The 143,340-nt window shown below is 44.3% G+C and overlaps 3 protein-coding genes and 1 long non-coding RNA gene across 9 annotated transcripts; all 4 read left to right on the top strand.

The window, feature by feature from the left end:
• The first annotated feature begins 1,227 nt into the window (after window positions 1–1,227).
• LOC123479225 (uncharacterized) lies at window positions 1,228–8,460 on the top strand. 2 transcript variants are annotated; one of them, XR_006654769.2, is made up of 3 exons: window positions 1,228–1,365; window positions 2,557–2,685; window positions 7,044–8,460. It is a non-coding gene; the product is annotated as an uncharacterized lncRNA (long non-coding RNA). The 2 variants fall into 2 exon arrangements; XR_008426001.1 differs by having other exon boundaries at window positions 7,002–8,460.
• A 35,131-nt stretch (window positions 8,461–43,591) lies between these two features.
• On the top strand, window positions 43,592–87,043 carry MTMR8 (myotubularin related protein 8). Its single transcript, XM_024555214.2, has 13 exons — window positions 43,592–43,711; window positions 48,748–48,910; window positions 52,363–52,520; window positions 55,093–55,221; window positions 56,379–56,513; window positions 59,484–59,616; window positions 61,239–61,348; window positions 67,003–67,128; window positions 68,006–68,055; window positions 71,479–71,679; window positions 73,454–73,582; window positions 83,592–83,715; window positions 86,686–87,043. Exons 3-13 carry the CDS (start codon window positions 52,416–52,418, stop codon window positions 87,037–87,039), a joined length of 1,596 nt encoding a protein of 531 aa, XP_024410982.2. The 5' UTR covers window positions 43,592–43,711; window positions 48,748–48,910; window positions 52,363–52,415; the 3' UTR covers window positions 87,040–87,043.
• Window positions 87,044–91,258: 4,215 nt separating this feature from the next.
• On the top strand, window positions 91,259–97,289 carry ASB12 (ankyrin repeat and SOCS box containing 12). Of its 2 annotated transcripts, XM_053917380.1 has the most exons (4): window positions 91,259–91,402; window positions 92,973–93,230; window positions 95,748–96,594; window positions 97,031–97,289. In XM_053917380.1, the coding sequence occupies exons 3-4, from the start codon at window positions 95,799–95,801 to the stop codon at window positions 97,162–97,164; spliced, it is 930 nt and encodes a 309-aa protein (XP_053773355.1). In that variant the 5' UTR covers window positions 91,259–91,402; window positions 92,973–93,230; window positions 95,748–95,798; the 3' UTR covers window positions 97,165–97,289. The 2 variants fall into 2 exon arrangements, with proteins under 2 accessions (XP_053773355.1, XP_024410957.2); XM_024555189.3 differs by lacking the exon at window positions 92,973–93,230.
• A 9,601-nt stretch (window positions 97,290–106,890) lies between these two features.
• Window positions 106,891–128,353, top strand: AMER1 (APC membrane recruitment protein 1). Of its 4 annotated transcripts, XR_006654763.2 has the most exons (3): window positions 107,733–108,071; window positions 120,039–125,900; window positions 128,155–128,353. XR_006654763.2 is itself a non-coding variant. In XM_045191262.3 (2 exons), the coding sequence occupies exon 2, from the start codon at window positions 120,137–120,139 to the stop codon at window positions 123,665–123,667; it is 3,531 nt and encodes a 1,176-aa protein (XP_045047197.2). In that variant the 5' UTR covers window positions 106,891–107,207; window positions 120,039–120,136; the 3' UTR covers window positions 123,668–128,353. The 4 variants fall into 4 exon arrangements, 3 of the variants coding, with proteins under 3 accessions (XP_045047197.2, XP_024411010.2, XP_024411011.2); XM_045191262.3 differs by lacking the exon at window positions 107,733–108,071 and adding an exon at window positions 106,891–107,207 and having other exon boundaries at window positions 120,039–128,353; XM_024555242.3 differs by having other exon boundaries at window positions 107,733–107,913; window positions 120,039–128,353.
• Window positions 128,354–143,340: the final 14,987 nt, after the last annotated feature.

Genomic DNA, 143,340 nt, shown 5'->3' with positions numbered 1-143,340 from the left:
AAGGATTATAGATAAAGGGGTGGAATCGAATGAGCTTTGGAATGCTATGGATATCTGCATTCCCATCAGCTGGATGTTACTAGTAATAGAAAACCAAATAGAATTGCACTTAGAATTTCTAACCCTCCCAAATCTGCATTATCTCAATTTCACAAAGAGGAAGAGCTGAGTTTCTCCTCATTCCCACTCCATCAAAGAATATGAGGCTCTCCTACTCTTTGACAGAAGACTTTTCCCCCTTTGCATTGGGGAGTCTCATCTACTAAAGCTATCTCTTCCCTTAAACTAGGGGCTTGTTGCATTTTGGTAGGTTTAAGATCTAGAAACAATGAAATGAGGAGGCTCCTTACAACCTGCGCATTACTGAACCCTGCTGGGTGGGGTAGGAAATGAGGTTTGGCTGTGGGTTGTCCCTCTGTAAGCTGAAGATGTTTATCTTTTTGTGTTTAATTTATTGGTGTTGCGTTACAGTTGTCCCACATCTTGAACCCTAGGTTGCTCTGATTCTGATGGTCTCTTAGTCCTTAGCCTGGTGGACAAAGAGGAGGACATAGAGTGCTTCAGGACCATGGAGAGATTACCTGGTGCCTCATTCCACCCATCACGCTCATCTCAGCGTCCCAGCACAGACTCTCTTGGGAATTGGACATTGCTGAGAAAAATAGGAAGGGGAAGGGTACCTCCCGGGTGAGGTTTGGGCTTAGTTCAGGGGAAAGAGGTACAGGTTAGTAAAGGTGCAAGTGGTAGATTCAAAGAACCAGAAGGGACATTGTCCAGAGCTCCCAGCCAGAGGGCACCTATGCTGTATATTGTCTCCAATGCAACCGGCTGTGGTTACCCAGCGCCTCCTCTATGCCAGGCACTGTTTTAAACACAGAGAAAAAAGCAATGAATTACACCAGGGCTCCCATTAAGGTCCACCCAGGTGGGGTGCGCCTCTCCAGAACCTGGAGGTGGTCAACCAGTTACTGCCCTAATCTCAACTTGTCTCTCCACTTCGTAATCAGCAAAAATCTAGAATAAACCAGTCTCCCCTGACCCGCTAGAAGCCGTAGCACGGCTTCCAGGCGAGCAGTGGTGCGAAGGGAGGGGCAGGGCGGAGGCAGCTGGGACGCCGTGACCTGATTTCATTTGCCACGTTTCTCCTTTCTTGGTCGCGCCCACGTGACCACCTTCCCCTAAATAAAGTTGAACAGTTCTAGGCTGTGCTCAGTTGCTGAGGGAGACAGCACTAACAGTGAGCTTCCCTGGCTGCAGCAGTCCTCTGCTGGCACCCGACCCCCTCAACACACACACAGCCCCGCACCCTTGGATCTGAGGCATCATCCAGAGCGCAGCTCAGTTCCTAGTACACGAACCGCACAGGTAGGAAGCCCCACTCACCCTTTAGATGAAAAGCTGGGTGGGTGGGTGGTGGGGCTTTGGCACTGACAAACAGAGCTGGGCTGGGGGCAATGGGGAGTCAAGAGATAAAGAGCGAGCTCTAGGCGTGAAGAGACACTTGTAAGGACGGATGAGGTTTGTGCGTGTGGGTGCTGCTGAGCGCGCGAGGCTTTGGGGAGGCGGCATTGGACTCCAGATGAGAAAAGTGCAGTGTACTGGGACTCCAAAAGCCTGGGAATTTTCCCCAACCCAGCCTCAACCTTGCAATATAACCTTGAGCGAGGAGGCTTTCTTAACCTTTCTTAACCTCATTTTACCCATTTGCAAGAACCAGGCTCAGGCTCCCGCAGATTCCAGCTAGTAATGCAGCTGAAGGCGCGGAAGAGACAATGGCGGAAAGCGTGGCGCACCTGTGCGGAGGGCTGCTGACTTGAGCATCCGTGACAGAGCCCTCCTTGAGAATGGGGATGGGACAGGCATATGGGGGCGGAGCCGGGTGTCCACCTCTGGGGCACTCACCCCTTTGTCACCCGCGTTCGGATCCAGCTGCAGCTATGGACAGAGCTGGGGTCCTAGGGCCCTACCCTGGGCTGCTGGCTCCCTGCAGTTGGGCCAGCATCCAATCAGATTCCTGGGCCCTACGAGTGGCAGTGGGACACTAACTTGCTAGATAAGGGTCCCCAGAATGCCTAGGCTCCTCCCTAGCCACCCCTCCCCAAGGATACGTCTGTTCTGGGATTACTGGGAGAAAGGGAGGGGGAGGGGATGAGAGTGGGAACCGAAAGGGAGGGAAGGAGTGTCTGTGTGTGTGGTGGTGGGCGGTGATACTGTCCCTCCGGAATTCTCAGTCATCCAGCTGGTGCCAAGGACGCCAGCACGAAACCTCCAATCTCTTCACGGGGGCCCTCTACCCCAACACTGTTCTGGAGGTAACAGCTGAAACACCACGCCCCGCCTGGAAAAGGGGTGGACAAGCAGGAAGGTGACCCTCCAGGGGCCCAGGGGCAGTGATCCCCCAGCCCAAACCTGAGAGCGCTTTTGAGACACACAGGTTTCATCCCACATTGAGGGAGGAGTGGTGGAGGGAGGGAAAGGGCAGGGTTGCGAGTGGTGGGGTGGGGTGGAGCAGGCACACTACTGGCCTATGCAGAGGATGGACCCTATTCATTTCAGATCCGTATCTGGCATCTTCGTCTGACGACAGTAGCAGCTGCACCAACCATCTGAATGGCCCAGAAGATGGAAGCCTGAAGGAGAGAATAGCGCCCTGAGACTGTGTGTGCCTTCTGCATTGGACCTCAGGTATCCTGGGGAAGGGTGGAGCCAGGGAAAAGTATAATCCTCCAGTTCTTCCCTCCTGTTTGAATCCTACACTGCCCTACCCCCATTACCTTCAGGGAACTGTGACACAGTAGTTCTCCTATCTTCCTATCTTTTTTTTCTATTTTCTTATCTTGAAAGCAAATATTTTATTCTACCCCTACTAGCAATGTGTTTTCAACTGCCCTGACTTGGGAGAGGTAATAATTTTCCTCTCAGAGTGCCTACCACCTCCATTTCCCATCATACCTGAGGTGGAATTCGAAGAAGAAATAATAGTTCGGTGATGCATTCTGGGGGGCGGGGCAGATAGGTAACCATTATGGTGATTACCCCACATCAGATTAAAATGGAAACCAACGTATGCCAACCAACAACCCTGATTTTGGGTGGGGGGAGGGAATTAATCTGCTAAAGCAATACACCTACACTCTAGATTCGGGCAAGAGAATAGATTTACAGATAGTTGTGGAGGAATAAAGAGGTGACAATAATTTTCAGTGTGTGGTTTTCAAAGATGGTCCCTAAGCATGTGCAGACCTGCAGTGCAACCCTGGCTGTCCCATCTCCCTTCCTTTGTAGTGGCTTTAAGTGGAGACTAGCTCAGCGTCAGGCTACCGAAGTAAGAAATATGCTGGTGCCTGCCCCTCCCTAGAAGCACTGCCTCAGACAGCTGCAGTCCTAGAAAACTTGACTGGGGACTTAGCGCTTTAGTGCTCTGCTGCTTTACGGATAGCTGTGTTTTATGCTTTTATTTTAATACTATCTGCATTTGAAAACCTTTTAGATCCAGATTAATGAAAGACATTTTTATTACCACCCTATGCTAAAGTAACATTAAAATAGATACAACAATCACCGATGACTCTTACAAACATATATAAAAGAGAAAGTTTTAGGCCATGGGGTCTCGATTTCTCCTTTTTTTCCCTCTTGCACGTGTACTGAAGTAAAATCCATAAACTGTATGGGAGATAATTTTCCTTGGGGAGGGCTTATAGGGTAGAGAGGGAGGGCATGGGAAGAGGGAGTAAAGACCAGAACATATCCTTAGAGGCCGTGGTAAGTGATCCATTTGAGCTAGTTTTAGCAAGTTCTTTGAACTACAGATGCTGAATTTCAGGAATGAGAAAAAGAACAATCTAATAGACTTCAACACGTGACATGTACACTGATAGGACTCATTTTCACAAAGTTACCTGAGGCAGGGTACTAAGACCAGGAGGCCAGAGGCCTTCCCTGTATCTGTAGCTGAATCCCTCCCCTCTGTATCTTCTGCATGCATCATGCACACACACACACACAGACACACACTTTAGTTTGATGAATATTTGTTGGATTCACTTGAAATGAAGGAATAAGTGCCTGGAATTGGCATAGGACTGATTTTATCTGCAGCCTTCAATCACCCCACCCCCGCCTTCATTCCTTGTTTCTTGGAATTTCTCCTTAGAGCTTTAAACTTTGCTAAACAGAGGAAATGGGACAGGACATTGCATAGACATAATGAAATAACTGATTGTCTCATTTAAAGCTTCATTATGTGCCCTCTGTTACTCAAAACCAAATCTGTACTTATATTGAATGACTGGTATGGCCAATTGTGAAAGCCTCTTCTGATGTAAATCATCATTCACTCATATGATTTGACAGTGGCATGGAAGAGAGCAGGAACTCGGGATTTGTTTTCCTTCTGTGGGCCACTCCACTACATTAATGAGATTCCAGTTTTGGAGGGCTAAGGTGGGGGACTGGGCACAGAGCTGAATGGGGACAGTTTTGTTTTTGTCTGAGAAAAGCATGTTTTATTTGTAATGAGCTTATTATTATTTTACATGAAGATATTATAGATGGAGAAGAGATTGCCCTGTTGTAGAAACCACCATCCAAGAAGTTCGGCCCCTGCACATGACAATTGGTGACAGAAATTCTTTTGTGGGTTGTAGTCTCCTAGTGGAGCCAAAGTCAGTTGCCATGAGATGATCTCCATGGTCTATTGAACAGCAAAGGTGAGACTGGCTCTTGGCCACAAACTCGACTGCACAGTCAATAAGATCTGCTTCCATCAAACTGAGGCTGCTGTAAGGAATGGGGACAGTTTTTAAAGGTTATTTGCAAAGCAGTTTGCCAAAGCACACTACTTCCCTTGCTTGCCAAAGCAAGCTCAGCAGCAGTTCTCCGATCCAGACAAGTACTTCACGCTGAATCTTTAATCCATGACTTAACTGGCGTTGGAAACTTGGTATTTCATTCTCTGCTGCAGGCAGTATATCACTTTAAAAGTTCCAAACTGGTCTCCCATCTTCCTAGTTGGACTCTCAGCCTGTTAAACTGAAAAATAAGGGGAGAAGGTTTAACTGCTTTAAAGCCTCTGCCAGCTATGACAGTCTAGGATTCTATGATTTGATGAAACTCCAAATATGTATCTCCAACTACACAGGTCTCTTTAGTGAAGCCAGAAAACAGATCTGAAAGGTGGGGAGGATGGAGGAAGATGCTCTTTAAAGAATAATTTGGACCCTGGGTGAACCAAAGGGTCGTCCATTCCATTCCCAGTTCGGGCACATGCCTGGGTTGCAGGGCCAGGTCCCCAGCAGGAGGCGAGTGAGAGGCAACCACACATGGATGTTTCTCTCCCTCTCTTTCTCCCTTCCTTCCCCTCTGTTTAAAAATAAATAAAATCTTTTTTTAAAAAAAAGAATAATTTGGCCTCTGGGGGGGAAGAACATGCACAGGGCCTCAACACTGCCTTCGAGTATCTGAAAGCCAAGGGAAGAGAAATGTAAGCCTTCCCTTTTGCCTGCCTTGCTCTACCATGATACGTGGGTCACTTTTAAAAGCAGGAGCTACAAGGTAGGGGCTGTTGAAATGTAATAAAATGGAACTCCAGCTCCCCTCTCAAAAGCTGGATTTGCCTTGTCATTTTTGTGTTCAATTTTCTGTTTTATCCAAAGAGATTGACATAATGGTGTAGTCATTCAAATCTTTGGATGTGAGTAAAATATAACCCCCACGTACTCATCAAGGGACTATCAGAAGCTGCCTTTTTCAAATGGCACCCACCAAAAAGACTAAATTGCTCAAAATGGGGATGATTCTGAGCTCAATCTTGGAGTCACTGGTGGGAGGACCTCTCTGCAGCACTTCTGCGCTGTGTTGTGCATTTTGAGCAGTAGAACATAACGTGTGCTGCCTGTAACATGAACTTTGACCTTTGACTAGTTTCCATTTCCATAATTTTATACCACTATTTTCTTTTTCATGTGTGTACCCTTAAATCTGCTCTCCTGTCTTTTTATCAAGGTGCATCATATTTCTTGCCCCAAGCTTCTCTAAAATCCAGCATTTAAACTGTTCTGGAAATTAACATATTGCGGGAGCATATGTGCTTTGATTAGGGAAAAGTGCTAATTTAATTTACTTCATTTTAATAATAAAAGTATGCCAATTTATAGTAAACAGGAGTGTGTCAGAATTGGAAAGTGCTCAACAACACCGTTAATCAGCAATCAGGCAGTGAGTTCCCCATTACCGGGAGGGCTACGCTACAGACTTCCATTAAGAAACTCATTATGTGGGGAGGGTTGGGGTGGAGGGGGAAGGCAGACAACTGTACTTGGACAACAATAAAATAAAAATTAAAAAAAAATTCATTATGATTGTCGTATATATAATTATTCCCCAAACAAAAGCTATCACTCTGAATTCCCCAAACTGAGGTAGGGTCACAGAGCAGTATTGGGGTTAAGGATAGATGGTAATTCTGAAAATAACAGCATATAAGCATGTGGTTTGAAAAATATATTTTCTAAGCATATGTTATCTTCAGATTTGTTGTTGTTCTACATTAACTACATTGTCAGAGTTCTTGCATTGAAACCAGGCAGTCAAGGGAACTACTCTAGGATGGAGATTGAAAATAGTATTGTGCTGTCTATGCCACAGGTTACATGGGTTGGTGTGTATCCAAAATGACTATTTTCTCCTGGTTTCAAATAATGTAGTCCTTTAACTAGAGTTAAAACGCTTGCCAAATACCTGCCATTTTGGCCTGGGTTATTTTTCTAGATTCCCAATTTTCTACAATTTTAGAAAATGGTTAATTTCTCCTTAAAGATGTTAAGGAACATGCTTGTTGCTAAAGGACCTGAATACTAACATCAAAGAGAAAGGAGATAGGGTTCTGCTGTCTCTCTGAAAATATGAATGTACCCTACCCTACTCAATGAACTGCCTGAGTCTTGTGTATGCTACACTTACACTTGGGGTTGTAAAACTTGTTTAAAATTTAACTTCAGGAGCCCAGTATTAATGGAAAGTTGACTCCACTCTCTTCAAAGCCAGCTTCTGAGGCCACCTAGTGGAGATTGCTGCCATTTTCCTGAACAGAGAATCCAAGTCCACTCTCCAGCCGTCTTCAAGCCAGGAAGCTGGGAGAGGAGCGCTTTCATTGTTGCTTTTTCTTCCAATGAGATCACCCTTCAACTTAGCATTCATGCCTGCCTTCTGGACGTCTGAGGACTATGAGAATGTTGATAAGCTGAATGCAACCAGAAAGGCTGAAGCCACCCATCTGGAGGCTCCTCTGTCCTCCACAGTGGCCTTGATAATAGTGCTGATAATTATTTTCTCATTGGTAATGACCTCCTTTGTGACATACTGTTTCCACAAGTGGAGGCTGAAGGGTCGCAAGCTGCAGAGAGCCCAGGAAGAGTATCAAAGAGATCAGGAGAAAAATATATTTCATAGCTTTCCTGATCTTATTTCCTAAAAATGCAGTAAACTGACATGTGAAGTGTACCATCTGTGACAAAGCAACATAACATAATATGACAAGAAATAAAACAACATGAAATTACAAGAAAGAAAGAAATTGGACATGAAACAATACAAAGTGACATAACATGAAATAAAACCCTGGGCAACAAAATGACATGCTGCAGAACAACATGAAGAGAAAGGACCGAAGAATTGTGCAGTGAATTCCAAAAGCAAGAGCTCATGTTGTAGCTGATCTGTTAATCAAGCTGTTCATTGTTTGAAAGCTGTCTACAATCTTATTACAGGTTATAAGCAACTTGGTAGTAGGTTTCTTTTTGTTTGTTGTCGTTTTGTTGTAAAGTGAAAGCAAAGCTATCACACATTTTACATCTACATTTTATTTACTCTTAGTCTTTGATTTGGGGTGGGTGTGAGTAAATAGAAGTTCTGTGCTGCTTATTTACTTACCAAGGGTGGGTAGCTAAACACACAGACAGGAATGTTGTTTAGTATCAGGCTCATAATGTAGTAATACCTGTCACGAAGACGAGAAAAAGAAAGCCTATAATCTTGGCACACGTAGCTGATATTTTAAGCACTGACTATAGCAAAATAAGTAAATGTGCTGAATTGTAAGCAATGTGTTTTTTTTTTTTATTTAAAAGGAGAGGAAGAAAAGAAAACCAACTCCCAAACAACCGATTACCCCATCCCCCTGAAGTTTTTCTTAAGTAATGGCTTGCCTGAAGTTAATATTAATTACTGTTGTCCATGTTTGAAGCAGAATTAGTATGTGATAATAGTGCTGTATGTATACTTGTTTTGATAAGACAAAGTTGTCATTATAATGTGAATGAGGTCATTTTAAGGCATATGTGTTCAAGTAGTGTTGACAATTGAAATATGAAAATTTTCTGGATGTTGTAAATGAAATCTAAATAATATATAGATTTATTATAGAATGTATTGTGGAGCATACCAGTTATTGGATATGGAAGCAAATAAGCAAGCACTCATACTTTAAATATATGCATTATAAATAAAATGCTAGTATTTGGATGCTAACAAAGTAATTGTCTTTGGATAAAATTGGCGTCGTTCAGTAAGTACTTAAGGTAGAGAAGGGCTGGGGGTCCAGGTGGGTGGAAAGCAATTTCTGCACACCAGGGGATGTCTGAGGAAGGAAGATGGAGTGAAATTGAAGCTAAAAGATTTCAATAGGACAAACACATGGTTTTTAAAGTCTCAGAGGCAAAAACAGACATAAAAATACATTGTCTCTGTTTTCAAGGAACATAAATTGATACTGAAAATGGACACTTAGGACAAGAGCTAGGAACATTTACAAAGCACCTATAAGGGAATTCAAATGCATATAGTTAACCAAATTGCCTGTGGGCCTCACTAGCCAATGGATACATACACAGTCCATTAACAAGAAGAGCATGTAGTTCTCATTCCCACTCCCACTTGCTAACAGGGGGCCTCCAATATTTCTTCCAACTTTGCAGGGAGTCTCCAAAGTGTGGGGGTGAGGTGCAGGGAAGGGGGCAATGGTGTTTGCAATCAATGTTTCCGCTGTAGTCACAACACAGTGATCGCAGTGTTTTCTTTCTCACACCCTGGCTCCCATTTGGCAACATCTGCCTCCTGCAAAGCTGCTCTGAGGAGCCTCCCTGTTAACCCTTGAAGATGATGCCCACGATGTGGAAGCCAAGTGTGCACCACTGATGCTATTGCTCACTTACAAATCGCCATTCCCTGGAGTGCCAGAGTAGTGTGAGGCTCCATATGGAACTGAACAGAAGGACTTTTATCCAATTTCATGCCAGCCGTTGTCACCTGGATTCCAAAAGAGCATTGCTAGTTCCCACGTAAACAAAATGATCCTGCCCCACCCTGCAAAACATCCAAGGCTTGCACCTGTCCAAGGTTCACTCTTTCCCTTGAATCTGACTCCTCATCTCTCCTGAGACCCATGTCCCCCCTCCTTTTCTCCGTTACAAAACAAATTCCTCTCTCTCCTTCCAATATCAGTAAGTACAAAGTGGATAATGGAAGAAAGTAGGAGAGGTTGTAGCCATACTGTTTAAGCCCCTTCCCCTACCCCGCCAAACAAGCTGTTACGTAGTTAGTGATGCAAAAGGGCATGCGTAGTAAGAGAGTAATCAAAGACTTCTAAAGTTATAAGTCTTAACCTTAAGAGTTATAATATAAAGTTACAGGGATTTTATTCCCATAGAAGGATTTTGAATCATATTTTGAAGAAAAGGAAGAAAGTGATGAGAGGAGGAATGGAAAAAGGATTAGGATCCCTACCTGGATAATGATGATTTAAATATTTGAACCTCACCCTCCCTTTATCTGAGGCTTCTAAGGGACCTGAGGAGTTTGCTGTGGATGTGGCTTATCCACGGTGGCAAGTGAAGCTGAAAGATGGGCAAGCTGAGCTGAGGGTCAAGGGGGAGCCTCGGCCTTTAAGCCAAAGAAGGCATCGAAATGAATTGCCCGGGAGAGGGGGGAAAGACTTCATACAAAACAGCTTGGGAATTAGTGAGATCTGGGAAAAATGAGTCTGTGAAAAGTCAGTCCCAGGCCAGTCTTCAGGCCATGCGATGTCACCCTCAGCAGCTTTTTACATGCTTGCCAGATGTGCAAACAGCTGCAACAAATAGAACTAAAGTTTACTCACAAGAATGTCACCAGCAAAAGGACTCTTGTCATCCCCCCTCCAGAGACAGACATCAGATTCAAAAGAAGGTGTTTACTGAAAACTAAGTAGAGGGCAGGAAGAAAGGGGGTTTGATGATCCAGGGAGCACACACTAATGAAGACTATGGCTCCCCAAACTGCTGCCAGGGTCTGGTTTATTTAGGGCTGGTTCTTCACGCAGACATGGAGTAGATGTCTTTGCTTTCCAGGTTCCTGAGGCGAGCGGGTATCGACTCGCACAGCTGCAGAGCAGAGCTCCTTGCTTTTCAGGAATGCTTTGCTTTTGTGGGCAGGTATCACCCAGTGCATGCACGCACAGCGGAGCTCTTTGGGGAGTGCTTGAAATTTTAAACTTATCTGAGAGAGCCTTAAAAATAATTGAAGAGCCTATCCAACCGCTTAAAAGAAGCTCAGCCTAAGAATAACAGTGTTTTCTCTTTCATGTAACAATCCAATGCAGAAGTTCCAAGCCCGCTGGTGGCGGTAGGATGAGGGCTTGCTCATTGATGCATTCAGGGACTCGGGCTAATGGTGGAACTAATGCTGTCTTCAGCACATCATCTACAGATACGAGCTCAGACTGGCCAACATCTTCATTTCAGCCTTGTGAGAGCCAAGACTTCTTGTCTTGTACGACTTGTAAGCAGTGAACCCAGCTATACTCACCCAGACTTCTAACAATGAATTCTGAGCTAATAAATGAGTTTTGATTTAAACTCCCAAATTTGAGGAATTTGTTACACAGCTCTAGAAAATAGTACATTGGTTGAGCAGAAACCTTTGGCACCCATATCCCATCCCCATAGACCACCTCTGATTTTTAGCTGCAGCTGTAATGGACAGTTCCGACTCACTCCTAGCTGCTGGTGTCCTACCTCAAGAGCACACAACATCTTTCTGAAATCTACCCTGGTGCTTTTTCTGTTGCTGTGGAGCTTTCTCAAAAGAACCTGAAAGTGCAGGGAAAATTAGTGCTCCCCATGGGCAACCCTCAATCAGTGGAGAAAGGGAAATGGGATTAGCTATATCAAAGAGCCTCTGAAAATTATTTTGGTAGACAGTTCTGGGAGGCATTCCGTATGCTTCTCAGAAATCCTAGTGCGACCAGACTTCTGTGGTCTAGAGCAATGACCTCAACAATGCATCTTTATACTAAATTTCCTCTTTCAATGTCTCTCTCTGCTCCCTCACTCATGATTCCTGGGATCATCTCCTAAATAAATTGCTGTTTCTAAGTACTTGTCTCAGGCTCTATTTCCAAGAGAACATATAGAAGCCAGTGATGTTGTAAATTAAGATGTGAAATGCTACAACAAACAGTAGGTATGATGGTGCAAGTAAAGGTAATAATTTCAGCTTGGATATAGTGAATTGAAGGATCCTGTAAGATAGTAATTCACTGATTCATTCAGAAGTATTTAGTGATCATCTATGATGTGATATAGAAAAGCGAAACAGTGAACACAGCAAACTAATTTTAATTCTTCTGATGCTAACAGCTTGACAGGGAAGGCAGACCATGAAAGAGCTCTTTGAATGTTGGAAGAGCAAGTGCAGAGTGCTTAGAAGCTTATACTAGGCGGACTTAACCTAGCTATGTGTACTCTTGGAGGGCTTACTAGAGAAAGCAACTTTTCAAGTAAGATTTTGTTACAGAATGGACCTGTGGGGCGAGGGGGGGGCAAAATACTGTTACTGAATGGACCCCCCTCTTCTCCCGGGGTTCCCCTGTACTAGGTTTGCCTTGCCCACCACCAGGGAATAACATCTCTCAATGACAGAGATTGGTGAAAAGGAAAGGAATTATTTATTCAAAAAGTTATACAGACTTAGAGTAATGACTTAATGTCTCCATTAAGATCCCAAAGTCCCTTAAAACACCCACAAACACACACAGTCCTTCCTTTCCCCCTTTGCTCAGTCTGGGGTACCATATCTCAGGAAAAGAAATAGAAGTCCATGGCTCTGGTAGCCCCTGGTTCTTCCCAGCAATCCATGCTCAGCTGGCAGGCCTCCCTCGGTTCCCAGCACCATCAGCTGTGTTGCCGCAGCACCTCCAGTTCTTAATCCAAACCCACATGGCACCTTCTCATGGCCCTCCAGCAAGACTTCTCTCACCCCTTTCCTTCCTGCAGCGTCTCTCCTGCATTCTCCGAAACTGCTAAGAGAGAGCTCTGCATCCCTGCTACATCTTACTGTCCAGCTTCCTAAGCTGCATGGCAAAGGGAGCCCCAAAGCTGCATGGTCCCTTTCTTACTCCAAGCTCTCACATAGGTGCTGTAACTAGAGGGAGCTGCCTCCCAGTTGCATCCTGTGTGGAAGTCACTCCCATCTCCCTGGCTCAAAGCAGGGCCACAGCCATTGAACATATCCATGAAACCCATTAAAAGTTATAGATATGTTAAATGACCATGCCTGAGGCTATCTGCAAAACTGTTGCTATGGAGAACAACTCTCAGTGTCCCTGCTCCCTGTGTCCCATCCCCCAGCTCAGACTTGTGGGGGCAGGAGGACATTTTTTATATATATATATCTCCTGGACACCCTGAGTTCTGGACCCCATTACAAATCCCTATTTGGAAGCCCCCCTGGCTGCACCCTGTTAGAATCTGAGGGATGAGAACGTATTATTAGGAGACACTCAGGGAGAGAAGTGAGGGAGGCAGACAGACAAGGAGAGGTCCAGGCAGAGAGAAGTGTATGCAAAGGTCCTTAGGTAAGAAATAACTTAAAACATTTGCTTATAGCTGTAGTTTAGACCAAAAGAGTATAGTACAAAGTGAAGTTCAAGAGGTAGCTAAGGACCTGACCTTGCCAGGCTTTGTAAGCTATGGAGGGGGTTTCCATTTTTATTCTAATAATAGGATACACACAACTGGAAGCCACAGGGGTATTTTAAGCAGGAGAGTGCCATCAAATTTGCATTTTAAAAGCATCACTGTAGCTGCTTTGTGGAGATGAATTGGCGAGGTGGGTAGCCTGAAGGCAGGAAAACTAGCTAAGAGGCTAAATTCTAGGTAAAGGATGTAGCTTAAATTAGTGTGTTTCAGTGGCATCGGAGAGAAAGTAAACAGGCTTGAGAGATATTCAGGATGTATAATTAATATGACTTGGTGACTGACTACATGTGAGAGTGGGTTTACAGGGGAAGCATTAAGGATGACTGCCAAGCATATGCCTAATCATCTGGAGAAATGGTGGTGCCATTTCTATACAGAATGAATAATGAAATCGCATCAGTGTAGATGTATGTAATCCTTCAATATTCCCCTCCCTTCCCATTGCTCCAAATTTGCTGTTCCTGGATCTGATTCCCTTAGAAACCTGTGCTCCACAGAGTAACTGACTAGAGCTAATGTGATAAGCTAAGTCATATATTAATTAAGGCTAATAAGTTAATATGCCATCTCTCTACGACTGAGCTTGGCATTTTGCCAGGGTCTTTGGAAGACGGTGTCTCTATTCAAAGAGGCACTGTGGAAAATCAAAGACGCTGGAGAGGTTTGTAGACAGGAAGGTTTTCTTGTGAGGGAGACACTCCACCATTTCTCTGGTAAGTAGGGCCAACACCCAAAAGACTCAAGGCTCACATATTGCCCCAAACCTCCTATTCAATATGTCTCTAATTTTGCCCGTGTCAGGAAGATTGGGGCTAACTGCAAGGTCCACATCACTGGGATCCAAATTTTATCCCAGCCAAGCTGACCTGTATCAGCTAGTGAGAGCTAATTGTTAAATTTTCAGGAGTTTTGTGACTAGTTGATAGATTGCATTTGGCCATAATGGGAGAATTCACTTCATGGAAATTGTAAAATGCTACAAATTAGGGCTTTCCCCCCCAACCTTGAAGAATTTTGCACCTTGTTGCGAAATGTTTACCATCCTACTGCAGACCAACCATGTGGTTTCATTTGTTTTTGTGGCTATAAATATCAAGTACATTCTGAAAACTCCCAAAGTGGTATCTCCACACCAGACCTTTGTTCTCAGTGCCAGATTCATTTAACCAAATGCCTATTTAACATTTGACATTTCCACTTGGATCCCGAATAGGCATCCTAAACTTAACACGACCAAAAATAAGTTCCTCATCTATGAACCCCACAACCTCCTCACCACAAACCTTCTTCTGCTGCCTTGTTCATTTCTTCAAACCGCAAATTCTTCCTGTTGCTCATGCCCAAAACAAGCTTCTTATCATTGAACAGTCTCTATCACATCCCACATCCAATCCGTCATCAAATTCTGTTTTCTTTATTTTCAAAACACGTTCAGATTCTGACCACTTATTTCCATCCCTTCTGCTACCTCCCTACTCTGTGCCCCCACCATCTCTTACCTGCATTGTTGCAGGAGCCCCCTGACTCTGCCTTCCCTGCTCCCTTCTTTGCCTTCCTTGCCTCCTTTAGGTCTTTTCTTTAACATTGCCTATGGGTAAGGTAACTAACTAACTGCTGTGGTCTGAATGTTGAAATTCATAATGTTAAAATTCATATGTTGAAATCCTAACACTGAAAGCTAGTAGGTGGGGCTTAGGAGAGGTGGTTAGGCATGAGGGTGGAACCCTAATGAATGGGGTTAGTGCTGTTGTAAAAGAGATCCCACGGAGTTACCTAGGCCCTTCCACCATGTGAGGACACAGTGAGAAAGTACTGGCTATGGACCAGGAAAAGGGTCTTCACCAAAATACAATCATGTTACAGAACAGACCAGGGGTGGGGCGGAAAAATGCTATTACCTAATGGACCTCTCTTCTCCCGGGGTCCTTCCTGTACTAGGTTTGCCTTGCCCACCACCAGGGAATAACATCTCTCAATGACTGAGATTGGTGAAAAGGAAAGGAATGATTCAAAAAGTTATACAGACTTAGAGTAATGGCGTAATGTCTTCATTAAGATCCCAAAGTCCCTTGAAACACCCATAAATACACACAGTCCTTCCTTCCCTCCTTTGCCCAGTCTGGGGTACCATATCTCAGGAAAAGAAATAGAAGTCCGTGGCTCTGGTAGCCCCTGGTTCTTCCCAGCAATCCATGCTCAGCTGGCAGGCCTCCCTCGGTTCCCAGCACCATCAGCTGTGTTGCCCCAGCATCTCCAGTTCTTTTTTTTTTTTTTTTTAAGGATTTTATTTATTTATTTTAGACAGAGGGGAAGGGAGGGAGAAAGAGAGGGAGAGACACATCAGTGTGTGATTGCCTCTTGCACGCCCCCCACTGGGGACCTGACCTGGCCCGCAACCCAGGCACATGCCCTCACCGGGAATTGAACCCATGACCCTTTGGTTTGCAGGCCAGTGCTCAACCCACTGAGCCACACCAGCCAGGGCGCATCTCCAGTTCTTAATCCAAACCCACATGGCACCTTCTCATGGCCCTCCAGCAAGACTTCTCTCACCCCTTTCCTTCCTGCAGCGTCTCTCCTGCATTCTCCGAAACTGCTAAGAGAGAGCTCTGCATCCCTGCTACATCTTACTGTCCAGCTTCCTAAGCTGCGTGGCAAAGGGAGCCCCAAAGCTGCATGGTCCCTTCTTACTCCAAGCTCTCACATAGGTGCTGTAACCAGGGGGAGTTTGCCTCCCAGTTGCATCCTGTGTGGAAGTCACTCCCATCTCCCTGGCTGAAAGCAGGGCCACAGCCACTTAACATATCCATGAAACCAGTTCAAAGTTATAGATATGTTAAATGACCATGCTTGAGGCTATCTGCAAAACTGTTGCTATGGAGAACAACTCTCAGTGTCCCTGCTCCCTGTGTCCCATCCCCCACCTCAGACTTGTGGGGGTGATGACATCCCATATATATCTCCTGGACACCCTGAGTTCTGGACCCCATTACAAATCCCTCTTTGGGGGCCCCTGGCTACACCCTGTTACAATCATCCTTTTCTTTCTGTTTTGCCACTTATCACCATCTGATGCACTTTGTATATTACTTAATTTTGAGTATTATTTGTCTCCTAGACTCGAATATAAGCTCCATGAGAGCAGGGAATTTTCCCTGTGTTGTTCACTGTTGAATTATCAGGGCCTAGAACACTGTTTGAAACAGAGTGGGTACTCAGTAAGTATATGAATGAATGAATGAATGAATGAATGAATGAGTGCATTCTCTAATACCACTTACTATACTGTGTTACCATTTATCTGTTCACAATAAGTACACAGTAGGCACTCAATAAATGTTTGTTGAATGAATGAATGGCAAACGCCTTTCATAAACCATAAAGCACTCAGTGCTTTATCATTAGGAAATGGCCACCGTATTCCCCTCTGGGTCACAAGAATGAGGCCGCTTGCTGCTCTTCCAAAGAACTGCTTCCACCCTTTATACAAGAGGTAACACTTTATTCTTATCCCCTCACCTCCACCTCTGGTCACCCCAAAATCCGTTAAAGCCTCTGATACAACTGGCACTTAGAACCCAGTTTCCAGACTCTGTTGTCAACCACATGGAAGCTCAGCCTGCATCCCCACCCACTTCCAAGTGGCTGCCTGAAGCTAGGTGCCTCTACTTTCACCTGCACGCCCATCCCCGTGGTTGACCCGATACCTAAAGCACTTTACACTTCCCAAAGCAGTTTGTGCACATTTTTCACTTGATCTCCACACCAACCCTGCCGGTATCAACATCTCCATTTTGTAGGTAAAGAACCAGAGGCCCATAGAGGTAAGTGATTAGTGCACGATTATGTACCTAATAAGTGAGAGCTCGCGGCTGGGATTCAGATTCTCAGAACCCAAGCCTTTTTATCCTATTGTAAAGGCACTGATACACAATCCATCTAGAAAATAAATAAACATGAATAAATAATTACACTGCATGTAGAACCGTAAATTAGCAAAGAGAATGCATATTCTTTGCAATAATGAGCAAGGGCAGCACCCAAAGGGAGTTTTTCACTCAGTTCCTATACCATTAATTGTATGTACCATTCACTTGGCATAGAGCTCATACTATGCAAGGAACATAATAATCACACGAAGCCTTAAAACCATTACTAAGTATTTTCCAGAGTGAGACACCCCACTGCCTGGAGGCTAGGGAATTAGTGACTTGTACTGGGGACTGGGGGAGACAAGGGATGGAGAGCAATCACCAGTAACATCCCTTCATTCTCATTTAAGCTGCTGGAAACCAAGGAGAGGGTTTGGCTGGAAAGCTATTTCTTTATCCATTAATTTATTAAGTCTGCCATTCATTGAATAATCCTGCAAGTTGTGTATTCATTGAGAACTTTGTAGCACCAAAGTCTGCTGATGGCGGTTGCAGCCAAATAATCATCTCTAGGGGAACTTACAGGCTAATAAGGGAGAGAAGATTATATGTACATGCATAGTAATGAGTGAAAGTTGAAAGAGTTAAGTGTTATGGGAAAGGTGCAAAGAAGGAGGTAGGGGATTCCAAAGCATAAGAGAACACCTCCAAAATTGGGGAATAAATAGTATCCTTAGAGAAATGGGGCCAGTGGCTGGGCCTCGAAAAATGAGTAATATATGGGCTTGAGATTGTTAGAGAATGGGAGGGGGAAGGTAGGTGGTGCTGAATTCTGAGAACACCATGGGGGAAATGGTGAAGCATGTCCTGAAAACAATGAGTTTTGCAGTGTGGCTGAACTGCAAGGTGCAACAGAGGAAATGTGGGCCCCAGGGCTGCAGAGGCGAGTGAAGGCTAGCTGCTGAATCCCACTGTGGGCACCCAAAACACCACAGGCACACAGGATGGATGGAGAAGAAATAGGACTTCCTAGTAAGGCTCAACCAAGCTTCATTGAGCCTCCTCATGATAGCCTCCCCATGGTGCCTTCCGGGAATAAAACAGCCCAAATGAGTCTCTGTCCACATTCACTTCCAGCTTATTTTTATGCAAGACACATTCAGTGTTTAGGGAAAGACTTCACCATAGCAACAGGCTAGGGCCACGGCCAGGTCCAGTGCTTCTCTTTGGCTAGATCAAAGGCAAGGCTCTCTGCCGGATGGCTACGACATGAGCTTGCGTCTCATTCCCATTTTAGCACCCAGGGCCTCATCAGCCAGAGGCCCAGTTGACTTTTTTGTTCAATGTGGCATCTGGGAACTTTAGATTATCTTCAAATGAAGAATTTGCCTGGGCCCCTCTAACTGGCAAGGCCATTTTACCTCAATAGCCTTATATTCTGAACATGTCTCTTTGTTTGGAAGGTCTAAGCTGGAAAGAATTATGTAGAAGGCTCAATTATCTCAAGGACTCACCTTCATCATCCTTCATCTCACCTCCCTCTTTCCCTTTAGGGATAATGTAGCATGCCACAGTGGGGCTCTAATGAAGCCACTTCCACATGTCCACAAATTTTTCATAGCATCTACTTCATTGTACTGCAATTTATCTCCATTAGAATTTAGTCTACGAAGCCTCTGTTTCCTCTTTCTTTGACATTTTCATTAATTCGTTAGCCAATGCTGGCATAGAGTGTTGGTTGGATGGGTGGATGGATGGATGGATGGATGCAGTAGCACAACATTGCAGAGGGGTGTCAAACATTAGATGAGGTTGGCCTAGAACCCCGCCACACAACATGGTAGCCACTAATGCATGTGACTATTGAGCACTTGAAAGGAGGTTTGTCTGAATTGAGATGTGTAGCAAATGTAAAATACACACCAGATGTTTTTCTTTAAATATTTATTTATTTATTTTTAGACAGATGGGAAGGGAGGGAGAAATAGAGGGAGAGAAACATCAATGTGTGGTTGCCTCCTGCGCTCCCCCAACCAGGGACCTGGCCGGCAACCCGGACATGTGCCCTTACTGGGAATTGAACCGGCGACCCTTTGGTTCACAGGCCAGCACTCAATCCACTGAGCCACACCAGCCAGGGCCAGATTTTGAATGTTTGGCATAAAAACATGTAAAATATTTCATCAGTAATAATATTTGTATTGATCATGAGTTTAAATAATAATATTTTGGGTGTACTGGGTTAGATAAAAATATTCCTAAAATTAAGTCCACCTGTTTAATTTTTTTTTAATGTCACTACCAGAAAATTTGAAACTACATATGCGACTAGCATTATTTTTGTACTGAATGGCACTGCTATAGAGATTTTTGACAAACTCCATGTTGAAACCGGGAACTTTGCAAACTCATGAGGTTGTGTGTTTGCGCGGTGGGTACAGGTAGTTCCTTGTGATTAACACAGAAGAGGGTTCTTTATACTCACTGCTCCTGGGGACGGGTGACAGCAGCGTGAAATAAGCACTATGGATTTTACGCAACCTCATCTTTCTCATTTCTTCTTTCTCTCACCCCCATTTCCCCAGAGCTGCTAGCAATAAGCCAGATCAAATTGTTGGAATGTTTTACCTCCTTTCTTAACTCCTGCCCATACTTTCCCTGACGCTGACAACAATGAACAGATAAATGGTCCAAAGGTGAGCCACAGGTTGGAAGAAGAAAGTCCAGCCACAAGCACCCTGGATCACCCACACCCAGCAGAAACCCCACTTTGGAAAAATTTCTCCTTTTCTGATAAGTGATTTTACGCATGTAGCCAGCTCTCCTGGCAGATTCCCATGCTGGGCTATCCCAGGAAGGAAATGGAAAAGTAGAAGACATACCACCAGCCCTTTAAGAGATTATAATCAAGTTAGGAAACAAAAATAACCAAATCATGTGTGTGAAAGTTAAACAAGAACATAGAACATTCATCCAAGAAATGTTGGGCAGAGTGTAATTAAGGGCCAAACAAATGACCCAGAAAAAAAACTAGTACTCTCAGTGTCCAAATCAAAGTTAGCCCCAGATATTGAGACAGGCAGAGAAAGATTCCTTGAGGCGGTAGTGCTTGAGCTGGACCTTGAAGAATACGGTGAGGTTATAAAATTTTAGATTTCCAGAGCTTGAACGGCCCTTAGAGACAGTGTACTCCTCATTGAACAAAAAACAAAACTGAGGCTCAGAGAAAGAATGATCTCATAGTAACTCAGGAAAAAGTTGGTATTAGAACCGAGATTTTCTAGCCCCCTGTCCACTACTCTCAGTATTCTCTTCTCCAGGTGCTGAGAAGGGAAGGATGGTGTTCTAGGCATAAAAAAGGCCACGAACCCCAAATTCCTTACCCATCCTCCAACATGCACAAAAATACATATCCAAGCACACACAGATATACTTACACCCACACATACCTGCAAACCTGACGAGACCTCCTTTTCTTTTTCTTTCACTACCATGTTAATTCAGTGAGAGAAACAGATAAAACTGAACTCAAATTCCAGGTCAAACAACATCATCTTTTTTATTCAGTTACAAATGGGCAGTGCGTTCATGAATGGCCTCTCCGACGTAACCTGCCATCTCAAAAGCATTCGGATTGAGAAGCTCTCCTTCTGCTCCTTTTTGTCCCATCGACACAAGGTATACAGACTCCATCTGAATTGCTGTCACTGCCTGGCTGCTACCCCAACTCTGGCCTTTGGTGCGGAGGTCCATGATATTGTTGCCCTCGGTGTCCAGGCTGTCCGGGATCAGCAAGCATTTAGTCCCCCCAAGGGTGATTCCCCGAAGAAACGACTTCTTTCTCCACTCTCCCTCACCAGCAAGATCTGAATTTCTTCCTGGGCCAACCAGAACAAGCTGCCTGCAGGATAAGACGCTAACAATCAGGGTGGAGAATTGGTGATAACTGCCACAGCACAGCACATCCTACTCTTCAGGAAGATGGTGATACAGGCTTGGCAGACCTCTCAGATAATGTCCTTTAAGCACTGCATGACTCAAGTAAGCTGTCTCTTAACGATGCATAAAGTGCCTCTGGCAAGTTGGTCTTCAAAAGATGTTTGTTGGCAGTTACCTCAAGATGACTGATAAGCAGGGACTGAAACCAGCAAAGAATACAGTCTGTTACTGCAGACCTCTGGTGGAGAGAGGTCTTAATGACTTGTATGAAGTTATGCTCCAGCTGCCCCCTGCTGTGATTTATCTAGCTACCTCTGGAGCAGGAGTGAGGTCACAAAGACTTTTTAAATGGTCATCCTCCACCAGATCATGGGTGACCTTTGGCAGTAGCTTCCTGAGGCTGTGTCTCTAGCTAATGAGATGGCGGGGTTGGGGGGGATATACCTACTTACTTTTCTAGGATACCATGGGATGAACTCCAACCCCTAATAGTGGAAAAGCCCTCGAAGTAGAACATAAGTGGGCAATAAATGAATAAATGAGTTGGAAGTGTGGATATACAGAAGGACAAGTGAGATTTGCTGCAGCAACTAGTATCTCAAATGTTCGCTAATCCTGCTGAGACCAGAGCTCTAGGTGCAAAGTCAAAAAACCCACAGGCTCACCGTTTACAACTTCTTTTGGGATGACCAAAATAGCCTCTAAATTGTTTCCCTGCCTCTCATGGGGTGTCAAACTCATTTTCACCCGGGGCCACATCAGCCTGGCGGTTGCCCTCAAAGCGCTGAATGTAACTTGAGGACTGTGTACATGTAACTGCTCCTGAACAGTTAAGTGATAGCTAGCTCGGCGCTGCCGCCGGGTACAAACAAGGTGCAGGGCCGGATTCGGCCTGTGGGCCTTGTGTTTGCCCCCTGTGCTAGATTCTTTCCCTCTAGTTTATCTTCTGCCCCACACCAGCTGTGAACCTCGAGTCATTCATCGTCATCTAGTCCATCAGCAAGTATTTATCAAGCATTCACTATGTGCCAAAGACTATTCTAAGCACTGGGTTACAGTACTGAAAAGAAAAACTCTTGGAGCTGACATCATAATGGAAGGAGACAAATAAATAATAAATAGAAAATAGTATCCCTTTCACTGAAAGTATTTTATGAGTCTAATATTTTCTTCTTCCAGATTTTCCCAGGCCCTCCAATCTGTAGGTCCAATCTGACTTCTGACTCTTCTGCAGCCTCCAGCAAATCATTGCCCGTGCCTTAATTTCCTCTAAAATGACACCAACTTGCCTTAAAGAGGGAATGTTAGAAGGAATGGCTGAAGTTAATGGTGGAGAAAATCTAGGATAGCTTTGAAAATCTACTTATTCAACAAATATTTATTGAGTACTTACTGTGTGCCAGATGTATTGTGGACTTTGGAGATCAAGCAATCAACCAAAGTCCCTGCCCTCATGAAGCTGACAACCTAGAGGCGGAGACAAATAACAAATGGCAAAAACATTTATAGTACATCAAGTGGTGTCAATAAGTATGAAGAAAAAGGGTTAGGAGGGTAGAGAATGCTGGCGAAGGAGTGGTGGTGGTTTTATATTATATGAGGTACTCAAGTAAGGATTCTTTGATATGGTGACATTTGATCAGAGACCTGACAGAGATGAGGGAGTGAACATGTGGATATCTAGAGGAAGGGCATTCTAGGCAGAGAGAACAGCAAGTGTAAAGGTCCCGAGGCAAGAGAATGTCTGGAATATTTGAGAACAGCAAGGAGATCAATACCACGTAAGCAGAGAGAGAATTGGGTGATAGAAGATGTAGTCACAGAGGTACTGGGCTTAGGTCATGTGTAAGGCTTCATAGGCTGTGATTAAGAGTTTGGCTTTTGTCCTGAGATGGGGTGCGACTGGAATGTTTTAAGCAAAGAAGTGACATCACTATGGAGTCTAGAGTCTGGAAGATGCTATGTAGAGAATAAATTCTAGGGAGGACAGGGACAAAACATGGAAAGCGAACCTCAACAACGATCCAGGCAAGATAAATAAAGGCTTGGGTGAGGGCACGGGGGTGAGAGGGGGTTGGATTTGGAGACAGTGTTGAACAATGAGCGGATAGGATTTGATTATGAGCCAAGCTTGGAATGTGGGAAAAAGAGGATGCCTCCGAGGCTTTTGGCTGGAGCCACTGGGAGGATGGAGTTGTCCTTTCCTGAGATAAATACTATGGAAGAGCAGATTTGAGGATGTAGGTAGAAATCAAAAGTTTGGTTTGGGATATGGTAAGTTTGAGATGCCTACAAGACATTCAAATAGACACGTAGAGTAGGCTGTTAGATACTATGTAAACTAAAGCGCTCAGAGGACAGATCAGGACTAGAGACAACATTTTGAAAGTTGTGTAGAAATAAATAGTATTTAAGGGCATGAGACTGGATGACAGCACTCAGGAAATAAAAGTAAATGGAGAAGAGAACAAAGATCTGAGTCCTGGCAGCATTGCAATATATAGAGATGGGTAAGATGAGGGAGAAACAGCAAAGGAGATTGGGAAAGAGAAGTCAAGAGAAGGATGGTAGTGTCCCTGAAGTCAAGTGCAAAGAAAAAAAATTGTATCAAGCGGAAGACAGTGATCTGAGACTGCTGAGAGGACAAGAAGAGGAGAGAATTGGCTAATAGATTTTGCAATGTGGAAATTACTTCTAACCTTGACAAGGGCAGTTTGGTCGGGTGGTGGGGGCAATGTGTGACTACAGTTGTTTCAAGGGAATGGAGGAGAGGAAAAGAAATGGGGGGTAGGAGTGAATTTAGAAACAATCTTTGGAGGGGTTTTGCTATAAAATGCAACAGAGAAATGGGGGGAGGTGGAAAGTAGAGAGTAATGTGGGTCAAGAAAAGGTTTTTCTTTCTTTTTTAAAAAATATTTTATTTTTAGACAGAGGGAAAGGGAGGGAGAAAGAGAGGGAGAGGAACACTGATTAACCAGTTGCCTGTCACTCGTGCCCAACCGGATTAAACCCACGACCCAGGCAGGCACCCAGATTGGGAATTGAACCAATGACCTTAAGCCAACTGAGCCATATCAGTAAGGGCAGGAATGGTCATTTTTAATAATTGAGTTGAGGAAGGAATGCTAACCATCAGTATTCACTGTGCCCTTATGATGTTCCTGTCACATCGTATTGTATATGTTACGTCTTTGAATCCTCAGAAGCACCTTATTAGAATGGGTTTACAGATGAGAAAACTTAGACGCAGAGAGGCTGTGTAACTTGCCCAGGGTCACATGTAACTTTCCCGGGATCACGTACCATTAGTAAATAGCAGAGCCGAACTTTGAATCTGGAGTCTACGCCTCTTTTTAGTATCCCAAACAGCATGGAAATAAGGTTCGTTTTTGTTTTGTTTTGTTTTTTGTTTTTCTGAGAAACTGGGTGTATGGTGATGGCATTAATAGGGACAAGGAAAACCTGAGAAATAGCAGGTGGCAGAGGTGGGAGAATTCAGGGATCAGGAGGAGGGTGTGAAAGACATTGGGTTTTGGCCATTGTGCCCTTAATATGCTAGCAAGAACACCCAAGTGGAACTGGGGGAGAATAGTTAGAAGTTTGAAATTTGAACTCAGAAGAAAGGTCACAGGACTTCAGATGTAAATTTGGGAGTTCTCTACCAGAGGGTAAGAATTGAACTTGAAGAAGAGATCAAGATTACCAAGGGAAAGAAAATAGAAGAGGAATGAGGACAGAAGCCAGGAAAATAGCTAAACAAAGACAAAGAGGAGCTTGGAGGGAGGCAGAAAAGAAAAAGCTAAGGATGAAGGCAGTGAATCTACTTTATAACAAAGTCTAAGTGTTAAAAGAGAATTGACGGTGTTAAATGCCACAAAACAATTGGAGAGTGAGCACAGAGAAGAGTTGTCCTGGGAATACAACTCAGGTTTTCCAATGCCCAGACTGTTCTTTTTTCCATTAGAAGTCTGATTTAGAAAACACCACTGAGTAACTGCACCCATCTGCACCTCATCTGAGATGTGGTCCAGGGGGCAGCGGGTCCTTTTGTTAGGCAGGATAGATAGTAAACCAAGGCTGGAAGTAGGAGAGACATGTCTCACCCATTAAGTCAGCAGTCCTGAACAAAGTCCAGTAAGATTTTTGGGTATTCCAAACATCACAAGCAATGGTAGCACAGGAGGAGGGAAGTCCTTGAAGTTCTGTGCTGGGGAAGGAAGTCTCTAGCCATTTCACTATGACAAAAAGCCTTTACTAGCTGAGAAAGAAAGCCTTTGTAACTATATTGATCCCAAGGTCTAGAAGGGGTAGAAAGAGGTACCTAGAAGCTAGCTAAAATGTAGAACTCCTGAACCCGAAATAGTGGGGGCACTCAGATTATCTGACTGCCCACTTGTAGTCTTTTTTGTCAAGTGTACAAATAAACTTGCTATTTCATTTCCACTATATGTATATAAATAAAGTTACTATTTCATTTCCATTATACGTGTTGTCTCTGGATTGAATTCTTCTCTTGCACTTGCACTGGAGGCAAGAACTGAGGAGGTGGAGAAGCCCCCACTGCCCCCACCCCACCCACAGTCTCCCCAGTAACACTTTTACCACATCTGTGATGAAAAAAGTTATGACACTACTGCAATTGCCCAGCCCGTAACTAGGTTAATGGTAGTAGACTTATAAAGGAAAGGACTAAGAGGAGGATATGCTTATAAACCATTTCAAAAATATATACTATGATGACTTTCCCACGATATGACAGCTAAGAAACTCTTCGGAAAACCAGTTGCCACGAAAGTACAGTCTGGTATTTCTGCAGGGTGTCATCACTGTTAACATTAGAGACTAGTAAAATGATATTGGTGCTCAGAATCCTTACAGCATCAAACGGTGTGAGAAGGGTGACTGTACTCGGGTTTGAGACTTAAGAACTCCTGGACCAAACCTGGACTTTGAACTAGAACTCAGCTCCCCCAAAGAAAAGGGCATTTGCCAGACACCAAGATGGCGGAAGCGACCACCGGGGAACTGTCGCGATAGATAGGAAAGTCCGCGAGGATCCAGTGACGAGAGCTCGAGCCTGAGAGCGTTAGCCGAGATCGGAGGGCGGGGGCAGGAGCTCTGGTTGGGCGAGCCGGGGAGGCGGCAAAGGCAAACCGCTAGCGGAGGCAGCTGGAGGAGCGCTGAGCTAGCGCTTCCAGCTGGGACCGCGGTCATGGACTACATCACGGTGCCGAAGGTAAGGAGAGAAGTTAGGCGAGGCCGGGAGCCCGGGATTCCCTGTCGGTGCTCAGCCCGCAGCCCGTAGTTAACCTGTCGGCACTTAGCCGGGAGCACGGGCACACCCCCCTCCAGTCTCCTCGGGATGCTCTTTGACGCTCCCGATCCGGTCCCAGACCTGCCTTCTCTCTTCTTACTCCACACCCCTTTTTAAAGAAACTGAGTTCTTCCCTGAGGTTTCCCCCCTCAGAACCCATTTGCGGGCAGCGACAGCGCGGAGCTGAGGTGGTCTGCGCCAACCGTCCCCTCACGCGCCGTGACCCTCGCTTAGCGACGCTCCCCAGCCAGTACTTCGCACACCCCCTTTTACACACGCTCGCTGTACTGGTAACCGCCCTTCTCGAGTCTCCTACAGGGCACAGCCTCCGGAGAGTTACTTCTTTCATCCCGCGTTTTCCGACCCTTCTGTGACTCCCTCAGCCCCTGAACCTACCTGGAGGCTTGTTCCGACCACCGCCACGGCCCCCGCCCCAGCTCCCCCACCACGTGTGTGGGTGGGTTTTGGGGGGGGGGCGACAGCATCTCTTCAGCCCCACGCGACCTGTGGGGAGATGAGTTCTACCAAGACCTGGCCCTGCTCAGCCAGGAGCGAAAACCCAGAAGGTGCCATTCGTTGTCAGGCTAGTGGGCGCCCGTTTCCCGGCGACTCCCAGTTAGAGCCACTGGTACGTCTTTTCTCTTCTTTCCGAACCCCTACTCTTGCCCTCGCCAACATCAGCCACTTTCCAAGTCCACCTCCCTCCTATCGGTTTTCTTTCTCCCATTCGAGGCTGAGGATCAGAGAAGAGGTCACCACTAGTCTCTGCTTAATTGTTTTTTTTTTTTCTGTCGATCTTAAGAAACGTTGCCGAGGCTGACTGAAGTCCGAGTAAAGGTCCGGTATGTTGTCATTGAAAGGGCATGGATTTTGAAGCCACGAATGCTGGTCCCCCCAACTACTAGCTGATCACTTTGGAAAAATTACCCATATTTTGCTGTGTATAATGCCCACCCGCGTTTTTGGCCCAAACTTTCAGGAAAAATTCTTTCGTTTTAATAATTAATTAATTAGTTAATATTTAGAAACGAAACAGATTATCATATTCCAGGGCATTGTTTTGCTTACAGATATGGTTATTGCTTTCTGGAACTACACTGTTAACACATAAATATAAATAAAAGAATTAAAAACATTTATACAGATACAGAATTAGTACTACCCATGTACAATACACATCCTTATTTTTTCCTCAAAAATTTGGGCAAAAAAGTGCGCATTATACATGGCAAACTATGGTATTTAACCTATTTGAATCTTTTCTCCTCTACCAAATGTGAAATTTGCTTTGCTCACTTCAGAGAGTGGTTGTGAGGACTAGATAAAATGATGTGTATGTAAGCTTTCTTTTTAACTAGAAAAGTGTTCTGTCCACTTGTAGACTCAAGATCAAGATGCTGTCCAATGGGCAAAGCAGAAACTCCAGTCTTCAGACGTCTTCTTTCCTGACTTCTCCTTCTTTAAGCCCATTTTTTGATGAAGATAACCACATCCCTTGTAGCTTCCATCCTTAACTTTTTCTTGGTCCCTTCCTTTCCACATCATGTCATTTGTACCCATTTCTCTGGCATGATATAGGAAGGTGGCACCATCAAAGAAAAGGGGCTTATGCTATCCATCCTCTCCTCCCCACCCACCTAACCCTGGCCACACTACCCAGTTCAAAATTAGCTCGTTTGAAATGCTCCCTTTGTTTTTCTTCCAACCTGGAGAAGAGGAGGAGGCAAAACTGTCCTTGTGCTTGCATGTTATAATATTAAAATGTTTAAAATACTAAAATCACCCTGTTGGGGGATTAAAGCTATAAACTGGGCTAGCTGTACTGTAAAGGAGAAGATACCATTATTATCCCCATATCAAAATAATAATAGCAGCTAACATTGAGTATTCAACTATGTGGTAGGCACTCTGTTAATTGCTTTACATGAAATAGGTATCGATCCTTAAAGCAACCTGTAAGGGAGGTACTATTATTATTCCCATGTTACACATGAGGAAACTGAGACCCGTGGAAGTGAAATGACTTGCCTAATAAAGATAAAAGTGCTCAGTTTCAGACTGGTGTGGAGACAGAGTTAGTGTTCAAGAAAAGTTTAATATGCATCATGGCCAGACTTCATTTTTACTGCATGGATGGTATTATAAATCTTGGAATGCAAATTAAAACTCCAAATGAAAACTTAGTTTTTTAAATACAGTTGATATATTTTTGGTGCCTGAAAGGGTTTTGAGTACCCACAGGTGGTATGCTGCCACAGCTCTATTTTTTCTTTTATTATTATTATAAGTGCTGGGAAGGATTAGGCTTGCAGTAATAGCTAGGGATGAAAACGGCCTCTTTCTTGTTAAATTACTATTTCCACAAAAGGGAGAGACTTCAGTTTTCTCCATCTCAGGTCAAAGAGATAACCATGAGCTTGTCAGTTATTCTGTCTGTCAAATACAAAAGTGATTTTTATTTTTTATTTTTGCTTGAATTTGCTTCTATTCTTGGGAAGACTTTCAATAAAACTGTATCGAGGTGTAACATGTATAGAAAAATTTATAGATTATAAGTTTATACTGTGTGAATGTTCACAAACTGCACATAGCCATGTAACCAGCACCCAGATCAAGAAATAGAACCTTACCAGGAGTCTTCTCATTCCTCTTCTAGTCAATACCCCTCTCAAGGGTAACCACTATCCTGACTTCTAACAGAATAGATTAGTTTGCCCTTTTTTGTACTTAATGTAAATGGATTCATATATACTTTTTTGTGTCTGGCTTATTTTGCCCGACACTATGTTTAAAAGCTTCATCCATATTCCTGACAGTTATAGATAATTCTCATTGCTATATAGCATTCCATTTTGTTAACATCCTACCTGTGGTTTATACTGATTTATCCAGTCTTCTGTTGATGGGGAATTTCTAGTTCTGGCTGTTACAAATAGAATATTTTCTTGATGGGTATACATACACATTTTTTGTTGGAATATACACAGGAATAGAATTTCTAGATCATAAGATATGCATACATTCATATAGAGTAGATACTACCAGTTTTTCACTCTTACCACCTATATGTGAGAGGGGAGTTGTCTTTTTAAGTTATAACCTTGGGATTTAGCAATGATTTTTGTATCACATTGGAGCTACCCAAAAGTTCAGTGACTGTCCTGTGTGAACCAGAATTTGTTCTTTGTACTTCCCCCCACCCTGTCACTTCTGTGTGTCACTTAGCACCTACAATTCTTCTAGGTGTCAGCACTGAGAATTCTTAATTACCTTTCTGTTCCAGAATGGAACCTTATTAATTAAGATTTTCAGTTAAGATTGAGTTTCAGCTGGCTTGGAAATGTACTGTAGTGATTAAGAGTGTATGCTTGGAGCCAGACTGTCTGCATTCAAATCTCAACTCTTCTACTTTACTAAATTTGTGATCTTGGCAAATTGTACCTTCTCTATGCCTGAGTTTCTTCATCTGTAAAATGGTGGTGATAATAATAGTACTCATTGCACAGGGTTGTTAATAAGGATTAAATGAGTTAATGTTTGTAAAAGTGCTTAGACCATTGCCTGGCACATCATAGATGCTTAATTTAGCTATCAATTACTATCATCATTATTAGTTATTATTTACAAAACCCCACAATGGGAGCTGTTAGGGTACATAGCTGTCTTATAGCAACTGCCCTCTAGGATCTCTCAATCAAGTAAAGTGATGAAAGCAAGCATAAGATCCTAGAATGAAAATGAGAACTTTCATGAGAGGGACAAATGAAATACTGTTGGAGTTTAAAGGCAAAAAAGGTCCAGTTCTAGATGAGGTGTGAAGAGTATGAAATGAAGAAAGCCACTCCGTGGAAGGAGTGGCATTTAAGCTGAGTCTGAATAATAAATAGGATTTTACTCTTCAGAGATTGGGGAGGTGAGAGGGACTCCCTGCCAAGAGAAGTGCAAGATGGTAAGCTTAGGGGCAGGTAACTCATTCAAGCAAGGGAGTGAGAGGAATGTTTCAAGGAATAAAGTTGGAGAGATAAATTTTGTAGATTGTAGAGGACCTTGTTTGAATTTGGTTCTATAGGTAGCAGACCTGCTAAAGCTTTGTAAATTTACAACTGTAGAATATAAAACTTGGAACATTTTAAGAGATTATCTAAATGAGGATTGGGAATGAAGTTTCTTTTGGCATGATGGAAATGTTCTAAAATTATATTGTGGTGATGGCTGTACAACTCTGTAAATTTACCTTAAAAAATCATCGGACTGGGCGCTCAAAACAAGTGGATTTTATGGTCTTGTGAGTTCAGTAAATCTGCCAATGAATGAATGAATGAATGAATAAGTGAATAAGATCATTTGGTCATAGCCCAAACCTCTCATTTCACAGATGTGAAAGCTGAGGCCCAGCTGGCTCAAGTTTCTTGTTAAGTCAAACATTTACCAAGTGGCAGAGCCAGCATTGTCTTTTTGTTGTTTAGTATGCATGATTGGTTCAGACTGATAAATTGTGTGGAATTAGCATTGAAACAAGAGCCAAGATAGTTGGAAGTGCCAGGCTGGTATAGAATGCTATTCTGGATAATAGTAGTAATAAGTAATAATACTTTATAGTACTTTACAAAGTGCTTTTCAATCTACCCTCCCTGCTCTCAAAATTACTATTTATGTGAAGCTTTCCTAAAAGCAGGCAATTTTTGGCTTGACTTCTAGGAAACTAAGAAACAAATTTAGTGTTCAATCATATTAACTACATTAGCCCTTGTACTTAGCATAATTGCTTCCTCTACCTTTTCATGGCTTTGATTTTCTGTTCTTATAACCTAATTATAAATCTGTCTTTTATTATAAACCACCTCGAATTAATTTAGGGAAGAGGCAGGCTCAGAATAAATCAACATAAAACTGGGTAAAGTGTTTTTTATTGTCAAGAAAATGTGATTTCCAGAGGTGAGGATAGTACTCCCCTTCCAGTTCTCAAAGTACAAATTCGCTTGTCTCTCCTTTGACTCTTTCAGTTGAAAAAATAGTGTAACATAGTGGGGGTAAAAAACATGAACAGACAGAGCTGGGTTTCAATTCCAGATGTATTATTTCTTAGCTCTGAGTTCTTGGCCAGATCATAAAAATGCTCTGAATATCATTTTCCTCATTTGTGAAATGGGGATAATATTTACCTCTTGGGACTATGATGAAGATTAAGATAAGGTATGATAAGGGCCTGGCACATACTAAGTGCTCCATAATTGTGTGTTGCTTTCTGTTTTCATCTGATCCAAACAGTGGTAGAGGCTTTAGTATACGCTACTCCTGGCAGGTCTCAAAAGATCTGCCTGTCTCGAAGAAGGAGATTTTCCTGAGCATCCAGAGTGGCTCTTGGTACTACAGTGCAAAGACAGAGGTTACCCAGGAAGCCCTGATGGCAGTGGTCTGGCATTTTGGCCACTATTTTATAAGCTTTGGAATTGTATTTCTCATCACCAAAACCTAGAAACCACTGGGATTTGTTTTAGGGTTGTGTGTTTTTAGATATTGTTTTGTGGTTTCGTGGTACAATACTTAAATGCTTTAGAAAGATTTTTAAGAGTTAATAGGTTAATTTTAATAATTATAATTATAGACATAGACTTCTTAAAGGTTTTGTAACACTTCCACAGATTTTTTTCATCACTGCTAGGTGTCGTCTAGATCTCTTGACTCTAAGAGAGAAGAAAAGGTAAACAAATGTAGGGACATATGTAACCAAACCAATAGATTTAAATACCTTTGCTCTGGCTAGAATTGTTCAGAAAATTTCTATTTTGGAAGTTCAATTTTTTTTAGCATTTGGTAAGTTTTATTAGAAATAAAAAGTTTTCTTAACGGTTTACTATATTTTACCCTATAGCTTTTATGTGTTAAATATTTAGTTTGAAACCTAGTTTGTTTGTTTTTTTTACTGTTGTTCAGCTACAGAAAGATCCTTTTGATGAGTTCCAAAGACAGTTTCTTTATTTGAGAAATTCATTCTGGACAGGGAGTCAGGAGACCTGGGTTCTAGTCCCAGCTCTGATACTGACATGCTGTGTGGCCTTAGGTTTCATTTTCCTCATGAGTAAAACAATATCTACCCTTTATTGAGCAATTACAGCGTGCCAGGCACTATTCTAAATGCTTTATGTAAGCATTACATATTTATATACTCACTTAATACAACAATGCCATTATTATCTTCATTTTAAATATATAGAAATCAAGACTCAGAAAGCTTGAGCAGGTTGCTGAGAGCCAAAATATGAAGCAGACAGCCTGTGACTCAGAAGCCTGCACTGTGCTGCTTCAATAAAGTGAGCAGATTGGATTATACTAGCATTTCCTAAACTTTGCTCCCGATGATTACTAGTTCTGCAAGATAAGTTGTTTGAAAAAAATAAAAAGGATTTCAAGGTAAAGTATGTTGATACCATAAACACTGTGGAGATCTGTAGTGAATTTTCACCATTAAAATCTCTGAGAAACCCTGTAATAAAGAATCCTGCTTATATTTGTTTAACCCAGTGTTTCCCTAATCTGACCACACTGTGTGTGTGTGTGTGTGTGTGTGTACAGCAGTTAACATCCTGTGGAACTGGGGTTTATAGAACCTAGTTTCAAATTTGCTTTCATTGGAGGAGTGCTGAAAAATAGAGTGTGAGGAGGCATAAATTCAAGGCAAGTCTAGGTTGCATTTTTAACGCTTGCTTCAAATGACTTTGTACATACCCAAAAGACTTCATTTGCCCTCTACCTTTTCCTTTCCTCCCTCCTACCCCCTTACATGTTTTCTTGGTTATTACTTTAAAGAAGAGACCTTAATCAGAGATGCTTGTTGTGAAAGTAGGTGAAAGCCTTTTTAATATGGGCAGGGCAGCCGTTGTTTTCACGATGGACTCTCTCAGCTGTCTAAGGTGATGCCACATGGGGTAGAGCTTATGTTGGACATGTGTATTGCTGACGGATCTCATTACACTGTTGTTTTTCCTGGAGCCAGATGTCTCCTTTGTATTTGTTTTTGTAGTGTATCCAAGTTATTACCAATAACTGTGGAAAATCAGGCTAGTAAATGGATTCTGAGAGCTCTGAAATGTACCTGATCTCTTCCTTTCCTCCCTTTTTCTCCTCCTGGAAGGTAAATGAAAAACAACAGCCCAGCTTCCCCTAGAGCAGTGATTTTCAACCAGTTGTGCCCTGGCGCAGTCGGTGCACTGCAAGAGGTTTTTTGTTTTTGTTTTTTAATTATTTTATTATTGTTCAATTACAGTTGTCTGTGTTTACCCCCCACCAAGAGTTTTTAAAACATGCAATACCTGACTATTTAGTCAGGGACACTGACCTCTTTTCCCTTAAATTGTCAAATACAAAATGACAACAGCCAACACAACACAACAATAGCTGTCCAGTGTGAATGAATCAAAATTATACCTATTTTTTTTTGTCAGAATGGCAAAAAAAAATTTTAATGTGCTGCAGAATTTTAGTAATTAGTTTATGTGTGCCATGAGATGAAAAAGGTTGAAAATCACTGTCCTAGAGCAAAGATTTTGTAAATGTCAGTGCTCTGTCTATAGCCAGGGAGTGCAAAACTAACAAAGCAATTGGGTGTCCTGCCTGGGAATTAGAGTCTGTATAGTACCTAGCAGTGGTCAGCCTCCCCTCCCTCCCTCCCTCCCTCCCTCCCTCCCTTTCTTTCTTCCTTCCACTCCCCTTCCTTCCCCTCTTCTTTCCTCCTTTCTTCCCTCCTTTTCTCCATCATCTCTCTCCTCTCTCCTTTTTTCTTCATATTCTTTCTCTTTCCTCCTTCCCTTTTCTCCCCCCCTTCCCTCCTTTTCTCCCTTTCTTTCCTACCTTCCCTCCCCTTTCCTTTTCCTCCCCTCACGCCTCTTATGTCTCTTCCCTCATCCCTCCCTCTTTTTCTTTCTCACCCCCCACCCCTGCTCTATACATGTACATACACATATATATTCTATGGGACTCCTGTTTCTGTAAGATAAAAGCAGGTCTCCTACAAGGTCTCACCTGTTAATGGACACATGTTCCCTGCAGTGTGGAGCCCTAAGGGAGTACATATCAACAGCCCCCCCTCCAAGACGTCCTCCAGCACTACCCTCCAAGATGAACATAATGCTCTTCATATATGGACACTGCAGCCTTTTGTTAGGTAGTGCCCTGGGCCTTAGCAGAGCTCCTTCCAAGTGGCCAGTGTTGCTCCTTGAGCATCTCCTGCCCTGGGACAGGCAGGAGAGAGCTAAAGATGTTTTATAGTTTAAATTTCTACTCCTCAACTTCTTGCCCATTCTTTTCCTGAATTGTGACTTTTCCTGACAGTGAGAAAGTGAGCCTCTATTCCAACTGGCACTGATTTCTCCTGTTAACTTAGTCACAGTTCCTCTGGCAGTAGCAAGCGTACTTTCTTTTAACTTTCGATTGGCTAATGAGATCATGTGCTTTTACCAAACTCTTCTTATCAAGTTTATATAGTCTTCCGCATTCAGATTAGCAAATGCCTACCTGCAACTGCCCCATCAGGAAAGGAAATTGTATGCATTCATGTTTCTCTTGCAGCATTACTTGTAGCTTTTCCCACATACATTTTCTATGCCCCCCCCTTCTACTTACTCTGTGGCTAAACATTACTGAGGATTCTTTTTTCCCCCTCCTCTTTCTTAATCCATTTGGGATGCTATAACAAAATACCACAGGCTGGGTGGCTTATAAACAACAAATTTATTTCTCACAGTTCTAGAGGCTGGAAGTGCAAGATTAGGGTGGTAGCATGGCTGGGTTCTGGTAAAGTCCCTTTCAAGGTTGCAAACTGTCAACTACTCACTCTGTCCTCACATTGTGGAAGGAGACAAGGAATCTCTCTGGAGCCTTTTTTTAAAGGGCACTAATTCTACTAATCCTATTTATGAGGGCTCTGCCCTCCTAACCTAATCTCCTCCCAAAGGTCCCACCTCCAAATACAGTAATATTGGGCATTAGGATTTTAACATACGACTTTTGGGGGGACACAAACATTTATACCATAGCACCTTCCTTCTCCATCTGGGGTTTTGACCTTAAAACATCTCCTGGTTTTTAGTAGGGTTTTTTTCCTTTATCTTGCATTGGACCTGCTGAGTCTGGCTTTTCATTTATTAACTCTGCTCCTGTTCTGGCCTTATCCTTCCACTTTACCTCCCTCCCTTCTGCAATTGCATACTTCTTGCTCCCTTCCTCCTTTTTCTCCAGCCACTGTGTAGCCTTCTGTATCTGTCCTTCTGGCAAGGATGACTCTGTGCTGGAAATACATGCCTTCCTAGCCTTTACAGGAATATGTTACTTTTGAGGGGGGGATTGGAAATGAGTGTTTTTTATTGTAGTTAAAAAATAACATTACATTTACCATCTTAATCATTTTAAGTGTACTGTTCAGTAGTGTTAAATATATTCACATTATTGTGCAACATATCTCTAGAACTTTTTCATCTTACAACACTGAAACTCTCTAAACTTACTAAACACTGAAACTTACTAAACACTAATTTCCTCTACCAGCACCCCTCCCCCTAGTCCTTAGCAACCATCTTTCTACTTTCTGTTTATATAATTTTGACTACTTTAGATACTTCATATGAGTGGAATGATAAAGTATGTGTCCTTTTGTGACTGGCTTATTTCACTTAGCATAATATCATCCATGTAACAGGATGCCCTTTTTAAAGACTGAAAAGTATTCCATTGTGTATAAGTACCATGTTTTTTTTTATCCATTCATATGTGCAGGGACATTTGGGTTGCTTCCACCTCTTGGCTATTGTGAATAATGATGCAGTGAACAAGGGTGTGTGAATATCTCTTCAAGATCCTGCTTTGAATTATTTAGATATACATAAGTGGAATGCTTAGTGTATTTGGTAATTCTTTAAAAAATTTTTCCACCTTTGCTTTAGTTTCATTTACTTTTATTGTCTTAATTATTTTAAGAAATAATTACAAAATCCACTGTCTTGAATCTCTTCCCCTGACCTTTATTGCAGGAGTTACATAGCTTTTGGAATTACTTTTAGGTCTTTATTCCATTTTGAGTTAATTTTTGTACATTATATCAGGTAAGGGTCCAACTCCAGTACAGGTTTTTACATCCTTGGTTAGGTTTATTCCTAGTTATTTTATTCCTTTTGCAGCAATTGTGAATGGGATTGTTTCCTTAATTTCCCTTTCTGTTGGTTCATTATTGGCATATAAAAATGCAACTGATTTCTGGATATTAATTTTGTATCCTGCTACTTTGCTGAATTCATTTATTAGTTCTAGTAGTTTCTTGGTGGACTCTTTGAGATTTTCTGTGTACAGTATCATGTCATCTGCAAATAAAGACAATTTTACTCTTGCTTTCCAGTTTGGATGCATTTTATTTCTTCTTCTTGTCTGATTGCTGTGGCTAGGACTTCCAGTACTATGTTGAATAGGAGAGGTGAAAGTGGACATCCCTGTCTTGTTCTTGATCTTAAGGGGAACACTTGTAGTTTTTGCCTGTTGAGTATGATGCTGGCAGTGGGCTTGTTATATATGGCTTTTATTATGTTTAGGTATGTTCCCTCTAATCCCACTTTGCTGAGAGTTTTTATCATAAATCGGTGCTGGATTTTATCAAATGCTTTTTCTGCATCTGTTGATATGATCATATGGTTATAATCGTTCATTTTGCTTATGTGGTGAATCACATGTATTGATTTGTGAATGTTACACCAACCTTGTATTCCCAGAATAAATCCCACTTGATCATGGTGTATGATCTTTCTGATGCATTGCTGTATTTGGTTTGCTAATATTTAGTTGAGGATTTTAGCATCTATGTTCATCAGGGATATTGGCCTATAATTTTCTTTCTCTGTAGTGTCTTTATCTGTTTTGGAATTAGTATTATGCTGGCCTCATAAAATGGGTTTGGGAGCCTTCCCTCCTGCTGAATTTTATGAAATAGTTTGAGAAGGGGAGGTGTTAGATGTTCTCAGAATGTTTGGTAAAATTCCCCTGGGAAGCCATCTGGTCCAGGACTTTTGTTTGTTGGGAGTTTGTTGATTACTGTTTCAATTTAACTAGGTGTAATCTGTCTATTCAGATTCTCTGATTCTTCCTGATTTAATTTTGGAAGATTGCATATTTCTAGGAATTTATTTCTGGATCTCATCCAGTTGGCATATAATTGTTCATAATATTTTCTTATAATCCATTGTATTTCTTTAGTATCCATTTTTATTTCTCCTCTTTCATTTCTGATTTTATTTATTTGGGTCCTTTCTCTTTTTTTCTTGATGAGTCTGGTTAAAAGTTTGTCAATCTTGTTTATCTTCTCTAAGAACTAGCTCTTGGATTCATTGATCTTTTGTATCTTTTTTTAGACTCTATTTTTAAAAAATTTTTATTGTTATTCAATTACAGTTGTATGCCTTTTCTCCCCATCCCTCCACCCCACCCCAGCTGGACTCTATTTTTTTTAATTTCAGCTCTGATCTTTATTATTTTCTTCCTTCTGCTCAGTTTGGGCTTTGTTCTCTTTCAAGTTCCTTTAAGTGTAAAGTTAGATTGTTTATTTGATCTACTTCTTGTTTTTTTTGAGGTAGGCCTGTAATGTTATGAATTTCCCTCTAGGATCGCTTTCCCTATGTTCCACAGATTTTGTATTGTTGTGTCCTCATTTTAATTTGTTTTAAGGTATCTTTTTAAATTAAATTAAATTAAATTTATTTATTTATTTATTAGAGAAAGGGGAAGGGAGGGAGAAAGAGAGGGGGAGAAACATCAATGTGTGGTTGCCTCTCACATGCCCCCGACTGGGGAGCTGGCCTGCAACGCAGGCATGTGCCCTGACTGGGAATCGAACTGGCGACCTTTTGGTTCTCAGGTCAGCGCTCAGTCCACTGAGCTACACCAGCCAGGGTGTTTTAAGGTATCTTTTGATTTCTTCCTTGATCTCCTTGTTGAGCCATTCACTGTTTAATAACATGTTGTTTAGTTTCTATGTCTTTGCATGTTTTTCTGTGTTCTTCTTGTGATTGAGTTCTCGTTTCATAGCATTGTGGTCTAAGAAGATGCTTGATATGATTTAAATCTTCCTAAATTTATTGAGACTTGTTTTGTGTCCTAACATGTGGTCTCTCCTAGAAAACGTTCCATGTGCACTTGAAAAGTATGTATATTCTGCTGCTTTGCGGTGAAATAATCTGAAGATATCAATTACATCTATTTGATCTAGTGTGCTATTTAAGGCCGCTGTCTCCTTAATTGATTTTTTGTCTGGAAGATCTATCCAATGAAGTAAAGGGGTGTTAAAATCCCCGACTGTGACTATATTTCTGTCAATTTCTTCCTTTATGTCCATCCAGATTTGCTTCACATGTTTAGGTGCCCTATGTTGGGTGTGTAAATGTTTACTAGGGTTATACCCTCTTGTTGGATTGTTCCCTTTATCATTATGTAGTGCCGTTCTTTGTCTCTCACTACAGCGTTGGTTTTAAAGTCTATTCTCTCGGATATAAATACTGCTACCCCAGCTTTTTCCCCCCATTCCATTTGCATGAAATATCTGTATCCATCCCTTTACTTTTAGTCTTTGTGTATCTTTGATCTGAAACGGGTCTCTTGGAGGTAGCATATATATGGATCTTTTTTCCTTATCCATTCAGTTGTCCCTATGTCTTTTGGTTGGAGCATTTAAGCCATTTATATTTAAGGTGATTATTGATATATGTGTATGTAGTGCCATTTTATTGTTAGACTATTTTCTTCCTCAATTTTCTTCAAGATTATAGAGGGGAAGGAGAAAGAGAGGGAGAGAAACATGAATATGTGGTTGTCTCTCACGTGCCCCCTAGTGTGAAATTTGCACACTTGCATGTAATAGAGGGAAGACAGGGTGAAGAGACATAGAGAGAAGATGGCCATCCACAAGTGAAGGAGAGAGCCTGGGACAGATTCTTTCCTTACAGCCCCAGAAGGAGCCAACCCCGTTTGACACCTTGATTTAGTACTTTATCCTCCTGAACTGTAAGGCAATAAATTGCTGCTGTTTAAGCTACCTAGTTTGTGGTACTTTGTTACAGCAGCCCTAGCAAACTAATAGACTAATTTTTTGTTGATGATTTTGCATCTGTCTTCATGGGAGATATTGTACTTTCCCCCCTTTTTATTATTATTATGTTATGAATGTTTATCATAGTGCCTATACTCTTAATAATTTTTACAATAAAGTATACAATACAGTATTGATAATTATGGGTACAATGTCATGCAGCAGAAATCTTTTCTGGTTTCTCTAGTAGGGTAATCCTGGCCTTACAGAATGAGTTAGGAAGCATTCCCTCTGCTTCTGTTTTCTAGAGGAGATAGTAGAGAATTGGTATAGTTTTTTTTTAAAGTGTTCAGTAGAATTCACCAGTGAACCCATCTGGACCTGGTTCTATCTGTTTTGTAATTTTATTAATTATTGATTCAATTTCTTTAATAGATATAAGCCTATTTGGATTATCTATTTGTCCTGTGTGAGTTTTGGTAGAGGTATTAGTCCATTTTACCTAGGTTATCAAATTTGTAGGCATACGATTGCTTATAATATTTATTATCCTTTTAATGTCTGATAGTGATGGCTCCTCTTTCATTTCTGATATTAGTAACTTGTGTTTTCTTTCTCTTTTTTTGTGTTGTTAGTTGACCTGGCTAGATAGGTAACAGTTTTACTGATCTTTCACTGAACTAACTAGGCTTTGGTTTTATCAATTTTTCTCTGTTGTTTTCCTATTTTTTTATTTGATTAATTTATGTTCTAATTTTTATTTTCTTCTTCTTACTTTGAATTTAATTTGCTCTTCTTTTTCTAGCTTCCTAAGGTGGAAGCTTAGATTATTGATTTTTAGATATTTCTTATGCATTCAATGTTGTAAATTTCCCTCTAAGCATTGTTTTTACAAAAATTTTTATTTTCACTTATTTCACAATATTTTTAAATTCTCCTTTTTAAAAAGATTTTATTTACTTATTTTTAGAGAGAGAGGGAGGGAGGGAGAGAAACATCATTGTGTGGTTGCCTCTCATGCGCCCCCCCACCAGGGACCTGGCCTGCAACCCAAGCATGTGCCCTGACTGGGAATTGAACCAGTGACCCTTTGGTTCACAGGCTGGTGCTCAATCCACTGAGCCATATCAGCCAGGGCTAAAATTTCTTTTGAAAGTTTTTTTTTGACCCATTGTGTTACTAAAAAGTGTGTTGTTTAGTTTCCATGTATTTTGAGATTTTGTAACTGTCTTTCTGTATTTGATTTCTAGTTTGTCTATTGTGTTCTGAGAGCATACTTTGTATGATTTCTATTCTTTTAAATATGTTAAGATGTATTATATGGCACAAAATATGATGTGTCTTGGTGAATGTTCCATATGAGAACTTGAGAAAAATGTATTCAGGCTGTTAGAGGATGAAGTATTCCATAGACATCAATTAGATGCAATGGATTGATGGTGCTGTTCAGTTCAGCTATGCCCTTAATGATTTCCTGCCTACTGGATCTGTCAATAGAGGGGTGTTGAAGTCTCCACTATAATAAGGGATTCATTTATTTCTCTTTGCACTTCTATCCATTTTTACCTCATTAAAGCTTGTTGTATCATCTTGGAGAATTTTATGCAATGCTCTTTATCCCTGATAATCTTACTTAATATAACTACTTCAACTTTTGGTGTTAGCATGGCATATTTGTCTCCATCCCTTTACTGTTTTTTAGAAGATTTTATTTATTTATTTTCAGAGAGAGGGGAAGGGAGGGAGAAAGAAAGGGAGAGAAACATCGATGTGCAAGAGAAACATTGACCGGTTGCCTCTCGCACACCCCCAACTGCGGACCTGGCTCACAACACAGGCATGTGCCCTGACTGGAAATTGATCTGGCAACCTTTCAGTTCGAAGGCTGGTGCTTAATCCACTGAGCCAGGGCACCCAGGGCTCCATCCCTGTACTTTAAATGCATATGTGTCTTGAAGTTTAAAGCAGTTTTTTTTTACTTTATTTTTATATTTACACTATTACAGATGCCCTCTTATCCCCTGCTTTGCCCGCCTTCCCCACCCTTTGCCTAGCCACCCCCCCAGCCATCACCACACTGTTACCTGTGTCTATGGGTCGGTTATTTGTATCTGTTCTTTGGCTAATCCCTTCATCTTCTTTCATCCAGTCTACCTCTCCCTAAACCCCTCTGGAACAGCTGTCAATCTATTCCATGTACCTGTGCCTCTGTTTCTGTTTTGTTTTTCAGTTTTTGTTTATTAGATTCCACAAATAAGTAAGATCATATGGTATTTGTCTTTCACAGACTGGTTTATTTCACTTAGCATACTAATCTCCAGATCCATCCATGCTGTTGCAAAGGGTAAGATTTTCTTCTTTTTTACAGCTGCATAGTATTCCATTGTGTAAATGCACTACAGCTTTTTTATCCATGCATCTACTGATGAGCAATTAGGCTGCTTCCAAATCCTGCCTATTGTAAATAACACTGCTGTGAACACAGGGGTGTGTAGGTTCTTTTGAGCTGGTGTTTCAGGATTCGTAGGATATATTCCCAGAAGTCAATATAATCTGGATCAAAAGTCAGTTTCATTTTTAAATTTTGGGGGCATCTGCTTACCGTTTTCCATAGAGACTTCACTAATCTGCATTCCCACCAACAGTGTACTAGAGTTCCCTTTTCTCCACATCCTCTCCAGCACTTGTTGTTTGTTGATTTGGTTATGATGGCCATTCTGACTAGTGTGAAGTGGTATCTCATTGTGGTTTTAATTTGCATTTCTCTGATGGCTGGTGATGCTAAGCAAATTTTCATATGTCTACAGACCATCTGTATGTCCTCTTTGGAGAAATGTCTATTCAGGTCCTTTAATTGGATTATTTGTCTTCCTAGTGTTGAGTTACTTAAGTTCTTTATAAATTTTGGCTATTAAGCCTTTATTAGATGCATCATTGGCAAATATATTCTCCCATACAGTGGGTTCCCTTTTCATTTTGTTGATGGTTTCTTTTGCTGTGCAGTAGCTTTTTAATTTGATGTAGTCCCACTTGTTTATTTTTTCCTTTGTTTTCCCTGCCCTAGGAAATATATTGGCAAAAATATAGCTACAAGAGATGTCTGAGATTTTACTGCTTATGTTTTCTTCTAGGATTTTTATGGTTTCACAGCTTACATTTAAGTCTTTTATCTATTTCAAATTCATTCTTGTTCATGGTGTAATCAAAACAGCCTGGTACTGGCATAAGAACAGGAATATAGATCAGTGGAACAGAACAGAGAGCCCAGAAATAAACTCATACCTTTATGGTAAATATTTGACAAAGGAGGCAAGAGCATACAGTGGAGAAAAATCAGTCTCTTCAATAAATGCTATGGGGGGAATTAAACAGGTGCATGCAAAAAATGAAACTAGACTACCAATTTACACCATGTGCAAGAATACAGTGTGTTCTTGTAGACAATGTCAAGTTGGGTCCTGGTTTTTTTGATACACACTGACAATCATTTTTCTTTGGTGTAAATAGACCATTGGCATTTAAAGTGATTTTTTTAGAAAGATTTTATTTATTTATTTTTAGACAGAGGGGAATGGAGGGAGAGAGAGGGAAACATCAATGTGTGGTTGCCTCTTGCACGCCCCCTACTGGAGACCTGGCCTGCAACCCAGGCATGTGCCCTGAGTGGGAATTGAACCGGTGACCTTTGGTTCACAGGCCAGCGCTCAATCCACTCAGCAACACCAGTCAGGGTATACATCTCTTTATTTTAAATGTATCTCTTGTAGACTGAATATTGTTCAGTCGTTTGTTTTAATCCAGTCTGTAAGTCTGTCTTTTAATTGGTAAATTAATCCATGTACATTTGTTGTAATTACTCTTATATTGGAACTTATTTCTAGCATTTCATTTTATACTTTTCATTTATGGCACTCTTTTTGTTTTTGTTTTCCTTTCCCGCTTTCCATTGGGTAGATAGAGTTTTCTCCTGCTTTATACAAAGTTACGTATTATATTTTCTTGCCCTTTAACTTAAGACTTAAACTGATGTTATTTACCCCTATTGATATTTTACACATACAGTAACTGCAACTTCTCTCCAATGGGATAAGTATCTCAACAGGCTCTATGTCTTATCTATCTTCCACCCACACCTACCCCATCTTGGTAACATCATATAGAAGGTTAATCCTTCCTAGAATCCATGTTTCCTTCTCACTTTTATAGTTTCTCCAGGGCTGATTTAGGAAAAAGAAACATAGATCATATTAGTTTGATGCCTTGGCAGAAACTAGAAAGCCTCAAAGAAGTTCTGTAGCAAATTAACTGCATTTATCTGGCTTTGAATTATCTCACTTTAAGCCATCAACTCAACACATGTAATTAATCCGTTTCCCCCCTTCCCAAATAACAGGTAGAAAACGTGACATTACTGGATCATTTTGCGGGTAAGACACTATCTAATGGGAATCTGTACCTTACTGCAACTCACCTGATCTATGTGGAGGCTTCTGCAGCCCGGCAAGAAACATGGGTAAGTTCATGAGAAGTTTCAAAGGGTCTTGAAAAGTTGGGTGTATATGCTTTCTAATATAGTAGTTTCTTAAAATTTCAAGTAATAAATTGCTGTAAAACCTTTTCTTCAAAGGACCTATTCTAGGAGTCTTTTCACAGCTTGAATTATATGACTTTTTACCCCTCAAGTTATTAACTATAGTCATCTTAGTCATTTTCAACTGTTTGGGAGTTTTCCTCAATACTTTTAAGTAGAGAAGCCTTTGTTCCTTTTCTGAGTCTCGTCAATAAGCATCCTTATGAACTAGAAGTAATTTAAAGCCTGATACCCATAAAATGTACTCCAATAACTAGCAGTATCAGTTTCACCTGGGAGCTTATAAAAATGCAGAATCTCAGGCCTAAGATTTTGAAATTTCTAAAAATCTCTCAGGTGATGCTGGTGGCCAATGGACTATACCTTGGGTATCAATGATTTAGACCATCTCTCTGACCTAAGACAGGGTGTGTGTCGTGTGTATGTTTCCCGTTACACTTTTCAACAATGCTTTCTAATTAGCTTAGCACCCCTAACATTGCTTTATGCCTTCCCCATCCTAAAGTAACATCATTTAATTTTAACTTAATCATTAGCCAGATTGATGCTTAGAAGTCTTTTTTTAAATATATTTATTGATTATGCTATTACAGTTGTCCCATTCCCCCCCCTCACTCCACTCCATCCTGCTCACCCCTCCCTCCCACATTCCCCCCCTATAGTTCATGTCCATGGGTCATACTTATAAGTTCTTTGGCTTCTACATTTCCTACACTATTCTTACCCTCCCCCTGTCTATTTTCCACCTATCATCTATGCTACTTATTCTCTGTACCTTTCCCCCCCTCCCCCTCCCACTCCCCTATTGACACCCCTCCATGTGATCTCCATCCCTATGGTTCTGTTCCTGTTCTAGTTGTTTGCCTAGTTTGCTCTTGTTTTTGTTTTAGGTGTGGTCGTTAATAACTGAGTTTGCTGTCATTTTTACTGTTCCTATTTTTGATCTTCTTTTTCTTAGGTAACTCCCTTTAACATTTCATATAATAAGGGCTTGGTGATGATGAGCTTCGTTAACTTGACCTTATCTGAGAAGCACTTTATCTTCCTTTCCATTCTAAATGATAGCTTTGCTGGATACAGTAATCTTGGATGTAGGTCCTTGCGTTTAATCTTGGGTAATGTAATTATGATGTGCCTTGGTGTGTTCCTCCTTGGGTCCAGCTTCTTTGGGCCTCTCTGAGCTTCCTGGACTTCCTGGAAGTCTATTTCCTTTGCCAGATTAGGGAAGTTCTCCTTCATTATTTGTTCAAATAAGTTTTCAATTTTTTGTTCTTCCTCTTCTCCTTCTGGCACCCCTATAATTCAGATGTTGGAACGTTTCAAGATGTCCTGGAGGTTCCTAAGCCTCTCCTCATTTTTCTGAGTTCTTGTTTCTTCATTCTTTTCTGGTTGGATGTTTCTTTCTTCCTTCTGGTCCACACCGTTGATTTGAGTCCCAGTTTCCTTTGCATCACTATTGGTTCCCTGTACATTTTCCTTTGTTTCTCTTAGCATGGGCTTCATTTTTTCATCTACTTTTCAACCAAATTCAACCAATTCTGTGAGCGTCTTGATAACCAGTGTTTTGAACTGTGCATCCGATAGGTTGGTTATCTCTTCCTCGCTTAGTTGTATTTTTTCTGGAGCTTTGAAGTGTTCTGTCATTTGGGCCTTTTTTTTTTTTTTTTTTTTTGGTCTTGGTGCCTCTGTTACTTAAAGGGGCAGAGCCTTAGGTGTTCCCCGGGGCGGGGTAATGCTGGTCGCTGCGCTGTGATGCTGTACGTGGGGGAGGGGCCGAGAGGGAGCAATGGCGCCTGCTCCCCTCTCCACCGGATTTCAATCTTTCACTCTGATACCCACAATCAAACTGGGCCCCTCTGGTGCTGGTTCCCCAGTGGGTGGGCTTGTGCACGCCCCAGGCCCCTGTGGGTCTCTCCAACGACCTCTCCTGTGAGGCTGGGAGTCTCTCCTGCTGCCGCCCCAACCCCCACGGGCGTTTTCAATCAGAGGTTTGAAGCTTTATTTCCCCGCGCTGTAGCCCTGGGTTACTCGGTCTGCTTCGCTCTCCGCCGTTCGTCCGGGTTTGTCTGTGTGCGAATGTGGGTCTGCTAGTGGTCAGACTGCCTGCCCTGTTGGTCCCACACTCCGCCAGTCTGGGTCCCGCCACGGCCACGCGAGTCCTCTCAGCCCTGGTGCCTGTCTCCACCCCTCCTACCAGTCTGGATGAATGTTTCTTTTTTTTATTTCCTTGGTGTCGGACTTCTTTGCCTTTCGATTTTCTGTCAGTTCTGGTTGTGCGAGGAGGCGGTGTGTCTACCTTCGCCGCCATCTTGGTTCTATTAGAAGTCTTAATAAGAAGTACAACATGCTTCACGTATACAGCATAGCATAGTGATTAAGATCACAGGCTGTAGAGGCAGTCTGTTCAGGGTGCAATCCCAGAATTAACATTTACTACCTTTATAATCTTGGGCAAATTTATTTAAGTTCTCTGTGTCTCACTTCCCTCATCTGTAAAATAAGGATACTGATAATAATCTTGTTATGAGAATTTAAAATGTTAATGTTTTAATCACTTAAAACAGTGCCTGGCTCATGATAAATACCATTGAATAAGTATAAAATAAATTAAGCTGAATATACATATGAAGTAAGTAGAGTTGATGCTTGAACAGTGTTAGAGGGTACCAACCCCTATGCAATTGAAAATATTCATACAACTTTTGACTCCTGCAAAACTTAACTATAGTCATCCCTTCGTATTAGAGGATGATTGGTTCCAGAATCCTCTACAGATACCAAAATCTATCAATGCATGCCATTTTATATAAAGGACTTAAGCCTACAGTTTGCTGTCTACAGTCATGGACTTCCAACAATGGATTGAAAATATTGTTTTGGTTGAATCTGTGGATGCGAAACCTGTGGAAACACAGGGCCAACTGTTTATTTTTAAAAATCCACACATAAGAGGACCCTACACAGTTCAAATACATTGTTCAAGACTCAACTGTATTTTAATACCTCCTTTTTAAAACAACATGAGCTTGCCCCATTTGATATTGTATTTGCTCCCTTTGGTGTGATGAAAGGAATGCCAAAGGAGGAATCAGGAGACCTGGTTCTAGCTAGACTCAGCTATGCACTAACTGGCTATATGACCTCAGGTAAGTGACTCTTACTCTCTGGGCTTCAATTTTCTCATCTCTAAAATGAGTGGTTAGATTATATAATTAGCAGGGATTCTTCCATTTCTAACAGTTCAGGAAACATTTCTTTAGTACTGTGCCATAAGCCTTTCCTCTTTCTACTTACACTTATAGACAGCACACATTTCCCTAGATATGTTCCTATTGGGTATTATTTGAAACCCAGAGGGCTAGATCTGGATGGCAGAACTTATGTTAATCATTTCTATATATCAAAGGAGGCTTATTTACCCAATTAGTATTATTACTGAAGTTCTTCTCAGCCTTCATCAGCTTCACTTTCCTCCTCTTCCCAATTCATCACTTTTTTGCCTGCTGCCCGAGCTTGATCAGTATTTTACTACCCAAACACACATCTCATGTGTTAATCAACAGGGCTTCGATTTTCCTGAAATTTGATGTATTAATCCCTATTACATTATCAGTAGTTTGTTCAACCCCTCTACAACTGCCATGGCAGGAACTGAGTTTGACAAAGCAATTAAGACAGAAATTAAGATGGAAAATCCCTGCTAGGAATATGTGAGTGGTCCCCATACCTGCCCCATTCTTAGATGGTGGGTGCGATTGAAAGAGTTCCCGGAAGAGATGGCTTTTCCAAATAAATTAGGGCTGGGGCATGGCGTGTGCAGAATGGAGAAAAAGAAAAGCAGTGATGATCAGAAGGCCATTCCAGGCACAGGGCAGGGGATCCAAAGAATGAAAAGATTACATCCAAGTTCCAGTTGCAGGAAACATTAGAGACACAGATAGGAGGAGAACATGAAAGACCAAAATGTAAAACTATGATTCCATGGTTTTTTGAATAAAGAAAAAAATGTATTATTTGGATACAGTTCCTTTTTACCAGTTTACTTTTCACGCATTTCTTTTTGCTGGCATCAGCATGGACAATAATGATGTGACTAAAGATTTAATCATCCTTACAAAAATCAGATTCCTTAACCTGTACTCCCATAGGATACAACTTTATTAACTACAGTATAGTGCATATGTATAGTTCCTTTAGTAATTAGTCTTATAGTTTACTCATTTCCTAAGTTACATAGGTCGGTTTTTCCCCCATTTCATTTTTGCTTTACTGTCACTAGATTCTAAACTGTGGGAGAGAAATTTTCTCCCTAATATTTCTAGTTAAATCCTAATTCCAGGACTAAAGTTTTTAGAATTCTTAGAGAAAGAACCCTGGACTTGGAGTTGGACTGCTGTGATTCAAGTCCTGTTTGTGCACTTCTTGGTTGTGTGACCTCTGATGAGTAATTCACTTCTCAGAGCTTTGGTTTCTTCATTCCTGAAATGAGACAATTATACCTCAGAGGGTTATTACAGGGATTAAATAGTTAATGGTCATGGATAACCTCATGAGAAATAAAGTACAATACCAGTTATTAATTTTAATTAGTAATTTAGTAGAACAAAAGAAAGTCCTATTTTTCTCTGTGACAATTATTCTACCATGATTGTAAATTTCACCATAGCATGCCAGAAGCCATCTGTACTGAGCCAATTTACCACTATTGCCCCAAACCTGGTAACCTTATATTCCGAAGGAGGGAGAAGTTTTATAACTGCAATTTTCTTCTCATTGCTTTAGCACTATTTACTTGTGTTTGAGAGAAACCCAGTTGTGCCTTATAAAGGATGGTTGATGGCTATATATGTGATCACAACTCTGGTTATTCTGTTACCACTACTGAGAGTCAAGCCCACTGATAATAATAGAATTTAGGCATGACCGTGAATTTATTTTGGTTCTTTTCTGTTTTGCAGATTGCCGTGCATCACATTGCCACTGTGGAGAAGTTACCTTTAACTAGTGAGGGCTGTCCCCTGATTATCCACTGCAAGAACTTCCTGGTGGCCCACTTTATTTTAGACTCTGACACAGTTTGCCAGGAGGTTTATATTTCACTGCTCAAGCTTTCTCAGACAGGTAGTTATGATAGTATTTTTATCTAAAACCCTTTTAGATTTTTTTTCCCCAAGAACTGCATACTGGAAAGATCAGGGGCTATGAAGTTAAACAGGGCAGAGTTTGGATCTGGGTTCTGTTCATGGTGTTTGGACAAGTTATGTAGCCCCTGATTACAGCTTCCTCGTCTGTAAAAGCAGTGATATTATAAGCTCCCCTCAGAGGTTGTTTTGAGGTTTAAATGCATTTGTACATTGTACTCTGTACTTGCTATATAGAATAGATCTGTAATAGAGGTTACCCCCTTCTCTTTCCCTCCTACTTTTTAAGTATAATATTTACTTGTGGGCCTCCATCACCTCAGTCTCCTCAGACACTGTCACTTTGGGCTTTGCCACTGCCACATGGATCACCTGGTATCCACCATCTGGCCCGTGGGCACACCCTCTGGGCTATTTAAAGAGAAATATCTTCACATGGTTCCATGTAGGTAGGCTCCATGACAAAGTCAGCCCTCCCATAAATCACCAGTTCAATTTATGATGCTCTAACTTCTGATAGGTCTGAACATTTTTGTTTATGGATCTGCTCTGACTCTCAGAGCCACTTATGAGGGATGGGCTCTCTTGAGATGAATAAGTCAGCTGGGCAACCCTCTGAAGAAAGGTGATTCCCATTTTAAAGATGGGAAGTCTGGGCCTGGGAGAAGTTAGCAGTCCCAGCTGTAGGATTTTGATATGCAAAATGACAACAGAGTAGGTGAATGCTACAGTCACCTCCTCCCAGGACCAAACTGAAATTACAGCTGAAGTATAGCACAATCATCCTGAATAACCAACTGAAGACTAGCTGAAGAGAAGTCTTAAAACCAAGGATTTACAGAAGAAGCCACATCGAAACTAGTCCAAACAGGTTGCTGAGGGACAGTCACAGGCAGCACCAGAGTACCTCACAAGAGACCCAGAAATAACATACCAAGTGGCCGGCTTCAGACAACATCAGAACAGGATTTAATAAGCTTCATAGGCAGCATATCCAAAGGGAGATCTTGGCAGGCACCAAATCCTGCTGAGGCAAATTCTCCTTAGTGTGGTCAGCAACAGCGCAGCACCTCTCATGCCATGATCTAGGTTGAGCCTCACAGTCAGCCAGCCTGTGGGTTGATCCCATACACAAATGGGCCAATAGCAGTCAATACTCATTTACAACATGAGGGCCCACATTACCCACACAAGGGACATTCTTGGAGCACCCAGCTCAAGTGGTCAGGAGACTGCACCACTGGACCCCACAGGACACCTAGTACATAAGGTCACCCCAGGGAGACTGGGAGTCATAGCAGATATATATAAGACATAGAAACAAACACAAACAAGGAGCCAAAATGGGGAGAAAAATAAACAGGCCCAAAATGAAAGAATAGGAGAAATATCCAGAAAAAGAACTAAATGAAATAGAGGCTAGCAATTTATCAGATATTGAATTCAAAGTAATGGTTATAAGAATGCACAACAGCATGAAAAAGGACATGGAAACCATGAAAAGGGTCAGTCAGAAATGAAGAACACAATATATAAAATGAAGAATGCACTGGAAAGAATAAACAGTAGGCTGAATGAAGCAGAGGGTTGAAATAGTGATTTGGAAGACAAGGTAGAAAAAACCCAATCAGCAGAAAAAAAGAGAAAAGAATTTTAAAAAATTAGGATAGTTTAAGGTACCTATGGGACAGGATCAGTCCTAACAACATCCACATTATAGGGGTACCTGAAAGAGAACAAGGGATCAAGAAACTATTTGAAGAAATAATGACCAAAAACTTTTCCTAACCTGGTGAAGAAAAAGATACACAAGTCCTGGAAGTGCAGAGAGTCCCAAACAAGATGAAACCAAAGAGGCCCAAACCAAGACACATCATAATTAAAATGGAAAAGGTTAAAGATAAAAACAGAATCCTAAATGCAGCAAGTGAAAGAGAGTTACCTACAGGGGAATTCCCATAAGACTGTCAGCTGATTTCTCAACAAAACATTTCAGGCCAGAAGGGATTGGCATGAAATATTCAAAGTGATGAAAAGCAAGGACTGACAATGAAGACTACTTTATCTAGCAAGGCTATCATTTAAAATTGAAGGAGAAATAAAGAGCTTTCCAGATTAGAAAAAGCTAAAGGAGTTTGTTACCACCAAACCAACATTACAAGAAATGTTAAGGGGCCTACCTAAAGAAGAAGAAATAGGAGGAGGAGAGGAACATAGCTAAAATGATAAAATGACAGTAAATATGTACCTATCAATAATCTTCCAAAACTGAATCAGGAAGAATTAAAAAATTGAATGGGCTGAATACAACTAATGAAATTGAAACACTAATAAAAAAAAAAAACTCTGACAAACAAACCTCCTGGAATGCTTGGCTTCAAAGAGAAATTTTGCAACACCAGCCAGGGCTGAAACCTGTATAGTTTTCTTAACCAGTGTCATCCCAGTAAATTCAATAAATAGGAAAAATAATTTTTAAAAAGTTTTAACTTGTGAATTTTTTCGTTAGTTCAGGAAGGAATTCTGCTTTGGAGTAAAATCTGTTTCCTGTTGTCTTGTAAGCTTTCTGTTTGGCCCACTGTTCCCATCCGTCTTCAGTTCTAGCTAGAAGACTAGGGCTTTTTATCAGAGTCCTTAATAATGCAGTTATCTTTGCTTCCTCCAGTTCACCCTCTCATCCTGCAGCCCCACCTCGAGGCCAATCTATCAGCTTCATCTGATTTTAATCTGTGGAATTTTTATGCTCTTAATTTTCTCCAATTTTCTTTCACCCTTTACCCAAAATAATTTATGAGAATTTGCTGATATTTTTTTTGACAGACGTTACCTGTCAGCTGGCCCAACACTTTATAAGGTCCTGGCAGATTCCATCCATCTCTGGAAAAGTTGTTGCCACGTAAATTAGGCAAATGCGTTTTTGGTTGCATGTTGCATCTTGTGAAGGGAGAAGTGGGGTTGACTGGAAGAGAAGAAATGACCATTTATCAGCCAGAAGTAGATATTGGCTTGATAAGCAGATTGGAAAACAGTGTTAATGTTTTGCAACATGTTACAACAAATAGTACTCTTAGGATATTGGAGCCCAGGTTAAAAAAAAAAAAAAGCTTTTGTAAGGACCACTTCCCCAACATGTGAATCCTTGAAGTTTCATCTCAGTCCATTATCCAGCAATTCACAGAAAGCCAGACAGAATGTTCCTGCTTTGTGTTTGTATCAGAAAAACTCAAATCATTTTTAAAAGAAAACTCAAAAGCAATGTTCCAGTTCTTATTCCTTACATCAAGGCAACCTTGTATACAGGCCATTGTCCTTTTCTGGGGCTGTTTGCCAAACATTCCCTTTGGAAGAGAGGAAGTCTAGCCTTTTTAAGCGTTATTTGGTATAAAGTTTCACTCATTATTCCTTGTTTTTGTGTTTATCTCCATTATCCAGCATTATTCGAAGATCTGTATGCTTTTTTTTATAATCCCAAATCTACAAACGAGATGAGGGAAAATGGATGGAAACTGATTGACCCAGTATCAGATTTTGGGCGTATGGGAATACCCAACAGGTACTGGACCATAACAGATGCCAACAGAAACTATGAGGTAATTTTGTCATTGTCATTTTCCTTTAGGTCCATTTAATTCAAACAGAAGAATGTTAGCAAACAAGGTTTTGAAAAAAGAAAAAAATCATAATCTCTCCTTTTCATTCAGTGTGTAGTCATGCAACAAACATTTAAGTACCTATTGCACTCAAGACACTAAGTAAGAATTCTCATAGTCTAAAGCAGAGAGTGCTGTGAGAGCGTAGATGAAGGATATGGAACTCAGACTGGGAAGCCAGAAACAGTCTGATGATTTGGGGAATAGGGTGGAGAAGGAAATGTGTCTTAATTTATACAGGGAGAGAAGGAAAAGGTCAGGAAGTGAAGTGCGATCATGATGGGCTTCGTAGCCAAATTAAGGAATTTGAACATTATCCTGAAGGCAGTTAGGAGTCACTAGAGTATTTTAAGCTGGAAGGTAATGTGAGTATATTTGTATTTTAGAAACATAACTTTGGTAGTAGTGTGGAGAGTTGGTTTGTTAAGAATGCAGAAGAATGTTAGGAGAACCTGAACTGAGGCAATGAGTATGGCTGGAGAGGAGGAGATGGTTTGAAGAGATACTCAAGAGGTACAATTGAAAGAACCTGGTGACAGAGTAATGTGTCTGGGAGGAGGAGGGAGAATTTTAGTATGCATCCCAGGTTTCCTGGTTTCTGGCTTAGGTGACCAAGTAGGTGATAGATATGTTAACCAAGATAAGGAGCATGAAAAGAGGGCAGTGTCTCCAGTTTTAGGCTGAGTTCCAGGTGATTCAAAAGATGTCAAGTATATATTTAAGTCTGCATCTTAAGAGAGAGGTCTGGGAATGTGTTGGTGGTTCACAGGACCATCCCTCAGGTTGAGTGATTCACTAGAAGGACTCACAGGACTCAGCATATAGTCATAGCTGTGGTTGTGATTTATTAAAGTGAAAAGATATAAAGCAAAATTAGCAAAAGGAAAAGGGGCAAAATCCAGAGAAAACCAGGCAAAAGCTTCAGAGTTCTCTCCCAGTGGAGTCACATAGGACATGCTTAATTCCTCTAGTAACAAATTGTGACAACATGTAGAAGATGTTGTCTATAGGGAAGCTTATTGGATAATCAGTGCCCAGGATTTTGGGGGGGACGGGGTGGGCATCCGGTCACATAGGCACTCTCTGCCTAGTAGATACCAAAGTTTCAGATGCCCAGAAGGGAAAAAAAAAGTGCTTGGCATAAACCACATTGTACAAACAGTTTAGGCACAATTAGTCACTCTTATCAGTTAAGGGATGGTGGGAACCCTTCCAAAATTCAAGTTCCTGGGCACCAGCTGAGGGCCAGACTTGCAAGCAGGCCTTTCCAAGGATAGCAGTCAGACTTGCTGTCATAGCTTTTCTGCACAGGGAGTCATTGGTGTTTAAGTGGTATCTCTGAATTGATGGATCTTTACTTACAGTTTTTTACTATCATTAAAAGAAAGAAATTGTAATGGCTTTCTGATAACCGTTTTGAATATCTGCTAGACAGCAAGACTGATGAGCTGTCACTTAGCAGGGCCATTTGTGAGGTGGCTTGTTAAGATCATACTTGACAGGAATGAGTAGAGGTGGGGTGGATTCTTTTTGGTTCCAATACGTGTCTAAGTCCCCCAAATGAGCTCTGAAATATCTGTGTTGACATCTTGGATGCATGTGGCTCTCTGAGTTGAAAGGGAAGCTCCATTTATTTCTCTTTATATGACTCCCTCCTCCAAAGTTTAAGTCCAGGTAACAGGATAGTTATAGAACTTTTTCTCTATCAGAGTTCTGCATTGTGAGGACATTGACTTTAATTAGTTACATAGAACATTGAATCTGATCTATCTCGAACTTTTTGGCTGTTTGTATTTTTATTTGATCCATTGTCAAATGTTTATGGGTGTTCTTTACTTAGAGTGGTGATCGGAGCTAACTTGGCAATGTCGTCTGTGCTATTATAATATTTTATCACTGTCTCTTTAGAAAGATATATTTGGTAAACACTAAAAGCTGGTGAATTTGACAATATTTATCAGTCCTTTTGTAGAGTGAATGTCACACCTAAAACATCATTAGAAAAAATAAAATAAAATAAAAAAACATCAACTATTCTACCCCCAGACTAGTGTTTTAAAGGCCCTCAAGATGTTTATACTAGGAGCCCAGTATGCATTTTAAGAAAGAGTAAATCATGTTCTCTTCTTTTATACCTGTCTGCTTTATATTTGAGTATATTTGTTTTAATACACTTATTTACAATATACATTGTTTGCTTTGATAACAAAGTGTACAAATTCCAGGATAGGGTCATATGTGTGTTTCTACCTGCAATGTGCATTTCTACCTATATTGTTGGTATGTTTTCTTCTTATGTGGCTTAATACCTTCCTTTCTAGAAAATAATGGCACACTTGGCAAAGCTATTACACCAAGGATATTTATGTTCCTATTTCTAAGGAATGCATGATTCTGGATGATAAATAGCAGACAGCTAGTGTTTGAGTAGTTGCTATTCCAACCTGCTGGTAGCAAGTGAAAAATGTAAAAAAAAAAAATATTGAGTTTAAAAAAATGAGTTTTCTTTTAGATATGCAGTACCTACCCTCCTGAAATAGTGGTTCCTAAGTCTGTAACCTTGGGAACGTTGGTTGGAAGTTCGAAGTTCAGAAGTAAAGAACGGTTACCTGTGCTCTGCTACCTCTACAAAGAGAATAATGTGAGTTAAGCAAACTTCTCTCGTGAGAACTACACTTGGCTCTAGAAGACCTGGGTTTCAGTCCCACCACTGCCACTTACTGGCTGTGTGACCTCAAGCAAGTTACTTCCCTGACCTTTAGTACTCTGAGGGTTTTTAAGTGGGTCACAAGAGGGAAAAACATATGTGTACTTTGTAAATTGTAAAGTGTTGTACAAATGTTAAGTGGCATTTTTAGTGTGCTCACTTGTTTCTTTCCTTCTCTGTGGTCTCCAGCTTGATGGGAAGTTGTTGAGTGAAAGGATGTTTGAGGACTCTGGCCTTTTACTGGAACACAGATGTCCTTGATTCTTTCTCACTACTTTTCATATGATTTAAGGTAGTGGGAAAAAGCACTTAACTCCTTCATTTGAGTCCCCTTCCATAGGAAGGGATAATAGTTCTTGCCTCTTCTGGTCATTCTGAGATCTGGAGTTAGAGAAATAGTCATTTTCTCAAGTAGGTAAACTATTCAGGTGCTAAAAGAGTATATGAAATGAGTGGGTGTTTTTGTGTCAAACTATCAAAGTGAGTAGACCCTTAAAAACCACACTACAGTGCAGTGCAGTCCATTGACTACTCATTACTAAACATACCTGCTAAATAGCTATATTGTTTTTATATTGACATGGCTTTAAACAAACTAGCCCCTCTGATTTGACATTAATGCATGAACCCTGCTCTCTTAAGACTAAATCTCTGCCCTATCTTGAAATCTTCTGCCACTGCAAGCCTCTGGTTTATATGAGTGATATGACTGGGACTCTAAAAGAGCAGGGCAGTTTCAGAAAAATACTAACCTAATACATATTGAGAATAGAGTCTTATTAAGGAAGCACTCAAGATGTGGTTTTCCTAGTCTGGATTTGCTAAGACTAGGTCGAGAATCCTCACCACATAGAAGGGGAAAAAAGACTATTCTGAGCAGCAGTTTGTGGTAACACGGCTCGCATGCCTGGGGAAGGCAGGAGACTGAGCCCTATGTCAATGGAACAGCTGGGCTTCAAAGCTACATCTTTCTTTGCTTCACTGTCCTGAGTTGGTTCATCTTCTTTCTCTGCTCACCAAACCTGGGATCAAGGAGGCTTTTTGACCACCTGTGCATATGATCCCTCAACTGACACATTTTTTCCTTACAGGCTTCCATTTGCCGCTGTAGCCAGCCTCTGTGTGGGTTTTACACTCGCGGCGAAGATGATGAGCGCTTGCTAGAGGCTATTGGACAAACAAACCCAGGGAGCCAGTTTATGTATATTATAGACACAAGACCGAGGGTATTTATCAGTGACCTCTTTGATATTCTTACTTCACTCATTTTGTAATCCCCGTCCCTACATGTTGAGCTCTGCAGTGGTATTGGGAAAGTTATGTTTGTGTATGTGGGCTTATTGTGTCAGACACTGTGTAAAATCATTTTCGCAAGCCACTGGGAGCCCATTTTCGTAGCCTGTCACTCACTGTTGAGCAAGACTGTGAAATGTCCTTGATGCTTTCAAAGGTACTTTGAACAACCTGGCTTTGCCACCTCCTGAATTTGTGACATCTGACTTGAATGCCTGGAGGCTCTTTGATATTCCCTCATCTTTTTCACTAAATCTATTCATCAATGAGAATTTTCAGTATTTTCCTTCTGTGGTATAAATTTACTATCAGATAAAGTACTTCAACTTAACATTATGTTGGCAACATTAATACCAACGTATCTTTTTGTATGTATTAAACCACAGTGGGTGAATGATATTTTGACATCTCCTCAAGGAGTTGGGTTCACAAATGTCACTGCTATATGATTAACAGAAATTCTTTAGTTTATGTGGTGGTAATTATTTTAGCACCCAGCACTATTCACTGATTAAGTGTTTCCCAACTCAATGAAGTGAACTTTAAATCTTGGTCCCAGAAAAAAAGAAAAGATCAGGAACATAAGTTTGCCATGGATTTTGGCAGTGGACATGGCCCTAGTGAAATTGTTTGATCTTTCCAAGAGCCAGATACTGTGTGCTTTGTTACAACGTGTTTTTTCAGGCTCTGTCCCTTTCATATGTGAGTGTGACAGAAAGGAGGGCCCTCAGATCAACCTAAGTATCAGCCTAAACTCTTCTTCATTAATTCTTTGACCTTCCTCATTTTGTCTAGCTCTGTAAGGGATTGTCAAAGAATTAATTGTGTTCCATGAGGCAAGTAAAGGACAGACTCCCTTTTCTTAAAGGATGTCCCTTATACAGACAGCTCCAGAAAGAAATATGTTTGTAATTTGATGTGTGGAGTGTGGCTGACTAGGAGGTTTCATTGTTCACTAGTGATTGCTAAGTCAGTGATTCAGATATAAGCCTAAGCCAGGTGGTTGTGGCACAATTAAGCAACTGGCTGTGCATGAAAGCAGATCATGGCCTTAGACAGCTGCCTGCCCCATTTTGGGGATCGCTCACTGGCCATTCTCCAGAGCCACTACCTAGGGCTGACTGGGCTCAAGAGAGGAAATCTTCCCTTTCTGCTCAGGCGCTATCTGAATTTCTCCTGAGTTTGCTGTCTTGCTTCAATCATAACTACATCTGCCATTCCAGATTGGAAAAAGTTTAATCAAATCTGTATCTGTCAAGATCAAATCATCTTAAAATGGTAAAGGGAAACATACCATGCTTTTGAAAAACTGAAGGATTGGTGCTTTTTGTCCAAACCCAAGACCAAAAAGCCCCTTTAACAGGTCTCCTTTTCCTCTCAGAAGGCCTAGAAATATCTAGCAGCCTTCCCCTTCTGGATGGCTAGATCTGTACTTTTAGTAGAAACTGTACTGTAGTTGTAAAAAATTACATTTTTAGGAGTCAAACAAACCTGGGGTCAGATCTTCCCCTCGGCCCTTATTCATATGATTCTGGTTGAAGTTGGTTCAGCTCTCTTGAGACTGTTTTCTTATGGGAATAATAAAAATACCTATCTTGAAGGGTTGTAGTAAAGATTAAATGAAATAATATAGGTAAAGGACCTAGTACAGTGTCTGGTACATGCTAGGAGCTCAATAAATAATATATTTCTTACCTACTTGAACATCAGGCTGCTAATATGGAGCTGTTACTCAAATCTGCCAGACATATTCCCAAGGATTATATAGTAATACCCTGTAGCTAGCTATCTGCAGTAGCTGGACTTTTAGTGCTGCCCTGACCTGGAGAGGGGCTGCTATAATTAATTGTTTTGTTTGCTGAAACATTCATCAGTCATAGCAAACTTCCTTGCTACGAGGTGGCTGTTGCTTGTACCTCCACAGGTGTACCTTTGACATTTGTCATTAATGTCATGGAATCTCAGTGGCATCGTCTGTGTGATAAGTAATCAAAATTACCATCACATTTCTTCCTTTAAAAGTATCTGGCATTCTAAAGAGAGTATGTTGACACAAAGACTATTTTCCCTGAATGTGTTAACATGAAAGGTTTCTGCTTCTGAGGGTTTAATGGCATTCTTTTCTATTAATACAAAAATGATACCCTGTCCATATATATGCTCCTCCTGTCTTTTAAAATGCACAATACTGGGAGATGAGAAAACAGGCTCGGACAACAAAACTATTTGATTAGTAAGATGGTTATCATCATAGAAGTTATTTTGGCCTTTTTTCCTAGTTATTGTGTTAATATCTCCTGACTACATCTCATTTACTCTCTATCCTGCCCAATATTCTTCTTATGACCTAGAAATATTCTGATTGTCACACGCTGAACAAAGTGTTAAAAACAGGTCTGGGTATCTCCATTTCATTTTATCAGTGAGTGAAAGTCATTTCTCTTATGCATGTTTTAGACATTTTTCTAAAATAGTTATTTAAAATTAATTGTCCCTAAAGTTCTTAGACTTCTTTCTAGAACTTCTCAGTTGAAAAGATTTTTGAATTTTCACGTTTCCCAGTGTAAAGCCATTTCAGCTGAAAAAACATTTGTTTGTGATAAAGCTCAAAGTTATTTCAGTTCTTCACACCAGCTATCCTCATAGTTGCCATATCCTTGAGTCTCTTAAGCAGGGTTTTAGTAATAAAACAAAAACACTCAGTCTTCCTCTATACTACTCTGTTACTTAAGATAACCTTACCTAAAAACCAGTGAAACTCTCTCCATTCCAGAATGTGCTCTGATTTTACTTCTTTTTCAATGGATAAGATTTAAAACTGTGTAGAATAAGGCATTGAGATTAGTGAATCCTGTTATTTTATCACCTGCCCAATCTGCTCTATTATTCCTCAAATATTGCAGTTGAATGCCTTGGCCAACCGAATAGCTGGGAAGGGGTATGAAAACGAAGACTACTATGCCAACACTCGCTTCAGGTTCATGGGCATTGAGAACATCCATGTGATGCGGAGCAGCCTGCAGAAACTCGTGGAAGGTTAGAAGGATTTCACCTTGGATAGGCCAGAGCCCATAGCTTTGCATACATATACATACATATATATATCTATACATCTCTCTCTACACACACACACACACACACAACATGCTTGATTTGGGGTAGACCATCAAAGCAACTAGGTGAGCAGGATCAATAGGTGATAAGGTTTTTAAACTATAGTATGAACCCAGCTTGCATAGCACTGAATTATAGCAGTCTTGGTCTGGCAGAGGAACTAAGATGTTCAGTTTCACAACCCAGTTAAGTCCATTTGGGTTTAGTTGCTGTGGAAGTCATTTCTCTCTATAGAATTACAGAGGCTGGTGTTTAGGGGTAGATAGGTCAACATAAGTATAGATGAATTTGGAATTCATTGCATCATCCTCAAGGTAAGAAATCACCTCATTTAATCTACTGTAAGGAGTCAGTTGGATTTTATCACTGTGCTGATAAAGGGGCTGGATTTAGACTTCAAAGGAATGAAGCTGATGTCAGACAATATGGGTCATCTGTCATCACTGCAAAATAATTGGGGACAGAGTGGGGACAAGGTGAGATTGGGGCTTGATGGGACCCTTGATTCTCAAACATTTCTCTCAAAGCCACTACCCAGGATTCCATGATGCGGTATGACAACTCAGGAAGAGACGGTGAAAACCTGCCTTCTTTAGTGAACTCCCTGTTCTTCCCCTCTTTTCTTCAATTTTGTTCTTAGGTTATAGGCCAAGAGCTCTCCCTTACATGGTCCTTATTAAACCCTGTTTCAGCAGTCTGCATCCTTTTTAGAGTATTAGTGTTCCTCTTCCTTGGAACTCTTCTTCCTTTCTTTTTTGTCCCAGAATATTCTATAGGTGTACAGGAGAACAGGACTTTTTACAGATTTTTGAGGCAAAAGATTGCCCTCTGCTGGATAACTAGTGCAAAGTACATGAAAATTAACTTTTTCCCTAATCCATTGAGACTGCACAGAGATGCAGGGAGTAGGTGAGGGTGTGGGAGTACAGCCAGATATTAAGGGCCTGAAGAGTTAGGATGAGTGGGTAGAATTAGGATTAAATGTGGGTTTTTTAAAGAATTTTTTAGAAGATTTTATGTATTTTTGAAGAGAGGGGAAAGGAGGGAGAAAGAGAGGGAGAGAAACATCGATATGTGAGAGAAACATTAATCAGTCGCCTCTCACACACCCCCAACTGGGAACCTGACCCACAACCCAGGCATGCGCTCTGACTGGGAATCAAACCAGCAACCTTTCAATTTACAGGCTGGCGCTCAGCCCACTGAGCCACACCAGCCAGGGCAAATGTGTTTTCTAATCAGAGGACATGTGAGTGTTTTCCTGTGGCTACTGACTCATTCTTCTGGCTCTTTTTTCTGTGGAGATTTCTGTGGGCTTGGGGTGGGTTCTACAGCTCAAGAAAGCAGAGACCAGCGGTGGAAGATATGGTAGGCTCTAAGCCCTAATCCTGTCCCTGACTCACTGTGTGGTTTCTGTCTAATTATTTCAGCTTTCTGTGCCTCAGCTTTCTTGTTTACAAAATTACGATCCACTTTTTCCTCTTTCTTGGTAAATAAACTGAGGTTATTGTGAATTTCAATATCTGCTTCCCTTTCTACCTTAGTTTGTGAATTGAAAACTCCAACAGTGACTGAATTTCTTAGCGGCTTGGACAGCTCAGGGTGGCTGACACACATTAAAGCTATTATGGATGCTGGAACTTTCGTTGCAAAGGTAATAATTAGGACTTTTAAGAACTTGCACTGACTTTAATTATGGGATCTCTTCAGGTAGCAGTGTATCATGGTAGAAAAAAAATGGAAAAGAAATCTTAGTTTCCAGATTCACCTCTGCTACCAATTCACTGTGTGCCCTTGGTCAAATCTTGTCCCTTTTCTGGGTGTCAGTTTCTTCATCTGTGAAACAAAGTGGTTGGGCTAGAATCTAATGGTATAAAGTTTGTGGACTCCACAGAACTATTTGGGAATATTATTGACCCTCTCCTTCTGGAAAAATATACATACGGCTATGCATACAGAAAATGGGCCTTAATTTCAGAGGCTTCCCAGATCCCTGACCTCAGGTTAAAAACTCCTAGATGATTTCTATTGGTCCTTCCAGCTCAGATATTCTTTGTTGTATTTTGGTGTTGATTTTAAGGTATCAAGTATAAGTAAGAGTGGGTGTAAAATAAATGTAGAGCTTGTATATCTATGGTATTCAGACCTTTGAGTATAAAGCAGACCTTTTATGACTTCTTTCTGTAGGTCTGCGTCCGAATGGAGTCCAGGCAGGCTTCATCACTCTTTCATGCTGACATTTATTTTCTGACTATTTTCTGACCTCCAGAACCCTAGCCTCTGTATCACTGGTTAGGTGATGTAAAAAAAAAAGAAGAAGAAGAAAATGGGAGTGTACATTTTCTCATTTTGAAGTTTTGTCTATATGTATTCCTACATGAGAACGCTCCCTCTTGGCCGTACCTCCCCCGGCCCCCGCCCCATTCTTTGTAGAAGTAAAAGGGCAGAATGACTTTTTACCACTCTGCTGTCATTTTCTCAGTTGAAACTAATGAGATATATAAATATAACCTCTGGCTTAAAATGTTTCAAGAGTATATGTCATTAATTGCCTTAAATATCTAGCCCTCATGCTTTTTACTTCCTAGTCCTGTTGTCTACACTTTTTATTATAATATGCTACTAATGTTTACTCTGTGACCCACTTCATTATTTCAAGCCCACTGTTCTAACCGTTCTTCATACTGTTCCTTTTTCACACGCCCTATACACATACATCTATATTCCCTTTCTGAAGCTGACTTCATTAGGCCAAAGAGAGTGAGGATAGAAAAGAGGGATCAATTTGATAGACAGTACAACCTTATAAATACTGGTTGAACGTTTTTTATTCTTTTGTTGTTGTTGTTCAAGTACAGTTGTCTCCATTTTCTCGCCACCTCTTTGGCCCCGCCCCACCCACCCCCACCTCCCACCTTCAGTCCTTCCCCCCTTTGGCTTTGTCCATGCGTCCTTTATACATGTTCCTTGATGACCTTGAGTGGGTGAAAAAGAAAGGCCTGGGATTGCGTGGTTATCTTGTGCTCCCCATCTCCAGCACCATGTACCCCTGATCACAAGCTTGAAAACTCAATCAGCCTTGAATTCTCTCCCTTCCCCTCCATCTGGCAATTGCCTACTTCTGTCACTGCTACCTCACAAGTGTTTCTCAAATGTATTCATTCTTCCCAGCCTCAACTGCTATTTTCCTAGTTAAGACATTCCTCATCCCTTGCTTACAGTAATAACTACACAACTTGTTTACTTTTTTATTACTTGTCGCATTTATTTTTTAATTTTTAATTTTTTTCAAAAAAGATTTTATTTATTTTTAGAGAGAGTGGGAGGGAGGGAGGAAGAGAGGGAGAGAAACATCAATGTGTGGTTGCCTCCCGCACACCCCCTACTGGGGACCTGGCCCGTAATCCAGGCATGCACCCTGACTGGGAATCAAACCCAGGACTCTTTGGTTTGCAGGCCGGCACTCCATCCACTGAGTCACACCAGCTGGGGCTGATCTTTGCTGTATTTTCATCTCTTTGTTGCATTTGGCATTGTTAATCCCTTCCTCTTTGAACTATTTTTGTAGTCCTGGTTTTAATCCAACTACTTTTTCATGGTTTTCTTTCTACCTTTCAGGCTGCTTTTTCACAGGCTGACTCTTGTAATATCCCCCTTCCTCTCCTTTCCCTTTAAAAGTCACTGCTTTTCCAGGCCTTACCTTTTTTTACTTTGGTCTCTGCCTGGACAGCAGCAGCCATGCCCACAGTTTCCACTACCATCTCTATTTACATAGTGAGTGGTCAAATCTGCACTCTGGACTTTAGAGTTTCCAGCCCCCTCTTGGACTTTAGACCCACATATCCAATTATCCACTGGGTTCACCATTGGATGTCCCTTAAGTACTTCAGACTCACCATGGCCCAAACTGAAATCTTTTTTTGTTTTTTTTAAATATATTTTATTGATTATGCTATTACAGTTGTCTCATCCCCCCCCCCTTTATTCCCCTCTGCCCTGCACACCCACTCCCACCCACATTACCAGCCCCCTTAGTTCATGTCCATGGGTCGTACATATAAGTTCTTTGGCTTCTACATTTCCTATACTATTCTTAACCTCCCCCTATTTTCTACCTACCATTTATGCTACTTATTCCCTGCACCTTTTCTCCCATTCCCTCCCTCCCCACTGATAACCCTCCATGTGATCTCCATTTCTGTGATTCTGTTCCTGTTCTAGTTGTTTGCTTAGTTTGTTTTTGTTTTTAGGTTTGGTTGTTGATAGTTGTGAGTTTGTTGTCATTTTACTGTTCATATTTTTGACCTTCTTTTTCTTAGATAAGTCCCTTTAACATTTCATATAATAAGGGCTTGGTGATGATGAACTCCTTTAACTTGACCTTATCTAGGAAGCACTTTATCTGCCCTTCCATTCTAAATGATAGCTTTGCTGGACAGAGTCATCTTGGATGTAGGTCCTTGCCTTTCATAACTTCACATACTTCTTTCCAGCCCCTTCTTGCCTCTAAGGTTTCTTTTGAGAAATCAGCTGATGGTCTTATGGGAACTCCTTTGTAGGTAACTGTCTCCTTTTCTCTTGCTGCTTTTAAGATTCTCTCCTTATCTTTAATCTTGGGTAATGTAATTATTATGTGCCTTAGTGTGTGCTTCCTTGGGTCCAACTACTTTGGGACTCTCTGAGCTTCCTGGATTTCCTGGAAGTCTATTTCCTTTGCCAGATTGGGGAAGTTCTCCTTCATTATTTTTGCAAATAAGTTTTCAATTTCTTGCTCTTCCTCTTCTGGCACCCCTATTCGGATGTTGGAATGTTCAAAATGGTCCCAGAGGTTCCTAAGCCTCTCCTCATTTTTTGGAATTCTTGTTTCTTCAGTCTGTGCTGGTTGACCATTTATTTCTTCCTTCTGGTCCAAAGCATTAATTTGATTCCCAGTTTCCTTCCTATCACTGTTGGTTCCCTGTGTATTTTTCCTTTATTTCACTTTTCATAGCCTTCACTTTTTCCTCTATTTTGTGACTATACTCAGCCAATTCTGTGAGCATCCTGATTACTAGTGTTTCGAACTGTGCTTCTGGTAGGTTGGCTATCTCTTTATCACTTAATTGTATTTTTTCTGGCGCTTTGATCTGTTCTTTCATTTGGGCCATCTTTTTTTATCTCAGCACACCTGTTATGAAAGGGGCGGACGGAGCCTTAGGTATTTGCCAGGTTGAGGCAACCCACCTTACTGTGTTGTGGGGGAGGGGTCTGAGAGGGAACGATGCTGCTTGTTCAGCTCTCTGCTGGCTTTCAGTCCACAAGCACCGTGGGCCCTTCTGGTGCTGATTCCTGGGTAAGTGGGTTCGTGTATGTTCTAGGACCCTGTGGGTCTCTCCAACAAACTCTCCTGTGAGGCTGGGAATTTCTCCCGCTGCCCCAGCCCTCACAGGTTTTTTCAGTCAGAGGTTTTGAGGCCTTATTTCCCCGTGCTAGAGCCCTGGGTTGCGAAGTCTGTCTGGTTCTACAGTTGTTCCTCCTGGTTTATCCACATGCAAATGTGGGACCACTGGCTCCACGAGCCACCACCTTGCCATGAGTCCTCTCTGCCCAGCTGCCCATCTCCACCCCTCCTACCAGTCTGGATGAAGGTTTCTTCTTTAACTCCTTGGTTGTTGGACTCCATACAGTTCGATTTTCTGGCAGTTCTGGCTATGCAAGGAGGCACAGGGTATCTACCTATGCCTCCATCTTGGCTGGAAGTCCCCAAACTGATATCTTCTTACTTACTCTTCACACCAAGTAAAACTTGTCTCTTCTTCTGTGTTCAGTATTTATACATTTCAGAATCATCCTTGACTCTTCTCCTTCGTCCCATATCCATTTTCATACTTACCATCCCTCTTCTCCTTTTCAGCCCCATTACCACTACCTTAGTTCAGGCCTTCTTTGCCTTTCACGATTTTAGTGGCTCTGTAACTGGTCTTCCTAAATCCAAACTCATGTCCACCCAGTCCATTCTCCTTACTCCCACCACAGTGAGCACGTCTTATCATGGCACTCCTCTGCTTTTAACACCTCAGTGGCTCTCTCTTGTCACCAGGTGAAATGCACATTTGCCAGGCTAGCCCTTGCCCTTCCGGGCAGGCCTTTCTCTCATCCCCCTCATTCCAAGCCTAGCTTCAGTCAAGGTACTTAAGAGTTCTTCACCTATGTCATACCTCCTTGCCTTTCTACATGCTGTCATGTTGTGGCCCCTGCCTGGAATGTCCTTTTCTCATCAATCTGCCAAATGCCTACTCATCTGACAAGCCCATTTACACTGTCTCCTGTTCTTTGGTTATTTTGTGCCTTTTTTGTACCTGGTATGGACTTTTATTATGTTAGTTATCATTGGTTTGTACTCGTTCTTGTAAGTATTTGTCTCCTTTGTATCCCTACTGCACACGGTCATGTTTGTTGAATAGCCACTCGGTAATTATTGGTAGGTGGGTGGATGAATGAACGAATGAGTGAATACATTAATTTCCTTCTCTTTTCTCCCTTGAGGAAATCCTTCTCTTTCTTCAAGGCTCAAGCTTCCCTGGCTCCTACAAAAGGATATAGTTACTATACATTACTAGAAAGCAGTAGTTTTTTCATTGTATTGTATTTATTTATGCGATATTTACCTTTAGTCTCCCTAGTTTGTGAGCTCCTTGAAGGTAGAACTGAGTCTCATCTTTGTATCTCTAATATCTAGCACATAATTGGCACAGAGAGATACATAATTAACTCTTAGAATGAGAAAGTGAATGCTCAATATCCATCGTTGCCAAAATTGCCCAGGTTGGGTCACTACCCAGATCTTTACATCATTCTGATTGTACAGAAACTGACCTAAGACTGGTAAACCTCTCCATCTTAAGTTGGAAGAATTTGTTAGTAAGACTAAATGTCTGAAGACTCCAGAGGAAATTATTGTCAGATCTAGGACTGGAATGCAGAACCGTTCTGTATTTTGGGAGCATGAATTCTTCCTCTTGCCCACTCCTCTCTCTGATAGTTGATTCTTGTCTTCAGAAGTTTTGTGAATTTAGAACTCCCTCATTTTTTTAATGCTGAATCATGTATTGGTTTTCATTTTCCTTTCCTGTTCAGTAAGTTCTTTTTTTTTTTGCACTCCATTTTTTCATTCTCCATAAAGTATGCCAATATTATGATAAAAAATTAATGTAGCCCAGTAAAGCCAGGTCTTCTGTGCTATAGAGATGGTGTTTGGCAAGCCTATTTATTCACCAAGCATACTATGTAAAAGTTGTTGATGCTACTTTTTGCCTCTTATCTTCACAGGCCATACAGGTAGAAAAAGCCAGTGTCTTAGTCCACTGTTCTGATGGGTGGGACCGCACAGCACAAGTCTGCTCTTTGGCCAGCATCCTCCTAGATCCATTTTATAGGACATTCAATGGTCTCATGGTAAGAGAGTGAACAATTGTGTTTTACTTTGCATGAGTGAAAGACTGGATAAATCAAAAAGCACTTTCAACCAACTTGTTTTCTACAGGGAGTTCCAAATCTATAAAACTAGTTCTGTTTTTCAATTTAGCTTCTTTCTACCAAAGTAGGCATTTACAGTCTATACAGTTTGTGTTGCACATTCAGCATAGTCTCCTACCTATCAGAAGGTAAGTTGAATGTAATAGACTGCTGTAAGGGGTCGGAGAGACTCAAAAGTGTGCAGAGCTGAAGTAGATGACTATTAACTAGGCTAGCAGGTGGGTTCATCTTCAACATGTCAGCTGTTTGGGTATCACACTCATGGTTGTTTTCTGGCGGTGAATCCAAAGCTTCTTAGTTGACCTAAGAAACAGAACTCACAAAGGAGTTTATCTCATTTTTTAGAAATGCTTTTTCAAAAAAAAAAGACAGACAAACAGGTGAAAATAGGGTTGTACCAAGATTTGTTCTTGGTACAAACCTGAGTACTGACTTTGGAGTCCTGTTTTTTCATAGGTTGAATTTAAGATTATGTTGATCAGTATTGTGTTTAGTTATGTCTCAAATGGCTTGCCACACATCATATAAAGGCCAAAGGAAATATGACACTGGATACATACCCAGAATAATTTCTCCTGAGAGCATTTGAAATTTGAAGGAAGCCTGTATAGACCCTTAAAGGAAATACAAGTTACTTACTTAGTAATCATTTGGGAAATTAACTTTTTTTATTATCAGTTCAACCCAAACTGGTACAAAGTCCATTTCAGCAAAGTGTTTGGATATTTTTATATAAATGGTTAATTTGTTTTATGATTTTCCTAATGCAAACTTTTTTTTTGGTATTACAATGAAGATCCTGATTGAGAAGGAATGGATATCCATGGGCCACAAGTTCTCCCAAAGGTAAAAAGATCCTCATTTTAAAGGCGGAGGCTATGGAGAGGTCATTAGGGTAAGGTTTGTCAAAACCCAATATGTTCTTATATGAAGGAGCAGTAAGTTGAACATGGCAGAAATCTCTTTTCATCAAGAAGTATTTCAGGCACTGTGCTAGGGAATTAGGGCTACAAAAGTGGCTAGAATATTACCTCTTCCTTAAAAGTGTGCAAGTAATTTTATCAAATTCTTAAATATATTAAAGAAGAACAAGGCATCACAGACCATGGAGGGAAAAAGTGCTTAACTCTGCCTGACTTTGCTTAACTCTGCCGGAAGAAGTCAGGATAGGCATCCAGGCATAGGCAGCATTTGAAGATGAATGTTGGGGGATGGATAGGAGTTTGCTAGACAGAACAGCAAGCTGAGGAGGGCATCCAGGCAGAGGGAATAATGTGTAAGATAATGCACCTTTTAACATTTACAGAACAAAGAAAGGTGCAGATTTCTGTTCTCTAGTAAGAAGTGGTATAAGGGCTTACATGTATGTAGTATCTGCTATAAGGAAGACAGCCTCACTGAAGATTTACCTATGTTATCAGACCAATTGACAAATACTTACCAAATACCTAACAATGTGCAGTATACTGTATTAGACACTGAGCTGGTTTCAAAAGCACATAAATTTTTTTTTTAATTTTATCAGGAAGTTAAAATTAAGGTCACATTCTCCTCCATTGGTGTGTATCAATTTAATTTCATTTGATTACTGGGGGAAGGGTTTTCAGGAACAAATTTAAAGGGCACATGGTCAAAACCAAGGTGGGGTGGAAGCAGGGGAGGGAGGTGGGGATGGCTGGGGTGGCGGGGAGTGGTGGGGGATAAATGCAGACAACTGTACTTGAAGAACACAATACAATAATTTAAAAAAATAATTTCATTTGATTACCATTCCCAGTCATTTAAACCCATCCAATCGCTCTTCCTTCATCAGCAAACATTGGGCCAGGAAATATGCAGGTTTTGAGGAGACTATGTTGAATCAAATATGGTCTCTGTCTCTTCTTTTACAGAAAAGAAAATCGGTGGTGACATTGTAGTTTGATAAACGCTATGACAGAACATACACAAAAGAACCTAACCCATTCTGGGGCAAAGAAGGCTTCCTAAAATTGGTGGCATTTTAGAATATTCAAGAATATAAGGTTGAGGATTTAAAAGAGACAGTGGGTGTTTTGTAAAATAAGATTCCTAAAGAGACAAGAAGGAGTGAACAAATGAAAAGATTAGTGAGCCCTGGCCAGTGTGGCTCTGTTGGTTGGGCATCATCTCACAACCAAAAGATTGTGGGTTCGATTCTTGGTCAGGACACCTGCCTAGGTTGCGGGTTTGATCCCTGGTCAGGGCATGTATGAGAGGCAACCAATCAGTTTCTCACATCGATGTTTCTCTCCCTTTCTTCTTCCCTCCCTTCCCTTCTCTCTCTAAAATCAATAAGCATGTCCTCTGGTGAGGATAAAAAAAAAGAAAAGATTAGCTGAAGCTATAACTAAGAACACCTCTTCTATGGAGACTGGATGGAAGGACAGGCAGTGTAGGAACTAACTGTGTTAGTGTCAGAGACAGAAGTTAGATATTTTCTCTTGATGGCCTTGATTTTTTTCAGTGACACTGTAGGCACCAGTGTGAAACAGATTAAGGATTTGATTAGATAGCTTAAAATTTTCAAGAGCTGTAAGGTTGATGGGAAAACAGTGTTAAGAACGTACATAAAGATTGGGGAGCAATTACATTGTAGCTGAGTATGGAGACTTTATTTTAAATGGCATCAGTTTGCGTGGTTTTATAATATTCTCCAGTAGCATTCATCAGTCAGGGTTTGGGAGCAGAGAACATAGCTTTTTAGGTTCATCTATAGTTTAGTTTCGAATGAGAATAATGTCAAGAAAGACCAGAAAGTTGAAGAAAATGGGGAGAGAATAGTTGATGAAGCAGCCCATAGAGCATAGGCCGGAGAAGGAAGAAAGGGAAGCCAGCAGGAATCTAGCAGGTTGAGAGGTCCAGAGATGAGGACTGGAGGAGGTAATATGAGCAGCCTTTGGAAATATACCATATGGTGGTCAGAGTAGGATATTGAGATTAAAATTGCAAAGTCGAGTACGAACCTCTAGATAACTTCAAGAACCAGCCTATGGCCATGGATATGGAGGGTTGATAGTGGGGTAGAGGAAAACTTGGGTGAAAATCATTGGATTTGAGTTAGTTAAGGAACCTGCTAAGTCACTGTAGGCCATCTGCATGGACCACAAAGATAAGACTTAAGACAGGAGTCAGATCCTTCAGAAAACATGGCAGAGTGACCCAGAGATTGGTATAAGACAATAGTGAGGAAGGGGAAGGTAGTGTAAACTGCACAGCAGGACCCATAATGGAAGTGTTTTTTAGAGAGTGAAAACAATAGTAGAAAACAGTGGTGGAAGCAAGGAGAAAGCTGATCCCACCTCTGCCACGTTTCAGGGTTATGCTTTCTGAGAGGGGAATGATGAGCATTCTCCATTTGATTTGGGCCCCAGGAAGAGATGGTGTCCTTGGCGAGACATATTTAAGTTAAATAAGAAGGTGGAACATACAATGTAGAATATGAGGATGCCATGTTTGTTTTCAGGGGATAGTAGAGTTGGTAAAGAGGGCCTCATGGGAGAGGAAACATTAAACAGTTCTAGGGTGGGGTTTGTTCATTCATATAATAAGTGTTTATTAAATACCTATTTCATGCCAAGAACTGTACTATAAACAACATAGTTATGGTACTTGTTCACATAAGAGTTAAATGTGGCTGTTTAAAATTAAATTACTTAAAATTAAATACTACAATAAAAATTCAGTTCCTGCCATGGCTGGTGTAGCTCAGTGGATTGAGCGTGGGCCTGCAAACCAAACAGCCACAGGTTCAATTCCCAGTCACATGCCTGGGTTGCAGGGCAGGTCCCCCGTAGGGGGTATGCTAGAGGCCACAATACATTGATGTTTCTCTTCCTCTCTTTCTCCTTCCCTTTCCCTCTCTCTAAAAATAAATAAATTAAAATAAAAAAATTCTGTTCCTCAATCACACCAGCCACATTTCAAGTGCTTAATGAGTTAGTGACTACCATATTGGACAACACAGATATGGGACATTTCTATCATTGCAGAAAAGGTCGGTTTTAAAGATGGCGTAAGAGGAAATTGAATAGATGACCAAAGGGCTTACAGTCGATGACAGTGAAGGAATGCCAGTAGTTAAGAGGTCTGTTGGGTTCAACAAGCTTTGAGATTCTGCATGACATTTGGCCTGAGATGTATCTTTCCCAATGCCAACAGAAACGAAAGGTGACCTTGTTATAGCTTATTCCAATAGTGTGATACCTGATGTTAACCACTGTCCTTTTTACCTTTATTTGCATCTCTCAGGTGTGGCCATCTGCATGGGGACTCTAAAGAAGTATCCCCTGTCTTCACCCAGTTCCTAGACTGTATCTGGCAATTAATGGAACAATTTCCTTGTGCCTTTGAGTTTAATGAAATCTTCCTGCTGGAGATCCATGACCATGTTTTTTCCTGCCAGTTTGGGAACTTCCTTGGAAACTGCCAGAAGGATCGGGAAGATATGAGGTAAATTCAGTTTGTGAGAAAACACTGAATAGGGAGATAGGTAGGTACAAAAGGAATATGCCAACACCCTAAATTTGAGACAGAAGTTCAGGAAAGGGGAGATGGCATGATAAAAAGAACTTTTGAAGCATAAAGCACTCACTGTTTGCATGGGGATTCCTCAGAACCTCAGATTCCTCCTCTGTTAGAGATGATAATACCTACCTTTCAGAGAAATCACTTGTGTCAGAGATCATGTAATGACAGCTCATTAGCCAATTCTAGCTCAATGCGCATGTTTTGTTTAGTGTGTGGAGTATTTTTTAAACTGTGAATTAGTTGCCAACATTTAAATATCAGAATATTTCACATAAAAATCCAGTTATTTTAGGATTTTGTCCTAAATAGGAAAGCTATTGTGCCAAGATATTCTTCTGCAACCAGACCTTTCTTAAACCCTCTCCCCAGATGCTTTTAGACACATTAGTTCTTTCTAGGCATTAAAACTTAAGATCTATTCCATATTCTTTTTTCCACCCTCTTAAAATGAAGCTGATATATCCTAGAATCATTCCCCACACAAATCTGAATCTCCATTTAAAAGTACAGAAGTTGAACATTTTAACACATATTAAAATAGTGATTACTTAAAACAGACAGAAGTATCATTCATTCATAAAAGGAAAAGCACAGGATGTAGAATCAGAGAGACCTGGGTTTACATTTTGGCTCCGTTACCCTCTAGCTATGTTAACTTTAGCAAATTAATTTTTGGTCTCATTTTCTCATTACTAATTTGGAGATAAACTATCAGAAAAAATTAATGAGGGATTTTACATACAGTCCGAAACAGTATTTGACATATAGTAAATAATAAATATTAGCTACCTTACCCTGCAGGATTTTTTTTTTCTGTTTCTAACCAACAACAAATGAGAAAGAAAGATATACAGGGCCTTTGGCCTCCCTGGAATGGTCTGTAACAGTTACAAGACTACAATTTTAGGTCCTACCACCCCTACCACTCCTCTTTGTTCTCTTCCTTGAGATGATGTGTGCAAATGACCTTCACATACATGGTCATGCAGCAGCTCTCGTGGGGGGCCAGTGGATCCCGTGCTTTCTCAGGAGTTAACTAAGGGGCTTCCTTGCTTGAAAAGCAAGGTCCCATGGTCTCAACTAAGGTATAATAGTTAGTCTTACAATATAAATATCACAGTCTTTAGGTGCTCACATAGGATAACTTACAAATATTTGCTAATATAAGTTACCAGCTGTCTTTCGCCACTTTCTACCTTCTAAGAGGAAGAGAAGCTGGCTCGAAATGAAATAAAATATAGAAGAACCAGAAATTCGCCCTTTAGGCTATCTGTTAACTTACCAGAATTTTAAAAACTATTCCAGATTTTTTTAAAACTGGAAAGGTGACCAGTTCATAGACTCCTGGATTTAGAAGAGACCTGAGAGGTCACATTATATGAATGAGAGGACAGGCCCAGAAAAATCCAGGGTCATTCAAGATCACATAGCTACTCCACAGCAGAGGTTCTTCAATGTGGAACTCTAACTTCTTGCTCATTTAAAAATGGGTAAATTGGAGTCCAGAAAGCTCATTATCCAATCAATGCTCATTAGCTCCTTACTGCCATTTTCCTTCTGTCATATCCTATCCGTCTCCCTTGAGTTGCGTTACTTATTAGTAATATTTGGCTGATTATCTTGTTCAAAGGACTATTGAGTTTACTGGCTTACTGCTTTTAATTTGGGGACTTTTTTTTTTTTTTTTTTTTTACAGAATCTATGAGAAAACCCATTGTGTGTGGCCTTTCTTGGCTCAGAGGACACCAGACTTCAAGAACCCTCTCTACAAAGGCTTAAATATGCATGGGGTGCTCGATCCTAGTACTATGCCCTGCAACATTCAGTAAGTTCCTGAGCTGTCCCCTTCTTTTTAACAGCAGGCCTCAGGGCCTTGGCTTCTTTGACTCCTTGTGTAGCTGCCATCATCTCCACAAGTCTGGGTATGGAGTAGACACTCTCCCCACATCACCCATTCCTTGCTGCCCCGGAAAACAAAGTCACCCTCCTTTTGGTTTTCAGGGTTTTGCTGTTCCTCGTTTAGGGAAATAAACAAGAAATAATAGTTCATTTGTAGTAATACAACCAGTCAGGATGTTGCTTCAATCCTTAGTCTTTCCTTGTATCTTCCTCTTCTTTCCCATCCTTTCCCCCAACATAGAGAAAGACAAACAGAGAAATAGAAAGGGTTGGTATCATTTCCTATACTTTTCCAAAAGAGTATAAATATAGGCTGTTGTGTTCACTGACCACAACTGAATGGAGTGTAAGACAGAGCTGAATATGTTTATTATCTCTAATAGTTTATTTTGCGTATTCCTTAGGATTTTATATGTATAAGATTTTGTCATTTCTGAATAGATATTGTTTTACTTAGTCCTTTCCAATATGGATGCTTTTTTTTTAATTTATTTTTTATTGTTATTCAATTACAATTGTATGCCTTTTCTCCCCTCAATATGGATGCTTTTAATTGCCAAATTGCCCTCATTAGAACTTCTTGGACTGTTTTTTAAAAGATTCCTACTATGGTTTCTTTGATCAATTGGTTATTTAAGAGTGTGTTACTTAATTTCTACATATTAGTGAGTTTTCTTACTTTCCTTTTATAATTGTAATTGATTTCTAATTTTATTCTACTGTTGTCAGAGAACATACTTTGCATGATTTCAATCTTTTTAAATTTATTAAGTCTTGTTTTAAGACCTAACATAAGTTATATCCTGGAGAATGATACCTATTTTTTAAGTGATGTGTATTATTTGAGAAGAATGTGTATTCTTTTGTTGTTAGGTATAGTGTTTTATTATGTCTGTTAGTTCACATTGATATATAATGTTGTTCAAGTCCTCTATTTTCTTAGTGATCTTCCACCTCCTTTTTCTGTTCATTATGGAAAGTGGAATATTGAAGTCTCTAGCTATTACTATAAAACTCTATATTTTTCCCTTCAGTTCCATCAACTGTCTATTTCTCCCTTTGATTCTATCAATTTTGTGCTTCATATGTATTTTGGGATTTATTGTTAGGTGCATATGTGATTATAATTATATATTCTTGATGTATCAACCCTTTTATGAATATGTAATATCTTTATTTGTCTCCTGTAACAATTTGACTTAAAGTCTATTTTATCTTCATTAACATAGCCACACCAGCTCTCTTTGGGTTACTGTTGCATGGAATATCTTTTTCTGTCCACTAACCTTTTTCACTTTGAATCTAAAGTGAGTTTCTTGAAGATAGCATGGAGTTAGATCATGTTTTAGATCATGTTTTCGTTAACCCATTTTGCAAACTTTGCCTTTTAATTGGACAACTTAGTCTATTTATATTTAAAATAGTTCCTGATAAGAAACGACTTCTGCCACTTTGTTTCTTATTTTCTATGTATTTTATATCTTTTTTAAAAAAGAGTTTATTTATTTTTAGACAGAGGGGAAGAGAGGGAGAAAGGGAGAGAAACATCAATGTGAGGGAGAAATATTAATTGGTAGCCCCTTGCATGCGCCCCGACCTGGGGTGGAATGCAACCCAGGCATGTGTGCTGACCAGGAATCGAACCAGCGACCTTCCACTTTGTGGGACGATACCCAACCAGCTGAGCCACACCAGCCAGGGTGTGTATCATATCTTTTCTGTTCCATAATTTTTCCATTACTATTGGAAAATGTATTAAATTAATATTTAAGTATATCACTTTAATTCCCTTCCCTTTCCTTTTCTGTGTATTTATTAATTATTATTTGTCATCCTGGTAATTACAATTAACATCTTACATTCATAACTATCTAGTGTCTATTAATACCAACTTTGCTTCAATTGTATGCAAAATTTTATATTCCCATACAGCTCCATTCCCATCTTTATATTGTCTTCACAAATTACATCTTATACATTGTGTGCCCATTAACATATACCTATAATTACTGTTTTTGAAATGTTTTAAAGAGGAATTACAAATCAAAAATACAATATTGCTGGCTTGTATGTTTATCTAATTAGTCATCTCTATTGGTATTCTTTATTTCTTTGTATGGCTTACAATTACTGTATAGTGTCTTTTAATTTCAGCCTAAAGATCACTTTTTTGTTTTTTCTTGTGGAGCACGTGTACTACTGATTAGCTCCTTTGGTCCCTGTTTATTTGGCAATATCTTAATTTCTCCTTCATTTTTGAAGGATAGCTCTGCCAGACATAATTCTTGGTTGACAGGTTGTTTTTTCTTTTAGCCCTTTAAATATGTGATCCCACTGCCTTCTGGCTCTGGTGATTTCCAATGAGAAATCAACTGTTAATGTTATTGAGGGTCCCTTGTATGTCGTGAGTAGATTCTTTCTTATGGCTTTCAAGATCCTGTCTTTTGATGCTTGATTCATCCTACTTGGAGTTTCTTAAGCTTTTTAGATGTTTAGGTGCATATCTTTCATCAAATATTCAAAGACCATTATATCTTTGAATATTCTTTCCACCCCTTTCTACCTCTTCTGTCCTTCTGGGACCACCATTACATGTGTGTTGGTGTGCTTGACAGTTTCCCACATGGCCCTCAGACTGTTCACTTTTCATCATTGTTTTTCCTTTCTGCCCCTTAGAGTGGGCAATCTGAATAGACCTCTCTTCCAGTTAATTCATTCTTCTGCCCATTCAAATTGGTTGTTGAATCCCTCTAGTTAATTTTTTTATTTCACTTATTGTAATTCTTATCTCCACAATTTCTATTTGGTTTCTTTTAATAATTTCTCTCTATTGATACTTTTTGGTGAAATTTCATTTTCCTGGTTTTCTTTAGTTCTGTGAGCATATTTAAGATAATTGGTTTAAAGTATTTGCCTAGTAAGTCTAATGTCTGGGCTTACTCATGAACAATTTTCTGTAAATGTTTTTCCCATGAATGGGTCATATTTTTTTGTTTTCCTCCATGCCTCTTATTTTTTCTGTTGAAAACTGGACAGTTGGAATATTATAATATGATATTCTGGAGATCAGACCACTCCCTTTAAGGTCTGTTGCTATCTATCATGGGTTATTTGATTAGTGACTTTTCAAAACTATTTTTGTCAAGACTGTATTTGACATGTATGGTGACTGAATTCTCCTTCCATTAGCTAAGTGGTCAGCTAGTGATTTGACAGAGATATCCTTAAATGCCATAAAATAAAAGTAATTTTCACTCTTTGCAGATTGGCTCTGTGTTGGTACGCACCTTCAGTGCTTAGCCAAGCCGTCTATAACTCTCCCTTAGGCCTTAGTCCCTGCGGTGCAAAGTCTGAAAGTCAGCAACAGGTGAAAGCTTAGAGCCTTTTCCGGTCTTTTCTGAGCATGTGTCTAGCCCTAGGCACATACCTGGCCTTCTACATACGTTGGTATATACAGGAGTATTTCGGTGCCCTTATTTTCCCATGTACAGGTATTGTCTTCCCAAACCTCTTTATTCCGAGACTTTTCAATATGTCTGCTGCTTGCGCCATCTATTATCCCTTGCCTCAGCTGACTTTGTTTAGTACATTTGCCTTTAAATTATTTTGGCCTTGTCTGGAAAACCACCCCAGCCCTGATAAAGTTCTGAGTAGGGCAAAATAAGCTCCTGAGCCTATCCATTGGGGGATACTAGAGAAGTCAAAATACACAACCACAATATTTTGATTAAAAGGTCTGTATTGTCCCCTCTGGCACCAGAAAGCCACATTGTTAATGTAAACCGCCATCCCCAAAGCCACTACTGGGTTAGGGAGTGAAAGCCAGCAGGCAGGTAAGTCAAAATGTTGTAATATATTCTTATCAAAATGTATCAGCTTTAGTTTGCATTAGGCATTCTCCTGGTTGTTACAAGTTTTTAATTAGATTCTGAACTTTCAAAAAAGTTTTGATTATTACTGTTTTAGCTCTTCTAGGTATATGATACATTCAGACTCAATATTTGTATATGTTGTAATGTAAGTGTCCAACTTCATTCTTTTGCATATGGATATCTCATTTTTCAGGACCATTTGTTAAAAAGACTGACCTTACCCCTTTGAATGATCTTGGTACACTTATCAAGAATTATTTAACCATATATGTGATTGTTTACTTCTAAGCTTTCTATTTCTATTTCATTGGTCAGTTAGTCTCTCTTTATGTTAGCATCCACACTGTTTTGATTATTGTGGTTTACTAATAAGTTTTGAAGTCAGGAAGTGCCAGGCTTCCAATTTTGTTCATCTTGTTCGAGATTGGTTTAGCTATTTGGGGTCACTTGAGATTCCATATGAATTTTAACATGGAGATTTTTTATTTCTGTAAAAACTGCCAGTGGGATATTACAGAGATTACATTATATCTGTAAATCACTTGGGTAGTATTGACATCTTAAAATACTGTCTTTCAGCTTATGAAAAGTAAATATCTTTCTCCATTTATTTGTATCTACTTTAATTGCTTTCAGCCACATTTTACAGTTTTCTGTGTATAAGTCTTTTGCCTCCTTGGTTAAGTTTACTCCTAAGTATTTTATTCTTTTTGATGGGATTATAAATAGAATCATTTTCTTAAATTCATTTGTAGATGGATAATTGTTAATGCACAGAAACACAGTAGATTTCTGTGTTGTTTTGAATACTGAAACTTCGCTGAATTTAAACTTTTTTGTGTTTGGACTCTAGGTTTTCTACATATAAGATCATATAAGATATGCAAACAAAGGTGATTTTACTTATCCCTTTCCAATTTGGAAGCCTTTATTTATTTTTCTTGCATAATTGCTTTGGATATGACCTCCAGACCTATATAAAACTAAGTGGCAAGAATAAGCACCCTTGTCTTGTTCTTTATCTTACAAGAAATGCTTTCAGCCTCTTATCTTTCATATACGACCTTTATTACATTGACATACCATCCCTCTATTCTAGTATATACGTTGAGTATTTTTTTTATCATGAAAGTGTGTTGAATTTTGTCATGTTTTTTCTGATTATCATGTGTTTTTTCCCAATCTTGTTAATGCAGTATATTACATTGATTGGTTTTGTATATGTTAAATCATTCTTGCATTCTAGGAATAAATCCCACTTGGGTATAGTTTATATTCTTTTTTTTCCTTTTTATTTATTTATTTAAAATTATATTTCATTGATTTATGCTATTACAGTTGTTCTGATTTTTCCTTCTTGGGCCCCTTCCAGCCAGCACCCCCAACTCCCTCAGGCAATTCCCCCCCTTTTTTTCATGTCCATTGGTCATATGCATAAGTTCTTTGGCTCCTCCATTTCCTATACTGTGCTTTACATCCCCATGGCTATTCTGTTACTACCAATTTATACTTCTTACCCCTCTTCCTCACCTATTCACCTATTCCTCACCTCTTCACCCGTTCCCCCATATACCTCTCCCATCTGGCAACCATGAAAACACTCTCTGTAACCATGATTCTGTCTCTGTTCTTGTTTGCTGAGTTTGTTTGTTTAGATTCAATTGTTGATAGGCATGTATTTATTGCCATTTTATTGTTCATAGTTTTGATCTTCATTTTCTTAAATAACTCCCTTTAACATTTCATATAATAATGGTTTGGTGAAGATGAACTCCTTTAGTTTTTTCTTGTCTGGGGAGCTCTTTATCTGCCCTTCAATTCTGAAGGATAGCTTTCCTGGGTAGAGCAGTCTTGGCTGTTCATGACTTGGACCCTGCTTTTCATGACTTTGAATATTTTTTGCCAATCCTTTCTAGACTGCAAAGTTTCCTTTGAGAAACCAGATGACAGTCTTATGGGAACTCCCCTGTAGATAACTAATGGCTTTTCTCTTGCTGCTTTTAAGATTTTCTCTTTGTCTTTAAACTTTGGCATTTTAATTATGGTGTGTCTTGGAGTGGGCCTCTTTGCATCGATCTTGTCTGGGACTCTCTGTGTTTCCTGAACTCGCATGTCTATTCCTTTTATCAAAACAGGGAAGTTTTCTTTCATGATTTTTTCAAATAGATTTCCAATTTCTTGCTCTTTCTCTTCTCGTTCTGGCACTCCTATGGTGTGAATGTTGGAACTCTTTCAACTTTAAAAAAAATTTTTTAAAGATTTTATTTATTTTTTGGAGAGGGGAAGGAAGAGGAAAAGAGAGGGAAAGAAAGATCAATGTGTGGTTGCCTGTTGCACACCCCACACTGGGGACCTGGCCGGCAACCCAGGCATGTGCCCTAGACTGGGAATCAAACCGGTGACCCTTTGATTCGCAGGCCAGCACTCAACTGCTGAGCCACACCAGCCTGGGCAAATGTTGGAACTCTTGATCTCGTTCCAGAGGCTGCTTAATACCATTCTAGTATTTTCAGGATTTTTTAGATTTTGTTTCTTTATTTTTAGAGAGGGGAAAAGAGGGGGAGAGAAACATCAATCTGTGGTTGCCTCTTGCATGCCCCCTACTGGGGACCTGGCCTGCAACCCCAGCATGTGCCCTAGATTGGGAATCAAACCTGTGACCTTTTGGTTTGCAGGCCAGCATTCAATCCACTGAGCCACAACAGCCAGGACACTCGTTTTGGGGAATTCTTTTTTCTTTTTGTTGTTCTAATTGGCTGATTTTTTTGCTTCCTTACATTTCAAATCATTGATTTGATTCTTAGTTTCATCCACTCTACTGTTGTTTCCCTGTAAATTGTTCTGTATTTCAATTAGTGTATCCTTCATTTCTGACTGGATCTTTTTTATGCTGTTGATATCTTCACTAAGTTCCTTGAGCATCCTTATAACCAGTGTTCTATGCTTTGCATCTGATAAATTGCTTATCTCCATTTTGTTTAGTTGTTTTTCTGGAGTTTTGATCTGTTCTTTCATTTGGGTCATGTTTCTTTGTCTCCTTATTTTGGCAGCCTCCCTGGGTTTGTTTCTATATATTAGGTAGAGCTGCTATGACTCCATGTCTTGGTAGCATGGCCTAATGTAGTAGGTGTGTTCTGTAGGGCCCAGTGGCACAGCCTCCCCTATCCCCCAAGCTGGGTACTCGAGATGTGCCCTTTGTGTGGGCTAAATACACCTTCCTCTTATAGTTGAGCCTTGGTTGCTATTGGTAGATCAAATGGGAAGGATTTACCCAGGCCAGTCAGAGGCAAGGTTTGGCTGTGACCACTGACCACCAACCTCCACCCACTGTGGAGAATCAGCTGTGCAGGGGCAGGGTGGTGGAGTTCCACCTGTGTTCTTCCTGGATGCACCCTGCTTGAGTTACAAAGCAATCTACAGATGACTGCTACTTTTCCTGGATTGGAGATTCCCAGGCAAAGTCAAGCTATGAACTTAGACTGGCTGCTGCTAGTGCTGGGTCTGGGGCCACTTAGCAAGAGATATGGGGACTGGGGGTTCATTGAGGCCAGCTGTAGCTTGTTTGAGAGAATTTAGGAAGTTGTGAAGTATGAGGCAAGACCAGCCATTCATATGGAAAAGCAACTGTTAACAGGTTGGATGGGCCCGTAATTTGGCTGGGCTGGAGCCTCAGGGAATCTTCAGGGTGGGGCAAACAGTATGAGCCAGGTTGATGGAGCCTCAGATATGGCACCCACCTGCCAGCTCTGTGGCTTTATGGGGAAAGGGTTTAGAAAAGGAACAATGGCCTCTGCCCACCTTTCTGTAGGGAGAAAGCTGTCCCTAACTCTCACCTTGATGCCAGACATTTCAGTTCAGTTCCTCCCTGTATGCCACTGGTGCCTTTCCAGCTGCTTCCCCAGTGCTGGAGCTCAGAGGGAGTGAGTCTGAGTAAGTTCATGCTTGGGACTCCTGACGTTTTTCCACTGACTCAATCCCTGCTGGTTTTTGCAGACAGAAGTAGTGGGGACTCACCTTGCTCGCACTGGAACCCTGGGCCATGGGGCCTGGTGTGGGGCTTGGACTCCTTGCTCCCAATATATCCTTCCTGAATTTTTATCCACTACCTGTGGGTGTGGGACCAGCCATTTCTGCATCTCTGCCCCTCTCACCAGTCTGGATGGATGTAGTTTCTTTAGTTCCATAGTTGTCAGACTTCCATTCAACTCGCTTTCTGCCAGTTCTGAGTGATGGTTGTTCTATAGTTTAGTTGTAATTTTGATGTGGTTGTGCGAGGAGGTGAGCCGTGTTTACCTATGCCGCCATCCTTGTGGAAGTCTCACTGTTAATCTTTTAATGGCTCTCTTGTATTTAAGGAGTCACTTTTCTTTTGCTACTGTCAAGATTGTCTCTTTGTCTTTGAGAAACTCTGTTTTATTTTAATGTGTTTTGGTGTGGATCTATTTGGATTTTATCTTATTTGAAAATTGCTGAGCTTCTTATACTCTATATTAATTTTCGTCCTCAAATTTGGGAAGTTTTCAGCCATTATTTCTTCAGTTAACCCCTACACCCTTTCCCATTTCTCTTCCCCTTCTGAGACTCCCATTATGCCTGTATCGGTATAATTCATGTTGTCCCATGATTCCCTTAAGCTCTGTTTATTTTTCTTCATTCTTTTTTCTTTTGGTTCCACAGACTCATTAATTTCAAATGACCTGTCTTCAAGTTTGCCAATTCTTTTCTCTAATTAAATTTGTGTTGGGCCTAGCTAGTGAATATTTCAATTTAGTGTTTTGGGTTTTTAACTCCCAAATTCCTGTTTGGTTCTTTTTTAAACATATTTACTTCTTTAATGATATTCTTATTTTGATTCTAAATCATTTTCCTTATTTTGTTTATTTATCTTCATCCTCTTTGAGCTCAATAAACATATTTAAAGCAGTTTTAAATATTTTGTCAAGTAAGCCAAGGGCCTGCCACTTTTAAGTTTTCTGGATATTTATTTCATTCCTTTGAATGGACTATGTGTCTCTGTTTCTCTCTATGATTCATCATCTTTTCTTGAAATTGGGGCATTTAAAAATTAGATACCTCTCCCAGTCTTTGAGGACTTGTCTCCATTCAAGGGACGGTCTCTACTAATCAACCCGGTTTAAAAGTTCAGGATCCTTTCAAACCTTTTCTGGACATGTATCTTCCCTGGGCTTGTGCATGTGCTTTTATTCCAATTCCCCATACACTCAAGTACTTTTACATGTACTGATTTTCCAAAGAGCTTCAGCACTGCTTCTCATAAGCCTTGGAAGTTCTCTTGTATTCCTCTGTCCATAATCTCTTGCCCCAAGGCACCTGCACCTCTCACGTGCCGCTGCTTTGACCATTCCAGTTAGTGCTTCATGGCAGGTGAGACAGGAATTAATCCCTTGGGCAGCCCATAGACAAGCCAGAACATTGCTTTCAGTCTTTCAGTCTTTTTAGCTTTCAGTCTTTTCCTTCCATCCTCATCGAGGAAGTGGGAATTGAGCACAGTCCTCCCATTTGCACTGTGCTGCACTGAGAAGATGGTGGGAAAGGATGAGCAAAAGCACTATGCATTTTTCTAAAATTCTGGGTACAGCCCTGGCTGGTGTGGCTCAGTGGATTGAGTGCCTGCCTGCAAACCAAAGGGTCGCCAGTTCTATTCCCAGGCTAGGGCATATGCCTGGGTTTTGGGCCAGGTCCCCAGTAGGTGGTGTATGAGAGGCAACCACACATTGATGTTTCTCTCCCTTTCTTTCTCCCTCCCTTCCCCTCTCTAAAAATAACATAAATAAAATGTTTTTTTAAAAGTTCCGCTTAATTTTTAAAAAGAAGCTCAAATTTGCTCACATCCAAAGTGTCTGTTTCAGCAGAGTTCTTTTTGCTTTGAACTTTACTCTTCAGTTGTGAGCATGTCCAGTCTTTTTAATGTCATTCAAATTACCTTATTTTTGAGATCTGCCCATCTACCGGGGTAATATTTTCTTGACATAAGGAAAGAAATAGTCATCTATTCCTCCAGCTAAACTTAATGCACTTTTTTTCTTTTTTTGTTTATTCAAGGTTCTGGTGTGGAATGTATAATCGCTTTGACAAAGGGCTACATCCCCAGCAAAGTATGATAGAGAGCCTGCTGGAAATTGAGAAGCAGAAAATGTTGCAGGTAGGTGTCCCCAAACTAGAAATGGTTCTGGAAAAAGTCTCAAAATGAGCCCCTCTTTCCCATTCTGTGTAGGCCCAGCCCACCTGGAGTTGAATTGGTACTTGCAAGAAGGTGCCTGGCTGGCTTGCTATACTTTCTGGCGTCCAGATGTCCTGGGTATACAGAGTTTGAGGCACAACTCTTTTTTTTATTTCCCATAGAATGTGGTAGATACCACACTCAGCTAGTTAAACAAGTGGATTGGTTCCCTTTTTGATTTGGATGTAATTATTAGGAGAAACAAGAGGGAACAACAGGGAAGTCATACTGGTGTTTTTTATCCGTCAAGAGAATAAGTATAACATCTTGGGTATAGTGGTAAGAACAATGGAATTGTTATATTTTAAATTAGGAAAACCTTGTAAAACTTCTCATTTTCTCCCCACATAGATTGCAAATTGTTCATTGAGTGCTCATGCTGTGTGTGTTGATTTTGCTCTATAATACCAGCACAACCCAAATCAGACACTTGTTTTTAATTACAGATTAAACAAGTTAAGATTTTCTTTCAAAATATTAAAAAATGCTGAGCTGCTTCTAGAATCTAATGGTCCTTAACAGTGTGTTTGAAGGATAGGGAGGAGTACTTCTTAGAAAAGAATTCTTAGAAAGGGTGTGCTGTTTAGGAACTGGGTGTGAACCCACTTTAGGCCAGATTAAGGCATAGCTTTTCTTCTCCCATAAGTAAATAAATACCTTTTATTGGAAAATAAATGTATTGTGATTACATCAGATCTCAAACTTTTAAATGTCCTCTTGGGAAGCAATAGTCAGTTACTTTGTTCCATTTTTTTAAAATAGAGATGCCCTGGCTAGGTGGCTCAGTTGGTTGGAGCGTCATCCTGTATACCAAATGGTTGTAGGTTCGATCCCTGGTCAGGGCTCATACCAGGATGTGGGTTCAATCCCCAGTCAGGGCATGTATAGGAGGCAGCTGATCAATGTTTCTCTCTCTCTCTCTCTCTCTCTCTCTCTCTCTCTCTCTCTCTCTCCCTCTCTCCCTCTCTCCCTCTCTCCCTCTCCCCCCCCTCCCCCCCCCCACACACTCCTCTCTCCCCCTTCCTTTCTCACTAAAATCAATACATATATCCTTGGGTGAGGAATTTTAAAACAAGAAGAGGAGGCTCTAGCCAGGTAGCTCAGTTAATTAGAGCATTGTCCTGATATGCCAAGGTTGCAGGTTCAATCCCCTGTCAGAGCACATATAACAGTCAACCAATGAATGTATAACTAAGTGGAACAACAGAGAGCTCTCTATCTCTATCTCCCTCCCCCCTCTTTGTCTAAAATGTCTAAATAAACAATAAATAAAGTAAAAAAAGATAAAGAAGGAAAAATGAAACATGCCTTAAAAAATTATAGGAAACAAGGGAAGCAAGTAGTCCTGGGAAGACCAAGTCCTAGGCAGCACTGAGAAGTAGGAAAACTTTCCTAGGGTCTCCTGCCTACTCTTTAGCTATTAGCAGCAAGGCCTCCAGAGCAGGTAGGTCACTTCTTCTAGACTCAGCCATCTGACTTATTGCTACCTGCTTCCTGAGAGAGAATCAGATCATTCTCTGATTATAAAGTAAAAAATTAAGTAAGGCTTTAAGAATATATACATAATTATTAACGTCATGTTTTAATTTACAGAAGAAAAAAGTGGTCCCTAATATTATTACTGAAATAAACCTGTCAAAATTTTATTCTTTATTTTTTGGAAAATGTTATTTACTCATTTTTAGAGAGATAGAGGGAGGGAGAGAGAGACAGAGGGAGAGAAACATCAATGTAAGAGAGAGACATCAGTCGGTTGCCTTTTGAAGGCACCCTGACCCAGAATTGAACCTGCAACCCAGGCATGTTGTCCCAACTGGGAATCAAACCAGTGACCTTTCGCTCTGTAGGACGACGCCCAGCCAAGTGAGCCACACTGGTTAGGGCAACCCTGTGGAAATTGTTTAAAGGTAACTAATGTGCAAAGTTAGAATATGCAGAATACAAAAGCATATAAGATGAAGAAATGTTTAAAAAACTTCCCCAGCATCTACCCATTTAGTTTTTCCCTCCAGGGGTTATCACTGTGTATGTGTGTGCACGGGAGAGATAGAAACAGAGACAGATTTATTGATTGGTTGATTGATTTCATGGTATCTGGAAAAAAATGAGTATGCCTGTTCTGTAAGGCAGGAGCTCTTAACTGGAGCCCATGAACCCACAGGAGTCCACAGATGCCTTTGGGGCATCTGTGACACCCCTGAAATTATATCTAAAATCTGTGTATTTTGCTGTCTCATGCTCACATACATGCATCCATGCAGTTTTCTGAGAAGAAGGTAGGTTCCATTATTTTCTTCAGATTTTCAGAAGGGTCTATGACCGCCAGAAAGTTAAGTATCATTGAATCATTTTGTTGTCCCTGAAAGTGAAAATATCCATTGGAGGTAGCATGAAGTAGTTGACAGGTTATAGACAGATTATAGACTTTGGCATTAAAAAAAGAGATAGAGTCAGATCCCAGCTCTACCACTTCCTAAATGTGTAAATTTGGGTGACTAACTTACATTTTCTGAGCCTCAGTTTCCTCATCTGTAAAATACAGCTAATGCCTATTTAGTAGGATTCTTATGAGTATAAAAGGAAATACTTTATGTAAACATTCTGGCACATAGAGGCATTCAACAAATGTTAGTGAGCCTCCCCCTTGCCCTCTTGCTCCCAGTAATAAAATTGCATTTATTAGAAAAAAAGACTGTTATAGACGTAAGACCCTTGAGGATCTTTTAATGGTTGGGCTTTTAAAGCACTATGTCAAATGATGAAGAAAAATGATTATGGGTAAAGTTGGGGGGGGACAGAAGGTCATTTGATACCATATAAGTAACAGTAGGCAGGATCCCTGCAGGTCTATGTGATATTTTCCTAGTTTTTCTCCTGTGTATAATTCTTCTCAACCATTCCTTGCTTCCATAACAGAAACTGAAAGCTCTCGATGAGCCACCAGAAGAACTCTTTACCAGCTGTCACTTTGGGGATTTATTATCTCAGCATCCGGAAAGTCCTTTGACCAATCCTCTTGATTTTATGGGAGACCTGCATGCTCTGTCCAAGGAAGGAGGCCTCCAAGCTCAGAAGGATCAAGCAAAATGCCAGTGTGGCGACTGCCAGTATGAACAATTTGAGATTATAGGCAGCTTTAGGTCCATAAGCATTTCTGAGAATGTGGGCTTCTCTGGAGACCCAGGCATCTCTGAGGCCATGGGTGCCTCTGAGGCCATAGTCATCTCCAAGGCTAGCAGCGAGGAGGCAGGCTGCTCCCAGCGACAGTAAGCTACTTACCTGCTTCCATGCTGGGTGCACCTGTAGCACCCACAATGATCCGTGTGCCAAAGAAGGTTATGCTGCTTTTCTAACTGGTTTACATGGGCAGGGCCTGGGCACCCCTCCTCCCACTTAAGAACCTGCAAGGGGATTTAGGGCATTTAATAATTAAGCAACCAGTATATGCGTGTCAAGTGGTCTGGAATGTAGGCAAGAGAGAATATGTTATTGTTCTAGAATGGGATTTAACTTTAGAGATGTTGCCTTTAAACTGAAATATTAGACTGGTTCCATTATTCCATTTTCCTCCCTACTTTCTCCCCCTCACTGCTGTAGCATGAGAACGAAGTGGAAATATTGTCACTGTGGTGAATTAAGATCCTGCTGAGGGAGGGGCTGGAGAGACAGTATGTAACAGACAACTGAATTACAAAGTGGTTTCAAAGAAAACTTCACTTTCATGTATGTTTACTCATAGGATGTAAGCTATTGTTATTGCCAATAAAGACCCTGACATTTGTCTGACAAATAAATCAGAATGTTCCTCAACTGTTAACATGGGTGCATGAGTCCTTGATGGTTTAGAACATACGAGGGAATAGTTTTCTTAAGTTACACTTGCTTTGTCCAACCCACACCCCAGCTGGGTTTTATAACACTCACTAAGCCAACTCCTGTTTTCATATAGTCCATGGGTAAACTTGAATCCGCTGCATTCTAAAATGATCAATTCCAAATTTGTGAGGTCTGAATGAATGACATAGATTATTAGCATTCTCAACAGCAGTTCAGGAGACTATTGACAAACATTTCAGAAATTCATATGGAACCATAAACGACCCTGAATAGCTGCAGCAATTTTGAGAAAGAAGAACAAAGCAGGAGGGATCACAATACCTGATATCAAACTGTATTATAAGGCCACGGTAATCAAAACAGCCTGGTACTGGCATAAAAACAGGCACATAGACCAATGGAACAGAACAGAGAGCCCAGAAATAAACTCAAGTCTCTACGGTCAATTAATATTTGACAAAGGAGGCAGAAGCATAAAATGGAGCAAAAACAGCCTCTTCAACAGATGGTGTTGGGAGATCTGGACAGCTACGTGCAAAAAAATGAAACTCGATCACCAAGTTACGCCATACACGAAAATAAACTCAAGATGGATAAAAGACTTAAATATAAGTTGTAACACCATAAAAGTCCTTGAGGAAAACATTGGCAGGAAAATCTCAGACATTCCACGCAGCAACATCCTCACAGACACATCCCCTAAAGCAAGGGACATAAAGGAAAGAATAAACAAATGGGACCTCATCAAAATAAAAAGCTTCTGCATGGCTAAAGAAAACAGCACCAAATTACAAAGAGAACCAACAGTATGGGAAAACATATTTGCTAATGATACCTCAGACAAGGGCCTGATCTCCAAAATATATAAAGAACTCACACGACTGCACTCCAGGAAGACAAACAACCCAATTAAAAAATGGGCAAAGGACTTGAACAGACACTTCTCCAAGGAAGACATACAGAGGGCCCAGAGACATAGGAAAAGATGCTCAGCATCACTAGCCATCAGAGAGATTCAAATTAAAATGAGGTACCATCTCACACCAGTCAGAGTGGCCAGCATAAACAAATCCACAAACAAATGTTGGAGAGGATGCAGAGGAAAGGGAACCCTAGTGCACTGTTGGTGGGAATGCAGACTGGTGAGGCCACTGTGGAAAACAATATGGAATTTCCTCAGAAAACTAAAAATGGAACTGCCCTTTGACCCAGCAATTCCACTGCTGGGATTATACCCTAAGAACCCTGAAACACCCATCCAAAAGAACCTGTGCACCCCAATGTTCATAGCAGCACAATTTACAATAGCCAAGTACTGGAAGCAACCTAAGTGCCCATCAGCAAACGAGTGGGTCCAAAAACTATGGTATATTTACACAATGGATTTCTACGCAGCAGAGAGAAAGAAGGAGCTTATACCCTTTGCAACAGCATGGCTGAAACTGGAGGGCATTATGCTAAGTGAAATAAGCCAGGTGGTGAGGGACAAATACCATATGATCTCACCTTTAACTGGAACGTAATCAATAGAAGAAAAAAGCAAACAAAATATAACCAGAGACATTGAAGTTAAGAACAATGTAACAATAGCCCGGGGGGGCGGGGACAGTGGGAAGAGGGGATTACAGGAACTACTATAAAGGACACATGGACAAAACCAGGGGGGAGGGGGGGGAGGGAGGGGGGTTCAGCTGGGGTGGGGTGGAGGGATGGGGAGAAAAGGTGTGCAACTGTAATTGAATAACAATAAAAATTTAAAAAAAAAAGAAAAAGAAAATGTCAGTGCTTTAGACCCTAGCTTACACATGGCCTGTGTGCCCGTCTGAGTCTTCCTGAAACAGGCCTGCTCTTAGGTTTTTCATGAAAACCAGTAATTTTGCTTCTCTAGACATCACATCAAGTTTGTGGATTTTTAGATCCAGTTGGCATAACTTTTATAATTTGGCCGGTATATCACTTTGTGCTGATGTACACTTTTCAAAGAAGTCCATGCTTCTAGCAAGCCTAAATACTCCTTGGATAGGGGATGAGTTTCTTTTTGTTTAAACTCCAGATTTGCATCTTGGGATTGATGATACTCGCTGTACATTTTCCTAGTGATATTCAGTCATGATTTATCTACTCGCACATGCCAAGGGAGGGTAAGCCTCCAGCAGTTTGGGTCATGCAGTGTATATCGTCAGCGTTTTCAGAATCCCATTGCCAACAGAATCCAGGTTCTCACCCGAGATGTCTATTCAAATACTCTGTGTCTGGTTTCCACTAAAAAATGAGATATCTTAGTGAAAGAGCCATCTCTGTACTACCACATCCACTTGTAAACACCCTTTTAAAGGCTCACCTCATTAGTTACTTTTCTCTGTGGGAAAGAGGTGCCTTTTAATTTAACAGTCAGAAGTAGGGCAGAAGAGCCAGCATAGCTCTTTGATTTCTTACCCATACATAGGTAAACTATGGATACAAAACAGTCTTCCTCCTTAAAGGAAAAACAAATGATGGGCTTAGAGGAGCCCATCATTTTGGCTGTCCTTTTTTAATGTGTAAATATGTCTTTTTTACTTACCTCCTCTTACTAACTTGTTAAATTCTGTATTTTTTTAAAAGATTTTATTTATTTATTTTTAGGCAAAGGGGAAGGGAGGAAGGGAGGGAGAAAAACATCAATGTGTGGTTGCCTCTCATGCTCCCCCCAACTGGGAACCTGGCCCACAACCCAGGCATGTGCCCTGACTGGGAATCGAATCCACGACCCTTTGGTTCGCAGGCTGAGCTCAATCCACTGAGCCACACCAGCTGGGGCAAATTCTGTATTTTTAAAGAACTAGCTTATTTTGAGTTTTTTCCATTTATAAGTAGGAACCATTTCTTAATTTACCTTTTTTTGATAGTTCCCTTGTTCCTTTCATTTTAAAGCAGTAAAATGATTTTCCGTTGTATCTTCTCTGATCCTTCTCTTTCCACATTTTGGTCCTTAGCTTATATAATTTTAGTCATCAGATGTTTTTGGTTATAATTTGACTTCTGGAAAAAAGTGTCATTTGTACAAATCATTTCGATTTTGTTTGATGCCTTAGGCTTGAGAAGAGTGGGGAGGCTATGGGCATTTTCTTCAGGCTGAGCCTGGTGGGTGAGTGGACTGGGGAAGCCTTTATACATGATCAGGACCTTATGAAACTTCAGAAAACCTTGCTGGTACACATTCCAGTACGGAGGAGGTCTCTACTTCCCACTGCCCTCCTCAGTCTTGGGAGTGGACAGGGTGAGAGGAAGGGAGGTGATGTCTTGATGGACCTTCAAGAAAGGAAAAGGAAATCCAGAGAGGCTACGTTAGAGAGGAAAAAAGAGGCCCCTGACCAAAGGAAGGTGTGGTCCAGAGGAAGGAAGCTCAGGGGTCTAGCCGTGTAGCCCATTGGAATGGTGGGGAGGGGTACACAGGGACACATTGGGAGCATGAGCCCTGACCTCACCGGGCACTGTCTATCTGTCAGTCCTTCCAGGACTTCCCCATGGATGGCCCCCCTCCTCTGGCTGAGATCACTCCCAGAATGGCACTAGTAAGATAACACGGCCCTGGAAGGGGGGTGGAGGGCAACCTAAAATTAGCCCTATGGACCTAGTCAGCCCAGGGGCTGACGCCTAGCCTTCAGGCAGTGCTAACAGTGGGAACTGAGAGTCTGTCCTGCTCCAGCCTTGGGGCAGCAGGGGCTCCCCAAGGACGAACCACCAGGGCCCAGTGCTTCGCAGAGAGGTGGGAACAGTGGCAACCCTAGGCAGTGCAGCCTCAGGCAGAAGCCTGGTGAGTACCTGCAGCCTAGGACCCCACAACACCGCCATGGAATAGTGAGCGTGCAGGCCCATGGGTTGTTCCCACTGCATCTGGTTTCTGGGGGCACTTGGGAGGTCTGTAGGTAAACCTACCCACAGAGGGAAAGGGATACAGTGACAGCTTCCTGCTGTGTCTGCCTAGGCTTTGGGGTCCCAATGGACCTACTTCTTGAGATAAATGAACCTTATACAATTCAGAGAGTGTTGAGATTTGTCTTTATGTCCTTGTGTGGTAGTTGTGAGTGTGTGTGTGTGTGTGGGGGGTGCAGCAAGGTGGTCTCAGAGCAGAAGGGCAGACAGAGCTCCTCAGGATGTGGGAAAGATGAGTCTAAGAAATGGTCTACTAATGCCTGGGGACTCCTCTGGGGCCCAAAGAAACCAGCCACTCTCCACTAGGAGCTCTTAACCTAGATTCATGGACCCTGAAGAGGGCCTTAGACAGACTTCAAAAGGTGCAAAAATATAGATGCGACCTTTTATCCCCGTAATCTGTAACTAGAAAGTTACCGTTTCTTGCAAGGATGAATGCAGGCAGCAAATGACAGCAGTATTACTGGTTTATGTAACTTTATGGTCACCAGAAGAAATAACAGACATTTCGTATCATATTACAGTCATGGCAGACTTCTGGAATTGTCATTTATGCTCATCATCAACATAGAAATTACCAGATCTTGTTATGTAATGTGTTAATAAGGAACATTTATTACTATATCATATAATCTTTTAAGTATTTAATAGCTGTCTCTCAATATAACTTATTTGCTTTAAACCTATGTATTTTACCTTATTTAATTTAATTTTATTTTATGTATTAAAAACCATTCTCAAATGGGACCCAAAGATTGCCACAGGGGCCAATGTCTCTTTTACACACACACACACACACACACACACACACAAACCCCAGCACTTGAAGAATCGGGAAGGGGATCCTTGTACACAATGGTCACATAATAACTATTGATTAGTAAACCACAACGAGGTGAAGTTAGACAAGTAGAGTAGATTTTCTTATCTAATAAGGCATAATCCACTAAAGTGCCCAAGCCAACTGGGGACCATGGCTTGATTTCCCTCCGGAGGCTCATCAGATGGACCCTGCTGTGAGTTCCCGGTGTGACCTGGGTGAGACCTCTGGCATTTTCCTGCACACCCCCTGCCTTCTTCTCCCTGGACGAACTCCTCCCCCACAAAAAACATTAAGAAGGGAGTCTTTGCTTTCTGTCTGAAGAAATGATTTGTAAAGAAACCTTCCATGAATGAAGCCCATGGAATTCAGCATGGCCCTCACGGCTGAGGATTCTGGGAGCTGAAATGCAAATCTAGAGACAAGGCGCGGGAGGGTTGTGTGTTCATTTGTTCAGATTGCAATAGAAAAACAGGATGGGGAGTAGGGAAACGTGGATAACATCATCACATTGAAAACAGTTACTGAGTACTACATTCAGGAGCCATTCTAAACACCTAATGTGTAATAACTCATTTAATCCTAACAATCACCCTCTGAGGCAGGTACTACTATCATCCTCTCTGTACAGATGAAAATATGGGCACAGAGAGATTAAGTGATCGGCCCTAAGTCACACAGCTACTAAGTTGGTGGATCTGGAATTGAAGCAGAACGCCAGAGCATGTTTTACCAGTACCTCATATGGCCTTTCATCTTCACTGGAGCAAAGCAGACCCATATAGAAGCACTCAGCACTCAATACAGTGTGATGACTCCTATAGTGCTAGAAATGCGCAGACCCTGAAGGAACTAACCCATCTGAAGAAAATGCATGTGACGGAAGAAGGTATATTCATGGAGGGTCATCATTTCTCTTCTCTTATCCCTGAATCTTGGGGGTATAAATACAGGATTAGTAGAAAGTAAGGTTGGAGATGTTGGCCAAGATTTGCTCATGAAGGACCTCTGAGCCAGGCTAAGGTGTCAGGGCTATACTCTGGAAAAAAGAGAAGCCGTTAAGGGATTTAAAACGGGATTGGCATGGGTGAGATTTGTATTTTTAAATAATCATTTCAACCACAATGTGGAGAAAATGCTGAAATGAGAAACTAGCTAGGAGACCCCTATAGCAATTGAGGCAAAAGATGATAGGGGCCTAGATAAAGCACTGGCAATGGGATGGGCCTGAGGGCAGTGGCCTATTACAGAGACCTCTGGGAAGTCAAATCCACAGGACCTGACCAATTGGGTGGGAGTGGGATGAAGAGAGAAAGGGACTGGGAGATGAGTCTTGAGTTTTGGGTTTGGTTGACCAGGTGGATGGTAAGAAACCGAGTTATTGATCAAGTTTTGTGATTCTGCTGCTGCTGCTGCGATCTGCTGACTTTGAAGCGTCTGAAGAAACTCAGTGAATGTATACTTTTTGGCTAAAGAGAGAGCTGATAAATATGCGAGCTACAGCTATGGGACTGAAAAGAAGAGGATCAAGGAGAGAACTAGGGAAATAACTTTCAAGGGAGAACAAAGGGGAGAAAAATCAGGAAAGCATGCTGACCAGGAAGCCAAGGGACGACCATGTCGGAGGAAGTGGTCAATGGGGACAGATGTCCCAGGAAAGTCTGAGAAGGAAAGATCTGAGAAGCAGCTGGTAGATGTAACCACAAGAATGACTTTTTAAAAGAGCTGTCTCAGTGTGTGATTGAGGGTAAGTAGCGTCAGACTGAGGAGCAGGGAGGAAGGAACGAGAGGTGGGAAAGCAGGCAGTAGGCAACTCTTTGGATATGTTTTATAAAGAAGAAAGAGAGGAAAGGAAAGGTATCTAGAGTTGGGACAAAGGACCACAGAAGTGTTTTGTTTCCTAAGATGGTTGAGGGGGAGGAGGAGATTGAAGGTGCAGAGGAAGCTCACCTTCAGGCAGCAGATCTAATATATGGTAGCTCTCTTCCCCTTAACAGGCTCATGGAGCAGGGGCTATTATTTCTGTCTTACAGATAAGGAAACTGAGTCCAAAGAAGGGAAGAATCCTGCCCAAGGTTACTCAGCTAGGCTCTGGGGTTGCTAAGTTGCCACCTTAGGTCTGCCTTATTTTTAAAACCCTCTTCTTATAATTGCACCCCAAAATAAGTAAATATTAAGACCATATATGAAGTTGATGCTTGTGGGTGGGGAGGGGTCTAAAGGTGAGAGAGACTCAGAAAGTTTTTGAGGTGTGTGCTTGAGGTCCCAAGCTAAAAAAGAGGGGGCGGGGGTGGACAGTAAATAAAAGGCGGTGTGTGGCCCTGAGGCCACAGCTGCAGGTAATGGGAGAGTGGGGAGACTCGGGCTCTGGAAAACCTACCAGCTTACCCTGCCGACACTACAAACTGAGGTGGGTGACTGAGTTTAAACTCTAGAAACAGGACTGTTAAGGTCAGAGTTAGCTTGAGTCAGGCATTGTGCCACGGGTGATTTCACAGGGTCTGGGGGTATTGGGAAGAGTGAGGTGAGGGTTCAGGCATCGTTATAGGCTGGGTGGAGCAGAGAAGATGGGAAAAGGCTTGACCCAGAGGGATGGGGAAGCCATGGGTTTCAAGGAGGTGCAGTTGTCACCAGAGAAGAGGACTTTCCCTGGACACCTCCACTATTTCCTGCCATCTCTTCGACTCCATTTTACTTGAAGTGGGTTCTCTGTAATGCCACCTCTTTATTTAATCAGTAAATGTCACTCCCACCCATTCTGTTGCCTGAAGCGTGAGGCATGAGTCTGAGGGGAGGTCACATATGAGCAGCTGTGAAGAGGTTGCACTTCATCTCAAAGGCTAAGAGGTGGGGTCAGAATGCTCAGGAGTGGGAACTTAACATCACAAAGCACCATTCTGTTGGCCTAGAAACTGCCAGGCCAGGGCCCTCTCATTAGCGTCCACATTCTGAACTAAGGAAGATGCATCTACCAAATCCCCAGCCATGATATAAGCCCTGCTGGGACTGGAGGAATACAAGATGAATACGGGGGTCCTCATTATGGCTTTTACACAGTAATGGAGCACAGACAAGTGGAAACGTGGTGTGAAAGTTCATAGCTAAAGCGGACTTGTGATCTTTGGGAATCCCTGAGCAGGGGGAGGAGGAGATTAGGCAGGGCTTCCCAGATGTGGCAGTTTGAAGGGCAGACAGAACAGCATATTCAAAAGTACCAAGCTGTGAAAAGGCCTGATCTGGTTTGGCAGCCGTCTCTGGGGCTTAAAATAACAGGGGGTAGGAGTTATAAGCAGGGGACCCATGAGTGAAGAATCTGATGGTGAAGGATGGGGAGAAGGGCAAGGGCTGGTATCCAGGCTTTTGATGGGGACACTCAATCTCTCTCCCCTTTTTTTGTCATCCACAGACCTGGCATCTTCTCCTCCTCATGATGAGGATAGTTCTCCCATAAGGTAACATGAACTTCATGGACATCAGCAAAATGTTCTCCCTCCTGCAGCCCAACAAGGAGGAGGATGACACCAACACGGAGGAGAAGCAGGCTCTCAGTGAGGCAGTGAACAGAAACGACTCCTACACCTTGGACCAGCTTTTGCGCCAGGAGCATTATAAACGTTTCATCAACACGAAGACTGGCTGGGGTGTTCCTGGGACACCCTTGCACTTGGCTGCTTCTTCCGGCCACCTGAGCTGTTTGCAGGTCCTCCTGGCACATGGCGCCGACGTTGACAGCTTGGACATCAAGGCACAGACACCACTTTTTACCGCCGTCAGCCATGGCCATCTGGATTGCGTGGGCACGCTTTTGGCAGCCGGCGCCTGTCCCGGCGGAAGCATCTACAACAGCTGCTCTCCCGTGCTCACAGCCGCGCGTGATGGTGCTGTTGCCATCCTGCAGGAGCTCCTAGGTCATGGTGCAGATCCAAATGTCAAGGTTAAACTACCAGTCTGGGCGTTGAACATGAGTTCATTTTCTGGCCCCCTGTTTTTGGCTGCCGTCTATGGGCACCTTGACTGTTTCCGCCTGCTTTTGCTCTATGGGGCAGACCCTGACTACAACTGCACTGACCAGTACCTATTAGCTCGTGTTCCACAGCCCCGCACCGTCCTCGAAACCTGCCTCCACCACCATTGTGATCCACAGTACATCCAGCTCTTAATTGATTTCGGTGCTAACCTCTACCTTCCATCTCTTCTCCTGGACCTGAACTGGAAAAACAATAAAGGCACCCTATTACTGCTTCAAGCCCGAGGTGAGTGTCAAGCAGGCCGTTCCTATAAGCCTCCTGGTGTGAAGGTCCAGGTCCCCGGTCCCCAAATCATCCCCCAAGCCAATCCTTCTGGGATGAATTGCAGAAAACACCATCATCCTCCCACTACTGGAGGCCCCGTAGAGAAGAGGCTACACATTCCTTATGAGGGACAAGATTACTAACACGAGGTAGGGGGGTAGCAGTAGCCCGATATCTTGTTCTGGCTCTGCCAGTGACTGCCTTGTGGCCTTGAGCGTGCCCTCGCTAGGCCTCAGTGTGTCCCTATTGCTACCACACATTGAAATGAAGGTGGGGGGCTTTTCTTAGAAGGAAGAGGACATTTAAGGCTGCAGTGGCGAAGGCAGGGTGGATGTGGCCTTGGGAGGGAGAATTGCCCTGAGGATCGCTTCTCATGACCTGTTTCTCCTTGCTGTAGCCACTCCACGAACGCTCCTGTCACAGGCCCGTTTAGTTATCCGCAGAGCTCTGCGCCAGGCCAGCAAGCTACAAGCCATTGATCACCTGGATATCCCCCCTGCTCTGATTAGCTACCTCCAACACAAATTGTAATCTTGCAGTGTACCCAGACATCCACAACACCCCCGAAACCTCTTGGGGACCGAGGTAGGTAGAGGGCACTAGAGCTCCTCCCACTCACTCAGAGCTGCTGTCTTGTATGATCCTCCACAATAAAATCATCAACAAAACAAACCCTGGTGGCTGCTGTGTCTGGTGTGTGTGTGGGGGGAGTGGTAGGGAGTGGTGTGGTTGGCCATGAGGAAGGATGGTGACGGTCTGGCATTTGACAGGTATGGGAGTTCTGGCCATTGAAAGAGAAAATGCAAAAACTAACCCAATGGTCCACACCTGCTTACCCAAATCCTCGAGAGGATTTGGAGCTGTGTTGTTCTAGAAGCAAGGTCTTAAAGAATTCAAGTGCGTGGAAGAGTAGCAGCAGCTGGCTCAGCCCTGTACCTCCCTCCATTTCTCTGGCTGCTGCCACACACCTTTTCAGGGGCTGTCACCCAGTCCCCTATTATTTTGAGTCGAGTGACCAGCGAGCCTCCCATTCACTCACCTTCAATCACAGGCTGCATTCTTTAGTCCAGTTTATAATCAAGACCAAACTGGGAAAACAAACTACCAAATATTTATGACCGAATTTAATGCAGAAAAGAAATTGGTTACATAGGTGATAGACGGAGAGTCCGAGCTGGACGGGAAGGTAACCAAGATGTGAGTGGTGTTGGGAGTCCGAGACTACCCCTGGCTAAAGGAGTGAGGGAGAAAGGATGTCTAGAGCGCAGGGACAGGGGTCACCTGATGGAAAGTGGGATCACAGGTCTGTCCATAGGTGCTTGAACCATAGAAGAGAAATGCTGCCCAAACCAGAGGAAATGAAAATATACCCTTTCCTTTCCCTCATTCTTTTTTTTTAAAGATTTTATTTATTTATTTTCAGAGAGGGGGAAAGGAGGGAGGAAGAGATGGAGAGAAACATTGATATGTGAGAGAAATATCAGTTGATTGACTCTCGTTCGCCCCCTACCGGGGACCTGGCCTCCAACCCAGGCATGTGCTCTGACTGGCAATCAAACCAGTGACCTTTTGGTTCACAGGTCAGCGCTCAGTCCACTGAGCCACACCAGCCAGGGTTCCTCTCCCTCATTCGTGCCCTTCAATCTGCCTCCAATGTCTCTCTCATTAGGGAAAACTGGAAGTGAACTAATTTGAGAGCCTGGGACACACAGCCCAAGGGGGGATCAGCCCCCTTGAAATATAAAGCAGATCATGGGGAGGTGAGCAATGGAGGAACAGTGGGAGCACGTGGTGTGAACTGGGTCAGAAACTTGTATCACACAGCAGAATGGGAAGTGTAATAACAGTGGGTGCCGTGAATATACACAGCAGATGCCGCCAGAAGCACAAAAGGTGGAGGTGAAATACTCTGACTTCTCCACTTTTCCTACTCTCCCACCGGTGCCTCTCCCTGTGGACTCCAGCCAAAAGATGACTGAGGAGGGATCCTGGAAATCACGACCTGCACTGATCAGTCAGTACCCTCTGCTGTGGAGAAAAGCGGGGCAAGGAAGAAAACAGGACCTGCAGAGATAACTACACCAATTTAGAGCCAAGCACTTTCATTTTGCTAACTCTTTAACTTTCCACAATACCTTCTCATATTTCTCCTGCAAGACATCTGTGTGGGGATGTGGAGGCGCAGTGAAAGAGGCACAGGGTGAAGGAATGAGAGAGGAGAGCCCAGACAATCTGTAGCTGGGAAGCACTATATCTTTCTGGGAGCTGCCTTGACAGTCCCCCTACATCATAATCTGTCACGAGGGAAGGGAGGCATGCGATGGCGTCATGAACTGACTTGCCTCTCCTAACTCTTCCCTCCTCCGCTCGCCCTAGCTCCTAGTGGCTGAACTGGACACCTAGCTCCGTGGTCCTGCCCCGCTCAGCTTCCAGACTTTCATTCTGATGCATTTTGGAGAGCAGTGCAACTGTTTATCCGCAGGGAGCAAAGAGAACTGAAGGACCGGGCTGTAGGCACAGACAGAGGGCTTCAGGGCAGGCAGCCCCACCTCCCTTCTTACAGATGAGTTTTCCCGGCTCTTCCCCCCACCCCCAGCCCCTTATTCAAGTCCCTTGAGGATTAGGACTCAACCCCATCTGCTATAGGCCCCCCGGAAAGTACAACCTTCGAATGGGGCCTGGGCAGGGTGGCCTCCCCTGCGGCATTTGGGACACAGATTCTCTGGTTGACCCATGTGGATACTCTGAGAATTTCAAAGGACGTGTGCTTGAGGAGGGTGTAGGAGCATACCAAATTCTAGACAGAGAGGAAGGGCTGAAACTCTTAACTCCATTTCCCAGATGAGCAGAATGAGACCCTAAGTTGAGCGCCCATGTTATCGGCTATTCTATTTCCAGTTGCCTGTGTTGCTGGTGGGCAGAGACAACTTCAAGGCCTGGTTGCTTAGTCCCCTCCACTCCCCAGGCCTAACTATTCCCATCCAGACAACAGGCCAGGGGTTGGAAAGGATCCCCTCAAATTCTGATGATGAATCTTCTGAGGCAACCTTCCCTAGGGAGGCGTGAGGATGAAGCAGAGGTGATAGCACTGTTCCTGGAATGTAATCTCTCCCTCGGTCTTTACCGTCTTGTTGGCATTGGTCCCAGATGATAACCTAGTCTCCCCCCAACCCCCAGTACAGCCAACAGCTTCCAAGAAAGCCAAATCTTAACCCTTGCAGCAGGTGAGCTAGGCCCCCCTTCTGTCCCTCCTTCTCTCTGTCTCTCCCTGTCTCCTCCTCACCTCCCCTTCCTCCTCCTGACTTCCCTCCCTCCCTCCCTTAATCCCTTCCTGCCCGTCATTGCCCAGAGCCCGGAGCTAGCTCTGCTCTTCACATGCCACTGATCAGTCTGCATTCTTTCCTTTAAAGGAAAAATTATTTTCCTTTATTCAGAAAGGTGGCCCCCAAAGACTAGATTGTAAGTGCAAAATGGTCTGTTGCATTTCAGAAACCAGAGAGCTCCCCTTCAGCTGCTATCTTGAAGGAAAGTATGATGGAAGAGGTGGCATTTGATCTGGCGTGGAATGATGGAAAGGGTTTTCATTAGTACAGAGGAAAGAAAAAGCATTAGGGGAGGGAACTCGAAGAGCAAAGACATAGACGTGGGGAAAAGCAGGACAGTTTGGATTACCAGTCAAGTTTGGTTCGAGTTCAATGTATTTGAACAAGAACTAGGCCAGGGACTAGCCTGGGGAAGGCCCTAAATACTCTGGTCTTTTGGACTTGAAAATGTAAGCTCTTGCAGCGGGGTCTGCACAGTCATCAGAACGGCCTGCTGAATGTACGGAGAGTATGTTCTCTGATTTCCCAGGGCAAATCTGCCAGCACTACATTTTTTTCTGATGAGATAGACTTGGCGGACAGCATTATATTAGTTTCAGGTGTACAACGTAACCATTTGATATTTGTGTGTATCGTTACAGGATCACAATAAGTCTAGTTAGCATCTGTCACCATACATAGTTACACATTTTTTTGTGATGAGAACTTTTAAGATTTACACTCTTAGCAACTTTCAGATATGCAGCACAGTATTAATTACAGTCACCGTGCTGAGAATTACACTCCCCATGACTTATTTATTTTATAAAAGGACGTTTGTAACTTTTGACCCTTTTCACCATTTCACCCACGCCCCTCACCATGCCTCTGGCAACCACCAACCTGTTCTCTGGACCTGCAAGGTCATTTGGTAAAATCTTTGATTCCAAATGTCAGTGAGATTAGACATTATTTGTCTTTCTCTATCTGACTTATTTCACTTAGCACAACGCCCTCAAGGTCCATCCCATCCATGTTGTTGCAAATGGCAAGATTTCATTTTTTATGGTTGAATATACACACAGTATATACAGCACGTTTTCTTTATCCATCCATCCGTAGACGGACACTTACGTTGCTTCCACGTCTTGGTTATTATAACGAATGCTTCACTGAACGTGGGCATGTATGTATCTTTTCGAGTTAGCGTTTTCATTTTCTTCAGGTGAAATACCTGGAAGCGGAATTGCCATATCATATGGCAGTTCTATTTTTAATTTTTTAAGGAATCTCCATACTATTTTCCCTACCGGCCACACCAGTGTACATTCCCACCAGCAGTGAACAGGGTTTCCTTTTCTCCACAGCCTCGCCAGCACGTGTTATTTCTTGTCTTTTTGATAATAGCCAAAATTTTCACAGGTGTGAGGTGATAACTCATTGTGCTTTTGCCTTACATTCCCCTGTTGATGAGCGGCGTTGAGCACCTTTTCGTATACCTGTTGGCCATCTGTGGGTTTCCTTTAAAAAAAAAAAAGTCTATTCAGATCCTCTGCCCATTTTTTTAATCCTCACCCGAGGATATTTATTTATTGGTATATATTATTGAATTGAGAGAGAGAGAGAGGAACATCAACTCTCTGAGAGACAAACTTTGATCGGTTGTCTCCCATACACACTCCAACAGGGGATCGAACCCACAAGCTTTTTAAAAAAGATTTTATTTATTTATTTTTACAGAGGGGAAGGGAGGGAGAAAGACAGAAAGAGAAATATCAATGTGTTGTTGCCTCTCACACGCCCCCGATTGGGGACCTGGCCTGCAACCCAGGCATGTGCCCTGACTGGGAATCAAACCCACAACCCTTTAGTTCGCAGGCCTGCGCTCAATCCAGTGAGCCACAGCATCCAAGGCCAAACCTGCAAGCTTTGCTGCACAGGACAACTCCAAGCAACTCACTGAGCCACCTGGCCAGGGCCTGTGCTCATTTTTTAATCAGATTGGGGTTTTTTTGTCATTGAGTTGCATGAGTTCTTTATATCTTTTGAATGTTAACCCCTTTATCAGATACACGGTTTGCAAATATTTTCTCCCATTTTGTAGGTTGCCTTTTAATTTTTTTGATGGTTTCCTCTGCCACGGTATTATTTATAAATTGGTTATTATAAATAATGCTTCAGTGTGCGCCCAGGCTTTTCAGTCTGGTGTTGTTCCATATGTTTATTTTTGCTTTGGTTGCCTTTGCTTTTGCTATGAAATACATAGGCTAAATCTACATCAAGTCCAGTGTGAAGAAGCTTATTGCCTATGTTTTCTTCTAGCCGTTTTACAGTTTCAGGTATTACATTCGAGGCTTTAATCCACTTTCAGTTCATTTGTGTGTATGTGTGAGCTAGCGGTCCAGTTTCCTTCTTTTGAATGTGGCTGTCCAGTTTTCCCAGCACCATTTATTAAAGAGATTTTCCTTCTCCCATTGTGGATCTTAGCTCCTCAGTCACAAGTGAATAGGCCATATATGCACGGGGTTATTCTGGCAGCATTAATCTAACCACTCTCTTGCAAGCAGAGAGCATTTGACTGTTTATGAATTATCCGTGCATCCGTCGTTTCATTTATTTCTGGAACAACCTTATAAGGTAAATGGAACAGTTTTTGTGCAGATGTGGAAATGAAGGTCCAGAGAAGGAAAGGAATTCATCCAAGATCACACAGTAAGGCGATGGTAGAGGCAGGACTAGAACACACAGGGCTCCTTGTTGCTCAGACCTGGACTCTTCCCAGCATGCCATGTCCTGCCTCATGTATGAGTGGGAGCACTGAGGGACCGGAAGGGGCAAGCCCTGACTTCTTTTCACACACCTGAGCAGTGCGTGCGCAGGGCTGTCCCTCACTGAGAGAGGTGGCATCCCATCAGCTGTTGGAGGCCGTAGCGCTGGCCCTCATGAGAGAGCTGACACTAACGAGTGATGGCAAGTCAGGTAGAGGCGGCAGTCCCAGGCATGGGCTAAAGGGGCTGGGGCAAGTGCAGAGTGAGGGGCAGGGCATGTGAGGTAGCTCTCCTTTTCCCTACCTTCTCTGGTTATTTCCAAGATCTACAGGGACTTTATTGTTTCTCTAGCCGCAGAGAACCCTGTTCTTCCAGCTGCTTGACCAAGACGCAAGGTAAACAACCTTCTGCTTCATCCTGTTACCCTCTGACCTCTGTCCGCCCACAGCCACCGAAGACATTAGCTACCAGACACTGGTCTACTTGCTGGCTCCTACTTTGCCCGTCCCTTCCCACCACAGCCTGCTTCTTCCCAGTAGAAAAGCAGAGGCCCGGCCCCTCCAGTACCTTCACCAGTAGTTCCTTCACCTCCCTCACTCTCACAACAGCATCTACCTTCCATTTGACCCCCTGCCTTGTCCCTGCCTAAAAATGCAGGTCCGCCCCCCTTCCCAGCCAGAACTGCCTACTTTTCCAGAAGTGCCATTCCTAGAACCTTGTAGTTTGACCCTGAAGGATCTTCCATTCTTTCAGTTCACAGGTATTTCTCGAGGCCTGCTCCGTGCCACGCTCTGTGTTTCAGGCACCACGTGATTCTCCGCTTTCTCTCCGTTTGCCCCCCTCCCCATCTTCACTTCCTTCCCTGTTCATTCAGTCACTTCCATCTTTCACCCGGTAACACAGAAACTTTGCACAAAGCTATCATCTTCTACCTAGACCTGGGCTAGTGAACACCATAGAAGAAATCGAAATAACTAATTATCATACAAATCTAAAGAGTTAATGTGCACTGAACATTTACTACGGCATTGTGCTCAGTAATCACCAAGCAGGGGCTAACTCATTTCATGCAATAGCTTTCTTTTACTCTTGCACGCTTTTCAAATGAAGAAAACGGAGGCACAGAGGTTACGTAACTTGCTCAAGGTCACATAGCTAGGAATTAGGATCTCATGTAACTGAATAGGAATGCTGTACATTCCTGGGGGGGCACCCCAGCTAGGCCTTTATCAACTGGCCCATTCTGTGTAGTAACTATTTCAAATCGTGTCCAATATAAGCAAGCTTCCTTGAAACTCCCCCACTACTGCTAGGCCTCTCCTTTGGGGACTTTGCTGTCGACCTCCCAGAGCAGGCAAAGCTCTTCAGATAAAACATCTTTAACTTCCCATAACCACAAACTCGAGTGTACCTATCCACCCTTCCCTCTTGTCTTGGTCCCTCCTCCCAGTCAAGGCTAACTCATCTCTAGGGGCTCTGGATCCTGTCCCCCACACCTATCCAGGGCCTCCCGTACATCGGTTATCTCGCTTCCTGTATCTTCAACATGATTGATTTTTCCCCCTTGGCACATAAACAAGCTCACATCCCTCCATCTTCTAAAAACAAACCCAGCCCTGGCTGGTGTGTCTCAGTGGTTGAGCGCCGGCCTGTGAACCAAAGGGCCGCTACTTTGATTCCCAATCAGGGTGCATGCCTGGGTTGTGGGCAGGGTCCCCAGTAGGGGGTGCACAAGAGTCAACCACACATTGATGTTTCTCTCCCTCTCTTTCTCCCTCCCTTCCCCTCCCTAAAAATAAATAAATAAAATCTTTTAAAAAATAAATAAAAACAAACCCAACCCCAGGGCCAGGGCTGCCTCTTGCTACCATCTCTCTGCAGTCAAACTTCTGGAACAAGGAGGCTCCATATAGTCTCTTTTTCCTCACAGACCATTCTCTTGACCCCCTACTGCTGTCTGATGGACACCCTCAGTCATCCTCCTACTAGCCGTGGCCACATCCCCAGTGACTTCCCAGATCTATATCCAGTGGAAGCTTTTCTAGCTTGTTGGACTTCTGGGTAATATCTTTCACATACACTCTTGGTAAAACCATCTTTCATAAAACCCTGTATCTTCCACGGCTTTTGGGAGGGCCAGCTCCCCTGGCTCTAGTCTCACTTTGTCAATCCCTCACTCTTACACTTTTGTGGGCACCTGGTATCATCACCAACGAATCAATTCTATCTGCCAAATATATCCAGAATTCGACTGCTTATCACCACCTCCACTGCCTCCACTCTGGTCTGTGCTACCATCATCTGTTACCTGGATAACTATGGGAGCTTCCTTCCTGGTCTCACTTCTTCCTCCCTTGCTGCTACAACCCCCTCCAGGGGTGTCCAACCCTCAGCCTGCAGGCCGCATGCGGCCCAGGATGGCTGTGAAGGCAGCCCAGCACAAAATCGTGAATTTACTTAAAACCTTTTTTCTCCTCAGTGTTTGTTAGTGTTTGTGTATTTAATGTGTGGCCCAAGACAACTCTTCTTCTTCCAGTGTGTCTCAGAGATGCTGAAAAGTTGGACACCCCTGCGACATTTCACTAAGAGCATGCCAGTTCTCCGCTCAAAATCCTGCAGTCTAAAGTCTTTAAAATTACTCACAAAGCCACACACCATCTGCCTCCCATGTCCTCTCTGACCTCCCTCTCCTACCACTTTCCCTCACACTCATCCTGCCTGCCCTCCCACATCCCATTGCACGTACACAATCTTCTCCTGAGACTGACAACTATCAGGACCAAGAAGACAGGCACCCAGTTGGGAGACCCCTTTAGTATGTCAAAGACCACTTTCATTTCCCCGAAGCCCTATTGCTTTTGGGCCCAACCCAATGTCCAGTATCTGTTAGTCCCAAAGCTGACTGGTGTGATGAACTATTTGGCAGCCGAGCAAAGAACACAGAGGTCTAGCTCCTGTGAGAAGAGCGTGCAACAGCGCCCCCTCACCTCAGGGTTATTTCAAGCCCACCACTTGACTACTTGCATACCTGCTCTCTTCCTGGCACTGTCCAGCACCCGTGTTTCCCTGGGCTCCAGATTTGGAAACTGTCTTCCCCAAGTTGTAATGTTGGGTCTACTTCAGTGAATCTTGGTTCTGGGGGAAATGTGAATAGGTGGGAAGCAACCAGAGGCACAAGGCAGTGAGGAAGCCTACAAAGGAGTTACTGGAACAAAGACACCTCCAAATCAGGTGCAACAGTTGAGAATCAGGACTTTGGAAAGCAAGAGATCACAGCTCTAGAGAAATAGTATAGCCCAGCCAATCAAATGGGGGAAATTGGGGCTAGGAAGGAGAATGTATTTGCCCAACAAAGTCCTACAGTGAGCCAGCCGGTGGCAGCTCCTTTCTCCCTGCCATTTATGTAGACTTGGGACTAGAATAGGAGGTCTGCCATTCAAATTGCTGATTTTTGTTGGAGATGTATAGAATGTCACAGAAGGTTGTAGAACGTCATGGAATATTATAGGAAGAATTGTGTTGAACTGTCAGAGCTGGAAGAGATCAAGGAGCTTGACCAGTCTTAACCCCTCCTTGTGGAGATGGAGTGATGGACTGGCACAGAGAGGAAAATGGACTGGTCAAGGTCATACTTCAAGACCGCGGCAGAACTGGGGCCAGATCCCAGCCCTAGCAGCCATGTCCGTTCCTGTGCTCCGTCCGAGCAGAGACAGCAGTCTTCCTGCAATCAGTTTAACAGCTGGATCTTTTCAAGGCAGAAAAGACCCAGTACAGCAGCAGAGAATACTCCTCCTGCAACGGAAAAATGGCAAGCATTGTGCTCTAATCTCCCCCGGACCGTTCCCCCTCCCCCCGCACCCCACCGCATCTCCCCTCAATCTTTGCTTTTAGATATTCACAGAGTTTTATGGCCGGGCCTTCTGGATATTCTTGAACTAGTTAGTAGTAGAACTAGATTCTTTGTTGCCTCAGCTCACCTGGCCCTGGCAGCCACGAATGCCACCTAATGCCCTCAGCCTAGAGACCCAAGTTCAGGCTGCCCCTGCCCCCATCCCAGACACTGCAGTTGGCAAGACAGATGCAGCCCGCCCTCAGCCTTGATACCTCCAGTCTGGGCTCAGACAAGATATTTTTTTTCTCAGTATCTACTTTTCACAAAGCCTGGCTCACCATTAAAAGTTTGAGGGTGCCTCTGTCGACTTCCGGAATCCCGTTGAATTCCGTGAAAGTTGGGCAATTTGGGTGTGGGTCAAACTACGGAAAACAGGTCTCTCCAGAGAAGAAAAGTGAAAGCCCTGGACCGGGTGCCCAGGGTTTGGAATTCCACATCTGCCCCTGTGGCTGGCAGGCTGGGTGACCTTGGGGATGCGCCTCCCCTTCTCTAGGCAGCAGCAGACCCTTTGGTAACGGGTGGCAGTTGGCCTAGATGGTCCCTAAAGGCCCTGGTGTGCCCAAGAGACGGACGAAGCTGTGGCGCGAGCGCTACAATTGGCTTTCCTGGCAGGTGAGTCCTACCTCTGAGCTGCCTGCCGGGGGCGCACTGCGGGGCCTTCTCGACGCCTAAGATCGGGCCCGGGGAGGTTCCAAAAGGCTCTGCAGTCACCCCCGCTCCCCAACGACTCCGCCCCGCCTCTCTCCGCCTGTCTGGCGCTTTGGAATAAACTGCCAGGTGGCGGCCGGGGCGCCACAGCACGATTGCATGGTGACCACGGAAATGGGATGAACGCAAAACCGAAACCAGGGCTCCTGTGAGCCCCACTGGGGCGGGACCGGCCCCGCAAGCTTGCGGTGTCCCCATACAGCCGCCCTCCCGGCTCGGGGGCGGGAGTGGGGAGTTCCAGCGAGGGGTTCGGCACCCTCTCCGCCCCCTGCCAACACCACTCTCAGGCTTATTTGCATTTAAAGAGATACACTCAGAGGAAAACAGAGGGCGGTTCGGGCACGCCTTCCCGCCGTGGCGATTGGGCCACACGACTGCCAATCAGGGTGCGGACGCCCCACCCTGTGGTTGTGGAGTTTTGAGGGAGGGTGCGGGGGTATGGGGGAGCTGCCCAGAGCCTGGGGAAGGGGAGCCAGTGCAGGAGGTGACTGGAGCCGTGGCGGCGGCAGAAGCAGCGGTGGCGGTGTTCTCAGCCACGGCAGCCGAGGCTCCAGCCTCGGCCAGAGCGGCGCAGCAGACAATAACCGGGCTGGAAAACGAACCGGGCCGGGTAAGCTTTGGGGGCAGCCTGGAGGCTCCGCCTGCCCGCGGTCCGGTGCAGTCCCGCGTGCTCAGCTCTGGCCGCCTGGAGAGGAGCTCTAGGGCTGGGCCGGTCGGCGTCCAGGCCGCTCTCCGCTCCCCTTTGGAACCTGCTTCGAGGACTGTCCGGTGAGGGCCAGAGCAGAGTCCCCTGGTTACGGGCCACCAAGGCTGGGGGTGGGGGAAGAGGGCGGGCAGGCGGGCGGGCTACCCTGGGCCATGCCTCTGGGCTCTCGGGGAGGCGGGGATGAGGGCCGCACGTGCTGCTGCGCGGTCCCAGGAGGGGAGCCGCCAGCCAGCACCCCCAGCGGTGCATTTGTAGGCCGGGAGCTCTGCAGCTTTGTTGTAGCACATTAACTGGAACAGCTACGTTACGCGGGTATCGCTCACCCAGCAGCCCGGCAGCCGCCCCTCCCCTCCCCTCCTCTGCGCATCTCCTGCCTCTCCCCTCTGCGGACGAAGCCATCGCGGTGGCCTAGGTCCGACGGATTGGGGTATCTAATCTACACTGTTTGCCTCCTCCTGGGGGAAGTACACTTGGGCCTGTAAGCTGCCCACTTCCCTTCCGAACCTCGGCCTTGCGGCCCCAACCAGCCGCGCCCCCTACTCCTGGGCCTCCGGGCTCATCTGCCTCCCGCCCCCGCGGACTGGCAGGGGTGTCTCTCTCGCTGGACCTTGGGTTTACAGCTGCATCTCAAACTAGTCTTTGGGTTATAACTGCAAGGCCGCTTTGTCTCCCCCCTCGCCGCGCCTCCTCTCCCCTCGTAGTGCACTGGCCGCGTCTTTCTCTCCAGCCTCCCGTTTAAAAATAGTGATAAGCACGACGCTGGGAGGGGGTTTCTGTGTCAGAAGCCGAGGGAGCAATTACTGTAGTAGGGAAAGCACCGTCTGAGTGTTGTGAGAGAGCTACAGAAGCAGACAAACCCTCCAAGTTCGCAGTTACTTAAAATACCCAGCCCGCCGGGCCGCTGTCATTGTCTGCTGCAGACATTTCTGACACTGGTGACCGCCCGACTTTGACTGGGCTCCATGGCCGTGAGGGGCTGTGCCCAGCAGGCACGCCACAGACAAGGCGCCTGGTAGGCAGCTGGACTGGCCCCGCACAGTCGGCCTCCTTTTTGGCCAGGCTCTTCTTGGCCTGGTCCTCGAGGTCAAAGCGAGCTTTGTCCCGCACACAAATACCTCCCTCTGCGGCTCTGCCCTCCTGCTCCCTCCGCGTGGGTATGGGCAGGGTGAAGGGCAGTTCGTTGTTGGAATGCTCACCCCACACCTGGGGATTCCAGCAGAGCCCCCTCCCCCAGTGCGGCTCCCCTCATTCGGCCCCGCCCACCGCTCAGTCACTGCACCGCGGTGTGCCTCTGGCAATGGACTCTAGGCCTTTCTGAGGATCAGGACAGAGGGAGCAACCCAGGAGCTTGGCAGGCCCTTCATGGACCTTTGACCGACCTCTGAAGGTGGAGAACCATTTGAGAGGAGACAGTGAGACCCAGTAAATCCCTCACTTAGGAGGAAGGCTAGCTGGGGACTTTTGTGACACCAGCAAGTACTGCAGATCACAAACTACACTCACCTCCTCACACCTTGACCAGGGCCAGCGCAACCCCCCTAACTTGGCAGCTGGGCATCTCCAGCCCAGGGCTGGACCAGCCCTCTGCCCTGCCTCAAACCAACAGCCACCTAACATACCCACCCTATGTAACTCCCCTCCCCACACCCAAACCCACTCGCCCTCCACGTCCAGGTTCTCTTTCCTCTCTGGCCGCTGCTCTGGGCCCTTCTCAGTGCCTTTCCTGCCTGTCTCTTGCAACCCCTGATGACCTCTTCTTTCTCAGAACTTTTCCAAGCTGCCCGAGTGTCCCTTGGGTATTTGGGGGCTTATAATAGGAGGCCAACTGTACTTTAAGTTTCCCTGCCACATTGTCTCCCTGATATCAGGGATGTCTGAGTTCTCCCAGAGCCCCTCAGCAGGGTAAACAAACCCGGAACTCAGGCCCAACCCCCTCAAAGCTTAGCAATGCATAGCAGTTAAGGAATGCTGCAGAAGGGCTGGCTTTCTTTGTAGAGCTTTCAAGAAGACCTTTACCTCTCCGACTTGCACTTGTCCAGATCCATGCAAAAGTGATTAGAGAAATGATACTCAATGCCCCGGTATTTATGGACAGTGCCTAATTAGGATGGAGGGAGGGGGTTGGGTTGAAACTAGAAGAAAAAAAAAAATCAATCACGATGTCTCCCTTTAACAGCAAGCTCAGTACCTGAACTGCCCAGACCCCAGAATACACATACCTTTGGTTGCTGATTTGTGAGCCTACAGGCACACCAGAGAGATGGAAGATTTCTCTATGCTGGGGGCTCATCCTGGGAAGCTTTCAGAAAGTAGAGGGGTTTGGTAGGCAAAGGGTAATGGTAGAAGCAAAATTAGGAATGGGAGGGGGTGGCAGGCAGGCTGGCTGAGTGAGGTGAGTGAGTATTTTCTGGTTGAGATTGTGTGGCTCTGAGGTGGTGGGTGCCCAGCGGAGGGGGTTCCCGAATGCCAGGCTGTGGAATGGGGAAAAGATCATAGGGAAGGGGCCATCGAAGAATGGGAACGAGGAGGTTTTGATTTGTGTGCATGCATGTGCGAAAATACACAAGAACTTGGAGTTTTAGCAGGGGTTTTAGAGTGGGGTCTTAGGAGAGGGTTAGAAGCACGCCATAAATCTGGCAGGTAAGAGGCCACCTTTGGACCTGGAAGTAGAACTGCGGTGTAGGCTATCTCTAGAGGGAAGCTGTACCTCCCTTCTGCCTTGTTGGGGTTGAGGAGGGGGAGGGGGAAGGAGAGAGTGTGGAGCCTATATACCCACAGCTAGCTGCCCCCCAGGCCTCTGCTGATCCCCTTCCTCTCAGCTGCACAGACCTGCAGGGAGCGCCAGTTTGGACTTCTGTGCTTAGATATGGGAACCCTGGAAAGCAACAGGGACTTGCTTAAGGTTGCACAGCACTGAGGAATAGGGGGACAGGCTGCAGCCTCCTGTGCAGTGGCTCTTTCCACTGTATCCCACTGGGTCCAATGGCCTTCATTCGACATGCGTCTCATTAACCAACCCTGCATCTCACCTCACCCATTCCTCAAGAGTGAAGGGGTGCTGGGTGAGCTTGGGGGCCCCCCATCCGGGAGCCCTTCCTCCCCTAACGTGACTCTTGTGCTGCTTGATCTTGGTCCGCAGCCTGCCAGGGCCTGAAAGTTTCAGAAGGAAGGGAGGTAGTTGGAAGATGCTGGTAGTCCGGTGATTGTCTCCTAGCATAGTGGAGCTGTAAAAAATTCCTCAAGAACTATTACATTCACACTCTTGGAAAGTGTGGGGGTGGGTGTGGACAGGAACACAGCTCTGCTCTGCTCATCCAGCGGAATGAGAGGAATAAGCAGCAAGCCTGGCAGGTCACTGGCTTGCTTACAAAACCAAAGAGGAAGAAGGGGCCTCCAACCCCCTCACTTGCAGACAGGCTCCTCGAGGCTAGAAGAGGGCGTTCCCAGCATTATTCCATAAACTCCCCTGCTTCGAATCCTATCCATGTAGATAAAAGACGTGATAAAGGTAAAGCTCTCAAAGGTGGCATTTCATAGCCTTCCTGTATCACTGCACCCACATCGCTGCCAGGAAGTTCTTTCTCAGAGCTAATGTGAGTCTCTCATGCTGTATTTAAACTGTGTATGTGTATGTGTTGGGGGTGGAGTTGAGAGCCGCTGGCCACCATTGCTCTTCTCCTTAACAACCCATTGGAGATTCCATGGGTGTTAAACCACCTCTCCAACCTCCAACTTCTGTCCTCTGAATTAAATAATCGCAGAGCCTTTCCTCTCCTGCCCTCAGTCTTATTTTGCAAACCCGTGTGTGTGTAAGTGTATCCCTGGCAAGGCAGGGAGGGAAACCGGAACCACTGCAGAGGTGCAGGTGCCAGCTGAACGAGGGGGCACCACTCCCCGAACCTCCCGTCTGGGGTTAGGAGACAACACGGACAATGGAGAAAATGGCTCAAGGCATCTTGGGAGAGTTAGAGGCAGACGTGCTGGTGCTGTGGGGGTCTTTGCGACCTTTTGATTTGCATTTCTTGTTGTGGAGTCTCCATTGCTTTCATCGCCTGCAGGATTTTTCCCCCCTGCTTGCCTTCCAAGCAAAAACTCACCCCCCTTCTCCAGCTAGCTCCTCGGGCTGCAGCTTTTCCTGGGGAAAGAGGGCTGCAGTAGGCCTGTTGTGGTACCACCCCTCCTCTCTGGTCAAAGCGAAGATACTAATGGGCTACGCCTAGGGCATTTTCAAAGAGTAGAATGTTGGGCAGAGTCGAGGGGTGCAGGTGTGAGGAGTGAGGCTGGGCCGCAGGGCATCTCGGTCCTGCAGTGGTGGACTGGGCTCAACGAGGCAGGGATCCAGGCCTCCCAGAGAAGCCTAGCACCCCCCAAATCACATGCCCCCACCATGCCTCATGACTCAGCAGGCACCAGAAATGTGGGCACAGGACTACCCTTCCCACAGCTTCTCACTAAACTTGCCACAAGCGGGCCCCCTGATACAATCTCTCATTTGTAGATGGGGAAACTGAGGCCCAGAACAAAGAAGGGATTTGCCCAATTTACACAAAAGCACAAAGTTCCTGGCCCCCAGTTCAAGGCTTCTTCCTCTAAGCCTGTTTCCTTAGCTGGCCCCTCCCATACGTTGTGATTTGTATATGGGAGCCGATACATAAGAAAGTCAGGGGTCTGCGTTGTTCACTTGGCAGAGTTTTCCCTCTGGAGGCTTCCCTCAGCTGCCCTCTTGTTCTTCCTCTGAGCTGGGGTGGGCTCTGGGGGGGGCGACGCCTGTCTCCTGGCTGCGATCTCACCCTTGCTGTGTTAGGACCGACAGACAGAGCGGAAGCCTTACTATGCAGGCATGGCATCCATCTCAGATACATTCCTCTCTAAGGAGGCTCAGGAGCCTGAGAGGGGAGTGGCAAGTAAGTGGCCCTAAGAGTCCCTGTTGTTCCAGGCCAGCTGGGCCGGGAACCTCAGCAGCCTGAGGAGAAGGCTGGGGCACCCAGAACATTCCCCAGGAAAGCCCATTTCTTGGGAGCGGTGGCGTGTGGATGACCACATTTTCGCAGACTGGAGAAGCCCCTGTGTATTGGGGGCCAGGGCTAAGGAGGAGGGAGGAGTGAGGCTAGGAATCCTGGAGCGCAACCTGTAGGGAGAGCCAGTGCTGAAGGTCAGACAAAGGGGAGTGGCCCGGATCCTATAGGCAACGTGGAATAAGTCGGTAAGCAGAAGAGCGGTGTGCTGAAATCAGGGTTGTGAGAAAACCTGGCAAGGATATGCAGGATGGTTGAGATGGAAGGAGATGGGTAGGGGGGTAGGATGTCAGCTTTGCAGCATGGTGAAGGGGGACCAGAGGGAGTTCACCTAAGAGGTTTGTGTCATCTTTAGAGGACACGGGGTAGCAGCTGAGGAGCTGGGGTGGAGAAGTGGCTGCCAGAGGCCCCATCACAAGGGTCCTTTCCTGAAAATCTGCTTTGTACCCAGTCAGCAAGGTGCCCTTTACATTTTTTTAAAGATTTTTTAAAATTTGTATTTATTTATTTTTAGAGAGAAGGGAAGGGAGGGAGAAAGAGAGAGAGAGAAGTATCAGTGTGTGGTTGCTTCTCACATGGCCCGCACTGGGGACCTGGCCCACAACCCAGGCATGTGCCCTGACTGGGAATTGAACCGGAGACCCTTTGGTTCACAGCCCATGCTCTAGAGAGAGGGGAAGGGAGGGGGAAAGAGAGGAAGAGAAACATCAATGTGTGGTTGCTTCTTGAGCATCCCCTACTGGGGACCTGGCCCACAACCCAGGCATGTGCCCCGGTGCCTTGACTGGGAATCAAACCTGCAACCCTTTGGTTCGCAGCCCACGCTCAGTCCACTGAGCCACACCAGCCAGGGCACTTTTCACATTTATCGTCTACAATCCTTACCGCAATCCTACATGGCAGGTACCATTTTCTTCATTTTACAGAGAAGGCATTTGAGTGTCAGAGAGGTTAGGCCACCTTGTGAAACCCCACAGCCTCTGAGGGGTAAAGCTGGCATTTTAGTTCTGGGCTGGCGAGCGTCAGCTGAATTGGAATTCAGTTGAAGCAACGTCGTTTGAGCTCCTGTTCTGCGCTAGGTGTGGTGAGTATAAGATAAAGGAGGGTCCATCCCAATAAGATGAATGGTTAGACTGAGGCTTGTCCGAATGAATTACCCAAGGCTGAGTATGTCATCAACTCAGTTGACAGGCATCTGGTGGGGCAGTGGGAGCAGGGCACAGAGGGCCTGGTGGGGGTCTCTGCCGCCTCTAGAGTTGGTGGGATGCCCTCTTGGGAGGAGGTGCCCCTCAACAGAAAGGATGACAATTAGTGAGGGGAAGCTTGCGTGGGGCTCTGCCTGCAGCCTCTATGGCACCACCAAAAGGTACCAAGCTGGGCAGCCCCTCCTTTAGGCCTTGAACAAATGATTTTGAGACTGGACCTTGCTGTGGGCTTCAGAAATGGTTGATTAAGTTTCTGGTCTTGTCATGGGTCATTTTCTTGAAACAATAGCTCCAATTTTGCATCTTTGTCCCAGTTGGCAGGTTTCCGTTTGAACCTTTTCTTTTCTTTCCCACCCCCCTCCAACTTACCTCCCAAGGGAAATGAAAGGAGAGCAACATGTTCCATGCCTTGGGAATGGGGGTGGGTGTTGCTGATGAGGACAGCAGCCACAACCTAGGTTGGCAGCCCTTGGATTCTGGTCAGCAGGCTTTTTGGAATGTGCTAGACGGGGCCAAAACAGTGGCAGCCAGTGACGTCTGGAAATACTTCAGAGAAGATTCAGCCGGGCTAGGGCAGGGGTGAGATGGGAGGGGAGATGAAGGCCCACGTGTGCCGGGCACCCGCGCCATCCTTCCTCTCAGTGTTCCTTGCGTGACTAGGGGCTGGCGCAATGCAACAGAGTGTCATGGACTTGGGGTTCTGGAGGCCTGGGGACTGCTGTGGCTCTGTCACTATCCCACTGTGTGACCTCAGGCAGATCTTTTCTCAAGCCTTGGCAGTTTCCTTCTCTGACCGGGAGTGACCATCCCCCACCAGGGCAATTTCTGAGAAGGGCAAATGGTGCGTGAGAGAGTGGGGAGCGCTTTATAAACTGGTAAGTATCCTGAGTTGGGTGAAGGATGTGTGTTAATTTTCATTTTCTTGGATATTAGTACTTTTCGCTGAGGTTGAATTGTTGAATTGCTAGAGAATCTGGCTGGTTGAAATTCCCAGATAATCCAGAGCTATTTTTCAAAGCAATTTTTTGGTCCCTGAATATCAAAGTTCAGCTAAAACAGAAACTAAGGCCTCCTGTGAGGTAACTACACAGCTCCCCTCCTTTACCATTTGGGGAAACTGAGGTCCAAAGTGGTTTGATAACTTATCCAACAGAGCCCCGGAAAGCACCCTACTGAACCGTGACTGAGGTAGTTTCGCTGCTAGAAATTGTTCAGCTATAGTTTGAATGAAATATTTTTAAAATTACTGGCTGTGTTTTTGAGCCTCTGCTATCTAATGCATTGTATTTGGTACTTCATGTGCATTGGTTTTGTTCTTCACAATAGATTTAAGAAGTAGGCATCTCAATAGCCTCATTTTTCAGTTGAACAAACTGAAAGAACTTGCTGATTTCCCTCAGGTGGGCAGAGCTGTTTGCAGTGCAGAACTGGCGGGCTCTCAGGGGTGGGGGGCGGTGAGGGGGCTCCCTATCCTCACCATTCCTTCCTCAGCCTACTCCATATACAACGGCAGGATGGACCCAGAGTGGGCTTGCCCCCAGGAAAACTGCTTGGAGGCGTTCTGAGGAGCTGTGGTTGACTGAGGCCACGCCTCTGGAGCTACCACATAAATTCACACACTCCTTCCCTCCACTCGGCCTTCTCTACGTTGGCTGAGCTGGCCCCAGGAAGTTGGGCCATGCAAGGCTCAGGCTGTAGCTGTTTCGTGGTCTCCAAGAAGGGTCCCTGGGGCAGGTTTGTGGCTGGGCTCCTGCCTGTGTTTTGAGAGCAGGGGGAAGGAACAAACTGTTCCAGTAGCCAGCGTTCCACAGGTCCCAGAATGTATTTAAGCTGGCCCTGGAGGCAGGGATGGTCACGGGCCACACCCTGCCACCACTGGCTGCAGCAAGCCACCCTTGCCTGGGGCCACAAACTAGCTTTAGAACACTGGTGGAGAACCCAAGGCCCGCAGGCCGAATCCGGCCCTCCACCTTGTTTTATCAGGCCTGGCACCTTGTTTCTGCCCGGCAGCAGCAGCAGCGCTGAGCTCCGTGCCCCTAGTTAAGGAGTAGTTACATTTATACAGTCCTAAAGTTACATTCTGCCCTTTGAAGGCAACCGCAAGGCTGATGTGGCCCCCGATGACAATGAGTTTGACACCCCTGCTTAAAGCATCAGGTTCACCTGACGCTTGGACAGCACCCAGGTTGAGAATCGAAGGGCTGCAGGGCGCTGCGTTTGGCAGGACCGCTTTCTTGGCAGGAACGGAATGGGAGGCAGTCTTCAACCTGGGGGAGCTACAAAGTCTCCCCCTTCTTGTCCCTTTTGCCTTCTGCCACACTTGGCTCTCCTGGCCAGTGAACTCTGTGGCCTCAAGTAAAGGCAGCATAGCCCATTGGGGAAGGACAGAGCTGGTACCTGGAGGGGTAGCGAGGGAAGTAGACAAGGAGCCTGGGCCCACAGTGGCTCGGTGGGGCTGGCTGGGTTAGGGGCTACCAGGTTCGTGTCATCACTACCCCCTGCTATGCTATTATCTTGGGGGAAAGCCCACGGAGATGCTATGAGGTGCTCTGGGGCATATATGGTCCTGGGCGGGGATAGGCAGGGAGGTGGGACGCGGCACCCATTTCCAGGGTGGTTCTGACCGGCAAAGATGATCTAGGACGTCGTTAGGAAGAAATCCTGAAGCTAGAGGGAGAGAATCACAGTCCCAGGACACAACCGTGCCTCGTTCTCCCACTGCCCCCACACAGTCGGAGGCCAATCTAAACTACCCTCAGGAGAGGACTTTGTATCAATGCACACACGTGTCTTTAAAATCCCCTCGCACCTGGCTCCTCCTCAGTGTGGACCAAGACAGCTGGTCCCTCAGGCTCTCCACAGGAAGTGGCTCTTCCAAACGAGCGGCCTTGTACACACGGTCTGCTACTTCCCAAGTAACTGGGACCTGCCCAGGAAGGTGGTAATAACAACAGTAAGGCCAATCTTTCTCATTTGCACTGTGCTCTGCAGTTTACAAAGTGCTTCGGTGTCCATTATCCCATCTAAACCCCGCACTGCTGCAGTGGACTGGGTAGACGGGGATAGATAAAAGAGCTGTTTTGATCTCTGCAGAGGGGTGCCTTGCCAGTTCTGGGTCCCCTGCCATGGCCTGGACCCCACAACAGACTGCAGATGCCCGTGGCTCCTTCCACAACAGACTGCAGATGCCTGTGGCAGGGAAGGGGACAATAGAGAGAGCAGTGGACAGTCTTCCGCCCCAGGGGAGCACAGGAGTAAGGGCAACAGAAGGCCCAAAGGGACCGCCCCATAGCCCTAAGCCCAGCAGGACAGTTCAGCCTTCAATTCATGAGGAAATCTAGGCCCGTATGAGTTTTCACTGGGCCAATTCGTAGCTACTAGTGTCACCCATCCCTGTCCCTAAATCAGTGCCATTGCTACTCACTCCTGTCTGACAAGAGTCAGATTGAATGCTTCCTCCTCAAGGTGGCTTTTCTGAGCCCGAGGAGATGTCTTTTGCCTTTCAGATTTTTCCTGGGATAGGATAACAAGGTATAAAGAATGACGACCTTCCACCAAAGCTGAAGCAGTAATGGGGGGAGGGGCTTCTTTGAGGCCTGCATCACGTGCTTTCCGATTGTTACATATCTCTCCCACTCAGCCTAGGAACTTCCCAAAAGCAAGGGCTGTAGGGGTTCTCCCTTCTTGTCCCGCTTCGAGTCACTGTGCTCAGCGTCTGTCACTTAGCAAACGTTAGGAGAGATTTGTCTCATGAATTCCACAGAGGGGAATGCAGTTTCACAAACAACGGCACCGCTGCCACCCCATCTCGGTCATGCCCACACCGCGATGACAATACTATCTGTCAGTAATTTCAGGGCTGAGGCAGAGACATCTGTGCCTTGGGAAGTAGGGTGGGGGGATGTTCAAATACGTGATAGGGCCTCTATTCCCATCAGACCACCAGGGTCAGGACTCGGAGTGGTGTGTATGTGTGTGCGTACGATTGTGTATTTGGGGGGTGGGGGAAGCACGGTCTAATGGGGCTATCATTTGCAGGGCTAAGCTGGAACAATGTCACGTAAAAACATGTCACACGGGGAAGATACCCTAACCTGAGCAGATGGCAATATAAATCTCTGCAGAGAAGGGATCGGATGAGGTTTTTTCCCCCTTTTATTTTCTGGATAACCAGCCATTATTTTCCTCCAAGTTGAATACTCAGTTCCGCAGAGTGCTCCTGATGGAAGCCTGCACCACGCTGATGCTTCAAATATCAAGCCAAGCAAGGCTCAATGCACAAAATTAATGTTTGCCAAACAGGACCAGGGCTCCAGGAGGGTTCCTCTAATAAGGTCAGAGGCCAGAGTGTCGCTGACAGCCTCTCCCCCCCCCCCCCCCCCCCGTGCTGCTCCATTGTCTGTCACTGGAGGTGAATGCATGACTTTTATTGTGGCGGGAAGCAATCCCAGGCCTGATGTGCTGGCCAGCTGCTGGCGGGATGACAGCGATCCTACCTCTTTCTCTCTGGCCCCCAGCAGCTGCTCTGCCTCCCTTCCCTTATCCTAGCTCCCTGCCTGCTAGTGGCTACTCTACAGGGAAAGAACACAGAGGTGAGGGACTTTCCAGGGACAGGTCCCTAGGTTTTAGCAGGCTGCTCACCTATCCAGCCACTGCCCAGCTGTAGTGACTGGAATAAATGCATCAACCCTGGGAGAGAGGATGCCTGCGTTGTAGCTAGGGGTGAGTGGTAGCTTTTTTTTCCTGCTTCTTTTTATTCTATGTCTGTGGCATTTGGATGTTTGGGGGATTGTGAGCCTGGACCAGAAGGGTGTGCCTCGCACCAGGTTTATTTACTTAAATACATGCTCATAGCTTCACTCCCGGGCCAAGAACATGAATCATGTGGAGATGCGCCTTCGAGGAGTTCCCTTTATAGATGGGGAGCGAGATGGGGGCCAAAATAATGAGGGGAGTGGAGAAGAAACAGTCTGCCTCACAGTTCTGAAGTAGAACTTGGGGGTTCCAGTGGCCAAGGGCCACTTTCAAATCTCTTCCCAGCGGGACACTCGAGAGTCTGACGTAGATGTCCCCCCGCCCCCCCGGCACATAACCGTGGGGGAGGCATTGCTAGGCCTCTTGGACTGACGATACAAAACCCAGAGAGTTCCTTGCTGCAAGGCTGCCAGGCACCCGCAGCAGATCCTGGATTGCAGCTCTGGAATGTGGATCTGAGAGGCTACAACTCTGGGTTTCTGAAGGACCTGGAGCACGGGCCTGCCGGCAGTTTAGGGAGCCTGTGGGAAGGAGGCGAAATTTCGGGTGTCTCTTTCGGGGAAACTCTTTCCTTCCCCAGGCAAAATGTCGGGGAGAGCCTGGGCTGAAGTGAACTAGAGGCCTGAACCCCGCAGAGCTGAGTGAGGACTCCAGGGGCTGTTTTCCTAGATGCTGTTGAAAACTTCTCTGTCGTCAGAGCTGACATCCCTCCTGCCTTTCCTGCCTCTCCCTAACCTCCCCACCCCCCTGGAAACCCCTCCCACAGCCAATAGCACCACCAGGCCTTTCTCACATCTGCAGTTCGCCCTGCCCAGTGCATGGGGGTAGGGGTGACGGCCGCCTGTTGCTCAGTGTAGGGTTTCGCTGTCTTGGGGCCCAGAGGAGGCTGGCCCAGCAAGCCAAGCATATGGACTCCATTAATGTTTTCCCTACATGTTCTCTTTCTCTCTGGTTCCACTGAAGCCTGAAACCACAGACACCTGTGAAAACAAACCCTGCCTGGCTGCTCGCTCACCAGTGCTCTCTCTATGCCTTTCTCTCTCATCTCCTCCAGGCCCACTGTGATGCTTCCTGACTGATGACGTCATAATAGTGTCCAGAAGCCAGAGCGCTGCATTTCCAGCTGAACACACCTGAGTTGTCCCCATCACCATGGAGACCCGAAAAGATGAAGCTGCTCAGGCCAAGGGAGCAGCAGCCTCTGTGGATACCCAGGACCAAGGGGCAGAGAAAGGAGCCCAGAAACAGGCCGCTGAGATGACAGAAGGACCAGCGTCAGAGCAACCCTCGTCTGGCCCAGGTAGGCTGAAGAAAACTGCCATGAAACTCTTTGGTGGCAAGAAGGGCATCTGCACCCTGCCTAGTTTCTTTGGAGGGGGACGGAGCAAAGGTTCTGGGAAAGGCAGCTCCAAGAAGGGTGTTAGCAAGAGTAAGACCCACGATGGCTTGAGTGAAGCAGTCCGTAGCCATGAAGACATTGTCAGCGAAGGACCCGGCCTCTCCTTACCTTTGCCGGAGTCACCCTGCCAGCTTCCCAGTTCCCAGAGCGCCCATGGGGCTTTGGAGACAGGCTCCAAGCACAAGATGTCTGTGGTTGCAGCCGTAGACAAAGCTGGGGCTGAGAAGGTTTCCTCTGTGCCCAAGCCAAAGAAAGGCCTGAAAGGTTTCTTCAGCAGTATTCGCCGTCACCGGAAGAATAAGGTTTCTGGTGCTGAGCAAAGGGAGCCAGGGGCCAAGGGGCCTGAGGAGGCCAGAGCCAGGCCTCGTGAGCACGTGAGCTCAGTCTGCCCATCTCACACTGAGGAAACCCTTCAAGACCCGAGAAAGGAAAATGCCAAACCCCAAGATGTCCCTGGGCCAAACGTTTCTTCAGCCTCAGAGCCTTCTGTAGCAGTTGCTGAGAAGACAGCCTGTAAAGATCCAGAAAAACCCGTGGACAGCTGTGCCTCAGCACTCCTGCAGCCCAATCCTGCCCCCGAAGCCAGTGGCCCAGAAGAGCCCCAGAGCCCAGAAACAGGGGAGAAGGTGGTGGCAGGAGAGGTGAATCCACCCAATGGCCCTGTGGGGGACCAACTGAGCCTCCTGTTTGGAGATGTCACCTCCCTGAAAAGTTTTGACTCACTGACAGGATGTGGTGACATCATAGCAGAGCAGGACATGGACAGTATGACAGACAGCATGGCCTCTGGAGGCCAGAGGGCCAACCGAGATGGGACCAAGCGAAGTTCCTGCCTGGTCACCTACCAAGGAGGTGGGGAGGAGATGGCCTTGCCAGACGATGATGATGAAGAGGAAGAAGAAGAAGAGGATGAGGAGGTGGAATTAGAGGAGGAAGAAGAGGAGATCAAGGCAGAAGAAGATGATGACTTAGAATATCTGTGGGCAAGTGGTCAGATGTACCCAAGACCCAATCTGAATGTGGGCTACCAGCCCACCACTTCACCAGGCCACCAGGGCTACGTGCTCTTTGACCCAGTTCGGGCTTACCCTGGCCTGGCTCCTGGAGACCTTTTGACTCCTCAGAGTGACCAGCAAGAGTCTGCCCCCAACAGTGATGAGGGCTATTATGACTCAACCACACCCGGATTTGAGGATGATTCCGGGGAGGCCCTGGGGCTTGTCCGCAGGGATTGCCTGCCCCGAGACAGCTACAGTGGAGATGCCCTCTACGAATTCTATGAGCCAGATGACAGTCTTGAGGAGTCCCCACCGGGGGATGACTGCCTTTATGACCTCCACGGTCGCAGCTCTGAGATATTTGACCCTTTCTTGAACCTTCAGCCCTTTTCTTCCTCTCGGCCACCTGGGGCCATGGAGACGGAAGAAGAACGGTTGGTGACCATCCAGAAGCAGTTGTTGTATTGGGAACTTCGGCGGGAGCAGCTGGAGGCCCGAGAGGCCCGGGAGGCACGTGCCCGAGAGGCTCACACCAGGGAGGCCTATACACAAGAAGTTCATGCCAGGGACGCTCACGCCCGAGAAGCCCGCTCCCAGGAAGCTCATGCCAGAGAGGCCCGAGGCCGAGAGGCCTATGCCAGGGAGGCTTGTGCCCGAGAGGCCTGTGCCAGGGAGGCTTGTGCCCGAGAGGCCTGTTCCAGGGAGGCTTGTGTCCGAGAGGTCTGTGCCAGGGAGGCTTGTGTCCGAGAGGCCTGTGCCAGGGAGGCCCAGGCCAGAGAGGCTCGTGCTCGAGAGGCTCAAATCCGAGAGGTCCAGGCGTGGCCAGAGAAGCCTATCATAGAGTATCAGAGGAGACCCTTAGGCCCATCGGTGATGGGCCTGGTGACAGGGAAATCAGGGACCTCTCAGACTTCACACCGAGGAACCACATCGGCTTTCCCTGCCACAGCGGGCAGCGAGCCAGACTGGAGGGACTTCCGTCCTCTGGAGAAGCGTTTTGAGGGCACCTGCTCCAAGAAGGATCAAAGTACCTGCCTGATGCAGCTCTTCCAGAGCGATGCTATGTTTGAGCCAGACATGCAAGAAGCAAATTTTGGAGGGTCTCCCAGGAGGGCCTACCCTACTTACTCACCCCCTGAAGAGCCAGAGGAAGAGGAAGTGGAGAAGGAAGGGAATGCCACCGTGAGCTTCTCGCAAGCCCTTGTGGAGTTCACCAGCAATGGCAACCTCTTCTCCAGCATGTCCTGTAGCTCTGACTCCGACTCATCCTTCACTCAAAACCTCCCCGAGCTGCCCCCCATGGTGACCTTCGACATTGCTGATGTGGAACGGGATGGGGAAGGCAAATGTGAAGAGAGCCCAGAATTCCACAATGATGAGGATCTGGCGGCCTCCTTGGAAGCTTTTGAGCTGGGCTACTACCAGAAACACGCCTTGAACAACTACCGCAGCCGATTCTACCAAGGCCTGCCCTGGGGGGTGAGCAGTCTTCCTCGATACTTGGGACTGCCTGGCATGCACCCACGGCCTCCACCTGCCGCCATGGCCCTCAACAGGAGGAGCCGCTCCCTTGACACGGCAGAGACCCTGGACCTGGAGCTGTCCGATTCCCACCTGGCCCCGGGCTACATGGAGTCTGATGAGCTTCAGCCTCAGCAGGAAGATTCGGATGAAGAAGAAGAGGAAGAATGGGGCCGAGATAGTCCTTTGTCCCTCTATACTGAACCTCCAGGAGCCTATGACTGGCCTGCCTGGGGTCCCTGTCCTTTCCCAGTGGGGACGGGCCCTGCCTGGAAAAGTAGCAGTCAGTCGGATGGGCCTTCTAGCCAGTCTCCGTACAGGCAGGCAGCCTGCTGCATACCTCCTGCGGCTATGTCAGTATTGCTGTCAGTACCAGGGCCAGAGCCAAGGGCACCTGGGGAATCCGGGCCTCAACTAGCTCGGCCTTCGCACCTACCCCTTCCCATAGGCCCTTGTTATAACCTCCAGCCACAGGCCTCCCACAGTGTGAGGGCCAGGCCTCGAGATGTGCTGCTGCCTGCCAATGAGCCCAGTTGCTCCTCCAGTTCTGGAGTCTGCAGCCCCGGCCCTCTTCCCCAGGCCAAGCCTGTGGGCATCACCCACGGCATCCCTCAGCTGCCCAGGGTCCGGCCTGAGCTCCCAAAGCCTCAGCCTATTCACTACGGGGCTTCCAGCCTTGACCTGGCAAAGGAGAGGGCTGGGCAAGGTGCCTCTCTCCCCACCAGCTACTCCTCCACTGCCGTGAAAGGGAACCTAGCTGAGTAGTCGTCATCGATGCTGGAGCGGGGGCATGGGGCCTGAGCATGTGAATGGGGATCCAGGGTTGGGCAGAGGGATTGGGAGGGTGGGGGTTGCTGTTTCACTTGAAAATCTTTTGGGCCAAGGAAAGCTCCTCTGAGTTTTCGCCTTTGCTTTCCCACTTCTGTCTTCTGCCCTCTGTGGCCACGTTCAGCTCAAGTGCATCTGCCCCAGGAGGCTGCTGCTGCTGCTGCGCTCCGGTTTTTGCTTTCGGGGTTTCTTCTTGTGACCCATGCAGGGTTCCGGATGCTGTAATTTTGTGCCTATTCCAGTTGCCAAGTTAGTGATTATATAGAGAGCATGCATCCTTGACACAGGCTGAACCCTTTAGTGCTCCCTGCCACCTCTCCACCCAGTAAATGATGAGCCCCCGATGAACAGCCAGGTCTGCACTGCCTCCCCTGTGGGGGCAGGGGGCCTGTTTGCTGTTAGCAATGTGAAATTATGGTACAGATCCTCCCCACCCCTACTCCATTCTGTCTTGGCATAGCTGCCACCATTACATCAGATGACTATAATCTGTTTGTCCCAGCTAGCTGTCCTTAGAGAGGATCAAGTAGCGTGTATCTGACTGCCTACTGCTGTGGACTTTGGCATCATAACCAGAAGGGGGCCTTTTAACCTGGCCCGCCATAGCTTGGGTTGAAGACAAAAATGCTAATCCCCTTAATGGAGTGATCAAATTAATCCAGTTGCAGTTGCAAACAGAAGACAAAATAGGCTTCTCTCACAGACACTGCCGTAAGTCTTGAGCTCTGGAATGATAGGATTTTTGTTTCTCCCTTTTCCTCTCTTAAGCTTGTGACTTCCTGAGTTACAGGTGCTTTTGAATGTCGGTTCTTTTTTTTTTCCTCCAAAGGAAATGGACATAATCTCATCACAAAGAATACATTCTTTTCATTGAGATACAAGAAGAGAAGCAGCCTAAATTAGGCTTGGCTGTAGGGGTTGGGGTTTTTACAGGTGCCCCGGGGGAAGGATGGGAAATGGAGGTCCGTTTGTCTGAGGCAACAGGAGAGAGGATTTCAGATTTTGCAGAGCCCGAGGCACCCCGGCTTCTTAGAAGGGAAAATAGCTCCCCCCCCTTAACAATAATTCCTTATACCTTGTCCACCCCTTCATTTGGATGCTGTCAAGAAGCTCCAGGCCAGCACTGCCAAGGGACAGGATAGCAAAGGCATCCAGGCTGCTGTTCAGGACTAAAGAGCTTTCATTTTGCAATTAGCTGAGCCCTTAGCATCATCAAAAGACCAGGCTTCTTGAGAGGGAAGACTGTGACTTGCCCTCACTCTGCCAAGCTTCAGGATGCCGATTCACATGGCAGTTGTAGCCCTTATGGAATGAATGGCACCCTCCTTTGTCCTGTGTCTGCCCAGTTCTGGCGGTAAACTAGCTTGGAAATACTGGTGGAGAGAAGTTGCTGTCGGGAAGGCATTGCAACAGGCTATTAATCAGCAATACGAGAGGGTTCCTTTTAAATTTCGTGATTGGAAATAGCAAATGGAATATTTTGTACCTGGATGTGTTGACCCAGACAAATGATGACCCTTGCGCGCTGCCCCCACCACGGCCGCTCCTGTCCTTGCCCCGCCCCCAGCCATCTTCTTGCCTGTTAAGAGGTCAACAGGGCTCCTGCCGTTCCTGAGATATGGCAGTTTGGCTTGGGAATGGATGCTTTTGGCCTCCCAAGTCGCGGGGATGACTTTGTGGGCAAAGTGCCCCTTGACTGGGGATATGTTTGTACTGGTGTTTGTCACCCTTTCTCAGATTGGGGTTGGCCAGGACCCTTCCCCCCCAAAATCAGGCTCAGCTGGTAGAAGCTGTAGCCCTGGGAACATCACATAAGTTTGCATGGCATCGACTCAAGGGACCCAGACCAGCGCCCCAGGCTGACATTGTCTGCATCATGAAGAGAGGTGTCAGCCCTGGCGCTGGAGAATGAAATAGCGTGAGGAAGACCCTCCTCACACCAAGCACAGCATTCCAGGAGGGAAGTGCCCAAATGCCAACCTTCTGTCCTCTCACCAAAGTGGCCCCCGGGAGGGTGGGGCTGACCATTGGCTTGGCTGTTTGGCAGGAAGTAAACATTCACCAAATGCCTTTACAACGGGAAAACCCACTACTTGCCTCCTCTGTCTCTGCTTGTCCTTTAGGGCAGCTCAAGCTCCTGTCTGGATGTGGACTGTGGCAGCCACAGCAGGTAATAGAGCCATCACCAGCCTCCAGAGCTCACTGGGCCACCGGCCTATCTGGGAAGAGAAAAAAAGTAGGTGGTCAGCCTTTGGCCAAGGGCTGAGAGCTGCCCTCGGTGACGGGAGGGCAGCAGGAGGCGCTGCCTCTGAAGGGAGAATTCATAGCCCTGACAGAGTTTGGTGGCCTTCGGAAAGGTTGTGCAGCACAGCATAGGGCCTAGGACCGATTCGCAGCCAGCAAGTCCTTTCACTGTCTCTGGCCAGCCCAGGGACAGGATCCTTGCCACCACAAGTGGGGCAGTCAGGGTGCATGGCTGCAGAAGGAGTCTCCTTTAGAGTCTCACCTGGGATCCAAGCAGCTGCTGGCCGAATCCCAGCTGCAGCCTAGAAGAGGAAGAAAGACCTGCCTAGGGACATGTGGTGGTACGGGGTCATGCTGGAACAGCCAACCAAGCTCCAGGCCTCTTCCTAAACATGGGCCAGTGCTTGCATGGCTGACACCAAATATGCCCAGGATAAAGGTGTCGATGTCAAGTCCACACCTCCGAGGCTGTGACCAGGTGAATGCCATGTCTGCATTGCAAGGTCTTAGGATACTGCCTTTGGATGTGACTTCAAGGCAAGATGTGACTTGAGATGAGGTGGCTGCCCTCATCTCTACCCAGCAGGCTTATCTAGTGCCAGACAGCTCTGATTCCGAGAATTCCCAAATGAGACTGGTCCTTGGGGCCTGGGGACTGGATAGAACAGGCCACCTAGAAGGCCTCTCCCAGGGTCACCAGTTTCTCGGTGCTTTGGCGCCTCTGAGGAAGCCCTGCCTTGGGCCCAGATCGGGCCTCCTCTGCCCATTTGGACTCGGCCTGGGCACGAGTTCATGAGCCCCCGGGCCAAAGGCTTCAGTCCACACTAGTCTCCCTCCTCTGTGCTGTACCAAGGAGGGAAGTAGCTTCTCAAACCCAGGGTGCATTTCCCTTATCCTGCTGCCAGTGACTTTCCCACCCTTGCCAGGGCCACCATCCTACCTGCCCTTGGCCCCCCGGGCCCAATTGCTAGAGGGAGGCATGGGGGTTAGCAGGGAGACTTCAAGTTTACCCATGTGTATGTTGCATCCAAGTTGTTTTTTATATATATATATATCAAAAGTCAATTATCTATTTTTGTATTGTTTGCATTTTATATTCATGGAAAACAATGTTTATCGATTGTTCTTTTCTGATATATTTTATTTTTAAGCGGTGCTGTTTACAGTTTTAAACAAAACAAAGATGACGCAAACATTGCTGCTGCTTGTGCAGAGGGCTGGCATCTCAGCTGCCCAGGGCCCTCACTCTTGCCCCTCCCCCCAGCCCTGATGTGTTGCCCTGTCCATCCCCCTCTCCGTGGTAGGGACAGCAGAAGGTGCCCAGGTACTTAGACGAATGCCAGGTGACTCAGGCATGTGGAACCTGGTAGACAGCGTGTTGTGTTATGGCTTATTTTGTTTCTTTTGGACCCTTCCCTGTTTGTAGACCTCTGGAAGTACTCCTCTCTCTCTCTCTCTCTATCTATCTCTCTATCTCTCTCTTTCTTCTTTGTGTTCTGTGCTTTTGTTTTGAAACCAGAGTGCCCATATTGTCCTATTTGTCATGTTGAGTTTCTCCAAAGGAACATTGTGGGGACAGGGACGTTCTCCACCCATTGGGGAGGGCAGAGGGTTTCAACCATGCCCAGTCTCCCCAAGAAGTTGGGGGAGACAGACGGCAGGGATGCTTGAACCATCAGGAATTAGCCATCTTATCAAGGAAACCCTTGCATGGGACTTACCAGAAGCTCAGCTGATTGGGACATTCACCCAGAAGAGACACTGGGGACCTCCTTGCCCCCTCATGCTGCTTTGGGGGAATCTTTCTCCCCTACCACCATTCCTGCTCCCTGGCCCTGCTCCAGCTCACACAGGGATGGTACTTTGGGAACCAGTGACTGTCATGGCGATGGCTTACCAGCCTGATGCCCACATTTTCATCCTGCAGTCACTCCAAAGAAGAAAATCCACATGGCGTGTATATGTATAAGGGTTGGGCTTACTGAGAGGCAGGGCTTTAATTATTATTCCTGTTTACTATTGGTGCTTATTTTCCCTGCTGTATATGGGGGGTCGGGGTGGGAGGGAAGAAACCAGGAATGTATATTTAGGTCCTATTCAATAAAATGGCTGGGGGACAAAGGAAAGATTAGGAACTGCAGTACATCCAACCCCAGGTATAAAGGTTCTTTCTCTCCCAGTACAGAGAGGGGGAACGTGGCCCCTGGATGCACCCTCACTTCCCCTTCTCTGTTCCTGAGACATCACGGAGTCACCCGGATCGTGACCTCTCCAATTCCAATTCTCACTGACATCTGGATATCTTGATACACTTCCTGTTTGTAACAACATATGTTTCTTTTGCTGAATGCTAATAAAACCGGGTTCGAGAGGGACCCCCCAGTCACTAAAGAGCATTCTTGTGGTTTGTTCTACGGCAGCGTGCCTGTGAGCCATAGTTTCTGGGTTTGTCCTTAAAGGAGAATGGAGATGGCAAGGAGGTGGACCTCCTGCTGACGGCTCCATCAAAAGGATGTATGTGTCTGATGGTGGGACTCTCGAGCCAAGCTGCAGGAATGGCATCCTCCCAGGCCTGTGGGCAGAGATGAGAGGCTGTCCAGGCACCTGCCAGCATCACCCATTCAGCCATGGGGCTGAGTGGGGAGCATGTGGCTTCTGCTTCTTATTGTAGGGCATATTATCTGGTAGGCACCGAAGGCGTACCACAGTAATGACCCAGTCACCTTGGGGGCGTGTCCTGATTTCCCGGCTCTTCCTAGCCTAGGCGGCAATCACTTCCCCTTTCTGTTACCCACACGAAGTCCTCCCTGTGGACCAGGAGAAGGTGATGGTGCTAATGGCTTTGGTTTCTCTAATGCAGACTCTTACCCTCGACCTCTGACAAGCATGGGGGGCTTCCTTGAGTTCTATCCAATTGCCATGTCCAAGCCAGGAGGCCTGAAATAACAGCTGCTTGAAAGCGTGGTGGACGGTGCTGCTGCAGACAAAACGGGAGGGCTGCCTGGACCCCCTTCCCAGACTAGCAAAGGATCGCTGTGGCCCCAGGGCCTCCTGAGTCAAGCAAAGCCAGAATAAAATAAATGAGCAAGAGAAGAAAGAGGGAGTCTCAGAGGGGTGTTGATACTGTACAGGAAGTGAGTTCTCTGCCTCAGGCCGTGGCTCATGGAAGGAAGAAGAGGGTCAGGTTTGCTCCGGGAGGTTTGGGACCAACACCATCTGGGAGGTCTTGTTACATCCATTGGAAATTCACAGGGGTGTGGAGGCAGGGAGGTGTGGGTTAATGTCCTAATTGTTGCCCCTTATTAATCAGTTGGGACTTGGAAACATCCTTTCTTCTTCTGAGTCTCAGTTTCTCCATCTATAATATATGGGTGGCATGCACTAGACCCGTTTACATAAGCAAGTTGGGAAATGGGCTATCTGGGACCCACGGAACTTTTCCAGCTACTTCAGTCCAGCGCTCCCCACTCTGATTCGAACTCCCTTGGCCTGGAGTGGAGCTCTTTTCTGCAGTTCCCCACACGACTGGACCCTCGGGGCAAGATGAGGGGTAAGAGCCCCTCCTGCGGTGCTGTGACTCACTGGGGCCGCCTGGGGAGTCCCTTGCCTCTTGGAAGGGGGCCTTGGTGGAGGGAACCTCTTCAGACCTTGCTGCTATCCACCAGACAACCGTCATGGGGACCCCACTGCTGGTTCACCTGGGGGCTGGGGTTGTGCCCAGCAAGTGGCTGCCTTGGCTCCCGGTGTCTGTTAGAGCAGATGGAAAGCCGCCAGATAAGAGACCTTCCTGCGAGCCTTTCGGTCGGTGCAGTGGGCAATCTGCGAGCTCCCATTGCCCCCATCCTGATTGGGCCCAGGACCTTACTGACTGTGGTCTCTTCTCCCTGCAGAATTCCTAGACTTGGGCGGGGCCGCGTGGCTTTTGCCAGCAAGACCTAGTCAATAGGAGCAAGTGACCTGAGGCAATCTCCATTGTCATGTAAAAGGCCCCTGCAACAGGTGAACAAAGCGGATGGGATGGTTTTATCCCCACTGTATGAAGGAGGAAACAAGACATGGAGCAGTGAAATGACCTGCTCGTGGTAATGTACAACACTGGCTGCAAGTCCGAGTGAGAGAGAGGGTGGACAGGCTGGGGTGGAAGATGTGGTGGGAGAGAAAGCTTACTGCTACTAATTCTCCAAGTGCAGAATGAATGATGGCATTGGCATGTGCCAGACACTAGACGCTTTATCTGCATTAGCTTCTGTCGTTCTTAAGTCTGTGAGGTTCACATTGCTGTTACCTGCATTTTCAGATGCGAAAACTGAGCCTTAGTTAGAAGAAGACCCTTGCCAAAGTTCACAGCCAGATCACTGGACTCCAAACCTGCTTTTCTCGTTGCACTTGAGTGAGGCTGCTGGCTAGCTGTAATTAACTGTGCTCGGGTAGGAATCCCAGCAATGCCCCCAGCAGCAGGCCCAAAGCCAAGCATCTTAAAACTCTGTCTCATCCTACTGCTCCCAGCCGAGCCTACCAGCTCCAGGGCCTTTGTAAGCACAGGGAGGGACTGCCTTTACCCACTTCCAACTCCAGCCTTGGATGTTGGTACATTGTTCCCAGCCAGGTGGGCCCTACCCTTCTCCCACTTAAACCTGCTAATAAGTGGCCTGGGAAAGATGATGAATAGCAGAGTGAGTCAATAGACATGAGCACTTAAATGCCTGGAGAACGGGTCTCCTGCCACTCGGACCTTCACCATCAATTGGAGCACTGCCTCATGAAGAGTTACTTAATTGTAAATCACTTAATGGCCACAGTGGGAAACGGTCTCATTCTCTTGGAGAATAATTGCTGTCTGATGGGCTCTCAAGGCTGCTCTCCTCTGGTCCTTCAGTTTCCCTCTTGCTTTTCCACTTCCCCCCTTTGGATGCCAGAGCGCATTTTCTGTGTGGTTCTCCCAGCCCGTGGAGCACCTTGTGAGGCTCCCTAAGAGATCCCGTGCAGCAGCCATCACCAACTGGCCACAGGCTGTGATTATAAGTAATGTCATGTCCTTCACGGGGCCAAAAATGGCATGGGCGTCAGATATGGAGGGGGGGTGCAAGAAATGATCCTTGTTTGTTTTCTTTAAAGTGACTGACTTCTGACTCCAAGTTCCCCATCCTAACAGGAAAGCAGAGAAATCCATGTTAGTCACGACTGGCGCCCCCCCCAAAAGTGGCACTGGAATTCAGGGGGTACTTGTGCTACCCAGAAATTATGGCAAGGACAACTAATCTCTAATCTATTACAGTCACAGCTGACATCCTCATTTTCTGTGCCCACAGTGTGGGAAGGGAAGTTGAGATCCATGGGCACTTAGGTTCTGCCTCTCTCTGGCTACCTCAAGGGAGGGGGGTCTGCTCCCCATGCGGGAAGAGTGGCGGTAGGTGCCATTTGAATTCCTTCTGCCGCAGACTCAGGAGTTCTCCCTTTCCAGAGGGGGCTGGGAGGGTTGAGAATCTCCCTTCTTTATTTCTCTCTGGCCCTTCCAAAGGCTCATTCTTCTCCTTTCTGACAAAATGTTCTCAGTGGAGATTTCAGGCTTTTGTAAAAGAATGATAGATTCAGTGGCTTCAGCCTGCTTCTGGTTTCTATACTGTGAAATTCCTCTCGCGAGAGGTCTGTCAAGGCTCTGGTTACTTCCATGGAGCTGGAGAATGGACAGACGACAGATGCAAACACACATAAATATTTCCAGAAATCCCACCTCCACAAAAATACTGCCTATTAAAAAAAAAAAAAATGAGCCCTGGCTGGTGTGGCTCAGTGGATTGGGCACCAGCCTGAGAACCGAAAGGTCTCTGGTTCGATTCGTGGTCAGAGCACATGCCTGGGTTGCAGGCCAGGTCCCCGGTTGTGAGTGTGCAAAAGGCAGCCAGTCAATCGATGTTTCTCTTGCACATCGATGTTTCTCTCCCTATCTTTCTCCCTCCCTTCTCTAAAAATAAATAAATAAACTTTTTAAAATTGTCATAAAACTGATTTCACTGTTCTAGATTTCAGGATTCCGGATCTTAGCCCTCGCTTTGCCTGCAACTAATGGAAACTCAGGTAACTTCTCCGAGCCTCAGTTTCTCCACCTGTAAATGAAGGTGTTGGAGAACATAGAATCTCAGGCTTAAGTCCTTTCCAGATTCTTCCCCTCTGATGTTTAAATTACTCCTACACCATCTGTCCTGCTCCTGCTCACCTCCACTGGCATACATTCTTGGAGCAGTTTTTTAAAAAGATTTTAACTTATTTTTAGAGACAGGGGATGGGAAGGAGAAAGAGAGGGAGAGAAACATCAATGTGTGGTTGCCTCTCATGCACCCCCTACTGGGGACCTGGCCCGAAACCCAGGCATATGCCCTGACTGGGAATTGAACTGACAACCCTTTGGTTTGCAGGTAGGCACTCAATCCACTGAGCCACACCAGTCAGGGCTCTTGGAGCAGTTCTAATGCCTAAGATGTTCCTTCTTATACTGAGCTGGAATTGGTCTAGCTTAGTCCCTGGGAGCCTGTACACAGAGCTCATCTGCTGTCTATACTCTTTGCCCTATAACAGTCCTTTCACACCAGAAGGCAGAGATGTTCTTTAGTTCAACAAATATGAAGTACATTTGTATTCTGGGTTCTGTTCTAGGTGCTGAGGGTGTAGCAGTGAACGAGAGAGAAAACCCCTGTCCTCATTAGGCTTACTTTTTGGGAGGGCAGATAAATAAATAAACAAATAAATAAATAAACCCGAATAAATAAACAAAAGATATAGAATGTCAGATGGTGATAGCACAATGGGGAAAAAATTAAGTAGGGAAGGAGAGACAGAAGTCTGCAATTTAAAATAAAGTGGTCAAGCCCTGGCTGGCGTAGCTCAGTGGATTGAGCACAGGGCCTGTGACCCAAAGGACCGGTGGTTCGATTCCCAGTCAGGGCACATGCCTGGGTTGCAGGCCAGGTCCCCCAGTAGGGGGTGCGTAAGAGGCAACCACACACTGATGTTTCTCTCCCTCTCTTTCTCCTTCCCTTCCTCTCTCTCTAAACATAAATAAATAAAATCTTTAAAAAATAAAATAAAATAAAACTCACTGAGCAGGTCCCGTTCAAGAGAGGAGCTTAAGCCCTAAGGCAAGAACAGATGATATGTACCAGCAACAACCAGGAGTCCGGTGTGGCTACAGTGGGCTGAGTGAGGGGACAGTAATAGGAGATGAGGTCACAGAGGCATTTTTGAGGTGCAGGACATTGGAAAGGGCCTTGTAGCCCATTGTAAAGACCTTGGCTCTTTTCCTGAGTTAGATGAGAGCAGAGAATGATGTGATCTGACTCACATCAGCCGGAGCTGTCTCTTTTCCGCGCTATAAACAGCTCTGGGCCCTTCCAATGTTTCCTCCTGCCCTCAGTCTCATCCCCTTCCCCAGCCTTCTCACTCCCTTCTGGACACTCTCGTGTTTGTGGCCCTCTTCAAATGTGCGTCTCAGAACCTAGGCAGGGGGTGTGGAGCCACTGCTTTACTTGATGTTTTCTAATATCCTTTTAACATCGGCATCTTTAGGAATAAAATAATGAACAAAGTTTAAAAACTCAGCTCCACAGAGCAAGTAGTTCCATTCATTTTAATATGCTAAATAGAATACTTTGGACATATTTACCTAGGCCCTTTGTCATTACTCCTGGAAACCTGTAAGAGGTTAACAGATATTATGAGTTTTATTTTTAATTTATTTTGATTGATTGATTGACTGAATCTTTATTGTATTTTTCCAATAACATTTTGACCCCTAATACCCCGCCTCCCAGCAATCACCACACTGTCTGTCGTACGTGTCAATGAGTTCTTTTTCCTTTCTGCTTGATCCCTCCATCCCTCTCCACTTACCCTGCCCCCGCCAGCTGTCAGCCTGCTCTCTGTGTACGAGTCAGTCCCCATTTTCCTTGTTAGTTCAGTTTGTTCATTAGATTCCACACATGAGTGAAATCATATGGTATTTGTCTTTCTCTGACTGGCTTATTTCACTTAGCATAATGCTCTCCAGGTCCATCCCTACTGTAGCAAAGGGTAAGATTTTCTTCTTTTTTATGGCTGAGCAGTATTCCATTGTGTAAATGTCCCATAATTGTTTTTATCCACTCATCTGCTGATGGGCACTTGGGCTGCTTCCATATCTTGGTGATTGTAAATAACGCTGCAATAATTATGAGTTTTAGAGTCAAACAGACCTGGGTCTTATTCTTGGCTTCATGACTTACCAGCTGTGTGAACTTAGAAAAGTGAGACCTTTTCTAAGCCTCAACATCTTCATCTGTAAAATGGGAGATATAATCTGCAACTTGTGGGAATTAGCAATGATGTGTATAAAGTTTCTCTGTCAAGTGCCTGGCCTGGGTAGGACTTGCCCACATAGTACACAGCCTTAGCGATTGTTGTGGCTTGTATCGCTGGCACACAGGCAGCCTCGCTTTGGATCCTTGGTAGCTGTGGACACTGTCATGGGAGAGAATCCAGTCAGCCTAGTCACCTGTGGAGGCCTCAGCAGCTGGGCAAGTAAAAACATGGGCCCCTCATGCCTCTTCCACTGAGCACTGTGCATGTCTGTCACTGACTGGACCTGAGGGTCCCAGAAAGGCAAGTGCTGTCAGCATCCAGGCTCAAGGACTAAAGTCCCAGCCTAGTGGAAGGCAGAAACGGACACTTGAAGGATAATCATTTTCTTTTACCAGAAATTGGAAGTGCCTGGAGGCAGGAGACCCTGAGCCTGCTGTACCTGGAAGAGCAGGCTAAGGTCTGAGCTACATCGTCAACATTAAAACCATCACCCAGACAAGTAGTCTACAGTGGGCAGGAGAAGCCCCGGTGCAAAGGGAGGAGGAAAATGAGGAACAGTGGGACCAAAGAGATGAGTGGAAAGGAAATAACAGTGTCTGGTACTTGGCGCTTTTATCAGTTCACAACAGCTTTTTGTGCTGGCGAGTGAGCTGTGTCTGCAGGCAGGGTGCAAACAAAGGACTCACCAAAATGCTTTCTTCTCCATCCCTACCTTGAGGGCTACTTTCAAAGCAGCCCAGCCTTAAAGCCAAGCATTTGAAGAGTATTTATAATGCTACCTCCGGGGCTGGGCTTAGTGGTAGGCCAGTCTGAAGAGAGACTCTACTTAACTGGGAGTTAAAAAAAATGGCCTTGGATCGAGGACTACAACTGTTTCTCTGGATATTGATGGGATTTCTATAGTTTGAGCAGTTCATGCAATTATATATTTTATGACTATTTTTTGAAACATCTATTATTTGAGCACTTTTATGTATACCATATTTTGCTATCAAAGACAAAGGTATTTTCTTATTAATGTTTGAATATAGTTGTCTCCATTTTCCCACCCCCACCTCCCACCCTCAATCCTACCCCCCTTTGGCTTTGTCCATGGGTCCTTTATACATGTTCATTTATGACTTTTTCCCTTTTTCCCCACGTTATTTCCCTCCCCCCCTCCTGTCTGCTTACTGTCAGTTTGTGCTTCATTTCAATGCCAAAGACAATGGTATTATCTTTAAAGAGCTCTAGGTAAAATTTTTTAATGGCTAGGGGCAGGCCTTTGCTGGCAGCCGGGAGAGCGTAAACCAGGTAAGTCCTTGAAAGCTTAATAGGTGTGTCCCAGGCCTGAGCACGCTTTGTCCCCTGCTAAATGGAGCCAGGGATGCCTACTCAGCTTCCCTCTAAGCAATCCTGTGCTCCAGCGCAGCCCATCAGATCATTAAGTGAAGTACAGGAGAGATGTCAAAGTACTTTTTCAAAATACTAAAAGGCTATAGAAATGCAAGGCCAAATGCCTCCCCCGGGGGTTGTCTGACCTTGTGAGCTCATCTCAGTCACAAGGCCAGGGCCCTGTGAAAAGCCATAGGCACCTGCTGATAGGGGCCTCAGGAGTTGGAAAATTTTACTTTAAGGTAAATAGTTATAAGCCCAGTAAGTAATGCATATGTTAAAGCTTTTGTTTCAGAAACTACAGATAAGGCCCATCCTGGCTCCTGGGAGAAACAGTCGACATCCTGGGGAACCGCTAAAGACCACCACCTGGGGACAAGTGGAGACATCTGGGCCATTGTGTTCCAGGGAGACAGAAAACCACTTGCCCCTGGGAACAGCTTACTGCCCAGGACAAGAATGCTGCAGTTTCTTTATCTAATTTTCCCTGAATTTCAAAACCCTTCACCGCACTTTGTTCTCTGTTCTAAAAACGCTGGCTTGGAAAGAAAATGCAACATGGTCCGTTAGGGTGCAAACCTGCCTTCTTCTCATATTGCCAGCCATCTGAATAAAGTGCCCACAAAGATTCGATCTGTCACTGCTTACTGGGTTTGGTAGTGACAGGCAGCCCTAACACTGGTGTCTTTTCCAGTTTCACTGCCAGCAGTCAGATCCTACTGTGACAGTTCAGTCATTAGACAGAGTGGCTTTAGAGTTTTATTGTTTTGTTTATTTATTTATTTTTAGAGAGGGGAAGAGAGGGAGAGAAACATCAATGTGTGGTTGTCTCTCGCGCGCCCCCTACTGGGGACCTGGCCCGCAACCCAGGCTTGTGCCCTGACTGGGAATAAACTGGCGACCTTTTTGTTGGGAGGCCCGCGCTCAATCCACTAAGCCACACCAGCAAGTGCCTCCTCGTTTCTTCAATCTCCTCAATCTGAATTTCTCTCTGTCAGTCTCTCAGTTATTTGATATCCCTCTCTCTCTCTCTCATTTTTATACCAAGGTTGAACATGTTCCTGGCTTGAGCAGAAGAACAAAGTACAGGTGGCCTCATGTGGCTTCTTCCACAGCTGGTTATGTTCATGGCAGCCACTATTCAGGGTAATTGTGGGCAGCTGGTAAAAATATCCTTCGGCATCTCAGCTCCTGTCCCCTGAATCAGGCAATATCTTCTCCGTAGCCCAAGATGGAGCCGAGCTCCAGTGAGTAGAGTTCAACAGCAAAAAGAGTGTCTGCTTGCTCTGGGAATTACATCAGAGACCTGCCTGGTCGTGCTTGCCCAAGACTGTGTGACCTCAGGCACTCTCCTCACTTATCTGGGCCCCAGCTTCCTCGTCCATAAGGTGAGGATACGAACTCCTACCCTGTCTCCGTCTTGTGAGATGGATATAAAAAGTATTCGGAAAACAGTAAAACAAGGGGCCAAAATAGTTGTCGTTATTTCTGGCATTGGCTGTGCAGCTTGGATTCTTCATGAGGAGGCTCGATCTTCAAATCGGCAAACAACTACCTGCCATCAGGCTAAGTCTGGGATCACGTGCTAAGTGCCGTAGGGCATGTACAGATGGGCAGTGGTGTACCACAGCCGGCTTGTACCAGCTCATAAGGGCCAATTGTACTCATGTCTTCCCAACTCCACAGTCAGTGTGACATGACATTGATAGGTGAAATTGGCAATGGTGGAAGTCATTTCTGCCATGGAAATCAGCAAGCACAGCAAATCCAGGCCTCTCTTTTTTTTTTTTTTCAGAGATCCAGCTCTGTTTCAGCCATAAAGGAGCTGCCAGCCTAGCAGTGCTGTGTGTGTGTGTGTGCACATACACATTTATTCTCTGGGAAAGTGGTACAGTAGGTGAACAGGCACATAACTACAATAGATGAAAGTACTAAGCTGAACCACATGATATTGCTGTTTGTGCCAGTCAAAATTAGCTGAGCATCGGCAATTTCATATGGTTCAACACAACAGAATGTTGAGCAGAATGTTGAACAGCAGAGGAGAGTACCTGGAATGAACGAAGCTTTCCCAAAGGCCCTCAGGTGACCTGAGCTGAGCTGGAGTTAAGCCTCAGAACTGTCATGGGGGTTCCTTGCTGCTTAACCCTGAAGGCTTCATCACCTCTTTATTTTTTTATTGTTTTATTTATTTATTTTTAGAGAGGGGTGAGGGAGAAGAAGAGGGAGAGAAACATCAATGGGTGAGGGATGACCTGCAACCCAGACATGTGCCCTGGCTGGGAATCAAACCAGTGACCCGGAAGTCTGCAGGCTGGTGCTCAATCCACTGAGCCACACCAGCCAGGGCTTCATCACCTATTCATTGTCCTCTGATTCCTTGTCAACGTGGATAAGGCTCTGATGGGAGAACCTCAGTATTAACGGGGTAAGAAAACCACAGGCGCTTTGTGTTATTGTGTCCTTCAAGTTCAAGGTTGGAATTCAGGCCATATCCTTACACCATAGCCTCTTTGGCCCAACACACACTTTCTGTCTCCCTCCCTCTCCCTCTCCTTCTCTCTACCCTGCTCTCACCACTCTGCATCTTGCATTTTAAGAGTGCCGGAAATTAGAGCATGTTCATAGGGGAGCAAAGGAAAATGATTATAACAGTTGGAAATAGGATCTATGAGGAAAGGTGAAAGGAATTTTGCCTTGAGAAAAAAAAAATTTGCCTGTCAACAGAATAATAGTCTTCATGTCTCCAAAGGCTGATGTACAGATGATGCTATACTGCTTCTTTCCATTTTCTGAAGCCAAAAGAAGTCAATATTTCATTTAATGGCATTAGTAGCCAACTAGGCTCCTAGATGTCTTTAACCTTTGGCATTTTAAATACGATGTGTCTTGGTGTGGACCTCCTTGGGTTCATCTTGTTTGACACGCTCTGCACTTCCTGTGCATGCATGTCTATTTCTTTCACCAGGTTAAGGAAGTTGTCTTTCATTATTTTTTAAATAGGTTTTCAATTCCTTACTATCTCTCTTCTCCTTCCAGCACCCTCATGATGTGAATGCGGGTGTGCTTGGAGTTGTCCCAGAGGCTGTTGACACTATCCTCACCTTTTTGGATTCTTTTATCTTTATGCTGTTCTGATTGGGTGTTTTCTGCTTCCGTGTCTTTAAAATCGCTCATTTGACCCTCTGCTTCAAGTACTCTGTTGTTGATTCCATGTAATGTAGTCCTTATTTTACTTACTGTATTCTTTATTTGTGACTGGTTCATTTTTATGTTTTCTATATTTTTGTTGAAGTTCCCACTGAGTTCATGTACTCATTCCTTACCTTTATTGAGCATCCTTATAACCAGTGTTTTGAACTCTGCATCTAGTAGCTTGCTCGTCTCCATTTTGTTTAGTTCTTACTTTTATATATATATATATATATTTAAGATTTTATTTATGTATTTTTAGAGAGGGGAAGGGAGGGAGAAAGAGAGGGAGAGAAACATCAATGTGTGGTTGCCCCTCGAACACCCCCTACTGGGGACCTGGCCTGCAACCCAGGCATGTGCCCTGACTGGGAATCGAACCGGCAACCCTTGGTTTGCAAGCCGGCACTCAATCCACTGAGCCACCAGCCAGGGCCATTTTGTTTAGCTCTTTTTCTGGACTGTTGTTCTGTTCTTTCATTTGGGCCATGTTTCTTTGTCTCCTCATTTTGGCAGCCTCCCTGTGTTTGTTTCTATGTATTAGGTAGAGCTGCTTTGACTCCATGCCTTGGCAGTGTGGCTGAATGTAGTCGGTGTCCTGTAGGGTCCAGTGGCAGAGCCTCCCCTATCACCCAACCTGGGTATTCTGGGTGTGCCCTTCAAGTGGGCTGTGTGCACCCTCTTCTTGTAGTTGAGCCTTGATCGTTGATGTGAATAACACTGCAAATACTTTGAAAACATTGGAGTCATGGCGTACAGAAGCAGGTTAAAATTTGTAGCCTTAACCTAATGTAGTAGATTGCCTCATAAAATTTTTAAAAATTAGAATTTACTATACAAGTTAACCAAGGCACACACTGTCATATGATAATATTGAAAATGTTCATGTATAATCCAAAATTACCTGACATAAGAAACAAGGAAACCTCACAAGTCATTAAAAAAAGAAATTCAGGACATGCCAGTAGTCAGATGACATGGATGTTGGAATTATCGAGATGTTTGAAACAATGCCCTTGCCAGTGTGGCTCAGTTGCTTGGGCATTGTCCCACAAAGTGAAAGGTCACTGGCCTGATTTCCAGTCATAGTACATGCCTGAGTTGTGTGTTCAGTACCCGGTTGGGGCATGTATGAGAGTCAACCGATCGATGTTTCTCCCCCTGTCTTTCTCCCTCCCTTTTCCTCTCTGTAATTATAAATAAAATATATTTTTGTAAAAGTTTGAAACAACTATTACAACTATACTTGAAGAAATGAGAACAAACTCTCCTAAAATCAGTGGAAAGATTAAAAAATTCCAGCAGGAAAATACATAATATAAAAAAGAATCAAATAGAAATTTTACTCATTCCGTGTGGAGCGCCTGTCTATTCCCCTGCCTCTGGTTAAGTTTCATCCTTCAGCACTTGGCTGAGATAACACTTCCTGTAGAATGCCTCACCGAACATTGCTTTAGTCTACTTAACTGTACCTCCTTTGTGCTTCCCCAGCAACTGTGTTCACGTCTATAACTCCCCTGTACGTCAGCTACTCTGGGGTCTGTTTTCCCCCCAAAACAGCAGCATCCTCTACATACAGGGCACTATGTGGAGACCCTTAAACAAGCAAATGTTTCTGCTGTCAGCTGAGACCCACTCTTTCCCCCTTGCACTCCTCAGCTCCTGGCTTTCAGCCACACATGCGTGGTTTGGGTTTGAGAGTCAGGGTTTTCAGCCCCAAATCCCTGATGTCCAGAAAGGTGGTAAAAGATGGATGGGTGAATTTGAAAATCACAGCATGATTCGCATCTACTCTGAGGGGAAAGGCTTCTGATAACGGTTTTTCTTCTGTGGCCAAGCAGCTGGACAGCAAACTCAAAGGCTCTGAGAGGTATGGAAAGAGTTTTCCAGCTGTTCCTTAATGCGATGCAGGGCTTTCTATTTTGCATTCTTGGGCGTTTGGTTGCTGTGGATGTTCCAGTGTTGCTTTTCTCACGAGGCCTATGCATCCGGTGCAGTGCATATTTTTATGTGCACACGGTCCTGCTACATTGATGATAGTGAGCTGCCAGATACCAGTCAGGATGCCATGTTCACAGGTATTCCGCGGCTCAGCAGGGAAGATGGAATTGCTGCTCGTCAGTCAGTCACCAAGAGCAGGAGACCAGCCTTTTGGTTCAAGACAAATGAGATTCGCACTCTCTCTCTCCCCCCTCCCACCCCGACATGCACACACACGCACACACACACGCATGCACACACATGCATGCACATTCTAGCACATCCCTCCCTAGAAAAAAGGGCTGACTCATTCATGAGATGACAGACTATGGCCCTAGCTTCGTAATTTACTAATTTTTGGAATTCTCTTCTTTTTTTTTAGGAGGGGAAGCTTCCCCATCTGAATTATGGAAGGGTTTAGACAAGGGGATTTCTAAGGCCCTTGTGAGACCTACAGACTGCTTCTCCTTAAAATAATGAAGTGAGGAGGTGGCATGCAATGGGAAGGATCAAAGGAAATATTCAGGCGCATGTATGTGGTGGAGCTGTATATCTGTGTTTTAAAAGGTCCCCTAAATAATGTGATGCAGCTGGCTGATGTGAAATCAGGCCATGCTGGGGTAAAATTTTCCTTCCTCCCTTCCTTTCTTTTGAGCATGCCGCTCTTTGCCCAATCCCTCATCTTCAGCACAGTCCTATGCACCTAGAAAACTCCCTGGGCCTGTGATCCAATGCAGGGTCCGGGAACAGCAATCTGGATTTCTCTCCCTCTTGGGAAACCGCCAACAAGATCACTCTTTTCCGTGTACCTTCTCCCTAGATATCCATGTCTCCTAAACCGCTCACCTAAACTTGCTTTCTCCAATCCCCTCAAGCTCATGACGTGTCCAAAATACTACTCACCTGGCTTCCTACAGATCCTGTAACTTAATGTCTAAAACGGAACGCATTATTCTTCCCATCAGCACCCGCACATCCCAACTAGACCAATCCTTCCTCTCCTAAGCGGCACCACCGTTTCCCCAGAATTACTGCTTTAGTTTTCATCCGCAATTGAAAGATTTCATGTCAAAATCGGATTTCCCCCATTCCCATGTGACATTTATTGACTGGAACTGAGCAGCAGCCAGTTTTTTGGCAAAACTTATGTCTCGGTTGTCACAGTTCTTCACCAGTCTGTTTTCTTGCACCTGACCCATTTCATTCGTGAATGCCATCTGCCTGGCCCCCGCAGGCATCTGGACTCGCAACCATAGTTTAGTGGTATATTGTGAAACCTTAATCTCTGCTGCTGCTATCACCCAAATCCATTCTCAGATTTAACCTATGGTATGCTTGGACTTTGGTTTTCTTGATTTTAAACTATATATAACTTACAGGGTGCCTGGAGTAGCAGACAAAGTCTATTCACTTCTTCATGACCAAGGAGGGTCGTTCCACTTCTACTTCTTTGACCTTATTTTCACTTTCTCTATAGACATCCTCCTAGCCACACCAACCTTTTTTTCTATATCTCTAGGAAAACAGTGTTCATTTTAACTACCACACATTGTTCTCTTCTTTAAAGCTCTTCACATTCTCCATCTATTGAACCCCTTCTCGGTTGTTAAGGCCCAGCTCATGTGCCGCTTTCGTGAACTGTTCCTTGAGAACCCCAGCAGGGTTCTTGCCTCCTTCTGTACCACATCTCAGGTATTGCATTAATCTCTCTATATTACAGCAACCACTTTATGTTTCTTTTTTTAAAGATTTTATTCATTTATTTTTAGAAAGGGAAGGGAGGGAGGAAGAAATGGAAAGAAACATCAATGTGTGGTTGCCTCTCACACGCCCCCTAGTGGGGACCTGGCCCACAACCCAGGCATGTGCCCTGACTGGGAACCAAACCGGCAACACTTTGATTCACAGGCCAGCGCTCAATCCACTGAGCCACACCAGCCAGGGCCACTTTATATTTCTTTTTTTCTCACTAAATTGGCATCTCTTTGTGGGCAGAGTCCTGCTTAATCCAATGCTGAAGGGATATTTCATTGAGTGAATCTCCTCACTGATTCCTCTGTGAAAATGCCTTTTATCTTAAAATTACAAGGTGGGTGGTGGGTAAAATTAATAGTGGCCTTGGACATGTCCCTTTATTTCCGGGAAAAGCTGGTATGTGGAAGAGGGAGGAGACACGTTTGTCTCATTTCCAGAGAGCAGACCTCATGGCAAGTGATACAGAGGAAAATTTCAACCTCATCTAATGAGCATTTGTGTACGAAGGCAAGCCATCTAACAAAGGACCAGCAGTCAAGCTGGTGTGAATAAAACCTTGTCTGCACCCCATGAGGGGCTGAATGATCACTTGTCAGAGATACTGTGGAGGGCGTGCTGAATGCCGTATTGTGGAATGAGAGGTTGTGTCAATAGCTGCGGGGTGAGGTGGAGGAAGGGCATTGTTTGTGACACGGTTAGAAGCTGCATGAGATAGCCTCAAAAAGCCCTTCTGA

Source organism: Desmodus rotundus, chromosome X (genome assembly GCF_022682495.2).
Source record: "Desmodus rotundus isolate HL8 chromosome X, HLdesRot8A.1, whole genome shotgun sequence".
NCBI classification, from domain to species: domain Eukaryota; kingdom Metazoa; phylum Chordata; class Mammalia; order Chiroptera; family Phyllostomidae; genus Desmodus; species Desmodus rotundus.
Note: the sequence above shows the minus strand (reverse complement) of the source record. Positions and strands in the feature narration are given on the sequence as shown.

Bases quoted from the DNA above. Each gene is read 5' to 3' on its own strand.
- ASB12 (XM_024555189.3), top strand. From the start codon at position 95,799: ATGAACTTCATGGACATCAGCAAAATGTTCTCCCTCCTGCAGCCCAAC. The intron at 96,595-97,030 runs GTGAGTGTCAAG...TCCTTGCTGTAG, and splicing joins ATTACTGCTTCAAGCCCGAG to CCACTCCACGAACGCTCCTG.
- MTMR8 (XM_024555214.2), top strand. From the start codon at position 52,416: ATGAGGGAAAATGGATGGAAACTGATTGACCCAGTATCAGATTTTGGG. The intron at 68,056-71,478 runs GTAAAAAGATCC...TGCATCTCTCAG, and splicing joins GGCCACAAGTTCTCCCAAAG to GTGTGGCCATCTGCATGGGG. The intron at 83,716-86,685 runs GTTCTGGAAAAA...CTTCCATAACAG, and splicing joins GTGTCCCCAAACTAGAAATG to AAACTGAAAGCTCTCGATGA.
- AMER1 (XM_045191262.3), top strand. From the start codon at position 120,137: ATGGAGACCCGAAAAGATGAAGCTGCTCAGGCCAAGGGAGCAGCAGCC.